Source organism: Megalops cyprinoides, chromosome 20, assembly GCF_013368585.1.
Source record: "Megalops cyprinoides isolate fMegCyp1 chromosome 20, fMegCyp1.pri, whole genome shotgun sequence".
Taxonomy (NCBI): Eukaryota; Metazoa; Chordata; class Actinopteri; order Elopiformes; family Megalopidae; genus Megalops; species Megalops cyprinoides.
Window position 1 is genome coordinate 16786138 of NC_050602.1, and position 121896 is coordinate 16908033.

Here is a 121896-nt window from a genome sequence, read left to right on the forward strand (position 1 = left end):
AATGGCCACTACATCAAAACTAACATTCCTCCTTAATGACGATGCCAGAGGGTGTATGCAGGTTATAAAATCAGACCAAACAAACTTGATCTACTGACTTCACACCCCCCCCCCCCCGCCCTTGTTTGTGCAGTGGCTTTACCATTTTGGCAGCCTGGGCCTCTCCTTCAGCCTGGATGATCTTCTGCCTCTGGTCCTGCTTGGCCTTCTCCACATAGAACTGCGCTCTCTGCGCCTCTTGCTGGGCTGGGGACCAAGAGGAGACATCAGACCACTCAAACTAGCGCTCAGTAGGGAACACTTAAAACTACGAAACACTACAGGGATCTTAGCTTCTGGTGTGCTTAAATCATAAGTGTCAATCGATGTATTGATACGCCCTCTCCTTCATTGGGGAAAATGTGAATAGTGCTTCCTTTCAACTATTCCTACAGTATATCTGTAATAGGCACAAGTTGGAGATGCAACTTACTATATGGTAAGTAAATCTATTTTTATCAATTTCAAATATCTGGTACTTAATTCAATACGCAAATTAAATGTCCAAAACCAGCATGGGCTGTAGATGGTAAAAGTTAATCTCTTAGAAAGGTTAAAATGGGTTTTGTCTTATGCTCAATTTGCTTTTAAGCAGATTAAGGAGAAACAGCGCTCTCCAGTGGCCAGAGATAAAATCCCTAAGTTGAAGCAGCTGACGTGATGCTGACAGCCCCACTCCACTGCTCTGGTGCCACGCACAGCTGGGAGGCAGCCTTATGCTGCGAGTTATGTAAAACCACAGCAGTCTTTATGACTAGGAGAATCATAACCCTCATTTCAATAACATCTGCTAACCAATGAAAAGGACTCCATCAAAAAAAGGGAGCAAGAGCTCCACAAACATCAGAAAGCTCTGGACCAGCGAGTCTCTTCTTAGTGATTAAATAAGACCTCATTATCATGGCTGTTATACTGCACTGGTGCAAGCACAGTCTGGAGCTGTACCCACCGACTTGCTTGGCCTCCACTGCCGCTGTGTACTCCTTGCTGAAGCTCAGCTCTGTGATGGCCACGTCATCCAGGATGATGTTGAAGTCCTTGGCTCTCTCAAACAGCTCCCTGCGAATGAGCAAGGACACCTAGGGACAAAAGGGGGGGGGGGGGGGGTCAAGAGAAGCTGTGCATTCAGTCACGTCTACTTCCTGTCAGCTCTGGAACTGCAGCACAGAATTATGTTGTGGAGGGGAGCTAAAGGCAAAATCACTGATCTTCTGTTTGAGTCTGTGTGTGTGTGTGTGTTTGTGTGTGGTCATATCTGCATGCTGGAAAACTCTGTGAGCATTTGTTGTAGTGCAATCACACCCCAAATAACTGAGTGCACTTGGGTTATTTCAATACTACTATACTGACTTGGACTACAGTACTAATTTTATGACACTAACTACACCCACATGAAGGGTGGATGCAGGATGTTTTCCAGCTTAAGTGCAGACTCATCTTGCACTGTTTTATCTTTGTCTGCTCCCCGTGTGTCTGTAATTCTCATTCTTGATGTACAATCATGTTCTATTTCTAACAGACATGAGCAACACTGATGTCATGTGCAAAGAGATATGTTTTTAAAACAAAGCTACAATCTGGAACCTGTGTCTATTTTAATGCAATCTATGCAGTTAAATGCCAGATCCCCTAATATTAACTCCCTAACAAAATGAACTAACAACATTCAATGCAACAACTCACTGGTAATAACAATGTTACTTCAATGGCCAACCCTTGGGGCCAACAAATATACTAAACATTTTGCCAATTCTTGCTTCTTCTCCAGTAAAATCCCAATCTCAAAATATCGCTTTGAGCTGAGGAGCAGGTATCCAAAAGATGCTCATGCTATCAGGTCACGCATTTCCGCAACACACAAAATTTCCCCTCAGCCCCCCCAAGGCAGGTAATCCTGTTAAAAGCAATAAGTATTTTTGTCATAGTAAATATGAAAAAGTATTCTGTCACATAAACGGCCTGACTGTCTGCAGTGCTTAGGATGATGACTGGCATGGCAGCAGCAGTCTACCTGGGCTCTCTGTGTGATGAGTTGCGAGGCGTTGAACTTGGCCACCACGCTCTTCAGGACCTCGTTGACGATGGAGGGCAGCACACGCTCGTCGTAGTCCTTGCCCAGCTGCTGGTACAAGGCCGGCAGGTTGGAGGCCACAGGCCGGGACAGCACACGCAGGGCGATATTCACCATCTGAAGATCTGCGCGGGAGCACTGTGTTTAGTGCCGAATAAACTTCAGTACCACTAAACCCATTTCAACCAAGCACACTTATGCGGAAAGATGGCTGAGAACAAGAACATCAAAAATAAAAAAAAAATTAAAAAATTTTGGAGGAAAAAATCACTTTGCAGCCTTGACTGTATAAACAAGGCATCCTGTGTCTATTTACAATGCGAGCCTGTGAATATGTAATCTAATGATATCTCAAAGTTTAAACGTATTAACTGTTCTTTGGAGCACAGAGGACTGCATATGAAATGAAATGTGCCTGCCAGAAACAGGTTAGTGAATTATTCCATTAAACCAGCTGAACCAGAACACCAACAGAAAGGGACAACACTAAGGATGCAGGATGGTCACACCAACAGAGGCTAGCCGGGGCTTTATGTCTAATCTGTAGAACATGGTCACTCTTAGCTGTGATTAAATGATCCACTTAGCGAAGTTCTCCAAGAAAAAAATCCTTCAGACCCTTTAACCCCTTCTGTAAAAACATGAAGTTTCCACCAGTGTTGGTCTGAATTTTTTGGCTGTGGCAATGACTGAGGTCAGCGCAGGTAATCTTAAAATATCCTGGCCGTGGGATAATCCGAGACTGAGCTTCCCAACACATCTACTCCACTACATCTGACCATCTAATTCTGCGTCAGTGCCAACACAGCCAAGACCTAATTCCAAATCGTATTTTCCTCAAATCACCTTTGCTTCCTGTTAGTGATGAAATCTTCCTGGGTTTCGCCCTGATGTCATAAATGATAGGGTACTGGAACCATGGTATCCTGGAAACAGAGAGACCAAAGAGAACCAAAAGTAAATATTTTACATGAGGGACAATGATTTATTGAGCAATACATACTGTACTGAATGCAGTGAAGAGAACTATTGTATTGCAAAGCCTTTATTGAACATAATGTGCATCAGATATTTACATTTATTCATTTGGCAGACACTTTTATCCAAAGTGGATGCAAAGCGGATAAGAGGAACATATGATGGCTACAGTTTAAGGTCAGTGGTGCCTGTCTTTTGTGCACAACGACGCAGTTTTCTGTATGGTGGTACATCCAGAAAATCTACATGTCTATTCTGAAAATAGCTGTTACCACTAATCAAAGTATGAATCTTGATTCATTTATACAGGTAACACTATAAGCATTTCTCCACCAGGATATCAGTATTCACTAGGGCCTCATTAATGCAGGTCCACTGCAGACATCCAGTCAGGTAGTATGGTGCTGAGGTCAAAGTAAACCAGACAGTAGCTTTCAGAGTGTGATTCAGCCATTGCTGTTAGCAGAACCAGAACAACTACCCATGGTCAACAGCACTGACCACTGAAAAGGGACAGGGGCGGGTGACCTACCTAAAGTGAAGTCCTTCCGACAGAACGGTGTCCATCTGCATACCCCCGATTCTGTTGAAGATAATCGCCCGCTGTCCTCCTTCCACTGGGAGAAATACAAGGACATTAGTACAAAAGAACTGGGTTTACAGGGCTCCAATTTCTGTTTTTCTGGCCACGTTTGCCTACTAATACCAGCTGAACCTGGGAAGTGTATCAGTGATTAGTTTTCAACAAGACGTGTATGCTGAACTGAGATACCGCTGACCCAGTCTGTTATTCAGTGCAACATACAATAAGTCAATACATGTAATGACCAAATAACAATGTTCTACAGCATTCCACAAGGCCAAAAATAATTCAGCTCACAGGAAAGAACCCTGCAGCGCTCACCCTCCCAGATAATCACCATTTTCTGCATGTGCTGTGTGGGAAAACGAGGCCTCGTTTTGTGTGTTTACACAGTGTGGGCGTGGACGTCAGTACTCACAGCCACAACAGCATGCATGTGCATTTACAACACCACTACATCACATGATGCAACCACATGCTCTGTTCAGCATTTTTTTTTTTTTTAACAATCCTGAGGAGCATGGCCTGTGGTCTGAAGGATGAGTTAAGAGACAGGGGGACCATCTCTGTCCCATCTACACATAAGACAGCAAAAATGGGTCCCTACATAGCTCCACGTAGCAGGAGCTGTAACGTCTGTGTAAGGGCTGTAAGCTGCCCAACAGGGTGTTTGAGGACTCATTCCATGTTTTCGAACTATGATTGTGAGGTGAAGAAAGCTGCGTTTTAAAGTCTGGCCTTGTTTTTTGGGTTTTGGCTCTCACTATCTCTCTGTCCCTGTTATGGCCAGACTGCATATACTGTACGTGCACCTCAAGAGCTCTCAGGACATCACTAATGATCCTGCAAGCCCCTTTAACTAAATCTGCGGTTGTAAACAGATACATATTTAACGTACACAACTCTGTAAATGTTCTGATTCTCACACCAGAAAGGAAACACAATTTACCACTGAATTTTGGTCATGCTCCATCCATTAAAACCTGTTTCCACGGTAGCCACTCCGATCGGAGTAGAAATATTAATATCTAAGGCCCTGTTGTATTGACATTTGGAATCCCACACGCTGATAACAAAGAATGAGAGAAAGAAAGAATTTGGAACAAATCAAATAAAAACAGCATAGGTCCATTTATCTGAACATTCATTACACAGCTTAAAATAAGGTATGCATGGATATCTTTCAGAGCAGTAGATCGTTAATACCTGTGTATGTGGCTTCTTTCACTCCATAAGCAAGTGCTCCTGCTCCTATGAGCAGCTTGATCCCCAAACCGGCTCCTCTAGAACCAGAGGACATCCTGCCAGCTATGTCCCGCAGCTGCTGCAGAAATCTCTATTAAGCGAGACACGCACAGAGCGACAAGTTATACACTACCAACCTGATCAAGAAAAATCCGTATGCAGCGACACAGCCAGCTAAACAACTGTTGTCTTCATTAAGCAAGCTTTATTTAGTTAACTGGCAAATACTCATGTAGACAGTAAGCTGCATGTTGTTAAACAATACTCAGTAATGAAGTAATCGTGACCAGCCGTCGCAAGCTACAGAAGTAAAAATCCCCATTGACAACGTTACAGAAGCTGGCAACATTATCACAGGCACGGGAGCAATTTAATTAAAGGGAGGGAATTTTCAAATAAACAATAAAATAGATAGTAACTGTTTCAGTCTCTTCTAACAAGCTTATTTAGCCAAAGCCGAACACTTGCAAAGTGAACAGCAAAAAGTAGGTATGCCTGTATATTCATAAATCAATTAAACACTTGTGAGCTAGCTAGCTAGGCCAGTCCACTAAATTTAAAGCCAAACAACCACCTTGTTATAAGGTATAAGGTATAAGGCACTTACATCAGAAAACTGTAAGTGTACCTGTCTTGGGAACTGAACTAGCCAACACTCAATCTATAAGAAAAATGACAAGCTCTAGCCTGATAGCTATGTATTGGGTGCTATGAGCACAGCCTATACCCCTTGGTACCGTTTCAATGTATGCAGCTACTGTATTTAGTTAATTATAAACAGACACTTTTGGTAGCTAAGCATATCGTGAATATCGAGAAACACACTCGGTTTCATAAATGTCCTGGCCACGTTGTGTTGTTACCAATGCACACCACGATTTCAGTACTCACGCTGGGCTCCTTGTTCGCCATGCTGCTTCTTCTTGCCGTACGTAACCAGTTGAAATCCAAGGTCATGGCATGACACTTCCTGTTATCGGTCTACGATTATTGTGGGAAATGTAGTACAGAAACCATCGCGTTTCCTGGACATAGTACTTAGACATTTCCTAGGTGATTTGGACAATGTACGTGTACATATCTGCACTTATAAAACAGACCTTTACATAAATGTACAGCACATGTATGCACGAGTATATTTCGTCATGCAACTCTGTCATTCAAATGCACCATAATAATTTTAAATTAATTTTACTCTACGTTACAGTTTTGGGGCGTCCCAGGAAACCACCTGTGTTAAGTAGTTGATATGCATTTTAATAGATCTTTACAGGTATATATATATATACATATATATATATATGTGTATATATGAATGTAAAGATCTATTAAAATATTAAAATCTATTAAAATGTGTACCTGGAAATATGTGAAACGTTTTGCATCACGTTGCATACTTACCTTGCTTTACCTTTATATTGAGAAAATAATCAGGAAAGTAAATAACTTATGTTTTTATTTAACATATACGCCAATAGTGTGGTAGAATTATCTGAAATGAAAATTTGTGTTAGTATCTGTGATATGGGACATGGCATTTACTAATGTCTGACATAACAACTATTTATTTAAAAAGTTCGTTTTAAAAACTGAAAATGTAATTTTCTAATGGAGTTCATATGGAGTTCATATTCTAGATAGGAGTAATGTGTGTAAATAAAACATCGGCCCTGATTCAAATGAGGAAATGTTTACTACATTATAACCTATAACTTCCTACAGGCTCCTGGTATGTACAGCTTTTTGTTCCAACAATTTCCCATGATGACTTGGTGCAATTTGTTAATCATCTGGATACACTTATACTGAGACATTTCCAAAAACATTTGTAGTAAAATACTTGAGTATTGCCCACATGTACGATGTTCTATTGAAATATAAATTTTTGCTCAAAAGGGAAAGGAATTCCATCAATTAAAGAATTAAGAAGAGAGACTGGAGATAAAAAAACAACAAAAAAAAAAAACAACATACACAACATTGTGACCCTCCAGGACCCCTTATTACTGTAGTCTGATGCCCCTATTGTAATGTCAGCATGGACCACATATTTGCAGCACATAAAGTCACTAGCGTTCCAATAATGTGGACAATGTCTTTTGTCTTTACCCTAAATTTCACTTTTATGACACTTCTTTAGCCTTATGTACAAAGAACACCTGTGACCAACTAAAGATATTTGAAAATCATTTTAACTCTAAACATCAATAACACAGTCCTTTGGCAAAATGAAGAAACACATTCAAAATAAAAGCTGTATTTTTGTTTTGGGACAAAAGTTCTGTTATACAGCAAACGTCAAATCTACTGAATTAGGCTGTGTAACAATCCCATTCCTTTTAATGTTTACACAGGCAGTAAAATACTATGGGAAACTCCATACATACAGAGCAAGAATGTTATCAACTTTAAACATTTATAAGACTTAACAAAGCCAAGGTCTTTATGCTAATTATGTATTTCATTGTGGTTAGCCTTTTGTTTGTGCTATTATTGCTACTTTTCCTTTTTATTGTATATAGTAGTGTATACAGTATTTGCAATTTGTACTGGCTTGGAATATGGCCTTATCCAAGGCAGCTTATAGCACATATATTGCACTATTTGATTTTTTCAACATGTAGTCCATTTATACAGCTGTATCCTTACTGAAGTAATCTAGGTCTTCAGCTTTGCTCAAAGGTGCAACAGAGCAGTGGTGGCAGGTGAGCTGGAAACAGGGGAAGCCTGAACACTACCTTTAAACCTATCATTACTTTCAGCCTGTTCCCCCTTACCCTCCTTGATTAACAATAAAACAAATAATTCACAGCATAATCTACACCAATTGTGTAAATAGAGTAAATTATTATGCTCGCCACTGCAACAGAGGTGTCACTCTCAGAATTCAAACATGCAAATGTCTTCTTAAAAGGTCTGTTCCTTTTCATATATTATGCCATTGTAACTGTAATTAAGTTTAGTGGTCCTGACTCCATTTCTCAGCCACTGCTGAGGTCAGTGCAACACGCCTTTACTGTGCAATGACAGCAACTCCCTCCAGTGGCAAAATCTTGTAACTGTGGTATTCAGTGAATGAGGGGCACTCTAGAGAGAGTTTCCAAAACAACAGTCCTCCTGTTCAACTTACACATGAGCTTAAATATAACATTTCAATGAATAAACAAAGTAAAAGCCAATGATCTTCTGGGTAATATGTCTGCATTTGATCTTTCACCATAAGATCTTTGGTTTGATGCATGTTAAGACACTGTTATGTTTTTACGGTTTAAATGTGAACTCCTTGGACCAGATGAGATACATATACAAATACATAATCTGCTACAAAAGGTATTTTAAGCAATACAATTGCAAATAAATGAAACACAAACCAAATAAATAACATAAATAAATACTACAACTCCCGGAACAGTAATATGTGAATTAAAAAATAAGTGAAAAAACAACAAAAACACTTTTCCTCACATCTAAAATAATCATGAAAAAGCTATAGTTTTATCTAAATTTCAGAATAAAAGACTGTTGCTGACAATAAATCAAACAGGTTGTCACAAAAAAGAAACTTTCAAAAAACACTACTTATTTTACCTGGTTCAAATGGCTATGAACCTTTTAATTCATAAACATTTTCACTGAAACAGCCTAATTTAGTTAGTTTAGGCCAAAAAGAAAACAAACAAAAAAAAAAACTGCAAGCAAACACTTTTTAAGAATACAAAAAAGCAGTCTTTGTTGCAAGCAGAGCATTAGATGCCAAAAGGGAAATGTACAGAGTATGTAATGAACAAGGTTGTTTGAGCTGAAAACCACTGCTCATAAATACAAAAAGTCCTTATGTCTGCGGGAAGCAGGTGACCTGGGTGCCTTGCTTGGATTCTGGCCTTCTTGGCCACTGAACTGGAGAAAGACACTGTGTTGATGATCCCTGGACCATTAGAAAGTCTTACAGCTACAATAAAGGTTCTGGTCTTCCCTGCCTCCCAAATGAGGTACTGAATCAGAAAAAAATGAGGTACTCTGCTTCAGACGTAGAATATTCGTACTCGCGAAGTGCTTACAAGAAGCTCATCGTCGTAAAACTTTGTCTCTATCACAACGTTGCCACTGAAAAGGAAGAACATTAGGGATGGCTTAAGGAGAATGTCAGCAACTCAGTACAAGGTAATGTTACAGTACTGGATTGGATCTCTAGAAGAAATATGAGTGTAATGTACCATTTCATTACACCATTTGAGACAATTAAGACAAATTACAACACAGTATGATCTTAACTTTGAGGGAAGATATTGAGCAAGTGTTCCATTTCTGCATTTCTTACACAACATGTATATTAATGCAAATGCACAATTCAACATAAGGTAAATGCAATATAAAGAAAAATGCAACCTCTAACCCTAAAACTACTCAAAGGACAAAGAGCAAGTTAAATTAAATCTGGGCCTGTGATATAATTCTAATTTTGATCTAATCCTGAATGAACTTTTCAAAGGAAGCTTGAGATTCTTAATAAAAAAAAAACAGGGAAAGCATAATGTTGGACATACCAATCATTTATAAATCAACATTATATGCACAATTTAGCTACTAGGTTCAAGCTTACATTTCTCCCAGGATTTGTGATAAAAGGCTTACAGACTTAGGCAAAAATTAATTTCACGATCCAATCAGGCATATCAAAATGACAATCATAAGGTATATCATGTATAACTATGTGCAGAACAGTTCTCTGTGTCCTTTCAGGGTATTCATTCAGACACTATCATGGACGAGAACAGCGTCTTACGTCAACACACTGGCCGGCATCATCTGGGACTCCTGCGCTGCCTCTATCAAGGACTGCCATGTGTTTGTGGAATGGGGAATCACAAAGCCAAACTCGAAAAACCACTCTGTAGAGGGGAAACAGATAACAAAGCCATGCAGTCAAACCTACTTCTAAGTAACTGGGTCACAGAGGTGACAAAATATCCCATGGCACTTACTGTAAAAAAGAAAGTCGTTCCCCAGAGTCCTAGCGAAATTCCCATTCTGACTCTCCGGCAGTCTACTCATTTCTCAGTTTAACTGGCTGTATAAACCTTTACCCCTATACCTGACTCAGGTGGATACTATACACTATGGGTTGTTAAGGTGAGTCCTCCCTCCCACCCACTGTAAAGTGCCTTGAGAATAATGAAAGGCACTATTGAAATTTAATGGGTCATCATCATTATTATTAATTTATGTCCAATTTCCAAATGTGTATCCAGCACCATGTGTGCAATAGAAGAGTAAAATCAAACTCAGCTGGAAAGGCACAGCATTGCATTGTATTCTTAGGGAAGGGAAATTCCATATATAAATGCTTATATGTGTCTAGTGGATTCCGAAAGAATGTACTTACCATACAAGGAGAAGAGAATACAACCTGATTACATCAGATACATTTGTCATGTTTTGTTCTTTCTGTATCAACGTATTGATATTATGATGTACAGCATATATAAGGTATATTACCTTTATATGTTGTCATGTTTGTGTATGTTCATGATTCCAACCTCCAAATAACAAACATACTGCTAAGCTAACTGACCATAAAAAGAGCTTTATGTAACATCAAAATAAGAGGCAAGTTGCATTGAAATAAGATTTCAATTTCCAAACATTACCAGCTACAGGAGGTGTGTTTTCATGTGAGCATGCACAACAGTAGTAGATCTGGTAGGTGCTTTAGTCTGCACCACAGACATGAGAATTGCAGAACCACAGAAAACACGTACAAACCTTCCAGGCACTGGCCTTTGAAGAAAACTTTCTGCTCAAGACGAAACTTTTCCATCTGTTCTGACGAGGAGAAATTCAACTCTCGGGAGATCGCTTTGCACTTCAAGATCTTTTTGGGAACTCGGGCTGCGAGAAGTGAAAGGAGCTGTCAGGTTGGTCATTTCTGGAGTAGTTCTGCATACCAAACACTTTACATAACATTTCTATCCAGCCTCACTTTTCATTTACATTTATTCATTTAGCAGACGCTTCTATCCAAAGCAATGTTCAAAAGTGCATATAGTGGGCAAATAACAGGCACAAGGTTAACGTGTACAGGTCATACAATGCAGATAGTGCTGAAGCTGAGCACAAGGTCAGTGTAGCGAGAGAGAGCTAATCTGATTTTAATTTTTCAAACATGGCCTTCTTGCAAACCATGGCATATATCTATTTTTACACTTATTTGACAATGGCTGGGCAATTTGTGTCAGACCTACACAACCACAACCCAGAGCAGCTTGCAGCGAAGAGCCTTCACCACTGAGGGTCAAACGGAAATTAAAACTGAAAGGCTGCCATCATACAACAGTCAGGCTGATCCGCTGGTCAAAAACACCCCACAACACCTGATCATTTCATCAAAGACACCAAATGTTAAAAATAGAATAATCTATACCGGAAGAAAAAAGACTACACAAGCCATTTGGAGGTATTTGATGCTATTTATACTCAAAAAGGAGGTGTGAACATGTTAAGAATAGTCTAACATTTTCCTTCCACACAGTAAAGGTCAGCTGACCGGGGAAATCAGGATGCTTCTGAAGTTGACACTTCTAAGACAGGTTCATTTCGTAATCAGCGTGAGGTAGGGCCAGGCAGTTACTGCACATCAAGGTTACTGCAACATGGCCTAATATTCTTAATATTCAAATACAGTTCTCGTAGCTCCTACAGTAAGATAAGTACGACTGAGAAAGAGTTGGTAAAATGTTGCTGGCTGTAATCTCTCATTTAACGTTAAACTGATAAAACAGATAAATGGATGCATGAACAGAGATGTGGTGCCAACACATGCCTGCAGAACATAAAGCGGCAAAGCACACATTTAAAGAAAATGCACCGTTATGTCCACAAGTAAAATTCAAAGAGTTAGAATATTCACATCTCTCTTTCTCATAATACTGAGCTGTACTCCTTTTTGCTGTGCCCTCTGGCTACCCTTAAGGTGAATAAGAGCAAGGAGAAGTTTCAAAGCAAGTGGCCTCTGCAGTGCAACCAGTAGACAAACAGGTATTCAGTGTTCTAATCTCTGAAGGCCTTTAAACTCAGGTCCTGCAGCAGGGTAACTCTTCGGTTACATTATTGACTTACACATGCAGAACCTTACTTGAGGCAACTTCCACAGCTTACATATTCTCGACACACTGTTCATTCACGCAGCTGGATATTTACTGAAGCAATTTTAGCAGATAACTCTGCTGAGTGGCACAACGGCAAAGACCTGTTCAGGATTTAATCCTGCAGGCTTCCAGTCACCAGTTTACTTCTCTAACCCCCGAGTTGCACTACTGACCTGAGCAATTGGTTAGTTCATCAAATCCCTCAAAAGAATCTCTTGAGTCTGAACCCACTGATTCAAGGTCAGTTAGCAAAAGAGCACTCCTGTTAAAATTAAGGTGTGATCTATGACTCCTACCTTCATGTTCCACCCCAGGAATGGAGAGATCTTCGTTCCCCTGCCAAAGAACTTTCCCTGACTCTGCATCTCTCAGGTTCATCCAATTTCTGGTAAAACATGCTAAGGGACATTTAAAAAGATGTGCTGCCAAAAGATATTGGAAAATGATCCATAGTTTGGGGTAATTACATTTAGGAAGAAATGGACTAGGCTACAATTTCAGAATACAGACTAATACACTGTCCAACATACCCACAGAAACCTGTTGCTGAAAAACATATCAAGCAAAAACGATGTATAGTGCTGCTATTTTCCCTGACAATATACAGCAGGACATATCTATGAAAAAAGCATAGTGCAATTCTGTTTTTACTGTTTGGGGAAAAAATCATTCAGCTGCACCAAGCACTTTCAAACCCAAACATGAAGTAAATCCACTCTCCACCAGTAGAGGTCACAAGGCACCAAACCTCTCTGTATTTTCCAGTTTGTTACTAAGAGGGCATCCCTCTATACGCCAGCACAGACAACGTAGTCAACCTCATTTTTACAATTCAGCTGGCGTGCTTGTCTCATCAAAATGTAAAAAAAAAACACACACAAGGGTGTTTGATTGTTGTCTTTAAAAAAAAATAACGGCCACAGAGACTCTGGTGTAACAAAGGTTTCTGACAACCAGAGGTACTCAGTGTCAGTGGCACCTGACCCGGCAGTTCCTCACCATCTGTGCTCCCCCTCCCCACTTTCACCACAGGGCCCCTCCCTGTACCCCAGCTTGCTGCCCCCAACCCAGGAGCAATTTCAATGCCCCGGCTTGAATGGCTTGCATTGTCCTGGATCCGCTGACCTCATACAAACCTGAACTGAAAACAAACCTTTCTGTCATAACATCACTGTGGTTTTCACAGGATATTTTTTGACTTGTTTGGGTAAATATTGATGCACTGGCTGCCAAAAGTCCAGCCACATCCAGTTTCTACCTGACTCTTGTTTAGTGCATAATCACATCCATAATATTGATCCATTTATACAGCTAGATATATATAAAACATGATTCAATTAATTAAAATATATTGAATTGGAGAAATCAACATTAGAGTATGCCCCAAAACAGTCAAACTTCTCACAGTAGGTAGATCTTTATGAGACATTTTTTCAGAGTTCAGTTCAAACTAGACCTGTTTACACTGAGCTTGTCCAGCTATTTTTCCCACATCCAGTCTCCAGAGTCAACTTGAGAACCTCTAATGGAAACAAATTCTGGTTAATTAAGCTATCCCCCTGAACATACTCTGACACCATTCATCTCAAGAGGTGGCTTTTCCAATGTGAAACTATAGCATGATGTTCAACTCCTCTAGGCTACCTCTGCGGGAGGCACTTGATTTGGACACACTCTTTTGACTTTCTTGGCCTGGAGTGCCTGTTTGAACGCGCTGGTTTGTGTCGGACGCTTGTATCCCGTTATGATTGGGACTGGGTTCAATGGTCCCAGCTGGTGAAAGGCACCCGGGCCTCCCTTGGGCCATTTCTGAGAACAGTCACTGTAGGGAGAACGGAGAGTCCAGGGACTGGTTCTCTCAAGCTTAGTACAAACTTTAATGAAACTCAATCTCTCAGGCCTTAGAACACATCTGTTCAGCCACTCAGGTTGCCACTTTCTAGTCTTGCCTTCCCGTGAAACCCGACAGCCACTTAAGGGGCAAGTGTATTACCTATACATCTGTGATTCAAAAATAGTGAACTGAAGCAAAGTGATGAACGGAAATGCATTTTCACAGCTGATTGAAAACAACAGGATAACGCACGAATGCACGTAAAATATCTAAACACACGGAACCTACAAGACTCTGTAAGGGTGCTACAGAACGGAAGGATGCATTTGGATCTTAGGCGATAAACGGCCGAAGAACAATCACGTGGTGATCTGAATATCCTACAACTGTTGAAAAATACATTGGCACACCTCGAGGACAAGGACTTTGCTTTTACAGTCCAACAATACTTTCCACTTCCCAATAACGTTATGAAAACTTCTTTTACAAGAAAAGTTGATTTAGCACAATGGCTACAGCTGTGAATCTAGTGCATGGACTTAGTGCCGACCTGGATTTTATTTTTCCAGGACATTCTAGGTTTGCATTGAAGGTCTCAAGATCCAACACTGCAGTCTTTCATCCCCCACGCATTACACATTGTAAAATACCTGCAAGCATCCCTGAGCGGGACAGTTTCCAGTATGCGTCAAAATACACGCAGGCCTGACATAGGTACAGCGGTAGCACGCTGCAAAATCATTCAGTGCAAATCAAGGATGTAGTTAACAGCTAACTAGATAGTGTTTACCGGAGCAAGCAAGGGAAAACGCTTCTCTCCTGCAAGGAAAAAACCCAGATACAGAGATATAGCGTACTAGTTAGACATGGATAACGCTATTTCTAAGGACTACTGGGCAGGCTACACTAGATAGCTTGATAGAGGGCAAACGAAGTCAACGGAGTTCCACGCTGGCAAAATACAAACACTGGCTTCCATTATAAAAAAGTAGCGAATTTCCCGCATTATGAAAATAACTGATTTGCACACAGACACGCTTAATGCAAAATTTACTGGACAGCTACCGTTCATTGGCTAATGTAATCTATCTCTACATCAACCAGCTTCAAGTTCAGCGAACACTTAGTAACTAAGTTACAGATTACAACTCGGAGCCGCACACAGTAGGCTACTATTAGTCAAACCCACATTTAATGCAAAGGATACAATTTGAACCCCTTCAAAATCTCCTTCGCTCTGTCTTCGTTTGAAGACATCGTTGTGAAATTCTTCGATTTTCTTGAATAAAAAATAGCCTACCACACAACCAGGCAGCCTAGGAAGGCTACTTTATTGTACGACTGATTTTTGAAAATGCTTTAAAGAAATCTAAACCCTTATACCGCCACACGCAAAATGCTAGTAAATCCAGTTTTAATATCAACGGCGCTACTCCTTTCCATAATTAATCTAGCCTAAACATATTAAGACTGACAACGGAATCGCCCGTACACCTTGCGAAGAACCAAAGGCTGGGTCAGAGATGACCAATCATAGTAGAAAGGTCAAATCTCTGGGAGGAGTTTGTTTGAGGAGAGACGCGTCACCGGTAGCAACGCAGCAACATGACATCCCATAAATACGGCTGTATGGCAGCCTGCAGCAGACAAAGTTTATCATACGTGTTTTTCATGGCGTGATTGAGCTCCTTAATTTCTTCTCCGCCACCCAATGTTAAATCATGATTTTTTAAAATGTGTTTTTATCGTGGTTAGAAAATTTATGTAAAATACTTAAAGCCATAAAATAGCTATGAATACTGCACTTAATCAAGGAAAAAGTTAAAAGTGTGTCAATAATGAAATGTATTGTTTGAAATAGAAATCAGTGCTTTGTAAGGGTGTTATTTAATGCTCAACACAGAAAGATCTGAAGTATTTACTGTGCTCTCCACAGCACAACAGTTTGACTGGTCAAATTAATGAGCTTTCCATTGGACATAACAGCTCCCACCAACCCAGGCATAGTAATCTGTAGCTTCAGCTAGCAGTTTGTGTGTGTTCGGGTATGCTTTTGGTGGTTTGGGGGCAGCTGTACTTTGTGATAATTTGTGATAGAAGGATAGATTGATGTATCTGTTTGTGTTATGTTGTGCAAGTTTGTGGTACTTTGTAGCAATAAAACACATGATTTGCCTTTCAAAATCCAAAAAGTCTGAGGTCTGAAAATTCTTTTCCCTGCAAGTAAAGTGATTTTTGTGATTGTTATTCACATAAACAGCCAGAAAGGTGATGTCATCCATTGTGGTAAAATACCAACCATACCAGGAAATGAAAGGAATAAAGGCCAAATGCCTGCCCTGTGGAAGAGCAAACAAATCACTTCTACTTAATACTCCTGGTTAAAATGCTGTGCACGCAAGGAATGTCAGCAAAGCACACCAGGCCCCCCTGGTGTCAAATGAGGTCGAGAATACATGTGTACTGTTCCACAAGCTGATAGGTACTTCCACATGCACAGGTCCCTGCAGCGTCTGTTTTACAGACACATTGTCCTGTTACTGGCAAACACAGCAGCCCCAGTCAGGCACAGCTCATCTGTCATTACAGACAGAAAAACACCTCACTTCCTTCCTGCACTGATTTCATTTGTTTTTTTTTCCCCCCTAACAAAAGTCACTGGATTGCAAGGAATCAATACTGGTTTATGCTGGTGGACAAGGCCTGCATGAAACTAAAAATTTACATGTCTTGGCTTTGCAAATTAGAAACTACCAATTACCACTTTCTTTTTTGTCTATCGCCAGCAGTCTCATTTATGTTAATTTAGTATTGCTTGGTTCAGCCATTTTAATTAAAAAGGAAAACACACTCATCTCACCTCAGGCACAACTTATGCTTCCACTGGGTGATGCACAATAGCCATTCTGTGCCAGAACACTCACCACATATATGCAGAGGGGGAGGCTGAGGATAAATTTAGCCAATTAAACTCTGTGATAATTTTTTTTAACCATATGATAATCAGAGGGTCAGACTGGCATTTGTCCAGGTGACTGTGTACACCCTACTTTTTGCAATAAATGCCATTGGATCTTTGATAGTGAGTTTGTTAGTTTAGTTTCAATCCCATAGTCACTGCATAGGATTCATGTCTGCAATATGTATCAGGACACAAAGCAGTATTTGAAAACTGTATAGCAAAGGTATTTACAGTAGTATGTAGCCCATCATGGATACATTTCATAATTAATTAAGTTTAAAGATAATTTAACATCAAGTGGAATTAACTTTTGCGATAAATTTCATTCTACTTGTCATTCTGGACAATCTGCTAATACCATAAAAATAATGGAAAGAACTGATTTGTGGCACATGGGAATGTGTAGTAATAATCCATTGTATTGTGCTGTGTCTGTGTCTGATTCTCAAAACTTCTAAGCCAAGTTCACCATTAATGTCAGTGTAACATTACCTTTTCTGTTGATCATGAGTCTGATACCAATACGTAACTTATCTCACCTAAATAAACAGAGTTTGGTTTTGCTACAAAACAACTGTGACAGTCACAACACAACGACACTGAATGCAGCAGCTTTAAACAAAACAATTACAAGTTATGAAACGCACCAAAATCCAAAATGTGCAATGACTCTATATTACCATGAGATGGCAGTACACTACCAGGTACGAAAGAGATTTATTTGAACGTCTCATCAGTGACGAAATGGATTTGTTCCAAGCACTATGTAACCAGTTATGAACAGGAAATATGATCACCGACAAAATTCAGTATTTAAAACCAACAACCACATTCCCCTTTGTCACAACCAATTAAGTCTCTAGTATTAATATTGTAGTATTCATAATGGTAACAATCATTTTTTTTATTCTATATTTGGAATTGGTACTTGTCCTCTTGACAGAGAGTACCTAAAACACAGTTTAAGGGCTGCATTAATCTTTCATCCGAAGTCCTTTTACTGGCCACCCGAGATGGCGTGACAGATAGAGCAGGGCTGAGGCAACCATGCGATGGGGTGAATTAAATACTTCATATTTAATTTACTGTTTCCAGTATTAGGAGCTGTTCCAGACAACTGATTACATAAATCCCACCGTAATTGGTTCTTTCTGCTGAAGGCCACATCTTTGAAAGGACTGAGCGGAGAGCAGGTAGTCAGCCCTTTTAATTTAGAGTACATACACGGTCTGGCTCAGATACCTCCTTTCCTTCAGTCACCACTGCAAACTGTCTTGCTCTTTTTTATTTACACTGGGGGACCCAACTGTGGGTGCATATCGGATGGAGGTAATTCCGTTTTGCAGGACAGGGGCAGGTTTTCAGCTAGTAAACAGCCATGATTTCAGACTGCAGATGAAGCTTTCACAGCACAGGGCAATGACTATTGGACGTTTTTGGAGGGAAAAGTTGCTCCACCTCCAGACTCAATTACGTTTTGGGCCCTTCAGGAGGTTGCATCATAGTTCACCTTGACCCTCCTTGCATTTCTTTGCTGTGTGGTTACAATTTTCAGATTGCTATTTGGGAGTTTGGGAGTTTTTTTTTGGGGGGGGGGGGGGGGGGTGCATGGGGGAGGGGGGGTTAACTCATAGTTACCCTGTGCATCTGCTCTAGGTAATCTGCCTCTCTCTATTGACATGCAGTCATTGAGGCACCTGAATAAAAATGTGATAGAAGTAATTCATTTTTCATTTGAAACAATTCATGTGGAAAGAGCTGTGATGTGTATGTAGCCTGGCCTTTCACAGATTAAATTGGTTTCATGGGGATGAAGAGAGACATTCATAATAATTGAAAAAAAATTGACATACAGAGAGGAACTGGCAATCATTCCTCAGGCTAACCTTGAGAGTGAATATACAGTATAATGCACCGAGTTATTCACTGACTTATTCGTCCAGATAGCTTCATCAATAGCAGATTTATGAGCAATTTTAGACTGTTAAACATATTTACCTCTTAGCTGAGGTTTTAATCTTTATCTGGCAAATCTAAAAAAGCCAAAATCAGCAGCACCAGTGAGGTTGAGACTATTGATTAACATGGAATGGATGGCTCTTTAGTTCCACAGCCCCTTCTCTTCCCAGTAATTGACTTTCCTCACAGACTGTTTCTGTTCTATTATTAATTACTCTGTTCATTTGCCCTGTTTGCTTTAACACATGGTTTGTTCTCATTGAGTCCCTCTTGTGGTGCAGTGTCACTAGCTATTCTTATCACCCTGCTGAATTAAACATGCTGTTTGGTTAGTTACGTTACGACATGACTGACAGACTCTATTTATAACTGAAAGTATCTCCAGTGCTCACATGTTCCCAAGGACTGCGTATTGATGTTATTCATGGGAAAATGCATGACATGAAAAGTAGTATGTGTGAAAATACAATGTGGAATGTAAATAACACATGTAAACAGGTTTCAAAATAATTTTGGATTATTTTACTCTTTGTATGATTATGAATAATGCATGATGTATCAGATCAGATAATATATTTATAGAAATATAACTAAGGATATTTTGAGGGGAGGTTGCAATTTCAAATCTGTGTGAAAGGTAGGGCTTGTCCTGTTCGTCTCATGTTTCTGATTGGCATTTTAGTTCTGCTGGCCCTTAGCGTCAATACAGATTTGATTGTGTTGTATTGTATTGCACCGAATCAAAATTATACTGGCCAGTCTGTGAAGCCATGTAACTGTCAATGAGTTGAGACAACAACGACATCTGTTAAAACTCAATTTTACATATACATATAATTTACATATTCATGGACGAGCGCTTCACTGATCAGGTCAATTTCTGTTTTCTGGAGGGAAGTATTTGCGAATTTTGAAAAACAAACCCTGTTTACACCCTGCACAACATAGAAGACAATAACATCATACTAACCCCCCAGTTCCAATAACATTGATTATAATGGCTGCCTTTCGTGAGAAACGAATCAGGCAGAATATATAACTGGGCTTAATGAAAAACACATTCATAGTGGAACGTGTCTGAAAGTGCTCTGAGAGGTTGTTCTTACAGCTCCATGGACACTAAGATGCAGATTACTGCTACATTAACGTGAACGATGAATGCAGCATATTCGCTCTGAGTTAACTAGTCAGCATGTCTTAGAATGCAACATCAAACACCACCTAGGCTACGCAAGGCTATGACAGCAAGGCAAACAACTTCAGTGTCTGAGTTCACCGTAGATGACTGCTCTCACAAGACAATGCAGTGGATGGTTATGTCTGAGGTATCTCTGTGGTCTTTTCCTGTTAAGTAACCTTTCTTCAAAAAACGCCCCTTTGTGTAAAAAAGTGATCTCCTCTCAACAAGCCCTGGTTACTCTTGACATAGCAGGAAATGCAAATACATTTTTTACCAGACTACTCCAAGCGCTTCAGTTAAAGTAGCTTTCAGATATTCTTGAGTGCAATGATTACATCATCCCGTTTCTCAGGATTCTGCATGCCACTCTGACTTACCAGCACCACCAAAGCTTAAACAGCTGCACATGCTCATTTTGCATTGCTTGTTTTATTTTAGCATCCTACCCCCATTCAAATCCCCCATCCAAAATGATGTCGTTGGCTGATTCACAGTCCTCTAAGTCCCTTTAAGTTGTGTCCTTGAAGAATTATTAGGAATATTCTTCTGTGTGAATATTTTATACTAATATTGAAGTTATTTATATGAAATCATCTAGAAATATCCATAAACGATACGACAGAGGTGATCAGTTGTATGCACACACATTCCTGAGCCTCAGTAAAAAAACCACTAAGCAAAAAAACATCGAGTTCAGAACAAAGAAACCTGGTTTCTCACCGGTGACATTTTGCAGGGCCACCATAAGCATACTCGCTGCATACAAATATCTTGGCGTGACCAAGAAGACGTCGATTTGAGTTAAATTGGTATTTGATTTACTTTGTTCTTTGAACAAAGCCTCTTTAGAAGGGCCTCCCACTCATGAGGTGGATGAGATGGTGAGCTTAGTCCTCTGTGATAACTCTCCAATGCCTGCTTGTCCTCCCCCTCCTTCCCAGGTCCATAATATAAAAGTACATACGGACTACCCTAAACATGACTTGACTTTGATATTGTGTACTCCTCTCCTAGTACTGAGGTATTTGTAGTCTGTAATTTCTGTTGTATATTCATGTAATCAAACAAATTGACTGTTGAAGCTGTAGCACAAAGCTTGCAGTTGCCCCCAAAACCAAAGGAAAACAAAAAGATTTCACCAAAAGTCAGAGTGTAAAAGAGAAATTACCGGTATGTGGAATACACAAAAGGATCACTTTAATTAACTTTTAGTCAGATCAGATGGCAGTGAACTTCAAATTAAAGTAGATGTAATAATTACAGCACCCAGAAATAAAGTTGTAGCTAAAACCCTTCTGAATAAGAACAAAAATGTTGGGTGTACAGTACATTGTAGAACTGTCACTTTTCACTCATGGAAAAGTCAACTCTTAGGATAAACAGTCTGCATATAAACTAAGAGGTCACATTATTATGTCACCTTTTTGTGAAATAGACTGCTGAGTCAGTGACATCATTACATGTTCAGACTATGCCTTTTAAAGCTGGTGGGCATGTTGCAATTCAGAGGGAGAACCATAGGTTTAAGTGTGAGAACAGCATGGTAGCAGGCACCAGACACACTAGAATGAGTATATACAGAAACAGTAACTCAGTGTCACAAATTGACCAAGGTCCATCTCCTAAAAAACATCCGGCCAACAACGGTCCTTTATCTGGAAACAGACCGTTAATTAAGGAGGGCAGCGGAGGTTGAGATGTCTTGTGCAGAGTGACAGACGGGCTGCAGTCAGTCAAAAACCAGCTGAGTACAGCTGTCGTGCTGAAAGAGGCATATCAAAACGCACAACTTGTTGTCCCTTGTCACGGATGGGGTACGGCAACTGACAACCGACAAGTTCCTTTCCTGTCAGAGAAAAACGAGAAGCTGCAGTTGCAGTGGGCTAAGGAATATAAACGCTGGGCAGCTGAGGGTTGGAAAAACATTCCCTGGTCTGATGACTCCCAGTTCCTGCTGTTTCATACTAATGGAAGGACCAGGATATGGCAAAAGCTGCATGAGCCCATGAATCCATCCTGCAAGATGTCAACATCACAGGCTGGTGGTGGTTGTTTAATGATGTGAGGTCTGTTTTTGCGGCACCCATTAGGTCCCTTGATATGAGCAGTGCAACATTTGAGTGCCACAGGATATCTGAACATCACTGCCAACTGGGTGCATCCCTTCATGGGAGCAGTGGATCCATCTGTGATTGGGCTTTTTCAGCAGGCTACCGCTCCATGCCACAAGACTAGAACAGTCCAGGGACAGTCCAGAGAGTATGATAGATTGACTGCAGTGGCCTCCCCAGTCACCAGATCTCAATCCAATTGAGCATCTGTGGGATGGAACAAGCTATTTGGAGTAGATATCTACTACTGGACAACTTACAGCAACTATGTGGAACATTGGAGCCAGCATGAGCCAGTACCCCTATGCCACACTCTTGACACCTTGTTGAGTAGTCCCTGCCCCAAAGACTTCAGGCTGTTCTGAGGGCAAAAGGCAGACCCACTCACTATCAGGTAACAAAGTGGCCACTCAGTGTATGTGCCTCAAGATTAATTATGCGAAATAATTTACAATGTGATCACTGTCAGTTTCATTTCTGCATAAAAGGAATTCCTCACAGAAGAGATTGAACATTATATCAATATGGATATGTCTGAGATGACAGCTGCTAGTGTCATTTAAATACATCATAAGGTAAGCTCATGCCCATTTGCAACAGTATGATCTCAAATTTCCTCACCCGCTGTAATCAAAAAGCTAGCCTCTTCATCACACTGGAAACGCCATCTCTTATTTATGCAGGACATATCCATTTAAAAAGGAAGACGGATCTCTACTTCAGGGGAGTCTGGGCTAATCCACAATCTAATGGGATATATGGCAGTGCTAAAAAAGGAGGATAAATGATTATACTTATGGAGGGCTTTGCATAAGAAACAGTGACTAAAATAGTTCAGCTGAAAAAATCAATATAGCCGGTTTTTTGTAAATGGGCCTTTTTAGTAATTAGTAACAGCTAGCTGACTGCCAAACTGAGGCCTATCATCTTCTTCCATAATACATCCACAAAGACTGGCTTTGAAAAAAGATTTTACCAAAATCAAAGCATTGAGAACATGTCTATTTATTCTGCTGTGATTAGAGCTAGACTGTTTTGTAACTTTTTATAAAGGCACTTCTAACCGAGTCAGATGGCAAGCGTATAAAAAAGTATGCTCCCCGAGGAATGAACTTAGTTTATAAAAAGCTGTCACTGATAGTTAAACTTTTTATGTAATACAATATGGCTTCCAGAAGCAAAGCAATATTTGTGTGCATGGTCAAGAATTGAACATGTTTAGAACTTGAAATCTCACATGTACAATTTCTTAGAGTGAAAAATATTTACTACCATAAAAAAAAAACACTCCAATGATTGCACATTAAAGACATGCACGTAGAAAGACATGCATTGTGTTAAATGAACCTTAAGTTCTACCTCATATAGCCTGTGTAGATACATTCCAAACTTAAACTTATTTGTAGCTTCCCTACCGTCTTGATTTTTTGGTAATGACTAGGTGAAACATCAAGTAAATACAGGTATGTATTAATGACAAATGAAGCCATTTTGTCACATGTGTGTCACACGGCTCTTGTATAATATAACAGATGTATACAGGGTACAATCCTGACTGACAGAATCAGGCTTTCTGTGACCATCTGGTTGTTTTAGCATCTGGTATTAACATCACCAAACAGATTGAGATGATTTATGAAGCTGTAGTGTTTTGATCTTGTTCTTTCCTCAAATTGTGTTCATTAGAGGCAGGGTTGGGAGTTGTGATCCCTGATGCCCTCAGGTTAGATCTGATGTGGTACTTTTATATTCAGTGTAATTTACACGAATGGGTCCTTTGCCATGAATAACACAACTGCTAGATGGGAGTCACAAGTGATGTATTGGAGGAAGGACAGGTAGACATTAGGTGAAGAGTCATGTTCACGTTCCAGCCACTTGATGTTCAATGTTCCGCCCACTACGGCTGGCAGGAGTGGCATCCAACAGTCTGTCTATCAATGTCACACCTGGCACCACTCTAGTGTCTACTCTGTCTCCCTTGAAAGCCTGCCAAACATGGACTTTTCACTGAAACCTTTGCTGTCTGCTGTAGTATACCAGCCGAGCTGATTAGGTTGTTATTTGATCATTCTGTAATCCCACGGCAGCCTGCGATTATGCACGGGTTTGGTTTAAGACCTTGTCCTAAAATGGGGTCCACGGCATATTTTTATGTGTCTCTATGATGGCACTCAACAGAGCGGCAGGATTTGATTGAACATGATTGTTATTCAGTTCATGAGCAAATCATCCTTTCCCTAGTGACTGACCAAAGCCCACTTACTCAGCTCATCTTTATTTAAGGTACAATGTATGTTCAGTTCATTACAATTCATTGCAATTCATTACTAACACACAACAGCACATTTCCCACTGGGATTTAAACCCACAACCTCCTGGGTACCAATTAAAGTGTAGTTGTTTTGCTTCTCAGACCTTTACATAGTTACGGGTGGTGGGCTGTTTTATTCTGGGGTCAAGGCCCCTCTTCCTGTTCTTTTGAATGAGCCAAAGAATAATGGAACACTCTGGTGTTTCCTCAGTGTATGTTTATAGAATATTCTGTGAATATATATATTCTTTTGGCTCAGGTGCAACATTGATGTCTTCCTTTCAGACAAATGGACGACACCACAAGCAGTGCGAAGACAACAAACCACATAAGTAGGGCTCTTGGACTGTCTATCTTTCGAATAAATCATGTGAGTTTTTCTCTGATAACTGAATTATTTGCCCCAGGTTGTTGTTGTTCCTTTTCTGCATTTAAACCCAAACTTCTAAATTGCTTTTACTGCTGTTCCATTTTAACAATAATTTGGGCATTTTATTGTTTGATCATTTCATACATTGTAAATGATAAATTACCGTAAGTGTGGTCGATGCACATGCTGATGGAACTGTGTCAGCTGGTCTGTTGGCAAAACTGATTAGTACCACTCTCAGAACAGTGCAATCTTTTAGTAGTTCATCCAGCATATTACTGCACTTGTAAGCATGCTAGAGGTGTTCAGTCAAACTGGCTCCTCGGAGTGGAGCAGAGAAAGCCTGGATATTTGTGATTATTGTACATTAGTGAAACCCTGTCTTGCCACGAGATGCTCTAGCTTGATTTATGGACTGGGGGCGACTTTAGCCATTTCATTCCTCAATGGGGCTCTTATGGAAATTGAATTACTGTATCAACTCACTGAAAACAAATGCACGGCCCTCGAGGGCTGCCAGAAAATACAATTGCGACGCACCCCAATCGAGAAAGTAATGGTTTCAATTTCTCTAATTTGAACTGGAAGTATGTTTAACACCACACAGAGAGCCAAATGCCTCACATATTGTAGCTGAGGCAAGCATTTATTTTGTACCTGAACAAAAAGTACACACATTTATTGTCACGCTCAGTATTAATCTCCATTAAAATGGAGGCCTATGAAGAATACTGGAGTGCCTACTTTATTAGGAGTTTGTGCAATAAATGTCATGCTTACAATGTGCAGCTCTGGTGAAAATGTATGCAACATTATTGTGCCCCTTGTAACTTTTTTCCCTGCTTTTCCCCATGCTGATCAGTAGCATAACATCTCTGGATTAGGACAGCGATGTAATCAATCTCCATAACAGACGACCAGCTTGCGTTTTATTGGGTAAAGCCATCTGTCTGGCGTTAGAGGCACACAGACTAATTACCCACAATCCTGCACCTGATTGGTACTGGGTGGAGTGAGGGAGGACATCTTGCAGAGACCAGAGCATCCACACACACACACACAGATACACCCTGACACAACATAGACCCAGAAAAGCCGTTTGATGTTCTCTGCACTCCTTGCTTGTCTTTTTATCTTGTAATGGCCAGTACAACACCAAAGGCAAATTAAGCAAGGGTTTATTTCTCTCCCCCTGCCTTCTTGCAATTTGTCATTTGACTGCTTTTCCTTCACTCTGTGTAGTTGTACTTGGCATGCTAATTAGTGTTGCAAACATTGACTGTTACAAAACTCATTCTTAAACATTGGTTTTCTTAATGGATTGTTGTACTTGGTTGCCATATTTCTCTAATGAGAAATACACTTTTTTATCCTCTGACCTGATAGACCGTTTATATTAGGTTGCTAATTTAATGACTCAGGCATGCCATTTGACATGAGGAACCTAAGAACTGTAATACTGTATTCAGGGATTTATGGTATGACCTTCTACCACTGCTACAATTTTTTAAAATTATTTTTGATAATTTTTCATTAATGGTTCAAGGTCCACATAGGGTTGTGTGCTTCTCACTTTGACAAGGCCATCCATTGTAGAGACAGGGTGAAATACAGTTAAATATACTCCTTTGTTAGACACTTATCTGGAGTGACTTATGAAAGCAAGGCACACAACTGCATATAATAGGGCAGCAGAAAGCACCAGACCCCATTTGAACTAAAGTGTGACACATAGCACTGCTACAATTACCAGAGCCATACTGAAAAAAGATGTTACTGTGTCAGTATGGAATGTTAGTAATAGGACTTAAGGAACAGTAATGTGCATGTGATTGTGACTCTTGCTGTTCTTGGAAGCTCATTGCTCATTCCTCCACATGGTGGCCAGAACAGGCACACGACATGACTGGGATTCCAGCAGGGGGAAGGACAGCCAGATGTCCTGAGGCTGCAGAGCGAGGTGGTCTGGCTGGTGTGTAAAATCTAAAAACTGTTTGTTCTCTTCACTGCCTGGCAGGTTTGTATATAGTGAATGCAGGTCATTACTGGAGGTAAATGAGCAGCAGTGTTATGTAGGGATATTTCAGGAGGTCCTAGTCCAGCTGAGCAGGGGCACTCTGGATGAGCTGCAGAGGCCTGGTAGCACAGGCAGGGAGACCAGTGAGGAGAAGCAAAGGGGCCTGGAAGCTGAGAAGAGGACATCTTGAGTAGGTATTCTTCAGGTGTTGTAGTTGCTACAACCTTAGATAGATCAACGTGTGTCCACTTGTAGTCATTAGAACATATAAGATACAAAATAGGGTTGCCTGGTGGCTTCAAGTGACTTCAATCTCGGCTGCGGCTGAAGGATGATGATGATGAAGATACAAAATATGAGATAACTATTAAAGTTGTACGTGCTACTGGAACTCTTAGAACAAAAAAGGTTTTCTTGGTTTTTTTTTCTTGGTTTTCATTAGGCTGAATGTTCAACACATCAAACCACCTCATCAAATGCCTAAACAGTTAAGTTCAAAGTGTCAAAGCCAATAAGTCATATCACAGTCAGTCATGAATAAACAGTTAATCAAAATGATGCCAAAAAAATATTTGAAAATGAATCTAAGGGACCCTTGTAGACATACTATACGCACACAAAGTCTAAAGTCTACAGTCTACATAAGGCAGATTTATAAATGCTTGTACCAAACATTTTCGGCAGGTTTTATTTTCATATAGCCCAACCCCAAGGTATCTTTAAATTAAATGGAAATCATGCATTTAGAGAATGGTTGAAAAGGACAATCTGTTGGCATGTCACATGTTTGTCCTCTCAACCCCTTCTCTCATCTGCTCATTCACACTCTTCCTCCTGTTCTGTGAAAACCCTCTGGGTGACAGATAACAGCTTGCTGGTTTCCCAGGCCTGCCTGCACTACGCTGCACCAAATGAGCTGATATAACTGCTGCTGCTCTGTTGAATGAGGACCCTGCAGGCACGCCCAGAGACAAACATACACTGCCTCCCACACCATACACACTCCCCTGGGTCAGACGCTGCAATCTCACACAGCTGGCAGAAATGCATGCCCTCGCTTCAAAAGGCCATACAGAGTAAAGTTTTGTGAAAACAGCCTCAGTATGGCTGGCTCTGATCTCCTGTTCTGTCTTATCGGTTGAAATTTAAAGAGGGCTTCACAAGTCCCTCTCGGTGGGATGCATCTTGCAAGTTCCGTCCTGGAGAGCTAAATCCCTGCAGATTTCCAAAAAATGCCTTTATTTGTCTTTAAAGACAAGTGCCTGAAAGTCTATTGTTTTCATGCTGTTTGCTTTCTTTCTTCTCTTTCTAACAGAAGATAAGAGCATTGGCAGATTGCTCTTTGTTAACGTATTGGTCAATTGTAGATCAGATGTACATACAGTAAAATAATAATACTATTAATACTACTACTACTACTACTAATAATAATAATAATCATAATAATCATAATAATAAATATCAAAATTAGACACCATCCCAATCAAAACACAGCTACAATTACTCGGTATGGCCACCTAATGTGTTTTTCACATTTGCATTCACTCATTCATGCCACATCTGACACATTCAGACTTTGTTGCTATGGTCTTCTATGAGATATTTAACTTTTAAGTTAAATTTGCTGCTAAATACATTGAGGTCAGACAAAATGGCTATTCAGCAGAATACTCTAACAGCCCCTAGCACTGGCTGTGACTGGTTCAACGGCTTACACATACACCTCAACTCAAAATGACCCCTTCTGCCTGAGGGTGCACCGACAGCAGGCATCGACTGTTTCACACACTCTGCCAAAGCACACTCTCCTGATCCGTGCTCAGATAGATCAACATCAGAGTGTCTTTTTAAAGGTGCTGCTTCATGCTCGCAGGCTGCAGAGAGGCGGGTGGTGCATGATGGAGGCAGATGCTGCTGGGAATTTTGGCACTCCCAACAATGTTCCGTCATGTGACTCCAAACCAAATCATGTTCCAGAACGTGCTCGGCGTCACGTCCAAACTGTGCACAGCACTTTGACTTTGATGGATAGGCCTAGCAAAATGTGTGGACAGCAGTTTTGCAAAGATATTGAGTTTCCAGACAGTGGAATTAAGTGACAAAAACACTCTTTTCAGTTTGTGTGTGGGGGGATGACTAAGAAGTGAGAGCAGTAATGAGCACAGTTGTAGTGCACACCACTGGTGAGATTTAATTTTCCCAAGAAATGCAAAAAAAATGTGCTGGCAGACTATTTACAAATGACAAAACACTTTGGAACACATACATGAATAACTGCTTTGCTTTTCGATTAGCATGACACTACTCCATCTCTTCAGCTCAAACCCCCAATTGAATATTGGGACCAGCTTTATTTATGTTCTCCTTTTAAGCTCCTCCCCCAGAACATACCAACTATAGGAAAATCAGTTACTGTCATTAATTACAATATTCACATGAATTTTATCATTAACAACAATATTACCCATATTGCTCTAAGAATACTGTCAAGAATTGCACTGTAATATTTTACAGATTGATATAATATCATCTTCATCTACAACGCATATTAGTTCAACTTTTGTCAGGCTCCTGCAGATCAATAAAGTTTCACGTCAGAGACTGACCAATCTTTTTGGTCACCTGACACTGCCAATGCCACCCCAAACCCACCAAAAAATAGGGTAAGTTATATTACCTTTATATAATATTTACAAATTCATTTAAAAATGTACATTTTCCAAAAATATTCTCATACATTTAACCAATGTTTCAGTCACTTGCTTTAGTTCACCGAGTTGTATTATTTGTAATAGTGCATGTAGATAGCATACTTGTAGAACATAGAACGAGGCGCCCTGACTATGAACCTGCATGCTAACTTCAATGCTGCTTCTGCCTTTTGGCAGTCTGGCTCCCCTTATGACAGAAGTACAGGAGCAATCTAATAACAGTTTGTCATTTCCATTACAGAAAAGTCATTTCCAAAACTGCTTTCTTCAATTACAAATTGTCACATATATACCACAGCAACACCCAGTACCCACTATTACGATTTATTGTGTTAAGGAATGGAGTACTCACTCTGTTACCTTGTGTACCTTTGTTTACCTTGTGGTAAAAGGGTTACACATGCATTTTGTTATGTTTTACAACATGAAGTAATCACCACATAGACCACTATCAAAGTCTTTAAAGAGTAAAGGAAAAAACTACACATATTTCAGATGAACCTTAGATAACTTGAAGGCCCACAGATTTGTACTTTGAGAGGGATTTTGAGTTTTATATAACACGGTGAGTGGTTCTGAAATTAAGCTGCTTTCACGATGATGAGAGATAGCAGAGGACTGTCCCCTCAGACAGCTTTAAGCAGAACGCCACGTTTGGCACGAACTGAAAATGGACCAATCGCGCGCACCCGCTCACCATGCCGGTGACGGAGCGCACATCACAGACCTCTGGTTTTATCGGAGATGATCCTTTAGCGCGGAGCGAGGCGTGGCCCCGTCTGAACCACATCCATTATTGACGGTGGGTGCTGCGGAGGAGATGGTGGGATGAGTTTTTTTTCCCCCCAACTTGTCACGACATGGTGCTGCTCAATGTCTTAAGGGCACAGACAGGATAGATCCAGTCTGTGATGCATGAGTGGTGCCAGAGATGTGAGTGCTGTGTAGACAGGGTTTTACTCTGGGAGAAAATGCACGGTGTCACACAGGAATGGCTTATGTGAAAACTGCACAAATGATTTCACTTCATCCGGCCTGTGCTCTGACACCCCCCCCCCCCCCCCAGCAGAATGGGGTTAATCAGTGATATTGTTGGTTATAGGTAAACCTTTCTGAGAGTTTTGAGAAGTTCTTTCAAGAAAGTGAGGCCATCTGGGAAAAGAAGCTCTGCATAGCAGATCACCATATGTTTGGACCAGTTTTAAGGTTGGATAAATCCTGTAGATTTGTACTGCCGTGATACCTGTGATCTATAATGTACCTAAGAGCTCACCATAACGATGTGCAGCCTGAACCCATTTGCAGCCTGAACTTCATTTGTAAGCAATCCCTACATCTGCGTTGATCCTGACCTCTCATTTTTCCATGTCAATCATAACCTCTACTGACTGCAATGATGAGAGAGGAATATCAACAAACAGGCAATACTATAGGTGAAGGCTGTACTGTGTTTGATATGAAGATTGTCGTGAGTTTAAAGCTGAGGTTGTACATTTGGCAATGTTTCCAACTTCTCTTCCATTCAATTCAATTCAATTCATTTTTATTTGTATAGCGCTTTTTACAACACAAGTTGTCACAAAGCAGCTTTACATTGTTCCCAGGCCAAAGACCCCCTGAGAGCAAGCCTAAGGCAACAGTGGCAAGGAAAAACTCCCTAATTTACAGGAAGAAACCTTGAGCAGAACCTGGCTCAGAGGGGGAGCCCATCTGCTTCTGGCCGGCACTGGGCAGATAGAATTACATAGGATACTTAAAATTGTACAATGTAAGACATTTGAGTTTTGATATACAGTAGTAAATAACAGAGTAACTGTAAAATGTATCCTAGAGAATGTCACATGGTGTCTTGGCACATAGGCATCCATACTTATATTTACTTACTTATTTACGTTCTTTACACAGGGCAGCTTTAAGAGTATTGGAACAGACACATGCAGAACACTAACGACAAATGAGCGAGGACAGCAAAACCAACAGCATGATACACCAGGACTACCTGGCGGTGACAAAGCAGTAACTGCGTATACGAACACCAATTGCTGAATGCAACACATTCAACATAAATCGCAATGATAAAAATGCGTGCCTAAATTCATTCATTCAGCATCTGCGAGTATTGTAAGGTAAGGCCTTCGGTGTTTTTGCCAGCAGACAGAATCCCGGAAATGAGACAATAAACACCCCCATTGTTATCAAATCTTTAACTTTATATAACCGCCCCAAAATGTTCAAACCCAATCCCTTTTAACTCCCATCTGATAAATGAGCTTTGATGTGGTGGAAACATCGGGGACAATCAGCTTGATTATACCACATCACCGCGCAAGTGTGATTTTTGAAGTGCTCGCAGCCTGGCGGGACGGTGATAGAGATATTTGAAGCCTCGTTAGTAATTTACCTCGTCAGTCAGCAGCTGTCTTTGCGAAGACCCCCCGCAGGGCAGAGAGAGACAGCGCGCCACGGGGATCTGAGCACCGGACTTAGATTGCAGAGTATGAAGGGAACCATGATAGCAGAAACAAGGTCTGCTCGCTTGACACTGCAAACAGCACAACACAAACAGCACAGATATCACTACATGCTTGAAGGTCACAGAACTTGCATATGTTAATGGATATATAAGTTTTTCCTTTTCAAAATTGAGACTGAGATGCATTTTTTAAAATCATGAATCATTCTTTTATTGGTATATCTAATGTTATTGGTTAGAAAAACTAATATAGTGGTGTATTTTTCCTATTCATTAAAATATATATCACTAGTAAATGATAAGTGAAACTGGTAAGTGAAACTTTGCATTTTATACTGTGTCATTTTGACTGAATATGAATGGACTGTATACATAAGGCAGAGAAATGATCTCAAGATAGGCCTGCATAAATTGGCTAAAAAGTTGCTATTGTTACAATATTGTCTACAATAGATTGACAGTTTATGATTAGAGTAAATGTATATAACTCCATTCTTATCCAATGAGATTGTGACATTTATTACTTATGTGTCAGCCTCAGGTCACTCAGATGAAACATGGAGAAATTAAAAAAAGAAAACATAGAAAGGTAGGAAGAAATTATTTGTCAATGATGCAGTATTTAGCAACCTGGGGGGTTCAGTTTTTAATTGTATGAATCTAAATACGAAAGATTAATGACAAAGAGATGTTCATTGTAGTCCCTATAATGTCTTTGTCTAGCACTGATGCTGCTATTGCCTCAACTCATTGGTAATGATAAAGCAATCTCCTCTTTTTTATCATGGAATTCGTAACACAGAGCAAGTGTCTGGCAAACAGTATTATTAATTCTACTTGCTACAAGATTACAGAAGATCAAATCATCAAGTCACAGGGGAAAGCCTACTTAAGTACCTCAAGCATCCAAAAAATAGATTATGGTATTAACAGACTGAAACAGGCTTAATATTATCAGTCGACAATGTATATCTGGAATTAACTTTTGCAAGTTCTTGTTGGAGAAAAGTAGGAAAGACTGTTAGGCATTCTTAAGTGTAAAACTGAAAACTGAAAAATGAAATGGATTTATATGGCTGTTACCTTTTTTCACTTCTCATTTCTCAAAAGTCTTTAACTTCAGTGCTTACTGAAATTAATGACAAATGTGGTATAAGACTTGTGTAATATTTAAATTTATTGTCAGTGTTGAGGAAATAGAGCAGTATGGTGAGACTGAACAGAGGAGAAGTATCAGAGTATTGTAATAGACATGTTGCACTTTTGAGAGTTACAGTGCATATAATATGAATATGGGAGCATTGATTTTCATTGCATGGGTTATCTGTTTTTCCACTTTTTAACAGAACAGTTATATTTGATTTACTTACAGGCTGTAAAATACATTCATGTTTCCAACTACTGTAAACTACTACTGTACTACTAAATTTGCATTCATTAACAATACATTTTATGTTAGTAGATTATTTTAATGGTTTTCAAAGCATGAATTACACTGCAAGTTTATATTGAAAGTTTGTAATATTTTTTGTCAAAAATACATAAATGTCTTCACGTTAGGTGTCCACAGTACACCAGGGTTGGCTGAATGAGGACCCTCCTAACCAAGCCACAGGCTTGTTCCTCTCTGAATATTACAGAGGAGAAGCCCTCTGCAGGGGGGTGATACATAATTACACAATATTTTCCAGCCAGGCCATGTTTATTTTCTCATTTTTCAAAGTGATTCCAGGTTTAATGGGAAAGCCCTGTCCATCGCAGAATATAACACTCACCTAAACGAGGAGTCTCAAAGGATTTCCCCAGGGGGAGGTCATTGTGTTACATGAGGTAATGGACCGCATCTACCCTGCCTTACCCAGCAGGTGCTCACTGCAGCTGTTAACTACATTCACTCTTAGAAAATCTTGAAGGAGGGAAGACAGATGAGTGTCAGTGTAACTGATGTGACCTGCGAAGGGATTGCACAGAACAACAGACATGATTGGTTCATTGTGGAAAGGACAGATAGTGACCCAAAAAATTGGGACCAGTTGTTGCCCTACTTAATGTTCTCCATTTAAGAGGTTCCTCACACTTTGAAAGGATTCCCTCTGTTTAAGCTTCTTTATGGACAGCAACCTTGAGTTCTCCAGGACATGGCCAAAGCTCATGGGAGGAGTAGCCCTGTCCCCAACACAGCTCGAATGGGCATGTGGACAGCATGAGTGAAAGTCAGCATAAGCAATGGCACAGACACAGCAGTGTATCTACCACAGAGCACCGCAACTACCTGAGTTTAATGATGGAGATAGTGTTGGTCCTGGTCCCCATCACAGAATGCATATATTTTTTCAACATAGCTAAGGATGGTTCCCGAGTAGCTCAGTGGTCAAGGTGTTCAGGTTGAATGCAAGCTGAGCTCTGCAGCCCGCCTTGAATCCCGGCCATGTCATCAGCTGATGATAACTGTGAGCCCAAAGTGGCAGAACAAAATGGCTTTGTTTCTCTTTGGGATTGGGGTAGATTGTTCGGTGAGGGGAGGGATTTGCTTTTCTGTTCACACAGCAGTGTCCCCTGTTGGTTAATAGGGCACCTACAAGTCTACCTGATAAAAGTTGCACATGAGGCGTCTTTCTCTTGCTCATGCTTGTGCAAATTTGGCATGGGGACCGTGGTGTGAAAAGAAGCGCCGCTTGGCATTGCATATTTTGGAGGAGAGCATGTGTTTGTCTGTGATCTCCCAGATTGTTGGCAATGAGTGGCATCTCTATGATGCAATTAGGCATTCCGAATTTGGAGGTAAAGAGGAGACAAATCATTGGACGTTCCATATCGCTAAGGCTGTATAAATTCACATAGAGGGTGAGTGTTGTCAATTCCCGAGTCTAGCCACGGGCCTGGCAGAAAAAAAGACTAAAACTTATCATATGAACCTGCTAAAGAACTGAAACATGGAGGTCCTGTTCAGCTCCCAAAATTTGTGCAGAACCAAGAGAAGATGTCAAACTGGACACAGGATCAACAAGATGCCGGAGGCAAGACCTGCAAGAGATGATGAATGAACACTGGGATGTCTTTTCAAATGAGCCACACCACATAGTTCAGCTTGCACAGCATCTCATTCATCCCAAACAGGCGAAAGATGTGGCAATGAGACCCTAGGATCGAGAGGCAAAGAACCAAATACTAAAAACAGAAGTGAGAAAATTTGTAACTATACACTTACATCAATGACATACAAATTGTTACCAAACATCGTGTTCATGGGGATTCAGTCTGATGTGCTAAAAAAGGCAAACAGTCAGAGCATGACCTGCATGTATAAGAGCTCTCACCAGGGGCATATTCTTCACAGTCTAAACCTGTGAGCCTCAGTTTCAAGCCAGTTCAGGCATTTGAATACATCTGCCAGTGTGGACAAGTCCGTGTTTTTGTGATTAGGTTATCTCACCCTCAGTTTAATTAGAAGGATATTTTTACAATGTTTGTCAGTCATTTTTATTGTCAGCCTTACGTTGTCTACGACCACACACTCCCAATGCTCTGTAATTACTTTCACAAAGGGGGTTACCCAAGGTATTTGTATTTTCTGTTATTTAACTCTTCAGTCAAATGGATACAGCCAAGACACATAGAAACCGAGACACGAGACCACTTAGCAAACACAGCTTCCTTTTCACTGAAACATGTCTTTCAGCATGACCCCTTGCTGTGCTGAATATGATCTCATCTAGATTTTCATCAGACATCTTCATCTCATATTGTCTCTCTGTGAGGTGATATTTTTTTGGGTTATTTGACCTGACAAGTGTTAAGTGCCCTTCACCACTACGCACAACATCAGCCTCCAGTGTCCAATAGATATAGCGTGCAGAAACAGGAAAACACTTTCTGATCACCTTTACTTTGTGAGGAAAAGCAAGGCTGCCCTCCTACGAAACACATGAACAAAAGCATCTTGGGGTTTAATGCATTAATGTTTATTGTGACACTAAAATGGTAACACTGACCAACTACACCTATTCTGTACTGACATGTCATTGAAGTCATGCGAAAAAGGAAATTGCCAAGAATCAGCCTTATCTTGTCACTAAAATCTAACACCTGGCCATATCTCATCTTAAGTGGGTAGAAACTTAAGATGAGATACGGCCAGTTTATCTGACACTTTTAGATATGGTACTTGTCTAATTGACTGTAGATTTTCAAAAACACGTTTCATTTTATTATTCTAGATAAAGTCAAAAATGTGATATATTTGCACCATTCTGTATACATTATGTACAATACATCTGTATTGTTAACACCATGATTCATGATGACTTGTTATGTATGTGTTCTAACAGATAATAGAAGACTACAATACTAAAGAAGCAATAATAGATATTTTGTCTCTGTTTAGCATTTTGACAAATCTGCATTTTTGACATTAAAAATAAAAATAAGTAAATTGCTTCCTGTTTTAAACAGAAATATGAGGACCTGAAAAATCATACCTATTACTTTGTGAAAAGTAGTAAATTCTATCATCTTTATAGCCCATATAGAGCAAAAGAAATTGAATTCTAAGATGATGCTTGATGATACTGAAAGTACACAGTTTTAAAGCACAGTGGACACTTGTTGAGCCGAAAGAAGACATATCACAGAACACGGTGATTTCTTTGTCTGTGCTGCAGAGTTGGTATACCATAAAGCCTGATAAGGGATTTTTTCCCCTGTGTCCTGCTCTGCTTTGTTGCCATTGTCAAAATCAAATATTTCAGCTCTTCTTGACATTGTCAGACCTCTGAATCAAACTTGCATAAGACCCCTCCCTGTGCGCACACGCCATCACCTGGACTCTTGTCATCAGCTAGCACATTGTATTACCGATGGGAATTCAGTGCAGCACATTAGCATACCGTTGAGACTGCAGCCGCTCCCGTGGTAATAGGTCAGTACAAATGAATTTGAATAGGAGGGGACAATGATGCTGATAATGTGAAGGGCATCAAATTGATTGCCATTCTGTTTGTGAAGTGGAATGCGCTCTCTACATACCAGTTTCTTATAAGATTAAAGACATCCATTTGCTCAGATAGAGCCAAAACTTTTATTATGAATCACATAGGTCACAGAGGCAGTAATTCATTAATGTGGCAAGAATAACAATTAAACAGAAAAACATGAACTAAACAGGATAACTATATAAGCGGGCCTTAAGCAAAAGCAATACAGGCGGCACAGAAAAAACACTAGGTCTTTAGTGAATTTTCAGTCAGAACTAGAACTTGATTCATGGAATACTTGTAAAAACACAGAAATGTATTTTGTTTCATGATACTGTATCTAACACATTTAGATTTAGTCGATAATGTAGCTCTGGGGACCCATCGGATTGGGGTAGAAGCGATCTTTAGAACAATCTTAGTGGCCTAAATTATATTTGGTGGGGTATGAAGGCCTTTCAGAATGGCTGAAACCACTGAAAACACTTTGCAAGAGTAATTTTGGTATCCATTCAAAGTTAAACAAATAAACAAATGCGCCATACAATTCTAATATGAAATATTAATGACTACCATGGCACACTATGGTGGCAATAACTAAAACATGCAGGTTAAAAGTTCCGTCAACATTGTATGAGTCCTCATGAATCTATGTGAGTCAGTGTGGTGTTTCATTAAAGCAGATTAGTATTAGGAAAGCACATTGCAAACAAGCCTTGTTAAATTGCCATTGGTATGGTGGTACATCAGTCAGCACAGACATGCAGTATGATACCCATGACAGATGTATTTTGCAACATTTTAATTATCCAAATTTTCTTCACTTGAAAAAACTATTACTTGAGAACATTCTTTGTTTTGCTGTTGTAATCTCTCAGAATCATCTCATTACTATATATAGTAATTTATGTTCAAGTAGCAAATTTTTCCATCCTTCATTCTACCATTAATAACCATTCTAGCATTAATAATAAAAAATATGTCTTAAGAAGTCTTGCTGTGTCTTTTTAACATTAATATAACATTTGGTTCACTGCTTTTTTCTGCATTATAACAATGGGGACAGTCCACAATTACAGGGGCATGTCTTTGTAGCTACATGGCCTCAGAGTGTTAACCTAAAACGTGTAAACTACGGAGTAACACTTTTCTAACATTGAGTAAAAAGCTGCACCCGTCATGCTAAAAGGACGAGTGGCCATGCAACTTCACAGGGAGCGTTATTTTTAGAGCTCGCACCGGAAGCACCGCACAGGTAATGGTTCGCGCTTTCTTTTGTTGGGGTGGAACAAAAAACGTGCCGCTCGCTCTCGCTCTCGCTCTCTCTGCAGTATCACGCCTCCCCCTGCAGTCCGGGTTCCTTTGTTCCGCCGTATTCCATGCCCAGAATGGCACTTTTATGGGTTGAACTCTGGAAGCACAGTCTGGCCCTGCTGATAGACTTGAAGCTATTTTACAAAGGGGAGGGCAAAAACCCAGAGAGAGGATGTGAGGGCTGTCACATTATTATAGAGGCGCTCTTTGCTACCACAAAAAAGCCCCAGCAAGAATTTGAATGAATATCCTCCCCTCTTTAGAAACAGGGCAATTACCTTGAGCCAGCCTTTGATCTTTCTCTCATATAGGCACACGGGTGAACCGACTCTCTGTGCTCGCTGTGAAATATCACATCAAACATGGATCTCTTCAAACCCACATCAGTTTTGATGACAGACTCTACAAAGAGCATAAAGCCAAGGATTAAAAACACACTGATAAAACAGTGGTAATTTGACAAATTAAATTTTTTTTACAACCTCACACAGGTTCCCCAGGTCACACTCAGATATAAATGTGACAGGTGAAAAGTGTAAAGTCTGCAGATGGTGAAGGTCATCCTTTCAGTTTGATCTTCCAACTTACAAAGCAAAGGGCTGCCCTTAATAATGCCTGTTTTTTTATCCAATCCTTTATTCCCTGCTGTGCCCTCGCCTTAATCAAGATGAATCTGTCAGTACTCTCTTCCCTGGCTGGACAACATGGGGCTAAGGTAAGGAAAGGCTGATGATTCGAAGTTGTGCTTCTGATGGAAGAGGCTGCTATAAGAATTTTTGTGACTGTTACACCTGATGGTATAAAACCAGCCATATCCACCTTTTTAACCAAATGCAATGCAGTTCACCAAGTACTCCCATTTATGATGCCTACACATTGTAGCTAATATTGTGAGTTATTCTGATGCACTGCACTGAGATATCTTAGTTCATCACTAACCTAGTTTTCCCACATCATTGATCATTCAGGCCAGAAGCAAATAGGTGATGACTGTGACATGTTAGGTGTGGAATACTCTGGCCACTATAAAGAGTTAAATCAGCTGGGATATTACTCTTTTTTATTGTTTTTGTGGAGCTCCCCAGCTGTGGGGTTTGTCTCTTTAAGGATGGCTAATCCGGTTTCCTCAGTTTTTTTGCAGTGCAGTTGGTCTCTCCCAGAAAGGGTGGCGATACCTTGAGGTAGCAGAGAGTAAAGGAGGTGAATGGACTTTTCCCAGTTCTGCTGATGGCAGTGAGATTGTAGGAGGCAGCTGGCATTAAAAGGCCGCAGGGGTGTCCTTGTGGGCTTCATGGCCTGTCTCCCTTTGCTGGACGTACTACTCTCTCAGACCCTTTTGAAATGTCACCGCTGTTCTGAAATGTTTGCTGTCGGAATATTCGCTGATGACGGCTTGGTGGCCGAAAACACATTTGTGTCAGTACGTGAACTAAAAAAGAATATGCCTTCAGTCAAGCGTAATCATAGCTGTGGGGAAGTGCATGCCTCTTGCGTCTCAGTTTAGTGAACACTTACCGCACACTCCTGGCATTTGCAGTCCAAGGAGACTTCACAATATTATTTGTTTTCTTCACATTGAACTTACCCTCCCACTCAAAAGTTTGGACACACTTTTGTTTCTGTAGTATTATTCTAAAATGTGGAAAATGGTAAAAATAAAGACATCAAAACTATGAAACAACACAAATGCAATTTTGCAGTGACAAAAAAAGTGTTATACACAAATCAAAAATACACTATATGGCCAAAAGTATGTGGACACCTGACCATCACACCTATATCAACTTATTGGACATCCCATTCCAAAAGCATGGGCATTAATATGGAGTTTCCCCCCCACACACACCTCCACATTGCAGCTATAACAGCCTCCACTCTTCTGGGAAGGCTTTCCACAAGATTTTGGAGTGTGTCTGTGGGAATTTGTGCCCACTCAGCCAAAAGAGCATTTGTGAGGTCAGGTACAGATGTTGGACGGGGAGGCCTGGCTCGCAATCGGTGTTCTAATTCATCTGAAAGGTGTTCAGTGGGGTTGAGGTCAGGGCTCTGTGCAGGCCACTAGAGTTCCTCCACACCAAACTCGTCAAATCATATCTTTATGGACGTTGCTTTGTACACAGGGGCACTGTCATGCTGGAACAAGAAAGGGCTTTCCCCAAACTGTTGCCATAAAGTTGGAAGCATACAATTGTCTAAAATGTCTTTGCATGCTGTAGCATTAATGTTACCCTTCACTGGAACTAAGGGGCCTAGCCCAAACCCTGAAAAACAGCCCCAGACCATTATCCCTCCTCCACCAAACTTTACAGTAGGCACTGTGCATTCTGGTAGGTAGCGCTCTCCTGGAATCTGCCAAACCCAGATTCATCCATCGGACTGTCAGATAGTGAAGTGTGATTCATCACTCCAGAGAACACGTCTCCACTGAGTCCAGTGGCGGTGTGCTTTGCACCACTCCAGCCGTCGCTTGTCATTGCACATAGTGATGTTGGGCTTGTGTGCAGCTTCTCGGCCATGGAAACCCATTTCATGAAGCTCCTGACACACAGTTCTTGTGCTGATGTTGCAGCCAGAGACCGTTTGGAACTCTGTAGTGAGGGATTTAACAAGAGGATAGGCGTTTTTACGTGCTACGCACTTCAGCACTCGGTGGCCCCGCTCTGTAAGTTTGCGTGGTCTACTGTTTCGTGGCTGAGCTGTTGTTGCTCCTAGCCGCTTCCGCTTGACAATAAGAACACTTACAGTTGACCAGAGCAGATCTAGCAGGGCAGAAATTTCACAAACTGACTTGTGGCAAAGATTGCATCCTATGACAGTGCCATGTTTAAAGTCACTGAGCTCTCCAGTAAGACCCATTCTACTTCCAAGGTTTGTCTATGGAGATTGCATGGCTATGTGCTTGATTTTATGCACCTGTTAACAATTGGTGTGGCTGAAACACCTGAACTCAATAATTAGGAGGGGTGTCCACATACTTTTGGCCATACAGTGTATCTTGTGTTTTAGATTCTTCAACATAGCCAAAAAATATATTTTTTTAAATTAAATTTTTCTTGGAAAGACATTCATACATAGGCATCAACATCATGATTTATGTTTGTCTAAGAAAAAAAAAATCAAGCATTTAAGCATAACTCTTCACATCAAAATGTCTTTGAATGCATGTTTCCCATAATCTTAATCAGATGTGTCCAAACTTTTAACTGGTACTGTATGTACAGATTTCTGTTTGAAATGTGAAATTTAAATTTATCTTTGGGATTGAAGTCCCAAGACTATTAGAAAACTAAAATGTGCACTGCGTTGCAGCTCCCCTACCTTGTCAGCTGGCCCTCATGTGCCTGTTTCCTCTATGACAGTGTTCGCTTCAGTAGTCACAGACTAGCTAGACTAGCTAATTCAGTACTTCTGTACCATATGGACGGCATGATCTGCAACAATGGTGAAGATGCAGCCCAGTAATTCATGGGACACGGTGCCCAAGGCTACGAAAAATGCAATCATCTTTCCTATATTGTTGTTCCCTGATTTATTGATGTTGTTCTGAAATTCTTCGGGGCAGTGGTTTTAGTGGTATGGCTGGTCATATGATTTATAATTCAATAACTTCCAGTTGTTCCATTGGGAATCTGGGACAATCTGGGACAACAAAGAGAAGTGCCACTGCATTGGCTTTCTTGTGGCCTTTTATTTCAACCATGACCACATCTATGTAATGCTACTATGACCTGTATAATGACCTAATATTAGGATTGCAAAGAACCAACGACAACCTAAGGAGACACCCCATATGTACTTATTGCTGAAATACAGAAATGTGGCACTCAAATCACTCTTCAATCGGTTCTTAAGCGTGTGCTGTTCTCTGTGCAGTACAGTAGCTTTTGAATATTTCCATCAATTTTTGATGACAATTTATACAAAAATCTATTTTTTCTCTTGTATGAGTCAGTCCCTGGAATCTGAGGGATTAGCATTTCAAAACCTTTTTAGCTGATACATGTCATTTTAGCATTCCATTTCATAAGTATTATCCATTGTAATGTATAGTAAGTCATGCCATCGATGCCAGCATGCGTAAAAAAGTGTAACTGGATATTTCCTATTTGTCCTAGTCTATTTCTCATTTGAGTGAAGCATGTCTTGGATATTTCTCTTATGAACTACAGTGCGGTTGTTGAGGATAATGCACAGTAACCTATGTCGTAAGAAAGTGAGGTCACGCGATCCTTTCTGCATTGTTGAATGCATTACCCCGTTGCTGTGGTCTTCTGTCACAGACAGACAGCTGGCAGCCAGTCTCAGTGCATCGTAGTGAGGCGGGAGTAAACAAGATAGATTCATATTAATGCACCAATCAGAGTGCTTCACACTTCTCCCTGATACAACAACATATAAGGAAGTGTATAGCAGGTAGAGGGTGGCAGGGTGGCAGTATAGCATAGTGGTAATGAGTGGGGCTCGTAACTGAAAGGTCACAGGTTTTATTCCTTGCTGGGGCACTACTGCTGTGCCCTTGGGGAAGGTACTTAACCCAGAATTGCCTCAGTAAATATCCTGTTGTATAAATGGATAACATGTTAAAAAAAAATTGTAACCGATGTTCGTCATTCTGGATAAGAGAGTTTGCTAAGCGACAGTGATGTAATGTACCACAAGTCATGGCAGCAGTGCAGCGTGAATTGGAGGTACGTTAGTAAACCATGAAAGGACACGGGTATGATGTCACAAACATGCCATTCTGCCCTTAGCTCAGCATTAATCGGGAGTGAGTTTGCAACTGTGTTTGGTTATGACTGCAGCAGGTAACTTCTTGAGTCTATAACTTTCTGTGTGTGGAAATACTTTCAAGTCATTAGTTGAAAAGATTTACTTTTACATAATTCCCACCCATGTCCTCTAATTCCCTTCTCAGAGCCCTTCACGAAATGGCCTCTGTGGTCTTATTAATCCCCGTGGTGTCGACAAGCATCTGCTGAGCTGCTTACTTTTTTTTAATTCTAAAGTAAAGAGTGCTGTTATTGTTTGAGTTGCTTATACAGAAAGCTACTGTTACTGTGTTATGAAAGTCAAATTCTTACCTTCTAATGCTACACTCAGGTTTTACAATCAGTTGTTATATTGTGGTATTCATTACCAGCTGCCCAACTGAATTTCAGCAGTAGTTAAGCAATGACTCATAGCCATGCACATATGCTGATGTGGAGCCAATGTAATATGTTCACAAGGGATCAGTGAAATAATGTGATTAAAACAACTGCTACATATAGTATCTAAAGCATAACAAACATCTGAATTCATACCCGATTTCCAACAAATTCTGTCACTTATACATTGACTGATGCCACATCAATAAAAGTAATATTTCCTTCAGCAGAGCAGAGTTTAAAGGATGTCTGCTGCTGAATCTGTCCATGAAACCCGTACAAGCCAGTTTTAGAACTCTTACCGACTATTTACTCAAAATCATGTGGATATAACCTCTTAAACTATCTGTATCAAATAACCACATTAAGCACAGGGGAAAAGTCTGTAAATAACAGATATGAGGACCTCTTTTTAATTCAAGAGTTATTTACTTTTCAAAAAAAAAAGCTACCCCTTAATTAAAAATTAAATTAGTGACACACAGCTCTTTTTGCAGTGTGGTATCCAATTGGTTCAAATGCTATCATTGTAAGACCTTGCTGGTGGCAAATCTTCAAATGGTAATGGACCCCTGTTTGATTTTCAGACAAGTCAGGTTTTCAGGCTTTAAAGGTCAGCTTTAGCAGGCAGCTGACGAATACTGAGTTATCACTAAAGCATGTCTGGGTGGCATTAGAGCTGAAAGCCAGCTGTTGCCCTCAGAGTAGCATTCTAATTTACAGATTGGGAAATAAAGAGATCAGCTGGTAATATAGGAAATGGTGGCATACCAATTCTGGTTTGGATAGTCGCTTCAAGGTGGGACGCAATGCTTAATGCTCCTTGGCTTTTTAGCTTTTACCCTCAGCCCCCTCAACAGCATGAGGTTGCATTTTAGACAGACGTTTTATAGTATAACATGAAGACATGCAGATACTATGCTCTGGAAACATTCTGGTAACATCATGCCCTGATGTTCAGAGAAGAGAAGTAGACGCCATTTTCAAACTGTCATCCCAGAATTTTACAGACTTTCAAATACATCGTACTATTTCTAAGCTCCAGTCCCACATTTCTTTATTTCCATTACATTATTGCGATTTAGCAGTCACTCTTATCCAGAGCAACTTACATACGCTACAATTTTACATTATTTATATATACAGCCAGATATTTACTGTGGCAGTTGTGGGTTGAGTACCTTGCCAAAGGGTACAGTGGCAGTGCCACAGCGGTACCCTAGGAGATCGAACAACCTTTTGGTTCCCATCCCTGATCATTACCGCTATGCTGCACTGCTGCCCATTTTATTCATATTATTATATATTTCTTATCAACTATACCACTGTACAGCTTCAAGGTATTACTAAATGATTTCCTTAATAAATTCACAGTGATTTAACAGCTAAGCAGTACCTCAGTGATAAGAGGGTAATTATGCTGGAAATCCCTGCCATTGCAGAAGAGGACTATAAATGTCTGTTAATGTTGGTATTTATCCAGCCTACATACATTGCCTAAACAGGGCTGTATGTTACTCTGATTTATTTTGGAGCCAACACAAAGTGTTTTTAACAAAGTCATATACTCTGCATCACAATATGTATTTATGGAAGCAACTAAGTGCCCTGCTCAAGTATGACCACTGTACCACACTGGGCATTCAAACTCACAATCCTCTACAGCATAGTCTAATATTATAACCTCTATACCACAGGCACCACTTAATAAAGTCAAGCATTGCAACTGAATCTGTGCGTTTCATGAAGTAGTTTGAGAAACATATCTGAATATCGAATATCTCTCTGCATAGCATCAGAAAAGTTTTGTAATTTCACACAAGTATGCTTAGTCATTGTTGTTGTCTTGTCGCTCATGAAATCAGAAAGAACAACATTAATCACTCAATTCAAATATTAATAAGAAGTAATAATAAGAAAACGCGAGAACAGAGTGTATGGCACATTATGGAAATCCATCAACAATATAAATGGACCATGTCAAGTAAATGTGCTACAGATTAGAAATGCTAAAATCCATCTATTTCTACATGAATGTTGGGAAATTGGATTTCTATAAATAGAGATGTCTGGCTGTGGTTAATAACTATATATTAAAAGTGTTACAGGAAACCAAGGTAACAGCATTGCAACAACATCATGACATTGTAGACTGCTTTTAGCTTGGTCAAGGCATTAAATTTATCCAATGGTAACAGCAACAGAATCAGAAAATGGTACTACAATGTCAAAGTTTATTCAACAAAACTGCAGCATTGATCCTGCTTTTGTTTACGGGGTTGCTGGCTTGCAAGTACCTTACATTCTGCTTTGTGCTATTAAAAGTGAACATAGGACAACTGGCTTAAGGAAACGGTTTGTGGGATTTATCCTACAAAGAAAAACAATTACAGAGAATGACAAAAATGCAAAAATCAAAAGTTTCATTTTGCTTAGCATAAACCCAGATAGTCTTTCCAAAAACGGAATGGGTCTTTGTTTTCTTTTCTTTCTTTTTTTAAATTATGGATGTTTCCCTGCTTTTCTCCTTTCTCATTGTTTGAGAAATGATTAATGTACAATATACAGTCACAGGATTTCGGAAGGTTTTGCTCAATTTTTGTAGCATATGTAGTGTTTTCCTGTAGGCAATATAAAATGTCTGTATTGTACAAAACTGTGGCCTGGAACCTTACTCCAGGACACAAATCTTCACTTTTACTTACACATGATGTGCCTCACCAAGAAAGAAAGGTCTTGAAATATTCAACCTTTTCATGCCTCCTTTTGCCTCGTAATTTAAATGAGTTGGGTGGCTATTTATTATTCATGGACCCGAGATCTGAATTTGACAAGAAGGAAGACTTGCAGAAGAAGTCATCTTAACTCTTTTGGTTACCATTTGGCATCAAACAAGTTTCCATTTACAATGTTCTCAAAATATTTTCTCTTTTTTATGTGCCCACATATGCACACACATAGATTCCAGAAGATTGAACTTTACCCCTGCTTTTATTGCAACTAGTAGAAACCATTTGAAAATTTGCAAATAAAAAAACAAGCAATAAAATGAATTAAGACAATGTAACCAGCTTCACTGTCATCAAGAAAGGTGAAGCAATGGGAAGTCAATACATACAGTATCTTAATAATACCATATTTTAACCGCCCTAAAAGTTACATAGGTCTGTTCTCTCAGAAAGAGAATTCTTTTTTTCAACCAGTTGTTGATAAATATGCATGGTAAGGTCCACTGAAGTTGTGTTTAGGGTGTCCAATCAGTCACTTCCCCCGGAGGTCATTTTCACATATTGACTTTTCCGAGAAAGCAAAGTTCAGTCAGAAACGTACTTGCTTGACTTGGACATACTGGTTGTCCTGGGGCATCAGTTTTGTCCTTTGCGGGAGCCTGCTATTCAGAACCAATATTTGATTGACATATCTACCCAGCAGCAGTTTAGGGAAGGGGGCTACTGCTACCAGAACTCTGTTAGACAGGACCAATCGGCTGGTGGAAGCCAAGGAGTGGGAGGGGAATATCATGCCAACACCGTCAAAATGCAATAATGAATGGGCACTCGGGTAACTTATAGCCACATCCTCTTGACAGTCATATAATTAGCTACAAGAATGATGAGAAAAGGATGACACAGCAAGCAGTCACTGATGAAACTTCAATTAATTGCAAGCTCCAGTTAGGTGTTCATACTAAATGATAACTACGAAGCATGTGTAAAGTGTAGGATAACCTCAGCATGCCCTCACGGTTGCCCAGTCCTCCATTTGTTGTTTTCAATTGATTTTCCAAAACAACAGGGTGAGGATAGTTTCACAAACCTGTGAATGATGGGCTTACAGTTGGAATTTAATTGATGCACCTCTTGCTGTGGATGCCATTAAAGCCAACAGGACTTGTCCTTGGTCTGAATTTATATAACTAAGGGAACGAGAGACAGTCATACTATCTATCACTGTAATAAAACAGCCTATGTCCCAGACCAAACTGAGATCTAATATCATTCGCCACCTATGTCTTAAATTAAGAAGCTTGACAATTGCAACAAAGGGCCAGTTGTCTCCTTTCTCAGTGAGTTCAATATCTGGGGCTGCGGAGATGGATGGACGCCGACAGTTTCAATGTTAGTTCAATCTCTCAGTAACGATTTGTTCCTTTGTATAAAACAAATAAAGAAACACTCATTTGTAAGAGGCTATCTGGCAGCAGTGTGGCATAGCAGCTTATTAGACTTCTCACCTGAGGGCTAAGAATTAAAAAATAGGTTGGGCACTGTCCACCCTTGCGAAAAGTACCTAATATAAATACAGTATCCCACAGTATTTAGTAATATGTATGTGTAATGTAATTAACATAGTGTCAGTAATCCCTGATGAGGGTGTCCATTAAGCAAATAAATAATGTTAAGTAGATAATAAAACCAGGTTAAATACAGCAGTAGTCAAGGTCATTATGTTTACAGTTAACACAGGAAACATAAAGGTATTTAGGGTGGAACATGCACATTTAGTCAACATAAGCATTGATGCTGTGTCTCTGAGTGATCTCAGCAGACCAGGCCGACTCCTGCTGCTGCTCAGCCGCGGCGTGTCTGGAATACATTTGACGAGTTACAGGGACTTATCTGAAAGCCAGGTTATCGGAGAGGGCCACGCATCATCCCCAGCCTCTCTCTCAGCCCCGGGGCTCTGCAGCCTGCCGTATCTTAACTCCGCCTTCTGTCTCTCGCATGCAGCGGGAAAACATGCGCTCACGCACGCACGGCACTGCCTCCATTCAGAAAAATCGCACCCGTGCTCAGCTGTTGTTCGCATGCTGTTTTGAATGGCGTAAATCAGCCATTCAATACTGTGCGATAAGCGGGACTATGCTGAAGACATTAAGCTCCAGACAGTTGCCACGGCTCACTGGGCCTATTAAAATGCTGACCAAATTCAGCAAGGGTTTGTGGTGACAATTTTCCTGTCCTCGTTTGAACTGTTGTTTTTAGACATAGCGCATACAGATGGCATTGCTATCTAAATATATGTAAAAGGCTGAGACCAAGTGGACTTTTGGACAAAGTGAAAACACTCAAGCAGACGGGAAATTGCATTCTTACTTTTATTTTTCAGATCAGGCAAAAAAAAAAATTAAGAGGAAGACATTGCATTTTGTTGCACATGCAGGCCATAATCCCATTCACAGTTAATACCTACAGTATGTAACAATGTTAGCTTACTCATCCTGTGGTCGTAAATCTCATGAATAGGGAGGTGAAATGCAGCGTTTGAAAGCCACAGCAAGTGAAGGAGGAAATGAATAGACATGAACGGTGCTGCGATGCTAATTAACTTTGAAATTACAGTAGGCACCGAAGAAGATCAATCACAATAACAGCCCCCACCAGAGCCTCGCCTGAACATGTTGCTGCTCTGACTGCACATTATGTTTCCTTGTGCTCTACTCAACCAAAAAGGCTGCCTGAGCCACATTACGATATTTCAATAATTTATAGGATGACCAGTGATTTGTAGCATTCACTGGATGACCTGTCAACTAATTTGCCTTCCTCAGCACATTCTAATTTCATCATACGCAATTCATGGGTTCTTTTGGGTGATCAGTGGTTTTGTCTGAGATAAATGCATTCAGATCAGCTGTGACAAGTTCTGTTGTTTTGATGCTGATTAAAATATCTTGTTTTGATAAATTATTAGCATATTGAACAGATTCATGAATGTATTTGAATAGGATCCTGTTTTTATCACATCCCACTGCCAGAACAGAGGTAAATAGAATAGGCTAAATGATAAGGCAGTTGCTAAAGGGACTGGAGCCAAGCTGCCTACAAGATGTTACATTAATTTCACAGAAGAGGCAGCACCTCACATCTAACACTGGGATGATCCGAGAGAACAGGGTTACTGACAAGTTACTGGACTCACTGCATCATATAGCCTAGAGCAGCTAGACAGTATGCCAGAATAAAAAAACTATATTTGGATGAGTCTAATTTGTATTTCTCAATTATTGTCATATGTTCATAGAATTTTTTGTGAAGTCTTGGTAATGTGTATAGAGGATGATAATGATCTGAGCAAACTTTGAATTCTTAATGAGGTCACATGGGTGTTTCATTTAGTTTATGCTCAGAGGACCATAATAGGAACTCTTTTGTGGGTCCCTTGTGTGGTTTTACCTTTTCTGTCAGACTCTGAACTGTGTAATATATACAGAATCAGCAGATGATAAGGCAAAGTGGAAGCAAAGGCTTAGTGAGGGGAAAAAGGGGAAAATCCTGTTTGTAAACACATGAATTATAATGTGACTGCAGGTCATATACAAATGGAGAGCCTGTGAGCCTACCATCTGCGTTACAGATTTGTCTGACCTACATATGAGGAATCAAATGTCAGTAAGTGAAAAGTAATTCCATACATAGAACACAAATTGTTACAAACTGCAGTTTGCTGTTCCTTGTTCACTGGCACTCACTGCAGGATATACTTAATGCAAAAAAAATTTATACAAAAATACAGGCATTCATCTTCATTGTATTTAAGGCCACAGTTCCAACTACACCATATGTTTTAACTTATTTTCAGAGTTCAGAAAAGCCCAAATCCCCCTCACCCCCCCCCCCCCCCCCCCCCCCAAAAAAAAAAAAAAAAAAAAAAACAGGGAACACAATTTTAGAAGATTTACTTTTCAGCTGAGTGGCACTATTCATTTGTCCAACATATAAATGAAATAAATTGAACCATTCATCTTATTTCAGTCAATCATATATATGGATATGCTGCATATAAAAGGACAACATTTAACTGTGAGTCAGACCAAAAATTGTTTGAATACTTGCAAAGTACTATGAAAAGCCTTGACTAGCTAAGGTCGCCCAAGCCACCTATTGGAGGTCATTTGTGCCAAACCAAACAAGGGTCATGGGGTAGTGTATTTGTGTGCATTATTATTGTTATCATCATCATCATCATCATCATCAGTACCATCATTATTAATCACAATCCTTCATTTGGGCCAACCATTATATATCATTGTTGTAACACTTTGTGCTAACAGCCACCTCTTGTGTATAATTAGCCTCTAAATACAGTGTAACTAGTATATCCTTGCCTTACACTGGACCCAACCCTTTAACATACACCTACCCCCAACCTTAGTTATTTATGTATTTACACAGGTATGTATGATGTAACAATCTCTCCTCTGTAATGTAACACACATTACACAGTTAAAGGAAAGTAACTGTAATGTATTGCTTGAGTATGGCTATCGCTAAAACTGTAACAGCAGCAATAACACTGCAAACTGCCACTTCTACTGCTGACAGTGATGTTGCTACTTTTGCACTACTCCTCCTCCTGCTAATTTAACACAGAGTGGCTCTTGATGTGACGTTGTCTCGTACGTTGATAAAACATCCTGCCGCTGTTGTCCGTTCAGCCGTGTCCTCTGCGAGCACGTGAGCGAAGGGGCGGCTCCAGCGGCTCTTAGGACGCGGGGGTGAAAGAGTGAGCGCTAGAGTCGAGTCGGAGGAAATAAAGAAGGGGGAAGGACCTTGCGAGCTTGCAAGTATTAGGAAACACAAGAAGGGCGGACCACAGGCAAGCGTCGAAGACACGATCTGGGCGGTCCTCGGCAATCCCCGAAGCAATCAGAAGTTGTCTCGGAGCATGTCTGTCGATTTCAGAAGCGCCTGGTGTTAAAGCGTGGTCCAGCACCGTACTCTCGCTTATCTTTTTCGCCTGTCGCCCTCACTTTGAATACCGGCAATAAAACACAGCGAAAACTCTTACTTTCAGTACTCGAAACAAGGACAGCTCCTCGCCGCAGACTGGCTTGCAGTTGCCGACAGCGGTTGCTCTTAACGGAAATCGTAGCTCTGACCCAACTAGCGGCAGAATTTCGTTTCCAGTTAGCTAAGTAGCCTAATACTTCGTACTCCTCCTGTGAAGGTATACTGCAAGTGCCCAACTAACTGACCGTCGGGAAAGCAGCGATCGGACTTTCTGCTCAATATGTACCAGGGGCATTTGCAGGTAAGGTTCCTGTGTTTTCAGTTGTCTATTTTAGGTACATTTGTAATTGCAGTGGTGGTTGCGTGAGATTGATGGGCACGGGGACTACACGGATTAACATTGAAATGATGAGCCGCAAATCCAAGCGAGTACAGTACAGTGTACGGTTCATATCAAGGACATTTCCATGCACGGGGTGTTAGGTGATTAGATTCTGAGTCAAAGATTCCGGTCAAATATTTTAACGATAAGCATACATGGCTAAATTCAGGTTAAAAACTGCCGTAAATCACGTGTTTAATATGGGGTTTATATACTAACGTTATATATTTTGCTGTTGAAATGTTTTTATTTTCGTGTTGTAAAATGTACCCAAAAATGAGGTGAAGGACGAGAGGCAACAGACGTTTACCGTACTACGTAGACTATGATCCCAAACAAGTTGAAATGGCTTGAGGTCGACTATGCGACGCTTAGAAAAAGCACTGAACATCGAGGTGATTGATTATCATCACCTGGAAAAGCACAGACAGCATTAAACTGTAGCGAAAAATGTATGTGTAAAAGACGTCATGGTACAAACATTTAATTCAATTCATACTCTCCATAAGAGCGTACGCTTTTGATAGGAAGACAGCAGATCTGTGTTACCGAATGTAAACAGTGCAGCGTGCAGTTCAACCTTGACGACCCCCCGCCTAGCCTAGGAAGCAACTTGCTCTGTCATTCTGGAAGTACATCATTTATTTTAAATTAAGCAAATAGCCTGTTCATATGAAATTATTTCTAATCCACCCGTCAACATACACACGAACATGGGAAGACATTTAACCCTTTAAAATGAGTTCTGTGCTAGTGTTGCAATGAGTCAACTGAGTTCCAGTTTACGTTCATCTCCACTCAGACCTAGTATAGCCCAGCTGGTAGCAGAGCGGGGAGCCAGCTAATAAACGGATCAAACGGAGGTCAAATGTCATGCTCTCTACAATTGAAGGCTTCTGGATAATTAGCTGTAGTTATGCCACCCGAGGTTACCGACTGCACCAGTTTTATTTTAAATCGATTAACACACACGGTTGACCTGCAGTGTCCTAGAGATAATCAATCAATAAAATTTGACAATCAGATATAACCAGATCCTACCAAACGAATTGTCACAGAACACTTCTCAATGTTCATTACTGAGTAGCAATGCAAGTTATAACAGATATACAGACTATTATAACTGAATAGATATGGAGATAATGTAGATTAAATATGGAATGTATGGGAAAAGAAATGTGATCAAACAATGAAACCCTTATGTAAATCACATTGAATGACAGCATTAAAAGGAAATTTGAAAAATGAGTCTTTGGCTACTGTTATTTTCACCCTCTAGTGGCAGAACCTCATTACCGTACCTATGAAAGGGATTGTTTAAGAGAAAAAATGTTTATATTAACTGGATAATAGTAATAAAAAAAAATTCCCAAGCCCCTAATGGCCACCTTAGACATATATAATAGAGATGACCTTAAAAGAAACAAATATGTCACTAACACTGGCAAATTACAGTGTTATCAGTAATTAACAACAGAAAAACTTGCTTGGATAAAACAATGCCATCAGACAGAGGAAAGTGAAAAGGCCATGAGAGTGAATGGAGAGTGATGTCTGTTGGACTTGCCTTGCACAGTTCTGGGATAAGCAGATGGCAAGGGGCGTTCACAGCATCACTTTGTTTCAGAATGTGTGCAGAGCAGTTTTTTTTTTTGTAGATCTGCATGAACAATTGAGCTAGTTTAGGAAACCAATTGCAATGAAATAAAATGATGCAAAATGACACCTCTTAAACAGGTGGCCTCAGCTGGTTTAACAAAAGAGCATGGTTTGCTTCATTTGGCAAGTAATACAAAGAGAGCTTGGCTATCAGGAACCACACACACACACACACACACACACACACACATATATATATATATATATATATATAACTCACCAAAGTGTTGTCATTTGCACAGACAGAATTATTTTCTCGCACATGAAAATGTTTGTGCATCTGAGATGTTGCATTCATATTTGCACTCTCCATAAAGTCACTGCTTTCAGCCATTTCCATTATTGCTTCGTAAACTCAAACAGACCAAGACTTAGGAAAACATGGAAGTGAACCAAGGAGAGAAAAGGAATCGGGGCATGTTTCTAAACACACCAGATACATTTATACAGTCACAAGTCTCAGCAACAAATAAAGTTTTTTTTCAGACACAAAGAACTGAATGATGAAAGGCCTTTCACCCTGGCATTGTTTCAAATGGGCTTGGTTGTACAACTTTCCCAGTTAGTGAAATAACAATTGTATGTAGAGTGATCACTAGGTGATTAATGAAATTGACCTGTGGTCGTTATAAATTTTACTCTTAACACAGTGCTCTCAAAAAAAGAAACTGTAATCATGGACAATAAATAATAAGTGCCTAATCTGGGGTGTGAAAAAATGGGTTAGATCTACAGGAGCAAATCTAAAGCTATGAAGGAGGTGTATGTTTTAGATGAGAAATGCATATAGGGCAATTAAACACATGGACTTATGCTTCATGTTCACAAGCAGAAAAAATGTGTCTACTACCCACGCCTGGCAATGAGCCTTCTTCTTGGCAGTATGCAACGTTAATTGAACTATTTAATCTACTTGCAGCAAAACTTTCTCTGGCATTATGATGGTTGATGGAATGGCATTCCAAATTGTTTCCCACTTAAAGAGTCCTTTTCCTTGACCAAATAATACTAATTGGGACGTTAACATCTACATTTATCAGGCAGCTTGGCAATTGACTCTTGGAAGGAACTTTTGTGCTGATTTACTTGGCAGGCGACAGCAAGCTGCAAGAGACACCACAGAAACTTCTGTCTCTTTGTGCCAGGAGAAAATGCCATGCTTCATTTTTGAAAGGCAGCTGATAGTAGCTTCAACTTTATGGGTCAGACTTTGAAACTTACTCTCCAGTGCTGAATTTTCTCCAACTTTGAGCAACCCGCTTACATAACCACTGAACCAAAGTATTATGTCAGTGCACTAAGTGTTAAGTATGAAGGTTAATATTTCATGATGTTAGCTCCTGCTGTGTTCATGGAGAACAGTTCCCAAGTTTCAGGGTGCCCATTTTCCCGTGGCATGTCCTCTTGGCTGATTCAAGCAGACACGGAATACAGGTAACCTCAGGAGAATGAGTTTGCCTTCGTTCGTTTTTGCCCTTCAAGTAAATTGACAAAAAATTGTAGCCATATTCTGTCTGTAAATTTAACTTCACAAAATAAAGACATAACACAGGTGTCAGAAATCAGGGGCCATCTACCACATCGGCAAGACGTGTCCTCTTCTATGATTCCTTCCTGTTGTCTGGGATTTGGGCATATACAGGATGTGTTTGTCTTTGTCTACTTCAGAGATGGTAATTGGTCAGTATATTTACAGTGAATTTGTGTGTGTGTGCGTGTGTTACCATTGCCTTTACAGTAAGATCCTGTGCTGTACTATTCTGACTATCCCTGTAGTCTATAGATGGAATTCATATGGATTTGGTGTGCATTACTTCTATTGATAAATTCCTGGTGCCTGTCAGCCTATGGATATGTGCCTATGAACCTATGTGGAGTATCAAATTCTGCTGCATCTGTTAAAGCCAGCAATATTGCAAGGTTCAATATTGTTTTCACGGTATCATCTTCCAATTGATGAACATCTTTTGTGATTAAAGATGCACTCATTCAAACTTTGTTCTTGCCTTTATGGAACTTTATCTGAAACATGACTTTGGCTCTGCATCTTTTATATGCATATTGCATTACTGCCTGCTATCAATAAGCTTCATTGATTTGATCTCTGGAGGATTGTTTTTAAAGATGTGTTGTTTTGAAGAATGTTTCAGTGGTGCATTATGCGCACGGTCTCTCACTAGTTTGTCATGGTGATCTGTAATTTCACAGACTCTCCGTTTTCTCTGTTTTTAACTGATTGTGTGAATTTTTGTCCTTTATGGTGATGGTGACCTGAGATATGAAAGCACCAACTTCCTCTGTCAGTGAAACCATCTGTATTATAACTATGGGAATCACACTGTTCCCGTCTATGCACCAGATGATATGTCTGTCTGTCTTAATCTTTTGTGTTGATGAAGCCATGCTGAGCTAAGCCATTGCTGGGACCTAGCTGTGTTTGCCTGGCAATGCGATCTTTGTTTTCCATTGTAGTGCCCAGGCTGTCACACATCACATGTCAGACAAATTACAATTTTAATAAGTTCATGGAGTTCTCCAAGTATTCGCTTCAACTAACAAAACATTCTTGCTAGAGCAGTGCAATTCCTACCAACTGTAATGCCACCCATTCTATCCAAGATAGCTTAAGCTGTCAAATACACAAGGTTGCTGAGCCGTGCTGACATGGTTACTCCTTGTTGGGCTCAACCTAAAAGAAATGGGAACCTAGCAAGTCAGCCCGGTTCCATATCTACAAGGAAAACATGCTGCTGCACTCTCTGGTAAAAGGGACAGGCAGGAACAGGAGTTGTCCTGACAGTGATGTCACACGCTTCCTTGAGGCTTGTTTTAGGGATGTGCTAATGAGTGTTTTGTAGGAAGCGAGGCTCCAGTTCTGTCAGCCATTTAAATCATTCTGCACCCCAAGAGGGTTTACTTGTTGTAATGTACTGTATTTTAGAGCCTTGCATCATTTAAACCAGACCCACCATCAGAAACCTTACCGAAAAATCAACCAGAAATTGGATATATGCTAAGTAAATGCTGAAAAACATTTTATATTGAAGTCATATCTAATGCATATAAACCCATGCAATGACTTTAGTTGGATGTAGATAGCATATATATTTCAGCCAGAATGTCTCCCTGTCTACCTCAGAGACTATTACAACTTAATGAAAGTGTGGGATTTGATAGATGGTGGTTATTAAAGTACATGTATGGAATCAAAACCTAAAGAAAGCAAACTGAAACCTGAATGCTGACATTTTTGCATACCTTCAGTTAAGACACACCTCTAGACAAGGCATGAAGACAAAATTTCCCATCAAAGCTGACCTTCAATTACAGGTCTGTACCACCAACACGTATAGCAAAAAGGCAGGGTATCTATATTTCAGTTAATGTATAACAATGGTTCACATTCTCTACTGTCCCACATGCTCTAAGAACTCAGGTGTTGAGTGCTCCACTGTTGCTAGACAAATGAAGCTATGCTTGGCTCCCTAGAATTCACCATGTTTTGCAGCTCAGCATTTTAAATGAATACATCTTCCACTTCACAGAAATAGGAGTATAAATCTTGGTGCTCCAGCGTATAGCCCAGCTTTTCACACAGAGCGGCTTGTATCCAACATCCTCCACAGAGGAAAATTGATTACAATACTTGTCCATTTCCATCAATGCTGATGACTGTCCTGTCAGAGATGTGTTCTACAAAGTGTGATGCATCTAGCTGTAGTTATCTTACAAAAGGCCATGATTGCAGACAGAATGAGGGAAACTTTCTATGAGAAGGACCGTGATTACACTCCTCCTTTGAAAATAGCCATGGTAAGTGGACAAACATTCAGGAGGGTTATCATTATCAGTACATTTTGTTTGGGTCCGTTTATTTTTCTTCAGTCTTTTTTTTTCTCACGTTTTTCTCAAGTCTTCCTTTCACAGCATATAGCAATCTCAAGAAAAGCAATAGTACAACTGAGCACACATTCACAAGCAAACACACATATCGACTCGCACATCTCGCATGTACGTATACACACCCAACACACACATCATTTTCATACCAATAAGCAAAGCAAAGAAAAGTACTAGTCTGAAATACGTAAATAAAGTCTGTGGCTGAACAACGTGTATTATGGATCATTCTTCTGGAAGTAGCAGTGGATGCTTGTTTTAGAGAGCGTGGAGGAGTGGACTCCCAGGCAGAGGATGTTGCTGTGAAATATTGCAGCAGCTTTTCATGGATGGTTCAGGCTCAGATTGCTTGTGCCCCATAACTGACAGCAGTTCCGCACTCCGTGGAACTCCAACTGAAAATGTTGTCCTCTCTCATCCCTGATATTTCCTCTAGTTAGCGGGAACAATAAGACTATATGTCCATGCTTTCTGTCTCTGAATCTAGTAAGAAGTAGTGGAAAAATCATTTTCTGCCATTGGAATGACTGCAATCCCATGTCTGAATTTAATTGTGACAGCTGTGATAACATTTGCTGTTTAATAAAACATTCAGTTGAGTACCAGCTGGGTTTTTTCAATGTAATTGCCAATATATAGAACACACTACAGGCACATTAGTGATATAGTTCATCAATGTTTCATTCATTTTGATGTTTTGTACACATCTTTTATGGTAATACATGGTTCTCAATACAGACAAGAATCTTTATAGTGACAAATGTAATGTATGTCAACTAGACCATCTTTGTCCGTAGGGGGATTACTGATGTCTACATCTTTTACCACTCTTAACGACATGCAACACCAGTTCTTTTATGTCAATATAGCTGCTCAAAGTTAGGGCAGATTCAATCGAACCACATTGCACTTTGTTGAGTTCAGGACGAAGAGCATTGTGATTAGATTGAGTCAGACTTCAGTCTTTACTAGTGTTATTTTTTTGAGGGCATTCTAGTAGTGCCATCAATAGTTCAGCCAGTTCGTGTCACAGGAGTTCTTCAATGTCTACCCCTGCAGTCCCTGAAGACTCTTTCCTCTCCATTTAGCTTGTCTTTCATATTCTGTCTCCATAAAGAAATACCCTGGACACCACTGTAAAGGGCATGTTGGTCAAATAGGTCAACGTACTTCAGAGCAGCTAATGTATATCGTCCTTTCCCCCCTTCCATGCCTCCTTCCCCATGACAATACACATGAACTCAGCATTACCAGCAGGAAGTGCTGCACTATTGTCAACCAAAGGTTGTGCTTCCCTGTCATCATGGTGCACAATTAAAACAAATACACATGTTGCCCCAATTAGACGTTCTCCAGAGAGCTGCATGTGGTGATGGCCTTTGATTAACTAAAGGAATGCTGTGACATCACAATTGAACCAAGCAATGATTGGAGTAAGATTTGTGGTGAGTGTAAAATATGAACCATTTTGAACCCTGGAAGTGATATACATTTATACAGCTACAATTCTCCAAACTATTTTGGCAGTATATTACTATGCTATGTTTAGTATATATTCTTGCCATTAAAAACAAGAAAAATATGTTAGATATGTTACAGGGACTAGCAGTGTTAACTGTGCCATATGCCTCATGCCCAGAATTTTATTTATTTATTTATTTATTTTAATACGGACCTTTGGTCTGCACTGTGCCTAAGTGAATTTCATACCAAATATTTCTTTTTGTTCCATTCCCGCTTCAGCAATCCCATAAGCTAACATCCACATCTAAACAGCGTGTGGGAGGCGGCTGTCCTAGAGGTGACACACATCTGTTGTGAGGGAGTGACTTTAATGCCTGCAGTTGAAATAGATCCGCGCTTTGAGCGACATGTAATTTGATAAGCCGCCTGAGAGGAAAAGTGTTTTGAACTAGAGCTGCATATAAACCAATTCCTTCAATTCAAAAGCTCTACCTACAGCTGTAGCTGTGGCCTCATATTTCACCAGGAAGCACTGAGGGTGTTTTTTTATATCCGTTTCCCATCGTTTTAAAACTGCTGCCGCAAAGCCTGAAATCCTGGGAGAGAAGGAAAAGAGAGGAAAAAGTGGGAAACACACTCGTTCAGTGTTCCCGGTTCATCTGAGTGCATTGTCACTTTCTGACCCAGAAAAGAAATACGGAGCAGAGTACCTGTCTTGTAAAATGGAAAAGGACAGGCTGCAATTTATTTTCAGTACTTTTGCTAGTCAGGCAAGATGACCCTTTTCAGAACAACACGGAACTGTGGTGGTAATTTGATGTTGCAGGCAACTGTATGCAACTTTCTACATACGTCTGTGTTATGAGAACAAAGAACAAGATTGCCTCATATTTATCTTGTGTTGGCAAGGCCCTGCACTGAACTCTTATGCCCTTCCTTATACATTATACAGTCATTCATGCACAGTATTTCAGTTTTTCCCCGCCAAGGCTGGTCCTACACAAGTTTAAAGGTGTTACAGAAAAAGTGCTACATGCAAGATAAAAGAAATAGTAAATAATTATGGAAAACTATATAGAAAGATAGGAAAACAGTAAAAAATATACTATTACTTGAGTAATAATCAATAACAAAACATATAAAACAGGTGGTCAGACAGGCAGAAAACAAATGGTAGAGAACATGTGACAGATTTAAAGAAGATGTATTATGCATACAAGAACGTGCACGGCAAAGATCATGCCCCCTTTAATTGCACAGGTCCCTGTGACCGGAAACAGGGAAGCAATCTTGGGAACTATTAATATGGCTTACCGAGGTCTCTTTCAGCATGTACTATGGCAGTTGTTCTCTAACTTTTTTTTTTTCATAACGATATAAATATCCGGAGCCTGTGACTGTCCCAGTACATAGAGTGCATGAAGAAATTCTGACTTTCACAGCGCTTTTCAAATTCGCCAAGAGAAAATAGAAACGTCTGTTGAAGAATATAAATGTAAACTGCAGTTGAATTTCAAGCCCTGTCTGAATCTGAGTGTGTCTGAGTGAACGCGGCAGAGCGGTCTCCTTACCCGTGCTCACAGGCCCATGTGATGTGACACTGTGAATGGTGCAATGATGCATGTCCCCTTCAGAAAAATATAAGCTCTTGAGTTTTCCACAGCCAGCACTTCTAGAGAAGAGACCAATTCACGGTACTAATCCTCCAGCCCCAAATTAATAATATGCATTTAACACTTACCATTGAACAGTACACAATATATAACAGTTTAGTAGTGAAATATAATATTAGCATATTAGAAGCATACATGCTGCATTTTTGGTTTGGGTGGTAAAAACCCTCTCAAACTGGTGCAAGTACTGTATTTCAACACAGTGACTTTCTTTTTGATTTATTTTTTGATTGAGTCAAGTATAATATTATCATGACAGCATGATGTTAATAACCAATAATATGCCTATTTACAGTGCATTACAGTACAGTGTATTTTAATATGGTTTTGCATTAGAGGGTTTTTTTTACATACCTTTTTAAGCACTTGTCTTGAAGATTGTGCATTGAGGGGTCTGTACTGAATAGTAAAGATGGCAGAACATTTATTAAAATGTAGAGAATTAACACAATGGTGTGACTAGAGTGATTTGACAATTCATGAGCATAAGAGAACCCCATCGTACAGCCAATGATGATGTGTACTGTGAATTCCTCGAACATTCCTGGAACTCAAATGCCTGTTTTCCAGCTTTTCACAAATTGCTCTTACACGAGTGGTGTAAATGCACTGCTGTACACATAAGAGGTCCTTTATGTCCATAAATGGAACTGCACGGTTTGTCCTTTTAGAGTTCGAACCTGTCTCAGGGGGTTGACTTCAAAGGCTCAATGCCTTATCTTGTCGACAGTATCAAATATGTCATCTCTCAGAAGTGAGGGTTTCCATCTTGATGGAGTGCATACTTTTTTGTGTGGTGTTCTCCACACATGTTGAGTTGACTTGGTGGATATCAGGGTCTGGATCCAAGTTTCAGTTTCACAGGATATTTCATAATGGCCATTGAAAAAATCAATCTGGGTATCACTTGGAAGAAAAAAGATCTTATCTGAAGACTATTTTCTTACTGTTTGAGGAACATTAGCATATTAGCATGAATGTATTTGTATCTGAAGAAGAGTTTGAATATTTATAAGAATTAAATGGTTAGCTATATAGTCATGGTGTTTATTCATAATATTCTTAAACAACTTAGCTTTGACATTAAAAGGTGAAAGTTTCATGAATTATTTGGAGGCCATAAATAATATTCAAAATCATAAATAAGATGCATATCAGGAGAGATTTTTGTTTGTAGTTTATTATGCATTGCACAATGTGTTACAGCACAACTGATTTGAAAATTGTATATGTGATGTTTCTTAATACACATCATTACCTTTTTCATCTCTCTGGCAGAAAGCGAGAATTCTCAAAGCTCAAACAATTGCTCCACTAATCCTATTTTGATCTAAAAGATTGAATTTATGATAAAACACATTACATCACCCAAGTCCCTAGTTGGGGATTCACCTCGCATTAATTCTTGTGACACACACACACACACATACACACACGCACACACACACACACAAAACACAGGTTGCATTCAAGACCTTGTCAACCATACAGTCAGTTCTCAATGGCATTCATTCACTGAATACTGATTTAAAAATGCTCAGAGCAAACAGAAGCAGGGATGTATGACTCAGGTAAATACATACTGTGCCTCATTTACCATACTTCAGAACAGAAGTGTTCAATAATAGTAATTCAGTAAAGCAACCTTTGCAAGAATTTACAAGGTCAGATAACAAGTTAGCTTTATGAATATTTTCCAGAATCATTTCTGCTGCAATGAACCATAAAATGGATGAAGCTGCACCTCTAGATTCTTTCAGCAATTTTCATTAAGTGTTAACGAGTGTACTTATACTTGTCAAAGATAAAGAAAAATATGATTGCATTCCGGAGATAAGCCAGTGGTTTTGAATTTCGTTTGGGCTGTTGGGTTATTGTATTTTGTCATCTTGATTGACATCTTGATTTAACAGCGAATGTACAGTATTTTAATACTGCAGTAAATCAGAGTAGAGTAACGGAGTAGATTTACTACCATAGGTCTGTGTAGTCCTAGAAAATCTGCCTATTACAGTATATTGTACGTATTTTAAAATCCATGGCCCTTGTACACTGCTCACCATGCTTTCCAAGAGAGAAGAATGTGGCTGCACAGAACCCCTCCTGTGGAAAGCAGCTGAACCCGTCTTGGTGGACCTGAGTCACCTACATATGAGCAACACCAGCATCTGCATGTGATTCACCCCCTCAGGTCAAGACCTCTTTGTACTTTAAGGTGAGCCGTGCAATGACTAATGCACGCTGCCAGGGTTAGGTGATTAAATGCTTTTGCGCTTGCACTGTAATGGTAAAGGTCATGTTTCATGATGCGCACGCCTGTCAAATCCCCTGTGATGAAATGCAGGGCTTGATTGAGTAGGTCTCATGGAGTGCGCTGGCATAGCGATGGCCAACAGTTGGAGGAAAGAGCATCCACCAGCCTAAAGCAGCATAGAAACGAACTGTGGGAGATCGTAATTGCCTACTTGTGAAAATAGATTCAAACTTTGCTCCATAAACTCATGCTCATAATACAGTAACCGCTGTCAATACACTGTAAACAGACACTATTGTGTTCAGATAATTAACTCGAAGACACAAAAGAAAAAGAGCATTGTTGTACAGCACTTGCTTGACTTTGGCTGGTATTGATTGGCTGATTAAAAATGATCTTTTAACACAGTGACACCGTAATGACTGTGAATTCATTAAGGTGAAGTGTGTTACAAGCCTAGAGAAATGCAATGCACAAGCCTCAGAGACTGCCCTGAGAGCCTACTTCTTTTTCAAACATCATGCGGAATTTATATTGCAGCTTAGTCCAAGGAGGACCATCTCTGAGGGAAGAAGCTGTATTTGATTTGACAGGAAGTCAAGCTTTTCACATTCAGGGTTAGAATAACCATTAGCGGCCCATTAGCTGTCCAGAGGATGACTAGAACACTTTATTCAAAAAGAAATTAAACGAGATTAAGGCAATGGAAATATGGAAAGTAAACTGTCTAACTGTTGTCCAGTTTCAACCTCTGTCCTCTGTGGAGCAAATTTATAATTTAGAGCCATTTTTGTGTTTCCCATAAACTTAACTGCGTCTGAGAGCAGACCTGTTTTCTTCAGGTGGCACAGGGAGCAACGTTTTAGCATTTTGTCCCTCTGAAAGGACACCTATTGTTGAGTAAAAACAAAGAAAATGAAAACATAAATGATTTGTTGATTCCTATTTAGCTTATCATATTTTTTTCCACATTAAGACTTCTTATCAGCACTGTGACACAGACTGATGGCAGAATCAGTTTGCAGAATGCATAAATGAAGGCTGTATCTATGACAAAGAGATGTGATAAGCAGTAGTACACTTCATATTAAAATCAGTTCATTTGTATTAGTTCCATTCTTAGTTCATGGAATATAAAATGGGCTGTTTGATGAGGTGTTGCAATTTGGATGTGACTGAATACTTGTGACTAAAATGATCAGTATGACTGTGCTGCATGATTACATTACATGCTGTGCTTAGTTCTGGCTTGCAGACACTGTCGAACTGTACAGGAAGGGTCAGTGATTTTATTAATAAACTAATTTAAAATAAATCACATTCACATTAGCATATTACCAAATCAACTTACATATATTGTGGTCAGCCACAAATATGCAGTAAAACGTCACTTTTTCAAGCCAACTTAATTAGGGGAATTGATCAGATGTTTTCGGCATAGATATCTTGATTTGACATCACGTCATTAGTCAAAGATATGATTGGGCACCAAATGTTATGTGATTTAGCCAGTTAATCAAGCCCGGTTTAAACACAGTGTGGAACCAATAAGCCCTTCTTATGAAGACAACAATGCCCTCATGTCATTGTTGCATTGTAAGATGGCCCAGCATTTTCACATACAGTGCAAATGTACATGCATAAATAGAGCTATGCATTTCTTTTGATGCTCACTACACTACATTTATGTCTAAACCGTAGGGACGGTACATATGTTTTCTCCCAAATTGCTGTCGCTTGAGATCCAATGTAAATCTCATTCCAAAAACTAGGCCAAACACCACCTCTGTCGGATGAAGGACTGCAAACTCATCTATCACTGAGAAGCCCATTCATAAACGTCAGGCACCAACTGGGGCTCACTTTGCACCATAAGAAACTCATTGGTTGAACATGGAATGCAGGTGTACTGCAGTTGGGTGAAATTTAGTTTAGTTCTGGAGTGTGTGTTAAAGAGAAAACGGGAGTGTGGAATAGCCTGCTAACCTTCGTATGGTTGCCTGAAAGGTTTTATACATCTTATGACAACTCTTCTTTGCTCTGCCAGTTAAACAAGTGAAAAAGATCACACTCATGCGCTTTAGTTCTCACTCGGGAAGTTCAGTCGAGGCCATTTTCTGAAGGGCATTGCTTTAATGCCTCTCTCTCTGTGACGAGGCCCATTACCCTCCAGTCCTTAATAAAGAGTGAAGAGCAGACAGGCACCGTCTGTCCACCTTTTTTACTGTCACATATCTGCTTCTGTATTCCTGCTGGTTGGAATTTATTCCGGGGACACACCCCTGACATTTGAACGACATAGTCATAGTTTCACAGAGGTTCTCAGTGTCCCTTTATTTGGTCTCATTCACCAGACCAAGTCGCTGAAATTATAATAGCAAAATTCTGACTAGTCAGGACAACGAGAAAAAAGAAAAAAATTCAAGTGAATGCAAGGTGGACGACAGACAAAAAAGAAAGATAAACAATGTTTTTTATCTGTCCATTACTAATGGGAAATTTCTGAACAAGTAGACTGTGGAGACAAGATTAAAAAATAAACAGAAGCTTTTCTAATTTATTAAAGTAATTTCATTTAAATCCACTTACTTTTCTGCAATGATTGAAAAAAAAAACACTGAAAGCCATCCAAATCATCACCACATGAAAGAACACAAATCAACATAAATCATGAGAATGGAGTCATTTACTTTGTTTGAATGAATGGAAAAGTGTAAGAGCACACCAGATGTGTTCATTCGATTTTATCTTACCTTTTGAGTACCAAATGATGCTTCCAAGTAAGGGCAGCGATACAAGGACTTGTGTACTACATATATTAATGACATATATATGTGAGAAATTGCTGTCCTGGAATGGACTCCAGGACACAGATTCACAAATAAGATAAGATATTTATCTCCTTTTAAAAACTGAACTGTCAAAAACAAATTGTCATGGATTCATATGATAATATGAATGACTCATCCATATGATTCATTCACAGAGTGAATTATATCTTATTAAATGGACAAAATAGAATTATAGGTTTAATTTCACTGAGAACATCATAGCACGTACTAACCAAAATAGCATTACCTAGCATCATTTAATCTATTATGGAGTCTTTTACTGATACATGCCAGCATCATGGAAGTATGTTACAAGAATAGTGCTTGCTTGAACTGCTTGACGGAAAGGTTCTGATGATGCAGTTGAGGCTCTCCGGGGGAGCAACACCAGGGAGAAGTGAACTCCTTGCTCTCGGATAGACAGAACAGCGCTGTGACCCCAGCTGCCCCCCAGCTGCCCCCCTGACTCCACCTGCTCCGCCACTGGCTTCCCGCGTGGCTGGGCTCAGGTGCGCCTTATCATTATTCCCCCAGGGAAACGGAGAGAGGGAGGCTTGGGGCACCGCGGAGGCTGAACGGCACCGTCGCCCGGGCCGCCTCGCTACAGCAAGCGGGAAGCTGCAGGTGCAAGTGACTGCGCCGATCCCGGAGAGAACGCCATGCGAAAAGCAGAGTCAGAGCTCGAGCTCCGCGGCGCACGATGACTCGGGGATCACTATTTAAGGAAACCGTTTACACAGTCTCTGCCCCGGCCCCTGATGCGCACTGGCCTTTCACTCCTTCTCTAAAACAGATCCAGAGTCAGGGGACTGCGGGCCAGAGATTTTCCTCACCGCTCTGGCTGTAGCTCATTATCACCGCAGCCTACAAATAAACGGCATCATTTGAAAAACAAACGCTGATATCATCAAGGGCCGCAGGGACAGTCGTTCCGAGCCAGTGTTTCTATTTTTGTCCATTAGCGCTGCCTTTCCACCGTCTTCTGCATTTCCCTCCATGAAGCAGTGCACCAAATGTAATCCCAAGCAATTCTCCAAGTCTAATCTACTGGCACATCTTTTTCTTGTTTTTTGGATTAAACCAAGGGATTTTTGGTAAACCAAGGGAGATGTTTTTTTTTTTGTGTGTGTTTGTTTGGGTGCATTTGGGTTTAGCAGCGGCAAGCACTTCATTTGCGATGCTGCCAGCGTTGGAAAGTGCTGACTAACGGAAAGCAAAAACCGGTCAGTGTTCTGCAGGAGGGGAAGACAGACATGATTGAGTGGACTTGTCGTAAATTAGGTTAACGCCAAGCCAATTTTATAAAAATAAAATTCCGATTTTTTTCTTCACCCCTCTACCTCGGAGCAGTGGGACAAATCCAATTATCCAAGGTATAACTCACTGAGTCTGTTGCCTGGGGGAGGGCTGGAGGCAACAGACCCATATCTATATTTACCAGGATTTCATTTTCAATTACATCCCTGGCTGTTCTCTGGGTTCTCCAACAGCAAAGGGTGCACCTTATCCCCTGGAGGAAAATGGTCTCTCATTACAAATATTTGTTATAGCCAAAAATTTGGAATGCACTCAGTTACTTTTTCTTACCTTCTTTTAATCATTCAGGACCCATGTTGATACTAAACCTAATTAGTGTTTAAAGAGTAATGAGAACTAGCTTTTCCTTGACAACAAGTTTGCATCAGTGCAGACTGACTAGCTTCCTTTGAGGGAGCGAAAGAGACAGATTGTATGTGTGTGCATATGCGTGTGTGTCTGTGTTCTGACGGTGTGGTGTGCAGTAGTGTACTACAAGAGTAGTGGTTTGTATAATAGTACATCTATACTTCTTATAATTTATATTCCTCATAGCCTGGAGAAGCAGATAGAGAGCAAGAGAGAGAGACAGAAGGTCAAAAGCGACATGACCCTGCCTGGACTGCTGTCATGAGATTGGGATGCTCACAGCACAGATGGCCCCCTGGGCTGCCCTGCTGCAGAACGCACCCCTGGCTGGGTGACTGTGCATACTGTTACCCCCTTCATCTGCCTAATATGTGCTGCTCGTAAGTGAACTGAGCCTATCGATGAATCAATTCATCTTAATTTCATACATTGTTATTTGCAGTTAGGGTTGTATGCCTTTAAAATGGAATTGAAAGGGAATTCTGCTCACTGTCAAGGGAAACTGTCCTTTCCTTGCCTCTATTTGGTCTTGTATTCCCAGCAGAGAATTCCACTCTGTGTTGCTTAAATAAGTTTAAATAAGTGTGTGATTAAGCCAAGTGAAAATAGCTGTGAAGCCCAGAAAAGGCTTAGATGTGATACTAATGTCAGTGTATTGACTTAAATAAGCCAAAGTGAACTCTGAAGTGACCATTTTTTTACACTTTGATTTTACACTTGATTTTTTTTTACACAGATGTGAAAAATAACACCTCAGTAATATTTCATAACATTTCAGGTGCTTAGGTGCCCTCTTGTTAACTGTATGTGGATACTAGGTTAATGTGGAGCAACAGCAAACTAATTATTTGGATGTCTTATTTCAAATGTTAATAGTCTAGTAAATAGGAAAATTATGATAATGCTTCTAGAACAGTTCACAATAAACCTACACTGATGGTGACATTAATTAGATTTCTGATATAAGTTGTGTGTGGGCAATGTAATATTTTACAGTGACAAAAATACGAAGATGGATGTCAGAATTATCAATATGTCTCTGTGCTCCTTCCACAGTCAGGGCCTGAGGACTGCTCTAATCTGAGCTAAAGATCTTACGCCCCGGGGTTTTGAGGAAATGACCTCTTATGGTGAACTACTCAGAGGCTCCCTTGACTGGTATAGGCGTGGTGATTTTTATACCCTGGGGAAGGTTATGACTGTTTCTCTCCATCAAAATTAATGGAGTGAAACACATGGCCTTGTAAGCCAAAACAAAATAATTGCTCCCCCAAAGAAATTTCCCACCATTCAAGAGTAGAGATACTAGCACTCATTCTTCATTTGCCTGTAATGTTCAAAATATTGATCAGACAGAAGGAAAAGCTGCGTGTAATTATAGGGCTTTGGAGAGGAGGGCCCAACTGTGCAGTACAGCTGGAGGCCACATGGCAACCCTACACCTGTGGTATCGACGCCTGGGGAAAGGCCAGCACCAGGTTTGGCTCTGCGGAAGCCAGGGAATAGGGGGATGCCGTGGGATCGAACATCCTCCCCGATAAACCCCCGATCAGGTGTCACACTGTCACATTCCCCTACCACAGTGTCATTGGCAGTGTCCGGTAATCATTTTCACTGGGAGTAAATGCATTGGAGAGGTCTGCTCTCAGCCGTGAGAGGGCTTCCGCATCACATTACTCTTGTATTTTGTGCGATTGCGAGGCATGTGTACGGCTAAAGTCCTGGAATTGCAGGTTGGTGCAGAATTTCGTCCATATCGGTGAATGCTAATGGAAGAATGCTCTTTTCCTGCCCTGGCTCTGAAACAGTCACACAGAGCATCAGCAGATATTGTAGGTACAGGCAGCAGTGTAGCATGGTGGTAAGGAGCAGGACTTGTGTCTGAAAGGTTGCTGGTTCAGTTCTCCGCTGGAGCGCTACCTAACCCAGAATTGCCTCTGTAAAATATCCAAATGTATGAATAGATAACATATAAAAATTGTAACTCATGTAAGTCCCTCTGGAAGAGTGGCTGCTAAATGCCTATAATATATAATAAAATAGCATATATACTGTGGGTGCATTGATAGATACATCATGACAAGCAAAATAATTCTTGAGCAAAAGGCTGGTTTTTCATGAATGAAGGTGCCATGATGCTGATGCTATGTGAAAATTTAGTCTTATGGTCAACATTAATTAATGGACTTGGATGGTCAATATATATACAGTGGTGCACATGATATAAAGTATAAATAAAGGCAATACTGAAAACGACTTGTGGCACAATCTGGTCTTCAGCTGCTAATCGACTGTACATGTAGATAAGTCTGGTGTAAAGAGATGAAGACCCACTAACACTAATACCCTACCAATGTCTGGTCGTGTACAGCATTTAATGTGAATGAGAACTGTTTTTTATCCCCTGATGTAGAGCTTAAATGGCTACATCTGGACGCCAGGCTAGCCGAGTGACCAGACCATCTCACAACAGGCTAGTCTGCAGCAGCTGTCGTGGGGGATTACATCGAATTGAGGCCAGGTTGTGGCTGATCATGCTCACTTCTAGGGCTTGACCTGCAGCAGTATTTCACATGTTTGGATTGCATTCTGACCAGCACAGTCTCACTGAAAGATATCCGTGCCCTCTGTCCTCTCTTCCTGTCCATTAATGAAGTCAGCTGACCATTTGACAGATGAATTCCATCTTCCTCATGCCTCACTGAGGTCAAATGCCACAGAGAGGTTTTTTTTTGTATTTGCAGCCTTTTAAGAAGCTGTGGGTTAATGTGTTATCTACGGCACGCACACAGACAGGAGCAAGAGAACCCTTGTTAGCTTGTGCACACAGATTCAACTGCATGAAAGTGTTTTATGGTGAGCAAGTTACAAGAGTGATGCACGAAATGGCACTGTCAATGGTACTGAAATAATACATGCAGGACTTTTACCGATGTGGCTGCTCCCTGGTTGGGGGACAATCCAGTAACAACTTCAAAACTGGGTTGGTTTGCTTTCTCGGTCTTGTTCCAAGAGGTGAGAGACAAAGTGAAAAGAGCTGTTGTCAATGAGTGTATGACACCAAACTGGTTTGCTAACTTCCAGACAAACTGCACAAATGTCCTTGGGGTTGATCAGCTCAGGACTAGATCGGATCCATCTCTTTCACACTTTGAGTATGTGCTGGACGAAGATTAGGCATGTGTTTTTTTTTCAAAGCATCACAGCTTCAGATACCTGTGTTGTACAAACTAAGGGGCCAATTCAGACTTGAGATATGCACAGGTAAGCCCCTGCTTCCGTGGAGAGTTGTGCTGCTTTGTTACTAGTAAGTGCATTTGGACATGGGTCACTTAAGCTCGGATGTGGGAGACGTGCATTTGGGATTGAGTTTGTCCAAAATGAGTTCGTTACTAGAAATGAGGATGCATTTCATCACGCGTTTTTCTGACTTGACACTTAAGTCTATTTCATCTTTGCAACCTTCTGTGCAAGAAAAGGTCATAAAGGTCAAAAAGTTGTGTACTGCAGTGACCATCATATGTAAACACTGTAAACTATAAAGTAGATACATTTTGCAAAAGTACTTGAGAGGAAAGGCAATTCAAGGTCTTGAATAATTTTTTTGCTGTTAGAATGAAACTATGACAATGTTTGGTCTCCAAAGGATCCAAAGGTCCCACTAAATATCCAGGCAAGCTGTTCCGTACATTAATAACTTTCTGTGTAAAGAAATACTTTCCTGTACCAGTGCCAGTTCATCTGTGTAGATATTGTGGTTTAGCTTGAAATAGCTTCCACAGTCCATTATTAATCCTCATGAGAACACAGTACTATGTAACCTGCTTAGCATTTCTGCTGTGTGGAACAAATATGTGATATTAAGCAGGGTATGAATTTAATATTATCCAGTGGAACCACTATGCAGTTGAAAAAACGAACCTGCTTACATTTCAGATGAAAACATTCAACTAACATTTCATTATGAATCAATTTGCAACTTTCATTTCCATGCTGTGCTACTATCATGATGTTACCTTGAAATTTGTGCTGAAACCGGATCTCTTCAATCATCACATCATGTGCTTGACCACCATGTTGTCATCATGTTAAAAGCATAATAATTTCATATATATGTGGCTATACAGTATGTCATAAAACATTCTTTAGAAATTGTGTATATGTATATATTTGGAGAGGCACAGAGAGAGGGCCTTGCTGTAGTCCCAGAGGAGTGTTACAGAAAGTGTGGTGTTCTCCATTTGAGCCGCTGACTCTGAAAGTGTTCACGTAATCACTTGGATCTGATGGAAGTTTCAGAGCCTGGCCTGTTTTTACGGCTGTTTAAATGCTGCATCGTTACCCCAATTCAACTCCGCTATCGGAGAGATAATACTAAACACACGGACAAGGATAAAACTAAACTGATTTGTTTTGAATTAGGCGAGGCATTTAAATAGTCACAGCTGTGACACAGAGCCAAGTTCCAAAGTGTTTAAGTGGCACATTTATTTGAAACTTCAGAGTCTCCCAATAATTGCCATACTGCCTTCAGCTGTGTTTACACTGAAGACACATGGTGTTATTGTGCCGGCACTGAGATGGTAAAATATTTTGTGCAGATTTGAAACACTAATATAATACAGACCTAATTTATTCTTGCAGTCTCCTAACAATCTTAACACAAAGCCCATAGAGGGAATTGTGCTGGTGTTCGTAACACATTGCGTTGGTGTGAATTCAGATTGCATTATCTTTCTTTATTAAATGATTATCATTACCAAATCAAGCCGTGAGGTATGTTTTGGGCATTACTCCACTAAACAATCACATTATAGGCCAGTAACATGAATAAATATCCTCTGCCCTCTTAATCCAATGCTTATTCTCTATGGTCTACTCTTCTTCTATGTGCAAATTGCAACCAGTAACAAATTTTGTCACACATTGGACTCAGCTGAAGTGTTGAGAAGCAAGTACAAAAGCAAATAACATCCTGAAAAGACATGGGCGAATTTGCACGTGCAGGAATGACAACGGTACTCAAACAAGCTTTCAGTGCAAATAGCAATAAGCCATCTACATGCTGTCATATGATCTGTGTGTGATTGTTCCGGAATCTGATTCTTTTCATATTGCATAATACCTGGGCTTTAGACCAAGTAATTGACATATTCATAAACAGTCACATCCTTAATAAAAAGGGAAAATAAGCATTTAAAAACAGGGAAGAAAGCAGCTCAGAGGGTATTGTGAGGCTTGAAGAGAGAGTCATGTTGTTGGGGTTTCCTTAAAAGAGCAGTAATTAAAGGGACTTGCTTAGTGTAAAATGCACCATGCGTTTTAGGCCTTGACATCACTCGTGTAACCTTTTCAACGTCTTGTAAAAAATGACATGTTTTTGCAAAGGTTTGCATCATAAAGCAAAACAAAACAAAAAACATATTTCTCTTTAAAAAAAATGCATACTTTATTGGAGGCAATCATTTGTCCAATTAAGTGAATGACACAAATAGGCAATCCACAATAAAAGTATTGTACACATCCAATACACCTCATAAATACTTCATTAACGTCAGTAGTGTGGGTCTTCCTGGTAACTACATATTGCAGATAAGACAGCTGACACCACCACAAAGGCTGTATCCCCTGTCCTGACAGCCTAATGCTTTTTTCTGTCATTCGCTTGTACAAAGTCATTCAAGGTAACGAGGGCCAGTCCACTCCTTGGGCAAGCTGACTCTTGGCTGTGTCTGTAAGCTGTGATTGAATTAGGTTGTGATACTATCAACTGTGGCCTCCTACAGTGACTTCCTGTTATTCAGACGGCTCTGATGCAGCCTGGCCAAGGCAAGGGTGAACAGCCATTACTTTCACTACTCTCTAATTATTGAGATTTTGGTGTCATTGTCTACTGTATGTCCCTAAAACAAATGTCCCCACAACAATGCAGACGTTCACTGACTGTACCACACATGGACTGCACTCCATTTGTTTACACATACAGAGCACCAAAAAAAAAAAAAAATCCCTACACGCGCGTATCTTTAGAAAACTTGAGCGTGCGTGTCTCGTATATTGACGAAATGTTTGTGGCTTCAGTTTGATTAATTGATCGCTCATGGCTGGCCGTGATACGCCTGAGTGACTTTGACTGTTGTGACTGTTGCGTAAGCCCAGCGTGACCTCATTTGGCAGGGTGGTGATTGGGCACATTTGGCAAGGTGATTTAACCCGCTGAATGTCAGGCCTGGTGAAAAATCAAGAAGGAAAAGCACGGGAAGGAACCACTAAGGCACACTTACCCTGACAACCATATGTGTGTGGTTTTGGAGGCTTGACTATGTGTTGTGTGATTGAGAGAACATGAGTGGAGCATAATTATAGCCTACTGACTTATTTACTAAGCTGATGTGCGCATCTAGGCTCACTTACTGTACATGACTATAGTTTTAACATTATCCATACATTATTTATACACCTGGGCATTTAAGTCTACCACCTTGCTCAATGGTTCAGCGGTAGCTCTTCACACGTTACCCACATACGCAGAGCCGGAGTTAGACGCCCGATCAGAGAGGCTGCAAAGTTTTCACTCGCTGATGAAAATGAATAGCCGTCTCCATGCAGCGCCAAGGTAATGAGGTTTCACTCCGCACCGTGCGCTGAAGAGACCCTCCCTGCAGAGCCGTCTGCTTGGCACAGCTATCGGTTATCATTAGAGGCGCGGCATAAACAGAAAATGAGCGGAGCGCAATGACAGAGCAGAAAGCCTTCCCTCTCACATTAGTATTTATTTCTATTGTTACAATCGCCATTAAGGGCTGGACAGGGGAGAGCAGAGGCGGCTGGTGTCTGTCCAGCTGGAAACGAGAGAGTAGGCTGGGGACTCCGCAGCGGAAATCCTGTGCGGTAAAGCGTGGTCTCACTCCAAGGAATGCAGGTGCTGTCCCTCTCCCCTCCGGCTCTCTTCTTGCACTCCTCTGTGAGCGGAGAGGATTTGGGCCGGGGGACTGTCATCAGGGAGAGAACTAGCTGGAGGGACTGACAGCAGCTGTTAGAGCAAAGATCCCACTGAGGCGCTTCGGTGCAATTAAAAATAGTGCTGGTTTAAGGAGACCTCCCCGGTAAAGGAGCAAAGTAACACAGATTTACAGTATTATTAAAGTGAGTGATGCAAGTGAGTGATGCAATGACAGTTTATTTGTTAGAACACACACAGACACACACACACACACACATACACACACAGTCATCACACACCTCGCTGGTTGCCTTTATGACTTACAAAGTCTCTAGCACTGGCTGCAGTCATTGGAGATTCCCAGAGTCTGCTGTAGGAGAGTGTTCATTTAGGAAGGAGGCAACTTTGCTCTCAGCAAAAAAAAAACTTTTTGCTGGCCATTTACTTTTCCCCTGACAGTGCTGTCTTTCCTGTGTCTCGTTTAATGAGCTTGCATAAATATATTGGCCATCTGTGAGAACCGCAGCCGGCAAGCTTGCAGAAATTCTGGGGTCGTCCGTCAACCCTCCCCACCCCTGCCCTCCTCTGGAGAGGCAACAGAAGAATAATTGTCTACATTTTTATCTTAATCAGCAAAACTGCCCTGCATATTTCAGAATTTTATTGCACTGTTACTGTGGTCTGAATATATCCTAGATGTTTTTTTTTCATGATTTTTGGTATTCATAATAGCAGCAGTACCCTCTGTGGCCTCTCAACTATATACCCTCCAGAAGACCTCTCGCTTGGGATAAGTGTTGGGCAGGTTGCAGAGCTGAGCCAGATATCTCAGAGGTCAGGATGGACATTGGTCAGACACTGGCGAGGCAGAGTGGCTGGAGGTTGACGGCCTCAGTGCTAAGTCAAACCACGCAGCAGCGCTGACATTGGAGCGGGTCACCAGATGGTGATGAGGGACGAAGTGGGGTGCGATGCAGAAAACAGAAATCTGCATTGTTAATCACTTTCGAAATTACCCCTATGGCACTGGGGCCATAAGTTGCGCGTTCTGGGTGCAAAACTTTCCTTATCAGCCGAGGCTTTTTTCCCTGACGATTCTCCTGGTCGACATTTACCATTGAAGCGTCAAATCCGCCTCACATAAATGATTAGGGAATGGTGATTGAGACAGCTTTCATTAACAAAATGCACTTAATTCTTCATCTATGATTACAATCTGTCATAAGATATCATCTCAGGAAGACTCAGTCATGACCAGTCTGCTCCGGGGCTAAAATAATCTGCTGCTTTAGCTCTTTTGGTTGAAAGATAAGAAATAAACAGCGGACACTAATGGGGGCAAGATAATTCTCTGCTCTCTGGTGAAAAAGTAATACACGGCTATATTTAGTCAAATATATATTCCAAAATACAGGGAATGCATTTTATCATATGTTAAATTGTATACTATAAATTTTATATGTAGTATCGCAATGTGTTTTGGATTTTGTGATCTAGTGACTGATGTTTGGTAGTATACTTGGCTTCCCTTGTCTAGTCAGGTTGCACAGGTTAACTAGTAGTACGGCTTGAATAGTGTTATTCTCACACACGCTGGTCTGGGAGTGTTATTAGCCTGGTCTGACACTGTTGCTCATTCAGCTTGAATGGATACACTTCTGTTCTTGTGCTGTAAGTCACTATGGATAAGAGCGTCTGCTAAATGAATGTAATGTAATGTACTAAAAAGGGATTGCCACATGCATATATGCAATTTTATGCCTATGCCACATATTTTACTATATGTAACTTTAGAGTATTATTCTACACATCTATCTATATACATATTCTATATTTTAAAGGATATTCTATCCCTCCCCTGCAATGACTGGGTACTGCAATGATGGGAAGTTACAGTTGTTGCTTGGAGCTTGAGGTTACTTAGAATCCGGGGTCCCCATTCATCTCTTCAGAGCCGGAAGGGAAGGTCTTACATTGGTCAGATAGTGTGATATTACTTTGAGGGGGTGTTTGAGCCCAAAGGTTTCCAGTTCTCTTGTGTTTGAGAGGAACAAGCTGTTTCAGAATAAATAAATCACTGCTTTGGCAACTGAATCTGTTTTTGAATCTGCTGAATATCCTGCTACTGGGAGACTGTGAGACTATGAAGAACATAAAGAACTACAAATGTATTATTTAACAAGCCACTTCACTTGCGGTGTACTATTTTATACTGTTCCCACAGAACATACATACACACACACACACATACACACACACTCACTCATGTTGTGTATCTCCCCAGTGGGAAACATAGTCTCCTAAGAATATACTTTGCTAATGCACACAGGGGGGCCCAATTCTCAGTCCTTCAGGTACCAGGTCAGTAATGAGGTTTGAGGAGCACTGCATTCTTGGAACTTACAAACCTTCACTATGGTGCAAATTAATGGAATTAATCCTTCATGGATTCAGTTCTCATTAATGACTTTCCTAGAGGTGTTTACAATTAGTGTTTCCAGGACTTGTTTGTGTGTCAGGCGGCAGTGTGGCATTGCGGTAAGTATCTATCTACATGATGTAACAAGCACTTAGTGTGACATCATACAGGTCCTGTGATGATTTTAATGTCTATTATACAGTCTCTGTCAAATACGATGGGATTGCATTTCAAACTGGTCTGCGTTTGCCAGCAGCCACACCATTCTGTTCCTCTGCTCTGCTCAATTGTTAGATTAAAAAGGAGAGGGCTGGTTAGTACTTCAGTGGATTCACTCCTTTGAAAATCAGCTGGCAGCTGGAAGCAGGCCAGCAGGGAGAAGTGTTGTCCTCTAGATGAGAGGTTAAATGGAGGTTCCCGCTTACTCTGGTCATTAAATATCCCTGTGAAAAGTGCAGGTGTTCCCCTGTGTTCTGACCAAATTTCCTTTTCTGGCGACAATGGGAAAATGGTGGGCATGCATCACCCAGGTGCATGTCGTCGGTGGTGAATAAGGTAACCTCCTAGCTACTAAGTGGTGTGAGATCCTTTGATGAAAGATTCAATATGAATGAAAGTCATAATGATCATTACAAACAGGCCCTTATAAAAGCTGTAGCTCCATGTATACATACATACATACATACCTATTATAAACATTCATGTACACTTTCCATTTTAAACAAAATTTGATGCAGTATCACAGATACAGGTACGACATGTGATTAAACAGGTCCCATTTAAATTCAGAATTCAGAGGATTTGGTGCATATTGTCTGTGGGGAAGGGAAAATAGTTACAAGAGTCCTAGTCGGACAAGGCAGGCTTCAACAATATATATAACACTTGCTCTAGTTTATGGCAATCCTATGTCGTGCTACCAGCAGTATAGCAATAAAATAGGATGGTTGCCGATAAAGTTGGATCCAGAAATAATTGGCAGCTCTGTTTGATGTGAAGTTTAAATTGGGCATATATGAGAAATGTTCTCAATCATTAAAAAAATCAGCTCGTTAGTTTTAGACTTCATTATGTTCTTTATGTCAAGAAATCTAGACATGGCCAGGAAATATGGGTCCATATTCTTTGAAACTATGACAATACTACTATTGATCTATTCCAGCACAACCTCTAATGGCTACCCAAAACCCTGTGGAACAGAATATGAGAACAGATGGACTGATGATCAAAAACACCTTTGTGCAGGGATTATTACGTCTAGATTATCTCATGCATACGAACTCACTCATTTGCCTGCTGCTTTTATCCCACTTGACTTTCCTGTACCAACAAAACAATTATTGGGAGCTTTAATTTGGCGATATGTTCTTTGGTGCAGCATCAGAAAATGAACAGACAGAATATTCTATTATGGAGAGCGAACCGTTGCAGTATCAGCTGTATTGAGTGCAGCTGATTCACCAAGATGACTACCATGTAGCATACAGATGATGTGGCAAATCACTTCAATTTTTAAATGGAAATTATTTATAAAAGCTGCTCTTTACGGGTGAGTGGTATTTTGAGAATGAGCACTTACGATTTTTTATTCTGTGGTATATACAGTACAAACCTTCAGCTGAATGAATCTTCTGATTGGGCTGAACATTTCTGTCATGATTGCTTTGAAATTACCATATGTGCATGAAAACAGCATTGACCAGTCACTGCAGATAGATTAGCCTTTGGGATCAAGGCAGTAGTATTGCGTTTGTGTCTCAAATTCACATTACTGTAATTGTTGTCCAGGTTTTTTAGTCTCCTCAGCTGGATCTTTGATTAAGCAAATGCATCATGACAGAGATAAAATGTCATTTTAAAAAGATGTCTCTTGCCGCTATGAAGATTACTGGTCTTCCCTCATGTAATATTGCAGAGCTTAATATTTGTTTCAAAGATTTATCTCATGAATGCAAAGATTATCAGCCTTCCCACGTCTAACATTTTAGAACTCGGAGGTTTTACTGTGTAGCACAAGACAAGACATGCAAGACATTGATCACTCCTTACACAAGTTGACTGTCTTTCACTTCAACCCTACATGTCAGCTGTTAGAACACTGAGAAGTGCTTGTGAAATTCAGTTTTTAAAAAGTTTTCAGCCTTGTTCAAAGGAGCAGTATGGCAGTTTTCTTTAAGCAAGTCACTTTCAGTTTATCCCAGACTTTATCCAAATGGCCATTCATGTTGATGTCTCTGCATACTGGTGCGCTTTTTTGGTAAAAACATGTCTTTCTCCTTTTTGTGTTGTGTAGGAATTATTTTGCATTTGAGGAAAATAAAAATGAAATGGCATGGTTTTGTGAAATAGAAAAATGATTAATAACAGGAGACTGATTCTGTTCCCAGTCTTCTCAGCAGAATCAGAGTGACAAGCATGTTCAGAAAAGTGGTTATTTTACAGACCTCATTCAGTAATGGGGAAGGAGGGAGGAGGTCTGTTTAGAGAAAACCAGGGGTTATAATCTGTTAATATCACTCAAGCAAATTATTTTCATTTTTCTATTGATCTCCAGGATGAGAAAAAAAATGGGAATTGAAAACTGGAATATTGTAGTGCTGATGTTTCATCGATTGTGAATAACAAGTACCTGCTGTGAATTACTCATCAAGCGCAGTGAGATTGATTTGGATCATTTCAAATACATCAGGTTATTTCAGTGTGGAAAGTTTCCGCTGACCTTCTCTGACTCTTTCGTCCTCTTTTTGGATTAATTTGTTGGCCTCTTTGGTCGCATCCGGCAGCTTAGTCCATTGCTGCATTCTAAACTATGATTGACACCACAGCAATCGCTATGATTGTATAAATCTCTTCTAGCCCCTTTGTGTTTGACTGGTTTCCTTCATCTCGATCTGAATGTCAGCAATTATTTGTGGAGCCGAGAAGTTTTATTCTGACGAGAAGTGACTCTTCGTGGTTTTAGTTTGTTAGGGGTAACCCGTGACTGTTCTGAGACATGGTTGCTTTTTGAATGCCTGTCTTATTCTCAGTGTTTAGCTGTCACTCAGGGTTGGACTTGTATTTTGTATTGGAAAACTACGATAAATCTGATTAATGGAAAGGCCTTGAAAAAGTGGAAGTGTTCTTACTTGTCATGATTCTGTCATTTAGCACTTGAATATTTATTATCACACCTTTTGAGTGAACCATTTCATTGGTATTCCTAAGATGTATAAATACAGTAACTCAGGGCAGCCATGTGAAGTTTCTGATTGATTGCATTAATTAAGGACATTTCCAGTTTTAAAGTGTTCATCAAAATGCTGAGATGTGAAAATAGGGTTGTAGCAGTAAGATGCCACAAGCAGCAGAAACCAGTTTTAGTGGATATAGCTGTAACCATGCTTATAGAGGCATCCATGAGTGGGAAGGCTGTATCACACAATGTATTTATTATTGTTATTCTGTCTATGCTTTAGTTTAAGTGTTTTGCCAAGCAATTATAATACATAAGAGTTTACAAAAGGATGCTAAAAACTTGACTCATATTGTGACCTGACTGCATGTTGTGATAATCCATTGTGACATGATTATCCCTTGTCACGATGGATTTACCCCCGCTTTATCCCTTTTGTCGCAGGAACACTTTGTCACAGAGTGTCCAGGCCTGAAATGCCAAGGACAGATTTCAGCCATGTCACACACTCCGGAGAATCGCTTTCCACCTTTGCACAGGTGTCTCTCGGGCTTCAGGCTCTGCATAATCCGTTTGTGGTTTTTGTGCTTATCACTGGTCTGCTCACTGTTGCTCAGAGGAGGTACATGTGAAATCTGAGTGGAAGAACAGCACAGTGCCTGGACTCTCGCTCCACTGAAAAGACTCTTTGGATAAATCTATAAGGAAACAAAACCTTGGGAGACCTTGTTAGGTTGGATAAATCCCCCTTGTGCTCCTGTTGAGTAAGTGATTGTTAAGATGTTCTCTCTAAGACTTCTTATAGAAAACCTACTGTGTAATACAGGACATATAGCATTCTGGAAAAAAAGCATCCAGTGGATGTTGTCTGGAAAATTGCCTGAAAACTTTTGCTGACATGGAGATTTAAACAGAGTCAGCCCAGTTCTCTATAGATTTACCTGTCACCGAGGTTTGAAGGAAATTATATTAGGTAAACAGTTCTAATTTCTCCACTATTTCAAATGGAAAATCAGCAGTACTGCTGATAAAATTTCAAACAACCTGTTCAGCATCAACAAAAGTTATTACTGAAGCAATATGCTTCGTTCATAACATTCTACAGAAGGCCTATTTTTGCACATTTTTTTCTATACTGAAGTGCAGTGTTTTGTACTGGTATCATCATATACTGGACTGTAAGATACAATACCTGTAATGTTCAGGTTTGCCATTAATGCAAATCCTTTTGGGTCTATAGTTTCATTTGAATAACAGCATGCAGATATATATTTGAAGTAAAAAGGTAAGAACCTAAGATGATTCCGGTCAAAAATAACAAATACTTTGTCTTGTATTTAATAGGTGATGTAGTACCTCATGTCTTAATGTTAAAGGTGCGTGTGCAATTTGTCAGCGTTTCTCTGCTGTACAGCAACCTCAGTTTGGTTTGAGTATCACTCGTAACATCCACCATGACCCCTGAAACGCTTTCAAGACATGTTTCTTTTATTGGAAGTCCCACGGTGATAGAGTCATCACCCTTAAGTAGTTACTACTCTGTGCAGGCAGCCTGAGAAAAGCACTGCGAGGGTTCATCCATGGTGAACCGTGAGGTCAACTCTCCCTGCGTCATAAACAATAACAAGAGAAATCAGCCAAAGGTGTTCGGATGAGGATATCTACTCTCATAACATCTGACCAGCTGTGGCCAATTCACTCTTTTGTTCACCCTAATGGTAGGAAATTGTTTTAAAAAAAGAAAAAAAAACTTTTAATGCTCAATGTTTAGCAAAATGAAACAATTCCATGGGATGTTACAAATGAAAGATTACAAACTGTGCCTGCAGCATGTTCTCCAACATGGAATTTTCAAAACTCCCTGTTGGAATATGGGACCATTTGCATGATGACACAAAGTATTGGCCAAACAGCCCTCAAAACATGTACCAGCTTTAGTCATGGAAGCAAACAAGAAGGCATGGAAGCAAACAAGAAGGAAAACAGGCCCTCCCAAAATGAACAAAATTATGGTATCACCTCAAACTAAACACTGGAAATTAGAGAGTGGAGAGATGGAACTAACACTGAAACTAACACTGCAACCTACAGAGGACATGAAGGACACCTGAAGAGGAAGGAGGGGGCTTCACCCTGAAGTCACATGATGTAATTATAGTCTCTCTGCTGACTGTATGACAATTGAACAGTAAGGCAGCACAGTTTACAGTGGTTTACACTGGCTGACAGTGACCACTGCCCACATATAGTTTAGAGCAGAGCAAAACTACACTTACACAAATTTATTGCAGGCACAACTTCAGTAGGCTAGTAATATTCTACATAAAGGTCAAAGGTTGTTCAAATCACTGTTAGTTACTGTTGATCGACAGGTGAGGCCAATCCCAATTTCAGTAAAATTACTAATCCAATCCCTGTTTCAGGAGGATTACTTTTCCCTTCACTTTTGAAGCCCAGCATTTGCAATTGTCTCACACTGCTCGGCAGTAATGAGAGAAGTCGGAAGCAAAGTTTTCTGGTCTGATGACTAGCGTTTATAGTGCTGTAAATTAGAGCCCTCCATACACCAAAGAAACACTCCTCCAGGCTCACCCTAGTGGGGCTTTAAAATGAAACAATGAATTGGAACAATAACACTAAAACAACAAAACAGGATGATACTCCTTTTTATGGTCATAGCATGGCTTTTTCGTTTCACCATCCTCTTTGCCATCTCTTTTTCTCACTCCCTCCTCCTTCTCACTGTGGACAGAAGAGATTTCATACCCGACGCACCTTGATGTAATCAATTACATTCCTTTTTCCCAGGTGTGCTGGCTCCTCCAGCATGCAAGGGGAAGGGTCCAACTCTTCGTTCCCCTCCTCACAAACAGCTGTGCACACAGTGTCTCTGCGTGCACATTGGCAGGGAGCAGAGACACAGAGCCTAAATAGTAACGGAAGTGATATGTTGTGGAGTTAGTAAACAGGGTACTTAACGCTAGTCAGGTGCGAAGATTGATTAAAAACCAAAATGGCGCCCATGGAGTATTTTGAAATGGCCAATTTGAATAGATTGAGCAGCATTTTGGAGACCAGAATAAGCAGTATGTATTCTAAAACTGAAAAGGTAATGATCTGGCATTTGATCCATACTCCATATAAAATGTTACAGCACATTTGTCAAGATCCTCAAATCAGGTTGTTCCAAACACAGTACTCATAGATGATTAAAACAGTATCTTTGGGTATCCCAAGGTTTATCACAGTTCAATCACTGTTGTTTATTACAAACTTAACATCTTTGAAGAAGGAAAAGAAATTTTTCAGTAATTTCCTAATTATGCTACATGCATTTTCATAATCAGAGGAAGGTGATTCAACATTTGGAGTGCTGTAATTGTCTATCTGCATTTCAGTCCCATCGTAACCCAGAAAGAGCAAGGCTCACCATATTTGTTCAAAAGACGTTTATTATATTTATTTACAGTGTTGATGAACTGACACATGTAGACATCAGTGATAAGCAACAACATTTAATTACTGAAACACATTGTCTGGCAAGGCCAGTTTTACAGAATTTATTAGCAGTGGCTAAAGTGTTAGTCTACATGGATTTTTGCTGCTGTTGTTTCATGCAAAATCTTTTTTTCTGCAAGCTAAAATATAATTTTTGTAAATTAAATCCCTTGAAAAATTGCAAGAGAAACAGTAAAAAATTAATTTAATCCAAGTTGTAGTCATTGAGAAGGAAGACATATCTCTTTTTATTTGCTGTCATCCTCTGAGGCAGCCACTCCTCCTGTGTTCTGTAGATGCCCTGTTCTCCAATCTGTCATTTGAAATGATGGCTTCATCTTAAAATGTGTGAAATCTGTGGAGGCCCTTATTGATGGATTTAAACCCAGCTGTCCTAATCAGGTTCTCACTGATAATCCCTAATCCCTCTTTCTGTGGCTCTTTCTCTGCAACTCAGCATCCTAAATCGGCCATAATGCCAAATGAGACTTAAGATAATAACCCTTAAGCAGTGACTTCCACTGTAAATCCTTTACCTTCACAGCACTTAAAAGGGATCTGCAGTCCTGTATGCTGAGCTATTAAGAGTATGCTTGATTATACCCTACATCTAAAGTCTGACCCACTAGCGACCAGACACTTCCTCGGCAATTAATGCATTTGCTGTTGCCGACTCACTAATTACTGTTTTTGTCACTGGTTCACCTTAACATTTGCATATAGTCATTTGTTAGATGCTCTTATACAGAGGAATTTATAAAAGTACTTTCAACAGGTTTGGCAGTTAGCTGTAGAGGTACTGAAACATTAATGCCATCCTTGAAATGTAGTGCCTTTGTGACAAGCATTGCCACAACAGGATTAAGTTCTGTCAGAGGACATACAACATTAAGATTAGGCCATACAGCCTTAAATACCACTAGGCAAAAGCTTGAGGTGTCACCAGGTTTTTGTCTTTTAGGTCAATTTCACAGCTACTACGTCATATCAAGTTAGGAGGGCGAGGTGTCGCAGAATGGAGAGCCCAGGTGTGTTCTGAATAGGTGGGTTTTTAGCCTGCAACACGTAATGGACAGCAATCCTGCAGTAGGTGGGAGCTCGTTCCACCGCTCGGGGGCAGGATATGGAAGTGTGAAAGAATGAAAGGTGATCATGATGAGTGGCGCTTCCGGGAGGGCACTGCCAGGCGTCCAGAGGTAGCGGAGTGAAGCGGTCAGGCAGGAGAGCAGGGTATGATGAGACGTTGTAAGTATGGGGGTGCAGTTTTTTTGTCGCAGCTTGGTAGGCTGGAACCAGAGCTGTGAATATTACCCCAGTTATGACAGGCCGCCAGTGTAGAGAGATGAGGAGAGGTGTGACATCGGATCAGATGAGCTGAAGCAATTTTTAGCTGCGTTCTGGATCTGCTGGACAGGTCTGATGGCACTTGTTGGGAGACCAGCCCAAAATAGAGTTGCAATAGTTCAGTCTGGAAAGTACCAAGGCTTAAACCAAAAGGTTTGCAGTTAGTTGTATGAAATGGACAAATTGTATGGATGCTGTAGAGCAGGAGTCTGCAGCTTTGTGTCACTGCTGCTGTACTGGGGGAGAAAGACAGATTAGGCTCTACCACCATCCCAGGCTCATGGCACTCTGGGATGATGACACAGTCGTGTTGTTGAGGTAGAGGGGTAAGTCATGGAGACCTTTCTGGGATGTAGAGACGTTTGGTTTTGAAAGGATTTAGTTTGAGATGTGTGCTGATCATCCAGTTACATACATTATTGTCAGTGGGAGGAAATGACAGAAAGAGTTTAGTATCCTCCACATAGAAGTGGTCGGAGAAGCTGTTGGAGGAGATGACAGCCCCCAGAGATTTAATGTAGACTAAATGACTTACAGCTTGCATCTGGATTTATTGTGAATGCAGGTGCTGTGTATTTTGTAGTCAGTTTAGCCCCTTCTGCTATTTTAAAGAACTCCCCAAAGGCTGAATAAACTATTGATGACAGCTTCCTTTGAGTAGGATGCATTCTTTGTTATAGCAGAATGGTTTGTGTCTTAAATTTGTGTAATTGGAATGCTCAAGACCATCAATCAGTTATAACACACGTTAAGTTTGATTATTCTGTTTTGATGGTTCAGCTTTCAATTATTTACTGAAAACGGTTCAGTGAGAGTCAGCGACAAGCTGCCTCTTGTGTAAATATATTTTGCCGCTTACTTTTTGTGTCTTGCGGTAGACACTTTAGAGTAGAATGTGGTGTGAAATATCTGGATTCCTGCAGTCTCGATGTCTCACATTGTCAACACATGCTGTGAAGTTGAACAACTGTGATGCCCACGTCAGATGAAAGCAAAGAAATCGGATCCAAAGACATCCTCTCTGTATACCACTGGTATCTTAGCAATGAGTATAGTAACGTTTAAGGTTTTTAAGGCTGGCCTTGGGGGAAAAACAGTGAATAAATGAACGTATTGTCCTGACATCAGTCATTGTTGATCTCCCTGTTGTAGGGGAAAGACTCTAGGGCCGCAGATAAGGCTGTTGCCATGATGCTGAAGGAGATGCCAAGTAAAGCGTCTTCAGAAGGAAACCCACTCCTCACCGTGACAACCAAGGTGGGCGGAACCATTGCAATTACCCAACAGGAAGTACTTCCTCGTTGGTGTCAATAAAGTCAATTTTTAAAAAGGCTTTAAACATCTCATATCTAACCTTTTCTTTCACCATAAATACAACATCTAATGAAAAGCTATAAAATATTATAGGCTGTTTTTCTTTCCTTGTATTTTCTTTTCCTTTTTCTTTTGTTTTGTGAGCTGCTTTATGGGGTATAAAATAAAGATTCAGTCTAGCCTTGAAACATACAATTTTCGTTTGAGCAACTTTGGTTAGTTTTTTTTTATTTATTTTTTTTTTTGCATTGTTTAGTACGAAAGTCATATTTTTCCTTTGAAGAAGTTAGTAGCTTTAAACATGGCTGACCTCTGAATCACACAAGCGTGTGGTTTCAGCCATCTGGTATCTTTGTGCCATAATTAAATATATTTGATTGCAGTCACCTTATCTCTGCTAAAAAGTAAAATAATAATCATCAATTGCTGTTTGAGACTCCCCCACCTGATTTAAGCTATAATGGCTAACAAAGTTGAATTTTTCATCATCATGTCATTCTACAACAACTTTTAAACTTTTGAAATTTCTTGCCTCACAGTTGGGTTTTCCTTTTTCACTGTGATTGGATAATGACATAGGGAGAGGTGTTTGTGACATTACCTTAGAAGGTCAGACAGAATGGAAGAAAGTCTTTTACACCTCATAAGCAGCTGAACTTGCCTTTTGATGTATGCATTCCTAAAATGCAACTTCTGCTTGCATGGGATTAAATGATGAGTAATTTATTCCTATGCCCCCTTGCGCTATGTAGATGCAAATATGATTTTGTGTATTTCTGTGTTGTCTGCTTCAGCAATAAGTTGCACGACTGTAGTGTGCGTATAGTAGACTCAAGTGTGTTTCCTGCTTGCCAATGTGCTCTTTGCCATACACTGCATTGCGATTGCTTCTCACCAAATGGCTTGTTTGTGTACATGTTGGCTTTAAATCAGGCTGTGTTTGTGATTGCATTGACATTGTCAATGGATTCACTAGAAATTTTGAAAAGCTGCAAATGTGTTTGGTTTCTTTTATTGGATAGTATTTAATTAGGCATTTCCCATGGTTTTAACTCAATCAACCAATTCAAGACCAGGAATCCTTGTTTCAATCTTTAAAAAAGTTTTTTTTAAACCTCTGCTGTCATATTTGACGTTTGACATTGATTTAGTGGCTCTTATGAAGTATGCTTTAACATTTACTGGATGGTTCAATACCCGACTATTTCCTGTAACTTTTGTTCATAGATAGTCCAGTCTATTAGTTGTACCATGTAACCCAACACAATATTCACTTTAACACACCAGGGTTAACATGCAAATTGATCGTATCGAAAACGGTATATCAATAATGTCATCCTTACAGTCAGGTGTAATCCCTTCCTTATACACCAAGTTAAAAAAGTACATTGCCAAAGCAATATAATCCAATCACCCAAAAAGATGCTTTATTATCTTTCATTTGTCTGGAAGTTGTTCCTGATGAATATGTGTGACATATATCTTTTAAAAATGACTGTAATTATGAGTAAGTCTCTGTGAAAACATACTCTGTGACACATGATTTCAGAGAAAACAGCAATAACTGTATTTTTTGGTATTTTTATAATAGCACAGTTTGCATGCTATATCGCACATGTTGGCTTTTTATTTTTTTTTAAATTTGATTTTGTGTTATTTTGTAACACTTTCTACTAGAAAGATGCTATTCAAATAAAGATCATTAATAGTTTGTTATAAATAACACTATGTTAAAATCAAACACTATGCAAAATTATTTTAAAAATATTTAACAATAACTGCATCTGTGAGTGGTATATATATAAAGTTACAGTACTTTCATCATGGCTGAATTTGTACCACATCCAATGATTCTTACCAGCATGTTTTTTAATCATCATTTTCACCAAATGTGAATCAGGCATCCTAGGTCAGTCAGACTATCCAAATTTTTACCATTTTGTAATCCTCAGGTTACTGTAGGGCTGTGCTCCTTTATGTAACTTGTGCTTTGAATTTTATGATTCAGTTACATGCTAAATACGTGTCTATGTACGTTTGAATTACATGGCTTTTATGTTTTTTTATGTATACATGTGTTTCTGCTCTATGGCTTACAGCAATTACACACTTTGTATGAGTCTTTCCAGCTTGTAAAATCTTAAAAGGGCCCTTTTTCTCTTTTCACCATTGAACTGAAACACTGAGGTCTATGTATGCACATACATCTGCATGTATGTTAAATGTGCTGCCAGGTAAACTCTGTTGCATGACGCTAGTTGTCTATTATTATGCCAGCATGGCTCACAAAGGTTGACTTTAACAACATGTAATGGCCTTTAAATCTATAATGCATCAGTCTCCCTGGAGACACACATATACACACAATATATATTTTTCTTATGAGCCAGCCACTTCAGGGTTCCCTTAACAGCATCTACAATCTACAACAAAGCAACTGTGATCTTATTTTCCAAACCCTTTTTCAGACATTGCATGTCACACGTTTAGACAAGATGATTACCCAAATGTGTAATTTTGCCATAGATCAAGACCAATCAGTGTCAGGAACCCCAAGGAGATGAGTACATTATATTATCAGAATTCCTATTCATATTCATTAGTATTCCTGGTCAAAATTGCTTCAGTAAATATCTAGCTGTATGAATGGGTAACATGTAAGATGAATATGTCTCAGCGAATTAACAAAATAAAATGTAACATAATCTAAGGATGGGTCCTTGCAGGCTTTTTCTTATTGAATCCAGTCTCATAAAAGTGCAGTTAGTCCTCCATTGAATTTTAGTCTGACTATGACACGCATATGTTTAACTAACCAAAACGTCTAGATTTAATCAACATGTATCCTTTTTTGGCTCAAAATTAAATGTAGGCATTAAGGTTTCACTTTATGAACAGTTTATAGTAAAAAAAGGCATTTTTGTTAGTAAAAGTCAAGGACAAATGTTGAACAAATTCAGGGATTAATGGTGTGAAATAAGAAAACCCCATGAACACATTGTTGGAGCATGTTTACAACAAACAGCTGGTCAGCACTTTATGTTACTGTTCCCAAAAAAGTCTACAGAGAGAAGGCTAAAATCCTTTCCCAATCTGAGAGCTGTATCGAGCACTTGCATGTCACATGAGCTGGGAGCATGTTGCATACCGGCAGGATGCTTTAATCACTGAACACTGATAAATCCTCTGATCAATGACCAAATGGGCTGGATGGCTTTACATGTTCCCTCTGCACTATGCAACTAAATCATTTAATAACTAGCCCTTCTCAAAGAGACCATATTGGCAGAGGCCTTGGAGCACAGACTTTAGGTTTATGTACAAATGCCTCCCTGAAACAGTCAGTTGACTCATTGAATCTTTACAAGCAGAGTATGTTCTCCAGGCCAGCGCTCCAAAGCAAAGCAAATCAATGTTAGATCGTCTGAAGCTGCAATGTAACTGCAGTGCACTCTGTCCTTAACTTTGAGCAACGAGTTTTTGTAAGTGCTACTTTTCGTTGGTTTTTGTACATTATAAACATGATTGCTGATGTTAAGGAAAAATTTACAAACTAAATAATATACATACAATTTCAACGTGTTATTAAAAGAACTAAGTACATTAGGGTTAAACAGAGAATAGAGTCAACCATTTGATACACTGCTGTGTTTGATTTCTGTCACTGTCTAGAAAGTTGTTGCTGAGTGACAGCACTCTGACATACAGTATTGATTGACTTTATACAGAAACAACTACAGAGACATATCAATGTTTTAAACCAGAATCTAAGGAATGACGCCATTAAAGGAATCTGATTCATTTCCAAAGGCTTAGGAGTTGAGGGTATTTCAGTTTTATCTGATGCTAAAACAGATTGGATCAGTGGAGATTATCCCCCTCCAAATCTTTTATCATATTTAATTTGGTTTGTGGACATCTCAGGATCATTCTCTGGGGAAACCTCTTGAAAAAAGGTTAAATGTTGTGGCAGACATTTTTCATTCAAAGCTATGTCTTATAATCCCGAATCAACATCTTGAGTGAGCACAAACTGGCAAGGTTTATTTAGAGGGAGGAATGTCCTACTGCAGCATCATCTTCATTCTTATCTTTCTCTTGACAAATGCACAAAAAGAAATTGTGCAAAGCCATAATACTTCTTTCAGGACCAAGGCCAAGGTTTTAAGCTCAACCAGCACTATTTTCTTGTCCTGATCCACGCACTACATGCGCTGCTTATGGGAAAACCCAGTTTGGACACCGGTGCAGCAATCAAACTACAGTTATGCTTTTTAATCCTATTCTGAATATTTGGGATAAGGCTGACTACTGTTTCTGAAACATTATGCTGAGAAGTGTGCAGGGAAAATATCTGCAAAATACTGATTTCTGAACCTTTTCCACTAAAGAACAGAGAGGCATCATCTCAGTGTTGAATAGAAAATCAGGTTCAGTTTCTTTCAATGTTTAAACACACAATGTTTGAGACACAGAGTACAAGTTAAATATGTCAGTCAATACAAAGGTTAGAAGCATGAAATGCTAAATGTCTGTCAGCTGTATTTGAGCTTGTTCTTGAGCGTCTGCAGTGAAACGTTTGATATTGCAGGTACGTTAGGTAGAGCTGCCTCTCTGTTTACCCAGGGCAGAATGCTGACCGAACCACCTATCTCCGCGCTGCCCCATCGCTAATCTCCTTCTTCCGTCTGCGCAGAGCTGCCCCCAAGAGAGCTTGAATCCCCCAACCTTGAAAAAAGCAAACTGTTCCTGCAGCGAATAAATAAAACAAGTCTGGTGAGAGGACTGGTCTCTCTCTCGCTCTCTCTCTCTCTCTCTCTCTCTCTCTGTTCTCAGGAACAAGAGCCCCCCTGTGGTCTAACTTTGAGGGCTCTTTTCTAATTAAAATGCCGGTGGCCTTCCCCCTCATAACTTCCATTAATGTCAGTGAACCTTTTACAGCAGTACCAAAAGAGCAGATATCTTTTAATTGAACGAATTGAAAAAAATTGTCCAATTAGCTGACAGGGAATGGAAAGACAGTTGAAAATCCTCACCTCATTACATAAAGGCCATATTTTTTTTACTGCCAATTATAGTGATAAAAAGTTACATTTTTAAATAGAGGTGAATAAATTTAAATGAAAACAAAGCAAGCAATGAATCTCTGTTCAAAGAGTTTAGTTTAGCTAGTATTATAGCTAGCATAGCCATTAATGAACAGACAGCTTGGCTCTGTCAGCGTCATTCAGGAGCATCAATCATCGAGCAGCCTAGCAGAGTTCTGCTGACATTTAACTGGTGACAGGAGGAAAGGATGAAGGCAACTGAGCTGCATCACCATTCAATTTAAGACACAGGTTCAAATACTTAGAGACACTATAACCTGAATGTCTGGTCGCCCACATAATTGCAAGCTTAAAGATCTTCCTTACTAGCAAAAATCATTACCCTAATGGGGAACAGGAAAACTAATTGCAATAGAGTTCATTAATGTTTTGAATGTAAAGTACTGAAAATGAATAAATGGTCCTCTGAGAAGTTAGCATATAGGCTGACTGACATTACTGGTACTCTGAGTTACTCATAGCAGATGGCATTATGACCACAATCAGGTGAAGTACCTTTCTCACAGGTACAACAGAATGGTTCCACCTTTGAAGTTCAACCTACAAACCTGCTTACATGTTCCTTGTTCCTTGTTCCTAATCCATACATTTGCCAAACACAGAGTAACACTCGGATCTGCTGCTAGCTGCTAATGCTAAAGATATATTAGTAAAACCATAAAAACACTTAATGTGCTGTACAGCAGACAATGCCTCTGTAGGTCCTTAGACAGTATATAACGCTGAGGTCACATTTTTACTTCTTCCATTCTTGGATTGTGGAACCCCTCACACCGACTTGTCAGATTTGACTGTCAACGTGAATGACCATGGCAGCATGTCCTCGTCAAGTCAGACAGAGGCGATTAGGGAAGAGGATTAAGTATATTTTTATAGTTATCTGTGTACAAGCTGTCCCTGCTTCCATGACACAGCGCACCCCTGGAAACTCTGCCGCAAATCTCATTCAAATCTCATGACAGTTTATTTGACAGTCAATTACATACCACAGAAATGGTGGTATGTACTACAACAGGGGGATATTTTTCCTTTGTGAAACGCCCAACACCAAAAGTCGACTGCTCCATATTTTGTATTAACTGTTAACGGACTGCTAGTTGACCATTAGCACATATTGTTTGCATATTAGGCAGCTTGAAGTTCCTGGGCAACTTCAGACTACCTCTGTCATGATATTAAACAGCCAGTCCTGCTCCTTCCATAGCTCAATGGGATATCCCCTGCATAGGAAATGTGTGGGCGTGTGTTGCAAGTCTCAGTCACCTTCTTCACTCCTTTTGCTTATATTGCTGCTCAGCTTGTCATCTGCTCTCAGTTCCTTTCAGCCTTTGGTAGTCCCTTTAGGGTGACCGCTTTATCGCACCTCCCAAAGTTCATGATTATGCAGCCTGGGTGACAGAACAGTACTGACAGGTTGGAAATTGGTGGGGGGATCATGGACTGGTCACATGCTTGCAAAGGCAATTATTGGGATGTCCTTGAACTTCTCACAATGACCTGCAAATGTCATTCTGGTCTTAAAACAACAGTCTGCAGAATGTGGTCGCATAACATGGTAAAACATGCAAAAAAGTCATACAAAGCATGTTTAGCAGAATTTTGCAAGTTTTTTAGATTCATATTATATGTTGTAGCAGCTTATCATCAGCATCATGTGTATTATAAAAAAAACAAAAAACATGAGGAAAAGTGGGTAATCAGACATTTTATCAGGGTGTACTATTGTCTTAGAGGGCCACTATCCAGTAGGATTTCTTGTTCTTTCTGAATCTCTTAAGGTCCTCCTTATAAGATGAATATGGTCTATTTTGTTACAGAAAGAGATTTATTCATTTTTAATCAGTTGAAAACATACATAGCAAATAACCTACAGTGCCTTCCAGTCCCTTACAACTCTTTGACATTTCAGTCAAGAGCCATGACAAATCTGAAAAGCTGCCACTGGGGTGAGATTTCTCATTCAGTGATTAAAACCACTTTTGTTCCAGGCTTGAAAATGGCCATTTATTCAGCCTTCGATTTCATGTCTATTACACCAGCAGGTCAAGGAGTAGAATGGGTTAACATTCAGGAAAGTGGTTTTGATTTGGTTTTAGATGTTTTCTAGTGAAGTGTAAATGTTGGATAGCCAAACAGGCCACTGGATTCAAAGAGCATGGCTAGAACATCTGTTGCTCCTAAGACTAGCTTCAGCATGCATTGGCGTGTCAAAGCATCCCTGAGCTGTGCTGTACATTTCATTAGTGAAGTGCAAGGTAGCTCATCTCACGCCTGTGTGTAACGTCATGCCTGCTAATTAATTGTATTCCTCTCTTCATTAAATCTGCCCATGAGCAAAGCTCTGGAGAACAGACAGGAGTATGGTCATGTTTTCTGTGACAGTGTCACCTTAGATGACACAACAATGGTGGTGCAGTGTTGTGATGAGTGACATATTTTGTTTCATTAAAAATGGTCATATAAACAGCAACACAGAGCAGGCTGGATTCTGTTCATGGATAAAAACATTGGCAGAATAAAGCTGCTCACAAGAGGTTGCTGAGAAGTATTGTTTTTACTTGTCTCTGGAGAAAATTTTATGTGGGAAAGAGTGATGGGGTGTGATTTTTTTTTTTTTTTTTTTTTTTTATCTGGGGCCCAATTATACATAGACACACAACAGCCTTCTTTGGCAACTCTCTATATGGCTGAATAAACACTTTGTGAGAGAGCCAGAGAGCAATTTATGAATATTGTGCTTACCAAAACTGGGCCCTCATTGCTGAGCTCCTTCTCTCTCTCTCTTACTTCTCACCAACAGAAGACTGTCAAGAACAAGAAATATTGTTCAATATAGTGTCTGTCTGTCTATCTATCTATCTATCTATGCATTTGGATATGGTTAGATAGATAGATAGATAGATAGACAGATAGATAGATAGATAGATATTAATAAAAACATACTTCTGTCCAACCCTGCAAAAGAGTGAAAGAGAAATATTCCTTTCTAATATTACTGTTAATATGGTCTTGCTTACTTCCATTCCCAGCTGGTGAGCGAGCAACAAGAAAGTCGCCCCCTACTGAGCCCCTCCATCGATGACTTCCTCTCAGAGACCAAGTGCGATGCAGCTGCTCGCCCAGTGACCTCCAACACAGCAGGTAACTCTCCCAAGCCTTCATTTTCTATTTATGTATCCAGCCCTCTGGCTTTCACGCTTTTCTGCATGCTGGTGTCATTGCACATAATATCTACCATGAGCTACGATCAGAGAACCGGTCGGCACCTTGGCGTGACGTGGCCAGCGTAGCTGAAGTGAGACCTGTTTAGAAATTGTTCTAAACAACTTCCCTTGGGTCTGTCAGAGGTAGGTTTGTAACAAAAGTGGTGTGTAAACTACAGCCAACTATTCCAAGTAGTCTAGTAATCTGATGGCCACCATCTGAAAAAGAAAAAAGCGTTTTTTTCTAAGACAGTAAATACATCCTCTCTTGGGACCAGAGCATGGGTTGTCCTTATGCTAGTGGATACTCATTGTTTTTACTTTAAAACCTTGGGGCTCAAACAGAGTGTGCTTGATGCTCTGCTGGTGAATCTCAACAGGATTGATCTGATCCAAAAAGACAGTCATTTAAATGTCTGACCCAAAACAATGCCTCCTTTGGAAAATGATCTTTAGTCTGTTTTGAAATACTGAAACTATAGTGGACTTGTATTTTTAAATGCCAGAATAATAATTAATAAATGCTTTTTGTACATGTATGACATTTCAATTCTTAATTAAAACTTGATTCAATCAGCGCTTAGTAGCAGGATCACTTGTCAAATATTTCTTCCGAAAGAAAATGGCCACTATACACAGTACCCAGTTCACAGTTATTGTTATAAGATTGCACCCAGCTACCAATAAAGGTTTTATGTGTTGAAATGTCAACATTACAATATTGCAACAAAGACTTTTACTAATAAAATGTGTCTGAAAGAAGGAACAGTGAGCGTATCTGAATGATTTAATTATAATCCTTCAATTGTCTAACAAACAGGCTGCAAGCTTTCCATATGGCTTCAGGGACACTCTGACACTGATGGCACTCCGGATAAACCAGTTCTATCTCCCATGTGCTTGCTTGGATTTTTAATTAAGTTTATCGTCTGAAGAGCGCGGAGATATCAAAAAATGCCAAAAATATAATTACCTCAAGATTGCATTACAAGTGCTTTCCTCTTTGTGCGAAGAAATGGTGGTCTATTCATTACTGTATGGTGTCAGTGTCGAACATTCACGAAAGAAAAATGTTCTGATTTGATTTCTGGAAACACATCTTCATTAAGCGGGCTCTTCGATGGGTATGTTTGGAGAGCGGGTTAGTTTAAATCATTTCAAAGGAAACATGATTGCATTTTTTCATATTCAAAATTTTTGTCATCTTTAAATAAATGTTTTTGTATAATAAGTGTCTACACACTTTTGTAGTGCTCTAATGAGATTATATGGGAAAACACTGCTAGCGCTTTTTTCTGTCAACTTCTGATGTCAAAATGATTCTCTTTTTTCAGGCTGATTTGCAGTGTGGGCCCTTGTATTAAATTATGGCTCACTTTCCATTCCGTGCATCATTGCAATTTAAAGAAATCAATTAGCTGAAAGGAAGCAGCATTTGCATCAGCACAGGCACTGGTGATGCTCTCAAATTGATTTCCTTAACATCAGTGCAGTTTAAATGCAAGGTTCTCATTTTGAGACCATTTAGGATATTGAAATATGATAACCTAGCATCATTTTACAGCTTCAGAGGCTATATGTAGTATGATAATTTAGGATCAAGTAGAGGAAAAAAAACCATCAATGGCAATGAAGTGGGGAGATGACTAAAAACAGAAAAAGAAAGATGCTGTCCTTGCCAGTGTAGTAGTCCTGTTGTAAATTGCTTAATTGACTCTCTGCTATAACAATTTACAATATGCCCAGCATGTCTTTTTATATTAAGACTATCAAAGCATAATAGTAGACTGATAACCTGAGGAATGGTGATCAGTGAGGTAGGTATCTTTTACCCTTAACCTAAACACCAGCAGTTCAGAGGGGTACAGAAAATGTGATCATTTCAAAGGAGCAGTAGATTTCTTTTTTTCCTTTATGCTTTCGCCCTTTTTTTTCTTCTGATTTGGAATTTCAAACTATACATTAGACTCATATCCTATGGCAGCCTCTGCACAGATGTTCAGGGTGCAGCGAATGCAATCCTGCAGCACACATGCATGCCACCCTGAGTGACAAGGTGACCCTGGCTGACCTACCCACCCCTAATCCCTGCCACGATAAAGGCAATTTGCTCCACTGCTGTGGTCTCCCAGTCACTGTCAGCAGATGACACGGCTGGTTTTGGAACCAAGCCATTGGGCTCAGCCTGCATTCAGTGCTCTAACCGGCTGAGTCACTTGGGGGCCAGAGTGTCAGGGCATCAGGGCAGACAGCAGGGACACGTTGGAAATGCAAACTGATTTTGTTTCTGTGCAGTTCTGTCCACAGCCCTAGACCTGGTGGACCTCAGCGAGCCCATCGAGAGGAGGAAAAGCAAGGAGAAGAAGAGCCCGCTGTTGTCACGCAGTGATAGCCTGAGGGGCACCCCCAACAGGAGGAAGCCGGATGAGACAGAGCTGATCCAGGTGGACATTGAGCAGACCAGCTGTCGGAACCCAGAGAGAGTGTCACTGGACTCAGGTACCTAGGAGCTACATGTGTAGAAATAACTACAATGGTTTCACCTGTATTATTGTGGAGTCAAGGTTAAATAACTCCTTCTGTCCCCCTAAAAGTTGCAGATTTGCAGGATTCATTCTAAGCTGAAGCACTGCTGTTGTGCCCTTATGCGTTAGACAGGGAAGTTATCCTGAATTGCATCAGTAGGTAGGAAGATGTATAAACTGATGATCTCTAAAAAGGTTAGATACAGAATGTAAGTCACTCTAGATAAGAACATCTGCCAAGCAAATAAATGCTACAGAACACAGCCAGTGTACTTAAGTTACAAGCTGTAGAAATGTTAGTCAGTTGTGTTCAACTTAAAACTGTGAAGGCACAGGATTAGACATATAGCAGATAAGCTATATGAGAATATAATAAGAGAACAAGAGGGGAAAAACAATTCTAGTAAAGATTGAAATGGATATTTTAGGGGGAGATGTTGATACAAAAAATAAAATCACAGTATTGATATTTTTGGTATCAATCCAAAATCGATTGTGTTTAGTCCACGGAAGCCCATGCATGTGGACAGCCATACAGCAGCATCCAGTGTGGTTACTTAGTATGGTTGTCGAGCTCTAACCTGTGACAACATAGCCTCTGTCTTTGATGGAACCACTGGTTCTGTTTCCTAAGGAGAAATTAAGGACATAAGCAAATTGCCCTTCAGTTGAATCTGGGACTGTACATGGCATTCATGGTTAGGAGGATTAGGCTTCCCCAAATAGCCATAGCTCTGTGGTGCTTGCAGATGTATTATTCATCCATGGCTGGGTATTCATTCACATGCTCATTTAACCTGATTTTATCAAAGGACTGCTTGGCATTTAATGCCTTTCATGCACAGGATAGGCAAGTTAGCTAACTCTACACTTGGGTTGTGAAAATTTTTAGCATATATGATTATACAGTATTATATATTTGTACAGGGGGTAGACAATTTGATGGAAACATCAAACAATATATAAATATTTATTAATAAATAAATTGTTTTTCATTTCAAGGTTGCATGATGTTTAGATCTGATACTTAGGGAGGCCATAGGAGGTATGTTTGACTTGCTGTTGCTCACTCTTGAATCTGTCTAGTTGTCTGTATTGGGGTGTTATCATCTTGGAATATGGGAACATCTTAATGAAACAATGTTTGCACCATAGGGTGCATCTGGTTGTTTAAAATGTCTTTCTGTATTTCTTGTTTGCAATTCTACTAGGCAGAGTAATAATCATCCCTAATGACTCCCAAGATGGCTGCCCCTACCACAACTAATCCACCACCATGTTTAACGATTGGGAACAGACAATGTTGGTTGCATGAAGGAATTGTAGGTTCATTTGGGAAGTCTCCAAACAGACACCCATTCAGATACAGGAAAAAAGCGTAAAAGATCATATTACTTTCTTCCCCTGCTTAGAAGTTGAGGTTTTGTACTCATTACACTGGGGTTTTTGTTTACAACTTGTTTCTGAATAGCATAAATATCAGCTTTGTGAAGCTAATGAAATTTAGCAAATATCCTGTTATAAATAAATATTCTGTCATCTATCCTTGTTGGTGAGCTATAACTTATGACTACTGTTCCTCCTTCCTGCTGCAGTTTTCCTTGTTTTGCATGTGCCATCATGATTTTTGACACTGATCCCCTTAGTACATTGAATAATTTTGCCATTTCTGTGGCTGATGTGGTTGTAATTCAGACACTAACTATTTGACTTATTTCATACCCTCTCATGTTCCTTTAAAAAGTCACAGATTGAGGTGTTGATTTTCAAATGTCTTCATAGCAGAAATATATTGATATGTTTTGGTATTGGTATTGGTATCAGCATTAATATGAAACATGCAGACTTCTATTTAACTGCTATTTAGTTTCATCATAATACAATTTTATTTAATATTTCCATTATTTAGTCTATCCCCTGTATATATACACTATATATGATGATAATATAATTTAAAGGCTTAGAAATGGACATTCTTTGCAGTGTACTTCTCTTTTTTTACCCCTTAGCCTTTGCATTTATCCTAATTCTGTACACAGGAACAGGAAACAAATTACTGGCACTGGTTGTTTTTATCCAAACTCTTGCTCTGATTGGTCCCCCCAAGGCCTCATTTGTCATCTGAAGTCGATGCCTTGTCATGTACCCGCAGACACTCCCTGCTCTTGGCAATAAACAAAGTGTTCCCTTTTTCTCCCCAATTGCTTCCAGTTAATATCTCGTCCTCCTTGGAGAAATGGGAAGAGGTGAACCTTCACCCTGAGAGGAACGGCAGCAGGAAGTGGAAGCCGGAAAGAAAGTGCTCCTCCAAGCATTCCTCTAGCGAATTCCTCTGGTGGGCATTTTCCTTCTGCCGGTTCATGTCTCGACAAGAAAAGGGGACAGCAGCCAAAAGACAGTCCTCTTTTGCAAAGTGCCAATTCTGTACAGTGTCAAAGCACAGAGAGAGATGCTAGTACCAAGAGGGTTAAGACCATGACTTCCATTGGACATTTTGCAGTGGATTTAAGTTTCATATTTTTAGCCTGATTGCTGCAAATCACTTCAGCCCCAAGTGGTTTAGGCAGTTCAGTTAAGGGAACTGAATGAGGATCGTCACATTACATGCAAAATTGCTTGATGTGTACCCGAATCTGCAATGTAACTTTTGACACCGGAACAATCAAGCACAAAATTAATGCACTGGTTTTTCAAGACAGGTGCGAATGATGCACGATGTCTAATTCAATTTTGATGTGTCACCTTTGAGTAATATTCACCTTTAAATCCCATTAAAACGGATTTTGTTTGAAATGACAAATGAAAAAGTGAGTGATTTTGTCAGACGCACTTTGGCCTTTCAATAGCCTATCTGTGGCACTGTCACTTCTTGTTGCGAGCACATTTTTCACGTTTTTACGTCACCAGGATAAAAGGGTTGTGTAAGCTGTGACCCAAAGTAACACTGCCTTAAATAATGTTATTGGAAGTTAAGGCCCGACTGCTTTATGCTCCCAACAATTCGGCCCCTGAGACAGAGCGGCAGCTCGGCTCATTACCTTGAATGGTGACTTATGGACCAAATGACATCAGCGCTAATGTTTGCTGGAATTATGCAGTGGGAGATGGATGGAGCTATGCTGATGAAGCCAGTCACGTTTTAGCTCTTTAAAACTCTTTGTAGCATCTTTGAAAAGGTCATTTGAAGGAAATGGGCAGTGGGATTGTACTATATGTATCACACAGCACAAGATACTCAATAATCCACTTTCAAACCAAGTAAAAAAATCCTTGTGTACTCTGAAGACAATGGTTATTGTTTTAAAAAGTAATCGTGTTTCTGCAACTGAAATTTGTTACTGATGCACTTTCTCTCTGTTTAGGTCTACAGAGTACACATCTGACCCAGTCACCAAAAAGTCACTGGAAGTCAATACACATGTAGAGGTGGAAGCAGTTCCGGTGTCTCAGGTAAAATACCTTTGCTAATGTTGATGTATGTTATCCCCACCACTGCTATAGAACCAGCAATAACCAATAATGTAGATACTCTGTTATGTCCAGATATTCAGCTGTGGCTTTCCCCCCTTTCCTCTATCCTCCACCTAGAAGGCTTTAGCTGGTAACATTATGATCTGGTGGTGTCTGCATTCCAGTACTGACTATGGGTGTTCTGTTTTAGACCAGGTGTTCTGTTTTAAATTGTGCATCTTCAAGAATGTTCATAACAAGCCAGCAAATTGGAACATTCATAACTTGAGTGATGACACAGACAGAGCTTGCAATGTGGAGTGCACTGAGCTGACCACCTTGTCATAATAAATGGTTCTATGGTAACATCATGCTCGTCAATAGAACTGTCAGCCCTATAGTGTGGCAGGCTTGCCAGCAGGCATTAGCTAAAGCAGAGAGGATTTAAGAAAAGCCATCAATCTCAATCATCAGTGTTTAATGATGACATATTAAACATATTAATGCATTTCCAGATGTCTTATGTAGTGAAAATGGATGAATTGTCTTTTATTTATATGATTCTGTCAATATCAGTATTATTGTATTGCAACTATTGGCACACTATGTGTAGCATAGTTCATGCAAGTTCAATGCAAACTTAATGCCATTTTATTTTTCACTGTGGCTTACACAACAATCTCAATTGAACTAATTTTCAAAGTCCCCTTTGTAACATAAATTATGAAAAGAACACATTCCAATTTAAAATTCATTGTTGTTTGGGTGTTATCATTATTATTTTTAGGTATTAATATACTCACTCAATCTAGTTCATTAATACACTCACTCACTCCATTCTGTTAATATACTCACCCCATCACTATATGATATACTCACTCCATGGTTACACTGAATTGGGCACTACGCCTTTGACTGTCTCATTGTTGTATGGCATTATATATTAAGTATGTTACAGTAGCCTTATGTTAATGCTTATAATTATTTTAACTAATTATTTTACCCACTGTATGTTAGTGGAGGACACATGGTCTTCTTAGTATCTTTTAATCTTTGAAATTGAAACAGTAGGATTTTATATATTGTTAAAGCCACAGTAGTGTGCAGTATATGTTTCACTGAGCATAAAAGCATTGTGCCTTTTGATTGGTTAGAAACAAAATGTGCCCCTCTCATCCAGTCAGGAGAACTCATGAGGGATCTGAGAGATTCTGATGTGCTGCTGTAGGGTATAAATGTCAAATGCTTTCCTTCAGACCGGAGCACCGGCTCACAGCTCCTCGCTGCTGCTATCTGTCATTCCTAGAGTAATAGCTCATGCATTATTCACCCTACCGCTCAGCCTCTTCCAGTACAGTCTCTTACCCGGCAGACAGAGCCAACATCACCACCTCAGCTCCCAACATAATAACTCATACTACAGCAAAAAAACTGAAGTCTTTCAAGTGATGAATCCAATAAACAAAGGCTATATTTGTCATAATGAGGAGAGCTGTAGTGATGTGGGTGGGTGGGTGGGTTGGGGAGGGGGAATTTCCTTTTGTTTCTTACTGTTTCACAGGTTGCCAACGTTCAGCATCCATATGTACGCACACACACTGCACATATACATCAGCCAGATAAATACTGGTAGAACTCAGATACTGAGCTCTCTTCAGTCATTTTTGTCCCTACCTTTGAAAAACAAATTTAGGCAAATGTTGCATTTTTCTTTACAATGTTTTTTTAGTTAATTTAATTCATACAAATGTGAAACAAGATACATGTAGTGTATGTATGTAGCCACAAATAAGCCACTTGCTTATTTGCAAATCGTGTTCTGTGCCATCATCTCTGATGTCCTGCAAGACACCATGGATGAAAGTGTCTGCCAAATATTGAGAAAATAATTAAAATATCTTAGCCATGGTCACTGCCAGTTCAATCTAATCAGATATCACAGATGTGCTAAATTCCATTGGGGAGGTTATTGGTAATATTATTACTACATATTATGACAATGAAATGATACCATGCAAAATGTCACCTTTACATGACCCAGGTAGTACACAAAACAAAACAATAGTATTACTTTTTTTATTTTTGTGTATTAATAGCTTATTATCTGTTTATTAACTTTATAATCAGACTTAGGAAGGAAGTCCTTCATTCATTTTACATTATCAGACCCAATTAATGATCAATAATGTTTGTAGTTTTTTTAAAAACATTGCAAATACATATTCAGAATAGGTGTAATCTAATGTGCAGAATAGCAAGTGTTCAGTATCTCTACGCCACTGAATCTTCCACTGAATACTGTTGACAGTGCTAGTGTGATGTTGTGAGAGTGACATGCAGCCAATACCAGGGTGTCTACTGGAGGCAAAGCTTTCAGCCCTCAATATCCTTGACTAGTCACAGTGCAGCCCAGGCTGGGACTGCCCCCAGCATGTGGCTGACCTCATGTCTGCGTCTGTCTCTCTGTCTGTCTGTCAGGGTCACATGACTAAAGATCGAAGGTGGGGGGGCCCCTTCCTGTCCAGAAACCACTCTCTGGAGGAGGAGTTTGAGCGGGCCAAGGCGGCAGTGGAGGTGAGTTAAAAACCACAGAGAAGTACTGCATACAGTGTGCACTCATGTATGATTGGTTCAGATGTGTCACATGGGGCTATGAGACCAATCACAGGAGAGTGTGAGAGGAAAGGACACATCTCGTTTCATGCCACTCCACTTATGAACATACATAATACAATATTTCAAATAATTAACAACACCTTATTATATGCCTCTATGTTTTGTGCTTCAGTTACTCTTGTGAAGCTTGCAATTACCTGCACAAATAATATTATAATAACTAACCTGATATCAGTGAAATCATTACTTATTTACATGAGATTTTAGTACAATATTGCATGTGTACTGTAATAAAAACAAATGCTTGAGACTGTGTTCTATGCATAGTTTGATTAGTGTCTATCAGAAACTGCTTGTACAACTGTCTATCCGGCAGAGACGTAACGGAGAAGTGATAAGGTCAGCTATTTCCATAACATTTACTGTATCAGTTGTCACGTCTCACGTTACAGTTAGAGTCATTCGATTCACTGGTTTATATATCCTAAGGTCCTCCTCAAAAGAACATAATGCACCAGTAATCATGCCTATTACAGGAAAATACATTAGTAATATTTATATATAGTAATAGTGAGCTGTGCCATTGGAATATAGTACATACATACTAGATAAAGAGCTTGGGGAAGCCATGCTGCTGCTGGCCAGGTCCCAGTCTGTTCACCTGTATATGGAGCTTCTACCACCTGATCCCTGTTGTGTTCCAATATGCCAGAGCAGCCGCCATTGGCACTGAATGAATCTGGGATAGAGAATTAGTGAACTAGATGCTAAGATGTCAAATTGAAGATCATTTTTCAGAGGTTTCTACATGGCCCCTGTGAAACTGTCTAAAAAAGAGCAAATATTCAATTCCGATGTGGTCATTATTGGGAAATTGTATAAAACCCTTTAGTTCACGAGGATCAATAAATGAAAACTGCCCTCGCCCCATGAGTTATGGCTGTTGGAGCCCTCAGAAGAGTTTTTCCACAGAGCTTTTACACTCCTTTCTGGGGTTCCTGTGGAACAGACCCTAGGGGCACTCTTGATGCATTTTCTCATTTTTAGCTGCATATTAACTGACCAACCATCAAAGGCATCTCCACCCGCAAAGACTTACTGTTCTGAATTCTGAGTGAGTTGATACAGGCAGTGGGATTCTTGCTAGAGAACCATTCTTTTGGTCATCCCTGTTCCAAATGTCCTGTTGATGGGTAAAATGAGCTGTCCAGACAGATCAAAATAATGGCAAGCCCTTCAGCTATCCTCTGCCTTTCAGACTTAGACAACATAGATTCTTCTGTATTTACCCTATTGGAAGGCACGTCTTTGTGAGTTACAATGCATCATGCTAGTCATTATGCCACTGTGTGTGGACAGGGACAAATACAGAACAAACATCATTAGAGAACAGTGACAGAATGAAAAGGAGTCTCCAGTCAATCAGGAGACCATTAGCTGTTTGGGCAGGGACACCACATCTTCTGTGCAACAGTGAACAGGCAATGTCACAGCAGCTGAACAGGTGCGGTCACAGCAGCTGAACACACACGGTCACAGCGGTTGAACACGCACGGTCACAGTGGTTGAACAGGCACAGTCACAGCGGTTGAACAGGCACGGTCACAGTGGTTGACCAGGCACGGTCACAGAGGTTGAACAGGCACGGTCACAATGGTTGACCAGGCACGGTCACAGAGGTTGAACACGCACGGTCACAGCAGCTGAGTCTGCTCTTGAGCTCTTGCCCGATAAGGGATGGCACTCAGAAATGCCCAGAGACAACTGAGAGATCAATAACTTGACACAAGCTGTCGGACGGGATTGGGGCCTGGGTGCTAGCACTGGCACAGCTGTGATGTGTTTCATGTATTGGCCACAGGTGCCTGATGCTCTCTCCTTTAGGACACAGTATCAGCAATGATTGCCTCTGAGTAGCCAAGCACATGAATTACTTAAAGGTGCTGGCATTAAATTGGTGAAAATCTCTATGTATAACATTGGACTCTTTAAGATGCCAACCTGTGCCCTCCGATTAATTGTCAAAACACACATGGTGTAAGAGTAGAACAGACAAGCTGTTATGACTGTGGTGCATTTTATACAAAACCATTCAATCAAACTGAAAGTGCCTTGAGGAGAAGGCCCACACTGAATGGCTTGCATGCATTTAATTTGGATGAGGACTGATAAGCGGACTGCTTGAAGGTGTGTGGGGAGTGAATCCCGTTTTGCTAATGAGGGTAGCAGAGCCTCATTAAAACCGTTTGTGTTTGTCAGTGTTACAAGCCGGCAGGTTTGCTGTGTTCTTGGTGCAGTATTGTGCTGTGGGGCATAGCTGATAAACTTGGCGTGGAGTTAATGATGCATCTCAGATTTGAGAAGCAGCAAAAAACGGCTCACCTTTGATTGATCTCATTCCTTCATATTACAGCGTAAGTTCCAGCAAAGTAGATGACAAATAGGGTTGCTTCTCTCCTCTTTATGCTTCCCCATAATTGGTCCAAACCTGCCTTCCAGGCCTACTGAATCCAGATGAGAGCATGCTTTGTGTACAGAGAGAAAAGCAACACACCCAATAGCTGTGTATGGGCACAACCTTGAGGAAAAGATGCTCTCTTCCGCTCCTTCTGAATGAAAGTGAGTTAGGTCAGATTCAGCCTATACAGTCTATTTCAAATTCTGTTTTGAGAAATCAGTGTATACAAATGGAAAACATGTTTTGATCTCTCACACAATGCTTTTCCACAATCATCAATGACATCCTTAATCATATTAAGAAATGTGTGTAAGAAATTACGTGTAAATTAAGTGTAAGAAATACACTTAAAGTGAACATGCATACATTCTTTACCAAGAATGAGACAAGGCACTTTGCAGTTAGAGTGAGGCTTGGCTATATTGTATAGTGCATCCGTGGGGTGCATTGCATTGGGAGTGCATTGATCCTGCATGACTCTCAGTTTTCTGCTTGTAGACTTGAATAATCCATCTGAAAACAGCAGCTTATTTATAACGCCAAAAAGATGTCTGCATGTTCTGTCAACCCACAGTAAACACACATCTGAACATGCACACACATCACAGGGTACTGGAAACTAATAGCCCTCTCTGTATTTTTAAAAGCCATCTATAGTCAGTGATGACTTGAACTGTTGAGAATCAGAGCTGAAGCAGTACACCAAATTAGATGATCTACTAATTCTGGCCCACTTAACAGTTAGAGTACTGCACTCTGGACCGCAAGGTAATGAGTTCAAGAGTTTGTTGCAACTGTGCAGGTTTACCCTTGAGCACCAATCTTCTGTTGCGGCGCAACCATGATTGTGTATGACAGGAAATTTCAAATTGCCCTGGTTTCTGTTAAGCAAGTAAATAATGGAATATAACAGTATAGCTACTTTTTTGTACCCTTGATTGTCAATGTTAATATTACTGAAATTACAGTTATTTCATTGATAATCAGCATATTTGATGTTTCAGACAAGGTATATCTGGCAGCTGAGAGTGTACAATCTTCTTTAAATTGAATGGGATGAACAAAATAATTTACTCCTAACTCTGAAGAATTCATTGTTGTGTAAGAAACTAAAGAAAGATCAGTACATGCTGTTCACTGCTCAGAATGAAGGCCAGAGAGTATTGCAATTGAATCTGGCCTTTACCTTCCAGAACAAATACTTGCCAGTCAACATTTTAGAAAAGTCTAAAATGTTGGCACTATATATAGAATGAACAGAGATGAGATGAAATCAAATATTGCAAGCTTAGATTACATTGGATCCATTCTCAGAAATCATGAATGCAGAAGCAATTTTCTTGCTAAACACAATCGGAAAGAGAAAAGGCAAGAAGGTGAAATGCTATCCTAGTTTATAAACATTATACATTGGATATCTTCTTCCAGCCTTTTTTATGAAGGGTGTCAGAAAAATGAATGTTTATTTTGTGCACAAATATGGGAGCCATAACATTCTGAACAATTTATGTATAGACAGTGCCCTTCTTTCTTTGCTCTTTGGATGGATTACCCTGAAAAGAGGAAGATACATAAATTAGGCCAGAAAATTATGCTAATGAATTTTACTTGTGGTAAATATGTTTAAATTCAGAGCGTATTGCACACTTTCATTATGAGCTTTCATTATGCAGTATGCATATGTGGAACTTATGTAATGTTGTTGTCTCTATGGACCCCATAAAATATTTCCATTCCATTAATTAAAGTGAATAGATGGGTTGCAACCATTTCATAAGGCTGCATGCTCCCAATCCATTCTGGTTCAGTAGATTTGCAAAATCCTCTTATCCTGCTCCTAAATGTGATTTGACAGCGGTGCTGGGGAACACCTGTGGATCTGATTTTTTTTTTTTACTTGCATTTGTGACAGATGGGGATCCAAAATCAATGGAAGTTTTTGCTGTTTAAAACTGTAATTGCGAAGGTGCAGCATAACAGCCCCTGCAAATCAATCTGAACAAGATGAAACGAGACAAAATGAAAGTCATGTTATCATTCCTCTTCTTCTTCTGCTCTGATTATAATTGCTACTTTTCCAAACATGCATCTCAAAAAGGGATTTTTCAACGTGCTCATTTAGGCTAATGCAAACTGACAAGTGGAACTCAACTCAAACCCAATGCACCAGTAAACACTTGAAAGTGAATGATTTTTTTTATTATTTACTTCCTCATTCACAGGAAAACATATGGAGGCTTTTAGTGAAATCAGACACTTTTTCTCAAGACAGACGCTGAGGAATTGGGGCACTTTGCAAACAGCAGCGCTGTGATCACATACCGTACTTTATTTTTTTATTTTTTTATACGAATTAACATAAATGTAACTCATTGTCGTGGAAATCAAATTAATAGACTGTGTATTTTTTCCTCTCAAACCCTGCAGCAATGAGCACAGTATCAGCCTATATTTCCATATTTCATTGCATGGACTGCATTGTGTTTATTGACCAACTAATTTACACTCTAGATTGCATTTCAGCTTCTTCCTCTGAGCCACTGAAGCAGGTTTTCCTAAAAGCAGAACTCATCTGCTGCTCTGAAGCAGTAGAAGACTAGATTTCAAATTGTAAGGGATTTCGGCATAACATAACAAACCCTCATTTACTGCAAGCAATCAGGCAGCTGTCGTTAGCATTTGTTGCCTGCAATGGCTGCAATGGCTAGAACCTTCTAGGCTGTTCAGAGTTTTCAAATTTTCTTTGTAGAACAAATCAATGTAAATGTGAAAAGACTTTCACACGTGGCCACAGGCCCTATGCTATTTCATTGATTTGTGCTTCTCACCGAGATATTGATTGAAGCATTTGTCAAGATTTATAGTAACAGCCTCTATATAATGTTACTGTAGTGAACAAGTGCTGTCTTTCATCCATTCCTCACGCAGCTTCAGGGGTTTGATGCTCAGTGAAATTAATGAGAAATATTGCATAAAAAAACAAGTAAGATTGAACAGAGACTTAAATTTTCTGGTGAGATTAAAAATACATCAGTGAAATCCTATACATATATACATACTTATAGATCTCTCTCTTTCTCTCTTAAATATATGTATATACTGTATGAAATACATTTAAACATTTTACATAAATATATGTAATATTTATTGATGTTTACAATTATGGGTACATAACATAATTTATGAGACTCTTTAATTAAAATTTAAATAGAGCTGCCATACCTAATATATTGCTGCTTATGATGTCCTGTAGAGGACACTTTGATATAATGATAAGTCCAGTGCTGCCACTCTGCCTAGCTGGGATAATTGCTTTGAGGCAGGGCTATAAGAGTTTCAGGATAATTGCCAGTGAATGGCACTGTGCTCCATTTTCTAATACGCTTTCAAACGGCTGCTGTAAATCCAGTCTCCCCCTGACCCCTTGTCTGTATGACTACATTAATGGTGAAGTGTTGCAGTATCAACAAATCGCATCATCTTATTAAAATGTTTGCTTTGTCTATTACCTTGCCCATTAAAAGCGAAATAACTTGCTCACGAAGATCCTCCTCATGAATATTCAGATGAAGTCTCAGTTCCAGTTTCCTCAACCCCTGAGACAGTCATATAAAACAGAGGGCTCCATGGGTAATGTATATTTTTACTCCTATCATGAGCACTTCTGAGAGTCATCTCCAGCTCTTCACGGACAGTGTCCAAAGGCTAATATTCATAGAAGAATCCCCCACTGCACAGATCATCTTCTGTCCTGTGCTGACACAGCATGTGTGATTCAGTCAGAAGTGGTCAGTCTAACCTAGAGTATGAGCCAGAGTTTAGTGGTATCATTGTCAAGGGCCACAGTAATAATCAAAAATGCAATACCCGATTCATTTATTGAACTGTCAGATATTTTTATTTATTTTTTATCACGCCGTGTATTCATTCATGTGTGAAATGTGTTTTATTTTACGCATAAGGGGAGATTGATGGCCTGGCTCTTCCAAGGTCTTATGCTTCTGGTCAGAAGAAAGGGATAACCAGAACATCCCTTGCTCATGAGCTTTGTGCTGGTCTACGATATAAAATCATTTTACATATTTACCAGCCATATTTTTCATTTTTCATATTTTTTTATAATCATTGCATGAATTCATTTTGTCATGGATGTTTCTTTTTTCCCTTCCTGTCTTAAGGGGACTACATTAAGCTCTGAGGGGCCACAGGTTGGCCACCCGGCATGCGTGTGTGTTCATTGCTTATTTAAAATATGAGACACCTTAACATTCATGTTCTCCTTCAGCGGAGTAATCAGTCACAGGCAGGGAACAGGCAACCTATTACATAAAGTAGACTTAGCATGCTGTCGGATCAAATGTGCACCGATATGCATTGGTTCTCTTCAGAAGTATTATGCCAGAGATCAGCATTACAAAACAAAAGCTGGGCACAATGACTGACCATGTAGAACAAATTAATCCTGTCACTGACATTGGCAATATATCTGTTTGATAGGAAATTTTAACTCAAGCTTGGGCAGATATGTAAACAGCAATTAATGTTTTACCTTCAGCAGCACAGAGAGCTGTGGCTGATTGATCTTTGTGAATAATTGTTATAAATCCGCAATGAACTGTTGTTCATACTGACTGAAAAGGACGTGGATCTCACCAGAACATAATTCTGATTCAGGAGAAGCATGCAGTCAGCAGCGGCAATGTCAAGTTTTGATGGAATTTGTGACACTTGTCTTGCTGGAACTTGGTTTCAAACATGTGAAGAAGCTAGCCAATACATATCTCAAAAATAGTTTTGTTTAAATACACAGGAATGGAGATAGCCAAAAAGATGCATAATTTAATAGAAGTACACGTAAGGCAGGGTAAAACAACAAAAACATATAAAAGGGATAAAAGTTAAAACAAGGATTAAACTATATAAATGCAAGTATTGCAACAAACACAGCTCTCTCAAATTCTGCCCTTGCTTGTCTTTCACACCCTACCTCTTGTTTTTTATGATGTGGTGGGCGTGGTCAATCAATTGTGAAATTAACCAATAACCTATTACCTTTCCTGCTGTTCACACACACTTACACATACACAAACACACACACACACACACACACGTTGTCATGCATCCAAATTGTAAGGTGAAGCTGATGACAAAAAGCTTCTCAATTGCAAGGTTTGTATATTGAAAACACAGGACCCTGAGCACAAACAATTACTTTCATACATGAATAAACTCAGGAAGGACAAATGTGACCATAATTGTGAAGGTTACATTGGCACATAACGTATCCCAAAAGCAAGCTAAGATAAGTGAAAAGGTTGATTTCATATTATAGAACATGCCTCTTGCAATGCTCACAATGAGCTCCTTCAAGTGGTATCACAGACCAGCATCTTAGACTACTTGGTGACAATTCAAGGTTAAATGGTTTGTCAAACTCAAAACTAAGACATAGGAAAACAAATGAAAGCAAAAGACACCATTAAGTGTTTTTACATCTATCGTATGAAGAGTGCTGTCCATTAGCTCTCAGTTTAGTATTTTGAAGTACTCTGTCCTTCCATCACAATATTAAGCAGCTTCCCTTTATTAGAAAGGTATCCACATATACAGTCAAGTGCAGGGCTCCCAGAGGGTTACAAAATTACGTGCAATTATCCTCTCACCCCATTTGCACTCTATTGTAGATGGGTTGAGAGTCAAACGCAATTAAATGACACATTACTCATTTAGCCACTCTGATGAATTTGGAGGTATCATTCATTTTTGTGTTTTGATCATAGCAGAAAGTCTGTAGCCATCTTTAATTCTGATAGCACAGATGAGTGCATCGGCCACCTCCAGGTCCTCACGATTCTGGCACCTTGGAAAACCTGGATGTTTTCCTCACAGTGATGCTGTGCTTATTAGGCCTGCAGTAATACGCATTGACACATGAAAGAGGTCAGCGGACCTCTCTGGGCCCTTCGCAAGGTCAGGCCTAATGTACCCTGCCAGGGGGCGCAGCGAGGGCCTGGCTTCGGGAAGGTGTGCGTGCCGCCGCGTCGGGGACAGACCTTAATGTCACAGGCAGGGGGGGTGTGGCAGCAGGCCCGGGCGATGCGTGACAAACAGCCGCCACTGTCTCTGCGTGGGCCAAATTAGCCCGACTTGAACGACTCCTATTTAAAGCATGGTATCAGATGCCAGTGTGAACACCCCCCCCCCCCCAACTCCTTCCTGCTGCTCCCGGCAGCTTACAGTTCTTTGATCTTTGGGATGCAGGTGAACATGCCACTGTAGCCCAGCCACAATTAAAACCATACAGACATAAAGAGAGCACAGTGTTATAGAGTTGCTCCATAAATGTACCGTTGATACCTGTTATGCTGAAGCTGTCAATATTTGTAAACTGCTCCATTGTTCAGTACAAAAAGGACATCATCTTCACACAACCATCCCCCAAAAGAGAAACAAAATTTGAAATACTTTAATAAATGTAAATATGTGGTAAAAATGAGAACCAAACACAGGGGCTCGTAATATCTCTCACAATGGAGTACACATATGAAAAAAATATACTAATATACTCAATATATAAGCATGTACTATGAACTGTATTCTGCTCTGCATACACATCAACTGGCTCAATGATATGCAATTGTGGCATAAATTATTTTGGCATAAATTTAAAGCACACATAGAAGGTTTGATATAGGATGGATACCCCTGTCTCTCCACAACAGTCGGACACAGAATTCTGGGATAAGATGCAAGCCGAGTGGGAGGAGCTGGCAAGAAGAAACTGGCTGGAGGAGATGGAGAGCGAGGGCCAGATTCTCCCCAACATCTCGCCACACGAGAAGGTACCCCCGTGGAAGCTCATCTGAATGCTCTGCATGTGTGATGCAGACACCGTTTGGGTACATTTTGTTCATGCCTGGATGCTGTGTCCAGTAACCCTGAGAGCAGTGTGAAGACGGCCTTCTCGCAACAGATGCCGTCATGACTTGTGTCATGCCGATTTAACACTACACCTCCAATGTGATGATAATCTGGGATTTAAAGGTCCTGCTGAGGAGACCTACAGTATCAGTCAAAAGTTTGGGTACACCTACTCATAGAAAGTTTTTTTATTATTATTTTTTACTTTTTTCCACATTTTAGAATAATAGTAAAAACATCAAAACTGTGAATTAACAGAAATGGAATTATGCAGTGACCAAAAAACAAATCAGCACAAATCAGCAGGTCTTGTATTTTAGATTCTTCAAAGTAGCCAAAAAAAATGTAAAACAATTTTTGGAACAAAATTTATACATAGGCATCAACTTCACTATTTATATTTGTCTAAGAAACAAATTTCAATCGTTTAAACATGAGTCTTAAGATCAAAATGTCTTTGAATGCATGTTTGCCACTATCTTAATCAGATGTGTCCAAACTTTTGACTGGTACTGTATAAGATTCTACAACAGGATTAAGATGTACAAGGACTCCGGGATTGCTATTGTTTCCATTATTTTCTACTAATATTTAAAGTATTTTCCATAATATACTAAATGTTTCAAAAAGCATTTTCCAGTGAGCACAACATATATAAAAGCAGTATGTCCGGTCTTTATAAGGCAGAGTGCACAACAGGATGAGTACAGGAGATACAATAAAAGTAAAAGTAAAAAAAATAATGGTCGTACATTGGAACAGTACAGGACATTAAAGGCACCTCTGTTGATGCTACCTCTCCATCCCATTTGCTTCAGGGTTACTACTTTCACACGGAGAACCCATACAAAGACTGGCCCAACGCTTTTGAGGAAGGGCTAAGGAAATCCCGAGAGGGGGACCTGCCCAACGCTGTCCTGCTGCTGGAAGCGGCCATCCTGCAGGACCCACAGGACTCTGAGGTGAGAGAAAAAAGGGAGGCCCAGTGCAGCAGCACACCCCTCTCAGCCCTCAGGCCCATCTCAAAGTGGTCTGCCAACCAACACACAGGTTCTTACGCCATACCTGCATGATAGTGAGAAGTTAACTTTGAAATTTGAAATTTGAACTCGTTCACTTTCACTTTCTCTTGCTCCTTTTACATCTTAATATGCCTAGTGCATTACATCATCGCAATTCCTCTGGTACCACTTATATCCCTTCTTACCGACGGGCTCTTCTGTATGCACCCAATAGTAACATCTGCTTTTGTTGCAAATTACAAAAAGTTGCAAAGTCAAAAAGGCAACACTGTTTACGTAATATCAAAAAGCATAGAGTGCCAAGAAAAAAAACGTGTTATTGGTTCCATTGAAAACCAATTCACTCTTAAAGCAGGTGCATTTTGGGTAGGAGGGAGTGCAGACATCAAATTCCACAATGCAAGTCAATGAAAAATGTTCCATTTTCTCTGATTTCAACCTCCCTTATTCTTTACTGCCATTTTTACTTGGTTTCTAAAACTTGTAATTGAACATTTCAGTGTTATATGTGATGCAACTGAACCAATTTAACAACACTTTTCAAATCACAAGAGCTCCTTGACATGCAATACTGCTATCATTCTCTGGCATTGCACTACATGTATTCATATGCATGATGTCATTTGAACCCGAAATGTATAGCACAAAAAGAAATGACAGCATTGCAAGAAATGTTTTCATTGAACAAAAATAGTATGCTACTCAAAGAAAATGATGAAAAAGCTTTTTGTGGTGCCATAGACTTTCAGGGCCGGGTTCCTCAAACCTGATATTGGACTGCTGCCAACGAACGTCTAACCAACATTAGCTAGCTTTTCTTTCTAGTTCTGAGATCATTAGTAGTTTGTAATGAACTGGAAAACCTGCTGAAGAGTACTCTGGTATAAAATAAAAAAGCTAGCTAATGTTAATTAAAGTAAGCCCAGTTCCTTGTCTCACACTGCTACCACTCTGCTTATATTAACAAATTCTTCAGGACAACAGGAACTACAAACACACACACACCTTACAGTGAATCAGTCAAGCTTTTGCCTGCATTCAACCAGCACTTGCAGATGCTTCTCTTTCCAGCAGATTCAAATGTAAAGTATTTAAGTGTAAGTTATGACAACTTGCCTAATGTTGCTTATTACAAAACTGAGAATCTTAAATGTGGAATGTATTATATTAATGATATTTTGTGGAAAATTTTAGAATGATAGCTCTAAAAAGATACACAGCTCTTGTGCGGATTATCTCTCTCCTGCTGTAACTAATTTGATTCCAAACTCCCAGCAAGAAGCAACACTGAGGACACTGTTTTAGACCTCAGGGATTTTCCACAAGCTCCTAATCTCCTCTCATTCAGAACCATTTCATTAATAGCATTTTAATGTGTCCTTAATTGAATCTCAATGTCAAAACAGAATAATTGTACGCATTGAGGAGCAGCTAAATGCAATCCCGCTGCTTTTACAGTACAAACAAGACTTTCTCATTTCTGCTCACAGGGGCTACTCTTTCAGACTCTTGTGTTGTGCTAGTTGTACTCTGAACACAAGATAGCTTTGTCTTGGAGAATTTTGTATTAATTAGACTTGGGAAATAAAGAGAGCAAGAGAAAGTAAATGAGCAAATCTATCCCATGAATTTTGGAAATCACAAAACTTCCTCAAAAGATATCTTTCCAGTTGTAGACTTTAAATATTTTCAACATGTTTGATTGCCACCCTTGTGTGCTGAATGAATGTGGAACTGTGAATCAGCCTACCTTGTCTATCTGTCTGTCAAGCATCATATCCTACATAAATAATATAACACAGACTTTTAATGTCATATTACCTTTTATGAGACCATGCTACCCCACGCACATCTTATGGTGAACTGTCCACCTGTGTGAAAAACGTGTTATCATTTTATTAGGAGGTCAGTGTTTTGTTCTGCAAACTGGAGCATACGCAGTAAGTGTTAAATCTCACTGTCTTGCCAGGCCTGGTTAGTCCTGGGGACCACACAGGCGGAGAATGAGAATGAGCAGGCAGCCATCGTTTCCCTGCAGAGGTAAGGGCAGCTGCTCCCCAGGATCACACAATGAGAAGAGCTTGTGTAAGTGTGAGGTGGTGATTTCACCCAACAAGCGTGCCTGCTTTTTCTTATTATTTGCTTGGTAACATACAGTGTGAACTAAGGTTTGACTTCATTCCTGTTCACATGATTCCACTGTTCATCTATGACAAGCTTTGTGTGAAATATGCCACATCCTCGACTTTCCAGTTAATTGATTCATTTTCACTGATTAGTTCCCATAAGTTGTAAATACACACTTCACCCAAAGGTGAACTTCTCCCTTCCTCCTCCTCTCTCTGCAGGTGTTTGGAGCTCCACCCCAACAACCTGCAGGCCCTGATGGCACTTGCAGTGAGTCTGACCAACACAGGCAAGCAGCAGGAGGCCTGTGAGGCCCTACACAGCTGGATACTGCACAACCCTCGCTACAAGCACCTGACCAAGGGCAAGATCCACCTGGGCAGCTCACCCACACCCCAGCGCAGAATGTCCTCAAACTCCACCCAGAGCAGGTAGGCCACTCCCCCTCCCCAGAATTCAGACACTGATAGCCTCTCAAAGAAGCTTTTCTCAGTGTGACACCTCATTAGAAACAGTAATTGTGCTGATTCGCCTCTTCACATCTCTGTTATAGTGATCTTTTAATCTAACCACAATGCGAACATCGCAGAGTTGCCTCATGTAATCGTTCCGGCATCTTTCCTGTAATCTTCCCTGCATTTTTCTCTGTGTATTGCTGACACTGCTTTGTTGTCTTTTGTCGGGTTATTTGAGTATCTTATGCTTTTCAGAATGGAATATAATAGGATCCATCAGTGAAACAGAAAATGATTACATAGTTTGTTTTTTCAAGGTCTAGTAACCACAACTGCAGTGTGCTTTACAGTATGGGATAAAGGTATGCAATTATGAAAATAGTTTCTTATGCTACTCTTTCCAATTAAATGGATTGAACTCCAGTCCCCTGTGTCACAGGCAGGAGGCAATACCACATCTCTTTATTTGGCCAAAATGCACCACTCACTGTCACCCTGCCTGAATCATGGGTGCATGTAGCCAGTTAAATAATAGATTTTGAAAGTGGTAATGAGGTTTAGGTCATGTTTGATTATTTGGCCGCTAGTTAAAATGACGCTGTCTTAGGCCTCTGAAGAGCAGGCTCTGGGCTGAGAAGCATTCCTCTGATGTCCACCTCTGTCTCTCTGGTGCCTCAGCTCCCTGCTGGCGGAAGTGAAGGAGCTCTTCCTGGAGGCGGTCCAGCAGAACCCGGAAGTAATCGACCCAGACCTACAGACGGGCCTGGGAGTGCTCTTCAACCTCAGCTCCGAGTTCAACAAGGCCGTGGAAGCCTTTAATGCAGCTCTGTCTGTGCGACCAGAGGTAACATACAAACACAGTGCAAAACGCACATACACATTACTGATTGGCTGAGCCCAGGTGCACATCCCTGCCCTGTAAGAGAAACAAATGAAAGCAAGGAATGCTCAAACTACCACTGAAGAACAGACACCTTTTAAAGGGCACCAACAATTGAACCTTCAGTTCTTGAGCTTAATGCAACAATTTTAGCATATGCATCCAGTTATTGTTCATTATAGATTTTTAGATTTTTAGACTGTTAAGCTCAGGAACCCAGGGCCCTACCCTGTGTGCACTCTATGGATGGGTCTCAGAAGACTCACTGATAAATGCTTGACGCATCCAACCACACACCTATTATGTGTTGAGTTTATTTTGTGTGAGAACAACCCTAGATGCCCTTGAATATGAAATACACTGCATACGTTTGAGCTGTATAATCAAGCCTCAACTACCTGTTGGACGTTGTTTTAAACAGAGTGAAGAGGTACTTAAGTCTGTCATTGTACTCAATCCTGTCCCATTATGCACTCTGTACTGGGCCAGATTTGACTTGGTAATTCTGCCTCCTACTGTGGCTCAGAGTAGAACATTCAGTTCCTATTAGAATATTCTTTCTGACTTATTCCGAACACAGCAAGTCCTTCAAGTTTTGCGATGAGGTTGCATCTTGCATCTTCTCCTCATCTTTGTTTTTTCATTTGTAATCTGTGTTTTTTTTTTGCTTTGAATTAGGACACTCAGTACACCAAAGAACACAAAAAGAATGCATAAAAAGAAAGAATAAATACTTATATCAGTTAAAGGCACCATTTCCTTTACATGGTAGGACAGTGTTATTATGGTAATGATATTTCTGAGGGTTCAATTTTGCAATCAGCTGCGTGGAAGGGTTAACCAGCTCTGGTGTGGCATTTTCAATGTGTGTGAAAGGGCTTCTTTAAAAGATCTCATGCTGAAATGACACGGTACAGAACCAACAGTTCTGTGAGAAAAGGGCTAATGAAAGAAAACAGCTGTGTCTTTTTAAAGAGGTGAGTCCCTCCCCTCTCGGTAAATTTAGTACACTGCACACGCACCCTCCCTGACAATGCAATATCATGACTCCAGGGGGGCATTACAGTCAAGGGCACTGTCTGCTAGGTAGATCAGACAAAGAACCAGAAACAGATAGAGCAAGAAAAGTGTCCTAAAGTTTCTGGCAAACACCCAGGGTGATTTTCCCAAAGCAATTCAGGTTGAATGCCTTACAGCGGGGAACAACGACAGGGCCCCACCCAAAATTCAAGCCTGCAGTTTTGCCATAGTTCTCTTCTGTTGTAGCCTGGAGGTTGCCCATACATTATAGAAATACATTATGAGTAGAAACAAAACCTGGTTAAAATAATATAAACTGACTGATGACTGTTTTCTTTGTGATGTAGAAATCTCTGTCCATCACAAATTCAGTATGTTCATTACTACTTAAATGCTCAATCAACAGTAAGTTTTGTAATTTCTTATTTATTTACTTAGAATATGCCCTTGAACAGGGCATCTTACATATCTTATATTTTTTAGGTATAATTAATTTATGCAGCTGGATATTTACTGAAGCAATTCCAGTATTACACCCAGGGGTGCACCAGCAGTGTCTCACCAGAGACTCAAACCCACAGCCTAATTCTCTAACCACTGCACCGTTGCCTGGCCGTTATGATTGTTTTGGAGCACAGGGGAGAACTCAAGCCGTGGTCAGCTGGTTGATTGATCCGTCATTCAGGGGCGCACTTTTTGCTGGAGGGTGCCAATGTCTCAGTGATGTTGTCTCCAGGACTACTTGCTGTGGAACCGCCTGGGCGCCACGCTGGCGAACGGGGACCGCAGCGAGGAGGCGGTGGAGGCCTACACCAAGGCCCTGGAGCTGCAGCCCGGCTTCATCAGGTCCCGCTACAACCTGGGCATCAGTTGCATAAACCTGGGAGCTCACAGGTCAGTGGGGAGATGGGGGCAGTGGCGGGAACAACTATGACGCCACAGGACCCAACACTTCTGTCTCTCTCCTCTCTCTGTCTCTCACCTCTGTGGCGACACTGTAAATCAGTCTGTTGTTCCTGCAGGAATGTTCTGTTCCAAAAGTCCCCCCAGTCATGTTTTGTCAAACAACAGTGAACACGCAGTAATCTTTTTTGTACTAGTACCTACGTAACCTTGCAGTGGGGCCTCAGTATTTTTATAATCCAAGAACATAAACTCTTGATCCCTTGTCACCGCTCTCATTTGATAGAATTTGGAGACAGATTATGCTGAGAATTCAGACAGGCACAATAAATTGCTGATAAACAGGGCAGGTAATCTCCATTTCTGAAGCTCAGACACAACTGTAAGTGATTATGTGTGCTGACCATCAGTCTGTGAGGCCATGGCTCTCTGGCAAGAGCAACTGGAAACATCCTTCAGTAGTATTGACACTTAACTACTGACAACTGCAAGGATAAGGCATTAGTAAAGAAAATCAGCATGAAGGAATGCCACCCTAAACACAAATTTCAAATCAGAGTTTTCAAGCACACAGTGAGACCTTTTCAATTTGAACCACAGCTTTACTGTCATGTTCCTCCTCTCTGGCAGGGAGGCTGCCAGCAACTTCCTGACCGCGCTGAACCAGCAGAGGAAGAACCGGAGCCACCAGGTCATGTCCAGCAACATCTGGGCGGCCCTGAGGATCGCCCTCTCCATGATGGACCAGCCCGAGCTCTTCCAAGCCGCCAATATTGGGGACCTGGACCTACTCATGAGGGCCTTCAACGTGGACATGTGAGCTGGGGACCTTTCAATATAGAACAAGCCAAGATTCCAAAGCTGTGTACATATTCCAAGAAATGTAACTGCCCTTCCCTACTTTTTTTTTTTCTTTGAATGATATGGAACTAGCCATTTTGCAAAGCACTTTTACAGCCTTGGGTAAGTGCTTGAAGAGTGATTGCTGCGATGGATTTGCACTGCGATTAGGGACGTCCCCGAAGAGCACAAGGAATGATGGAGATTGTACAAGTATGCCTTAGAGACTACATCAGTTCCACCTAAATTGTCCGGTAGCTCAGTAGGATGTAGAAAATGGAAGTTGATGCCACCAAAACAACTGAGGCTTCAACAAGTCTTCTGTTTCACTGATTCCTTTCAGAGCACTTCAGACATTGAATCAGTTAGAGGCAACTGGGGGCAACTGACTGTTAAAGGTCAACTTCTGTGTAGAAACAAAGACTACTTGTTTGAATTCATGGGCATTTTCATCATCTTTTTTTATGTCAATTGACTTTATAATACTCTTTTCCTTTACAGTTATTATGGTAAAACACATTGCATTAAAGGGATTTTCACAGGATTTGAAAGGATTAAATCAGTAAATTACTGGGATAACAAACCACAACAATATTCTGATCCTGATGTCAGCACTACAAATAAAGGCCAGGAGTCAGCTGAACTCTCCATTGTATAGCATTGGTTAATTTACTGTACTTTTATGAGAATTGCAAACAGGTGTATAAAGCCTTATATAAATTGTCCATTTGTTCACTAAATTGTGCAAGGTACTGAACTTTGAAGACACTGGTATAGACTCTGGTATATTTATATAACCCACGTTCATCTGTACATATGACCTCTCCCAAGAGAATCTCAATCTTCAGTAATGTATCAAGCCTTTTAGGGTTGGGTTGTACAGTGTTGCACTCATCTAGAAAACTTCCTTCAATCTCTGGTCCCCATCATCTCTAAACCAAATTCCCAATGTCAGTGTATTTTTAAAATTGCATTAATCTGCTTTAATGATAAGGCACTTGAAAGAACCTTTTGGTTTCATGTCTAGCAGCTTTTCAGTTCTTTGTTCCAGGGCGACTTTCAAATGCAGTACCCATGTAGACGGAAATCAGTGACATAAAAATGAAGTCACTCAACCTTCATTCATTCAAGAAAAACAAAAATATTACCACAGCAAAAAAAAAAAAAACACAAAACAGGTTAATAGTTTAACCTCTGATTGGACAAAAGTGATTTAAACATTGAATGAAAGGTGATGTCTGCATACTCATACTGTAGAGAATGCAAACTTGTTACGTTAAAGACTGAAAGATCTTCTTACAGTCTGCCTACAGGAAGTACACCAAACCAAATGTCACTCAAAAGCCCAGAGGCTGTAGAATGAACGAACACAAACACCATCTACTTCAGCTCACTGCTCTGTACACTCTCTGCTTTTAATGAGTTCTGTCACAGAGGTCAGTTTGAAATCACCCTGGGACACATGCGTCTGCCATTACTGTTAAATGATGTTTGCAATCACGTCACCTCCGCTATATTTAAGTGTGAGCATAAATGATGATGAAACTCAGTTTGCTTTTAAGGATCCTATGCAATGGGTACATTTTGCGTGTGGTTGTTGATATATTTTTTTTTCTGTTTAACTCGAAGGACCAAAAAGAAAATGCTGCTTCTCTGGTTTAAAGAGAGCTGATATGTATTGAGAACTAAAAATGTGGTTTTCTGCCATCTTCATTTTGTGATGTATTACATTATGTTACATTACCTGCGTTTAGCAGATGCTCTTATCCAGAGCGACTTCCAACACTATAGAACAAGTGTATCCATACAAGTTAAATGAGCAACAGTGTCAGACTAGGCTGACAACACTCCCAGTCCAGTGAGTGTGTGCATAATACTATTCAAGCCCTACCACAAGTTAACTTGAGCAATGTGACTAAACAACAGAAGGCAAGTATACTACTATACATGTGATGTGAGGCTTAACATTAAGAAAAAAGATAGAATTTTGCATAATTCTGAACATTTTCACATTTTAAGGGCCTGCTTACACTATTTATCACATTTTAATAATCACAAATGAGAAAAAATTGTGAACGAGTAGTAAACAAATGACTGAATTATTTTGAATCATGTGACTTATGTACATGCCACCAATATAAGTCACATGATTCAAAATAATTCAGTCATTTGTAAACAGTTAGTAAACAAATGACTGAATTATTTTGAATCATGTGACTTATATTGGTGGTATGTACATAAGTGTTATTTTATATTACTTATAAGCATTTGTGGTAAATTCGTGCCACAGCTTAGACACTGCCTGATTTCAGTTGTATACAACCAAATGAAATTGATACCTTATCATATCCTTATTTGCATCTCATTATCTGTTTCATGACTATCAAATCATAAGCTACTAAGAAGTAAACCTTAGTAAACTGTGTAAACAGGTGCTTAAAAAGAATTATTGAATTGGATTAATGCTTCTCTTCCAAACTGCACAGCAGGTATAGTACATGCCCAACCTCGAGATGTCAAATGCAGATGATTGTAGTCAAGCTATGCTTTCTGACAAATGTATGTCACATGTGTAACAACTGCATCAATGTTGAAATGTTGCCTCTTGAATAATAACAGGAAAACTTGAGCTAAAAGGAGATTTATGTAGCCAAAAGATCCTTTTGCACAGTAGTGGCTGGTATGTAA

At 40.1% G+C, this 121896-nt stretch overlaps 3 protein-coding genes across 3 annotated transcripts in view; 1 reads left to right on the plus strand and 2 right to left on the minus strand.

Annotated features, from left to right (window-relative positions):
• Positions 1 to 5857, minus strand: part of LOC118795575 (prohibitin-2-like) — an 8625-nt gene extending 2768 nt beyond the window's left edge. The window contains exons 1-7 of the mRNA XM_036554155.1: positions 5808 to 5857; positions 4878 to 5007; positions 3621 to 3705; positions 2957 to 3036; positions 2051 to 2235; positions 989 to 1118; positions 143 to 246 (exon numbers count right to left, since the gene is read on the minus strand). Of these exons, the coding sequence (XP_036410048.1) occupies positions 143 to 246; positions 989 to 1118; positions 2051 to 2235; positions 2957 to 3036; positions 3621 to 3705; positions 4878 to 5007; positions 5808 to 5828 (735 nt within the window). The 5' untranslated portion in view covers positions 5829 to 5857. The remainder of the gene's footprint in view (positions 1 to 142; positions 247 to 988; positions 1119 to 2050; positions 2236 to 2956; positions 3037 to 3620; positions 3706 to 4877; positions 5008 to 5807) is intronic.
• A 3081-nt stretch (positions 5858 to 8938) lies between these two features.
• On the minus strand, positions 8939 to 15238 carry LOC118796120 (retinal rod rhodopsin-sensitive cGMP 3',5'-cyclic phosphodiesterase subunit delta-like). The gene is made up of 5 exons (XM_036554951.1): positions 15103 to 15238; positions 12358 to 12446; positions 10680 to 10805; positions 9700 to 9805; positions 8939 to 9020 (listed from the first exon to the last, which is right to left on the minus strand). Exons 1-5 carry the CDS (start codon positions 15150 to 15152, stop codon positions 8939 to 8941), a joined length of 453 nt encoding a protein of 150 aa, XP_036410844.1. The 5' UTR covers positions 15153 to 15238.
• Positions 15239 to 51413: 36175 nt separating this feature from the next.
• On the plus strand, positions 51414 to 119255 carry LOC118796122 (PEX5-related protein-like). Its single transcript, XM_036554952.1, has 14 exons — positions 51414 to 51460; positions 85519 to 85623; positions 93818 to 93929; positions 96287 to 96490; positions 98728 to 98851; positions 99879 to 99966; positions 102445 to 102540; positions 111763 to 111882; positions 112780 to 112923; positions 114953 to 115023; positions 115332 to 115541; positions 116244 to 116409; positions 118202 to 118359; positions 118999 to 119255. Exons 1-14 carry the CDS (start codon positions 51440 to 51442, stop codon positions 119186 to 119188), a joined length of 1809 nt encoding a protein of 602 aa, XP_036410845.1. The 5' UTR covers positions 51414 to 51439; the 3' UTR covers positions 119189 to 119255.
• The last annotated feature ends 2641 nt before the right edge of the window (positions 119256 to 121896 follow it).

What these genes read in the sequence shown, in the direction of transcription:
- LOC118796120 (XM_036554951.1), bottom strand. Translation starts at nt 15,152, where the DNA reads ATGTCTTCAAACGAAGACAGAGCGAAGGAGATTTTGAAGGGGTTCAAA. An exon ending in ATTTTGAAGGGGTTCAAATT is followed by an intron (nt 12,447 to 15,102) that starts GTATCCTTTGCA and finishes ATGTTTTACCAG; the next exon opens with AAATTGGATGAACCTGAGAG. An exon ending in ATGCCGGCCAGTGTGTTGAC is followed by an intron (nt 9,021 to 9,699) that starts GTAAGACGCTGT and finishes CTTCCTTTTCAG; the next exon opens with TGGCAACGTTGTGATAGAGA.
- LOC118796122 (XM_036554952.1), top strand. Translation starts at nt 51,440, where the DNA reads ATGTACCAGGGGCATTTGCAG. An exon ending in TCCTCACCGTGACAACCAAG is followed by an intron (nt 85,624 to 93,817) that starts GTGGGCGGAACC and finishes TTCCATTCCCAG; the next exon opens with CTGGTGAGCGAGCAACAAGA. An exon ending in CTCTGTCTGTGCGACCAGAG is followed by an intron (nt 116,410 to 118,201) that starts GTAACATACAAA and finishes TGTTGTCTCCAG; the next exon opens with GACTACTTGCTGTGGAACCG.